This window comes from Manacus candei, unplaced genomic scaffold, assembly GCF_025592945.1.
Source record: "Manacus candei isolate 608988 ecotype Guabito, Panama unplaced genomic scaffold, ASM2559294v1 h1tg000025l, whole genome shotgun sequence".
NCBI classification, from domain to species: Eukaryota; Metazoa; Chordata; class Aves; order Passeriformes; family Pipridae; genus Manacus; species Manacus candei.
The window spans coordinates 79,688-191,477 of NW_026138073.1; the positions used below are offsets into that span (position 1 = coordinate 79,688).

Consider the following 111,790-nt stretch of genomic DNA (forward strand, 5'->3'; position numbering starts at 1 on the left):
AGTATGCCAAAAAAAAAAAAAAATCAAAACACAGAAATATTTGTTCCAGGAAAACAATTTGTCTAAGCTTAACAAGATTACAACTCAGAAATTAAGAAACTTCATCTGGAAGTGTGGAAAAGTAAAAGAACAGCTTTTATTAACAAAATCTGAATAAACAACAAATGGTGCAATAAAAAATTTCAGAAGAAACAAAAACAAAGTCCCAATTCCCCAGGTGGGGGGAACTGAAGGCAAAATGTCCCGGCAGCTCAAGAGCTGCTCGCAGCCACATGTGCTCACAGCCGCCGATGGCTTCACAGCCAGCAATGAGAGAGTCCTTTTTCCCACAGGCACTCTCGAAAGCAGAATACCTCGCTCTGAGATTGGTCGGTCTCTCTCTCAGTCGTCCTCCGCCAGGTGTCTCGTGGGGAAAAACCTCCTCCCCGGAAAAAAAAACAACAAAACAAAACAAAACAAAACAAACCAAACAAAAAAAAACACACACAAAAAAAAACAACAAAAAAACCAAAACAAACAAAAAAAACAACAACAAAAAAAAAAAAAAAAAAAAAAAAAAAAAAAAAAAAAGGCGGCCGAAACGCCCCCCCCCTCCCCCGCCCGGTCGACCGACAAAAACCAACCACGCTCCGAACAAAAGACTCCCCAGCAGTGCCCCACCCCGCGGCAACCGCGCTGCCAGGGAACCTCCCCTCTTCCCCCGCTCCCGCGCGGCCCAGGGCGGAAGAAACAGATGGGGGGGAGGGAAACGGGTCCCTAGGAAAAAATTCCAACATCTCTTTTCAAACCTATGACACAATTATTTTCCTTTTCATTTTCTTTAGGACAGTATATGTATTTTATTTTCTTTAATTCTTCTTTAAAATAATTATCAGTGTGTGCATATTTGTATAAACATGTGTATGTCTGTATATATTCACACAATAATCAGTGTATGTGTGTAAAACATATACAATACATACAAGCTGGGGGAGGTTTAGGTTGGATATCAGGAAAAAGTTTTTCACCCAGAGGGTGGTTGGGCACTGGAACAGGCTCCCCAGGGCAGTGGGCACAGCACAAAGCCTGGCTGACTTTCAAGGACTGTTTGGCCAACGCCCTCAGGGACATGGTGGGATTGTTGAGGTGTCTGTGCAGGGCTGGGAGTTGGACTCGATGATCCTGATGGGTCCCTCCCAACTCAGCATATTCTATGATTCTATGATTCTATGATTCTATATGTAAATATCTCTACACAATAAGCATATTATAATTTATATGCCCAACAGTTCAGTTGAACCTGATGAAAAGCTCATAATCTTCAAAATTAAGCTGCCCTTTTTTTTTTTTTCCATCATGGCTAGGCTTTGTGAATGAAGATTTGGGAAGGGCTCTACCCACGTTTGTTACAAGCACACTGGTGGCTAATAAGGCCAATATGAGATAAGTACATCCGGTTGCAAAAGGCACAGCAGAAAGACTCCTTAGGTGGTATCGGCAAGACACGGTTCTTTCTGCGTTGTCTTTTCTCTTCGATGGTGATCCTGCGTGTGTTCTCAAAAGAAGCAGCAGCGTTATAGATGGTGTGTCTCCAGGCCTCCCGATTGGAGGCCAGAGTAGACCAGCAATGAAGATCAATATGGCCAAGGCTGAGATGTTGCTTCGGGGAGTCCTTGTCTTGTATCTCCTCTTCAGGGCTCCTCTCTTGCGGCAGCTGGTGGCAAGTTCACCATAAAGCAGGATCTTCGGGAGGCGGTGGTCCTTCATCCTGGAGACGTGTCCTGCCCAGCACAGCTGTGTTCTCAGCAATATGGCCTCAATACTTGTGACTGCTGCTTGTTCTAGAACAGATGTATTGGTCACATAATCTGACCAGTGGATGTTTAGGATTGTACGGAGACAGCGTTGATGGAAGTGTTCTAGGAGTCGCAGGTGGTGGCGGTAGATGACCCATGATTTGGACCCATATAAAAGAGTGGACAGCACAATGGCTCCGTAATTATTTTTTTTTTACTTTGTAGTAAATTAACGAGTTTGTGAGGTTGCCTGGTGGCCAGGACATACCATATGGTAAGATACATTATCTATCAGTCACTTAAGCTGACTTGACCCACTAGGAGTTTAACTGAGGTAAGTTACATAATACTCAAAATAATGTAATTATGGGAGCACAGTCCTAGGAGATGGCTGGAAGACAAACAATGGGCCAAATTCTCTTTGGGTAATCCAGGTGAAGCCACTGGAAACCTATTAGGACACAAGATCTGTGTACTTGCTCAGTGGCAGACATTCATCCCTCTGGAGGGCACGAGTTTATCCTCCTGATCTTCCCAGGAGTTTACAGAAGAATTTCTGTGAAGCTCAGAGCAGATGATACCCAATTTGCCTATTAAACCTCAATCCATAGTCCTTATGGGCAGGTACCAGTTTCATTGCTGTGGTAGCAAACCTTGCAGGACTACACAGGACCTGCTACAGATGGAACAGTTTCCTCTCTGTCCCTGGATTTTCCTGCAAAGGGCAACTTCAGTAGACAGGCTGCTAAAAAGAAAAGGCTGTGTATTTCTCTCCAGGAAGTGTCTTTTTATCATTCTGCCTTCTAGGCACAGAGTCCACCCTAGGATCTACCACACTGTCCTTTTACAGATGTTCTGCTCAGAGGATGTGTAAAACTGAGCAAATAGCAACAGAAGTAAAACAAACAAACATAAATTCAAAACCAAACCAAATGGGGAACGGAAGGGGGGAGGTGGAAGTGGGGGACAGGACACTGGGTATTTATCTGTTTATTGCAGTCTGTTTCACTTTTGTTTAAGATGTCAGCTCTTTGGGCAGGAAAAATATATTTTTGCTTGGCATGCTTAAAAAATAATAGCAGCCAATTGCCCTCGAGAGGTCTTCAGGACACACTGTATCTGTACACATGTTCATACTTCATTCCCCCATAGATCCTAGTTGTAGGTTTAAAAATAACATAAGTAAACTATTGTCTTGCTAATGAAATCCACATATGAACCCCTGCTATACAGATTACATTTCAATTGGTTATTTTATCACTTTTTGCATTATATCTGCAAAGAAGGTTTCATGCTAGATTAGTACATATTAAGCAGATTAGGGTCTAGGCATGTGTGGTCAGTGCACCTGATACAAGGATGTGGATGGATAAACATGCACATATTTTTCCTTTGAATTCAATTCTTTGCAAGTCACCTTCCTAAATTCTCCTTGCTGTCCATCAAAGAAAATTATTACTTGATTAGTCTATATCTGGCCTACAAGGAAAATAGAGGTTACTGAAAAAAAATTGTCAAGAAACTCAGCTGGGCAGGGGAATTTTACAGGTACAGCATATAAATCAGGTGCCTCACAAGTAGGAGAAAACTTTGCAGTGAAAAAATATTCAGAGAATGGAGACAAAAATAGGAGTGCTGAATGAATGATAATGCATGAATTTGAAGGGGATAGAAGACAAGAAAGAAAGGTGATTACCAGCTTGGTTTCATGCAGGCCACAATGGGAGAACGTGATTATTACTAAATCTGAAAATTAAGACACTACAGTAACCGGCAGAGAAGGTACTAGGGTTTGGGTAACTCTTCTGTCTGAAAAGACAAGATAGTTAAAAAAAATCCTAGACATAAAAATTATTCTGCTAAACCAAGTCACAATTCCCTTGTAACATTCATAAATAGCCTAAATCTTGTTTACAGTTGTAATTTCTATTTGATGGAATTATTATCAAAGAGATTAGCAAATCCTTTCAGTTCAGAGACATTTAAATTTAGCAGCAGGAAAAAGAAGTTTGTTGAGTGTGGAATCCACCCCTGCTGCTCCAAAACAATCAGAAACAGGAAAAAGTAATCAAAAGGGAGTTTTAATGAGTTATAGAGCTATTGTTTATTGGGGAGGGCTGAAAGCCCGAAGCCCAAGCCTGGAGGACCTCTGTGACCCTGCACTGCCTCTCGGTGGCAAAATATTTGCTTAAAATTACGTCAAAACAACACAATGTGTGTGTCTGAAGGCCAAGGGGTTGGGAGGGGGGGGCGCTGAGAAAAATAGTGGAAATTCCCTGAGTCTCTGAACGTACTGAAGGCTTTCCTTGAAAAACAAGGCAATAAATAGCAGCTGTATTCGAACGTTCACCCTAACACAGGCAGTGTCTCCTTCGGCTGTACAAAGGGGAGGCTCGACTTGCCGGGCAGCTCCAGAAGCAGCTGCAGCCCTTTCCTCCACAGCTGCCGAGCGCGGGCAGACTGAGGGCACGGGGGCGAGTGCCCACGGGGAGGGGTTCGGTGCCCACGGGGAGGGGTTCGGTGCCCACGGGGAGTGGCTGCCAGGGCGTGTGCACGGCCCAGGGTTCTCCGGGGCAGCAGGCCCGGGGTCAAGCGATACTGCCAGGTTGTCATGAGGCTGCCAAAGTGAACGCTTCACAGAAAGATGAGGAGGCTCTTCTGGAGAGGGGCTGAAAACAGGAAGCTAATTTTTCCAAGGAAATAATTATACAGGAGTGCTGGATTTTTGCAGAAAGAGACTTCTGTTGCTTTCCCAGAACTCCCCCCCCCCCCCCCCCCAGGTAAAAAAGCACAACATTTAAGTCAGTGGTCAAAGGGAACAGTTATGTTACTGAGGTTCTCACCAGCAGTTATTTAATCAGTAGTATGTGTCTGAAAGTGGCCTACTGCACATGCCTGGTCAGGGAAAGATAGTCCCTGTTGACTTCTTGGGTGGAAAAGTTGCTGCCAAAATGTTCATGTCTTACATTTAATGCAAGTCACGCACCAGGGAATGGATATAGACCCCGCGAGTCCTCCCACAAGAATACAAGTAGGAGGAAGTCAACAGGAATGAAAATAAGCAAAAAGATGGAATGTTTCCTGTGGAAAATGGGCACATTAAAAAGAACAGCAGACCTTCCCTTGGAGAAATAACAATGAGCTCTGTGAACCACTAAGACAACAGTCAGTGGTGGAAAGGGTGCAACGTGTAGGCCTGAGTTACATAAAACCACAGATGACCTGCTCAGCCACACACTGCGTGACACAAAGAATTTGTCTACCTGTCCATCAAAGTAATATTCCCAACACAACAGACTAAGCAGGGTACCAGCAGACCCTTGGGAAAAGCACAGTATGTGTGATGGTCATGAGCTACCTGGCCTATCTAGGCATTCATCTCCTGTCTTTTATGAACTGCACTCATTCCGTTAGTGGCCCCATGCACAGTTACACGACATCCCCAGAGATTCCGCTGGCAGCTGGAAGGAAGACATTTTGCAATGTGGAGCTAGATAGGAAGCAACTTACAGTACCTTCCAGGCTAACAGTCCCCATGCAAATTTAGGTTCATGCAATACCCACCTACAAAGCAAGCTTTGCCTTGGCATACCACACACTGGCCAGCATGATGTCCTTAACAACCCTTAAATTTTGTCATTATTGGCTCAAGTAATCACCTGAAGAAGACAGATTACAGTTGCCCTACAGGTAACAGGGAATGATATTTGACACAGTACTCAATGACATTAAAATTGCTGTTGATTTGTATATATGTTTCACCAGACAAACTGTCTAGCCACATCAAGTATTTTTATTTTACCAACACTTACTACGTTATGAATAGGTCTGTTAAGCCCTCACATTTTATTTCACTTTTACCTGTGTTAAAATTCCAAATAGCCACGTTTTATCTGCACAAGATCACTCAATTGGTCATATGGCTTTCCAGGGAAATGTAACACAATAACTCTGTCTAGAGTAATCTAATTTTCTATTCACTCATATCACTCCACCAAGAAGCCAAAATATTTTAATCAGATATAATGTGTAAAGTTAAGCTGCAAGTAAGACTTTAAAAGCAGAAAACATCCATAAAGAGACTTTCAAAGTTGCCACTAAAATTCATATTATTCAGTTTTTTGCAAGGCTAATTAAAGATTTTTAGCCCGTTGACATCTACAACACCTCCAGCTGCCACTATGGTTGTAGACAGCATTTCTTGAGGTCAAGTTCAAATGAGCTGAGGTTGGACTCAACAAAATTAAAGCACTCAGGCCCACTGACTGCATCTGAAAATTTCATACACACTCAATAATATATGCTTGTAAATTTATATGCATACACCTGATTTTCTAGAGCAACAACTGGATCTGGGAAAAAAAGACATACAGTAATACGCAGAACTACCCCCGCATTCCTCACTGCTCACTCTCTCCTGCAATTGTGTAAAGCAAGGAAGTAAAAGGCTGGTAGAGACAGAAAAACATGTTTTTCTTTGAAAGTCCATCTGCAGAAATATTTATCAGCTGTTAGCAAAACACACATAAAATAATATTCTCTTTTTAAAAGCCAGAAACAAATAAGTCCTTTTTTCACTGAAAAATGTAGCATGATTGAAATCCCTACCATTGAAAAATGAAAAACATGGTTTTTATTTGCTGTTTTTGTGGGGGTTTTTACTGCTCCCTAGAAGTCACTGAGGTCTTTTGCCACTGAAATCTCCAGTACTGTCCAGTGTATTTTTGCCTCATGGTCAGTCACAATCTTCCTTTTTCATGAACAGATGTTACCAAAGCAATCCATAGAGAAGATAATTTAAAGACCCACTCATTTCTGCAGGTGCTGTAAATAATTGGCTAGTAGGTTGATCAGCCAAGCATGGGTACACAGGCAGAGATAGGCTGTGTGCCCACCGTTCAGAGTAGCAGGAGCAATAGGAGTCCTGGCAGACTGCCCTCAGAAAGGTCCCCGGTTTGGAGAGTAAAGGATCCACAGTGGGGGAGGCGTCTGTAGAATATACCAGGTCCACAGTTCAGCCAAAGCCAACACTCAAACCTTTCTCTTGTTTAATGTAAGCAGCCTGGCAGGTCTCAGGGTCCAGGATCAGCTTGTGAATGTATAAGGACATCATAAACTAGGAGCAAAATTCCTCTCACAGTTTACAGTGAGTACAGTGAAGCAGAGTGATTTGCTTAAAGCTCTGCTTCAGGCTACTCAAGGAGGCTTGGTTATAAATAGGAAACTATTCAATGAGCAAAGCATAAGATAATATTTTTAGGCAAATAATACTTGTATGATACAAGTAGTGATCATTAAAAACAAAAAAAGAGAGAGCGGCAATATGTTATGTGTTCAGCAAAGGTGGGTGGGCAATATTACAAAATTACGTTCCAGAGTTTGGTGATACAAGATCAATAGTTAATCATGAAGATGAAAAGCTTTTACAAATGCTTCCAATGGATAGGATTATCATCTGCTAATTAACCTCCAGACTGCTTCATGACACAGCAGTGTGGCCACAGAGAGGTGGGAGCAGTGGTGCACAGAGAGGCACTTTCCAGTCTTCAGGGTTGATTATGGCTTGAATTATGACCTCCCACTGTATCTGTTATGGCACTCCAGTGGTTAATAGGAGCCTTCTTTGTCCAGGGGTTGCTTCGGAGACGGTTCCTGTACCTCAGGAAGCAGGGAGAAGAGAAGCTTCCTGTTTTGAAGAAGGTTTAAGAACTATTTTCCTCCAATCAGGCAGCAGATGCCTGGGCAGGAAATGGGGAACACAGCTGCCAACCCCATTGCAAGTCAGTGGCTGTGCTAATAGATGCAGCCAAGATTTACCATAGGCAAAAAGGCCCCAGTGATAAGTAGGTTGCAGAGTTAAGGGGAGGATTTGTGGTAGAAGGTGCCTGGATTGAGACTTTCATTGGCACAAGGCCAAAACAAATCCAAATGCTGAGAGGAAATGGGTGTTTGGCTTCCTCCCTGTATGTAACTCTCACACGACACATTGCACCCAGTATAAAGCCCTGATAAAATGAGGTGTGTAATTACTTGTTGTGGTTCAAAACAATGCTCAGAGGTAGCAGTAGCCATCATTTCCATAACCTTTTCTCTTGTTGATGATTCACTGCCATTTCATTTATTGGGGTTCTCAAATGCAAGGTCCCATCAAATGCAGGAAACCAGCCATAATATCTCCAGCTGGGTGGGGTCTTTTCCCCCCTTCTGCACATGAAATCTAGCAAGTGTGTTTACTGACCTCCAGGAGTGAAATCCAGCTCTGGCACCAGTGAGGCTAGAACTGCTGATGAGTTTGTTTAAGCTAAGTCTCAGCCTTTTTAACTCGGTGCCCAATTTTTCTTTCACTGACATCATATTTACAACTGCATAACATTTGACCCTCAATGATATAGTTCCTCACTTACAATTGCTTATTTTGAGTGATGTCTGAAGCACCTGTCTGCCATCCTTCAGCTCCCAGCTCACCATTTCATTCTCTGTGATGCTATTTCCTCTCATGCTTTATGTAACAGACAGTGTCTGAGAGGGTGTGACAGGCTGGAAAAACAAGTAACTGCAGTAGGCAAATCCATACAAGTGTATTTTCAGCTACTTCTCTGTTTGTTGCCAGTAGAGCTCTATTGATACTTTGCAGATACAGACACCAAGTGCTCTGGAGTGCAGAATGGTCACATGACATTGAGTAAAGACAAACGTGCTTTTGGACACATCCTTGCCCAAGTTACATTAGACAAAGCCATGCCTGGGTAAGACGTGGGCCAAAACTGAGCAAGGACTTGAGAATTAGGCATCTGGGCAATTGAGAAGGGAAGAAAATCTCCCTGGCAGTGAGCAATGAGAGGACTCAGCTGTGGGGTCTCTCTGATTTTGCACCATTGACTACAAATATTCTTACAATAAAACTAAGCAGTAAAAATCTCATAAACTTGATGCATCAGAGGAACCTAGATGGCCCAAGAACCTGAATGGAAACACATAAACCTTCTTCCTGACAGGACTGGTGCTCTTGCTAGGGGCCCTTTACGGAAAATGGCAAGTGAAACAATCAAATATTCATTTGATCAAGTAAAAGTCGAAGATATATTTAGAGTATTTCACAGTTGTATTACTTTGTAAGGAATACAAACACAGACTGGTCTGCCAGGAACTGACTCCACTGTCCTTCTAGCATCCCTCTCCTACAGCATTCTGGGCTCTGCACACATCAACTATCCTTCAAAATCTAGTATTTCCTGCAGTTTGCAATGAACTCTCTTAACTAGATAACGGACAGTATGTTTGCAGTTAGTCATGAATAACTGGTAATTGTAATCCCTTCTCTCACTGCAAAAAATAGATGCTGCAAAAAAAGATAGGCTACAAAGTAACAAACTGCTGGTGTGGGACAGAATATTCAGCATCTTGTAGCGATAACCCTCCTGTTCTTCTCTTCCTCTCCACTCCCTTTGTGTTTGTCTTTGCTTCTCTTGCCTTTGACGAGGATGTAAAATCAGGGCCAAGTCTATGACATATGTTCAACAGGTTCTTTACAATCAGTTTTGATGTAAAGAAGAACGCAAATGTAGAGTGAAGGCAGCAAGCAAAATGTCTATCATAGAAGGTACATTGGTGCTTAAAAATCGGAAGAAATTATCTTTATATGACAGAAAGTATTGTACTGAGTTGCACTGAGATGAGCAGATAATGCTGTCAAACTTTGATGTGAACAAGGCTTCACTTTAGGACGCTTCTGCTTTAGCTAGTCAGTGAGCTCCTGGAGGGTCAAGGATTTAATCTCAGTCCCCAAGAGACAAGGCAACATTTGTTTGAACTTCTCTCTTCCAAAGAAGTATTCGCTAGTGGTGAATCCTTGAGATCTCATCCAAGGGATGGTCCATCAACTTCCTTCTGTACCAACAGCTCTTGAGAGAGCATTAACTTCAAACTGGAGGATCTTGGAGTGCTACAGCGGTACAGACTTAAGACGCATCCCTGCCAATGCATCTCTAATTCTAATTCAGCACCTCTCTAGCAGTGGCTCTTGTGGCTCCCTGGGCACTTGGCCAGGGACAAGCTGTCACTTACAGAACACCCTACTGTTCTGCCTCGGAGCCTCTCGGTGTAAGTCAGGCTTTTGAGCAGGGAAGAAAAAGAAACCAGGAAAGTGTGAGAGAAATGACATGCCAGTCACTGAAGGATACACAAAGTTCCTTAGACACAGGAGTTTGTTACCAGGTAGCAATGACATCAATCTACAACTGCTCCCAGTGCTATTCCATAACATCAAAGTTAAATTACTAAAAAGCGTTTGCCTTCCAGTATTTACCATAGGTGTCTGTTACCATATTCAGTTCATCACAGCTGCCCACATTTTACATTTAAATTTATGTCCCATACCAAGGAATGCATGTGGTTATTAACACATCTTCGCTTTTTCCCATCCTGCTTTAGTAAATGATTTCACTTTTTGTGACATGTAGCACCAGCTTACCACAATAATTGAAATGCTTTTGTAGAAAAATGGTAAAGCAGATCTGATCAGCATTAATCCATGCCATCGTAACAATTGTCCTCTATACATTAAGCCTTTCAGGTGTCCCAGGCACCCTTACAGAGATAAACATAAGGGGTTAGCTTCCCTATAGACCTACACACTTGGTCTTTGGCAGATCACCAACAGGGATGTGCAGTTGAACCACTTCTCCCTGTCCTGTGGTTTCTTGGCTGGCATACTACCAGCTGGAATGCACCAGGAAATATCAAAATACCATGAAAGTAGGTGATTTCTCAGGCAACTAAGACATGATGCATATGAAGTTTTATAACTGGTTGGTTTCTAATATTCAACTTACTAGGAAGTAGGAAGCTTAGCTTAATGTCATTTTGAGGGCAAACATCTTCCCCGCCCCCTGTATTTTTAGCTCAATGTAAGAAAATTTCTTTTAGTAAGGCTACTGACACCAAAACAGTAAAAAAGAAACCCCAAAACCTGAATTACAAACCTATAGACCCTAAAGAAGAGACAGCAGGGTGAAAGATCATGAAAAATGTTCTGAAAGACTGCTTATAAAGAAGAAGACTTCATCCTGACAAACATCTCTATGTAATAACATAAAGAGGCTTAAAAATAACAATTAGGATGTGTAGATAGTGTATTATGATAATAGAGTCTCTAGAGCTTCATTAAAATGGCAAGAAGAGTGCTAGCTCATGTTACAATGATGAAAAATAAGACTCCAACATGCCAGATAGCTCTGATCTAATAGGGCACTTAAGTATATAGAGTAGTCCTACTTAAAACAGATTATGCACTTGCTGAGATTTAAGCACATACTTAACACATCTGCTGGGTGGGGACCTACCTATAAACCTAGAATGTTCATCTGAGTTTTAAATTCATCAAACTTATTAAATGGATAGTTGGATTATGTTTTAAAAGAAATCCTTTGTTAAAAGTAATCTCATTATCAAAAATTAGTTGAAATTATTTTTAAAATATATGTTTCATTTATTGCAATAATAATAATTTATTGCAATAATTGAGTAAAGAAAATAGGTGTGTCGATTTCACTTCTAGCCAATTAAGTCATGGATTCTCCCTGGGCAAGGATGCAGTGCTGAGCTCTGCTTACTTCAAGGAATGTGTTACATGGTGTGGATTCCACCCTTCAAAACCGTTAATTGCAGTATATGCTTGCAACTGTGGAGATTCCTCTTTTAGCTGCAAAAATTTGATTTGACTCTTCAGCATCTCCTGAACATGTCCACATGCATTCACTTTCCCATTCTTCCATTAGTAATACAGATCATTCCCCATTAGTTTTCAAGAGGATTAGAGGATAAACAGACAAATTTCAAGCAGTTCTTTTATTGCATTTAGTTATAAAATTCTCACAGCTTTTCATCATTTCAGTACAGGAAATTATACCCTGAATTGTCTTTTAGACTAACAATAAAGACAATATAAGCCTTTTGTGTACTAAATATACTCTTGTTGCACAGATATAGGTTTTTTTCCCTGTTGCACTGAAATTGTAGTCTAATTGCCCATGCAGCAGCCCTTGGAGTCTAAAATCAGTCTGAGTTGCTCTAGAACACTTTTCTTGATGAACAGCACAATATCTCGCAGCAGGGCATGGGTTGCATTTTTAAGCACCACAGACCAGTTCAAAATTCAAATCAATCAGATCTGATGAAAGAGAGGAGTCAGTGACTCCTGAAGGTACCCTGGCACCCTGCCCTTTGCAGCAGGAAGCAGATTTGAGTGCAGGCAGCCAGGAACTTGTGAGAAGTGCTCACCCTTTCCAGAGCTAGGTCACAAAATTATCATGGGCAATGCCCGCCCCTCAGCCGGGCTCTGAGCTACTGGCATAATGCTAGGAGCAGTTTTCCCCTTGTCATTAAGTACAGGGTTCTGCTGGAGTGTTCAGCAGAAAAAAGTGAAAGAGAAAAGTCATTCTTTGCTCCATGAATTTTTTCACATGAAAAATCAATTCTTTGGATCAAAACCTAAGAAGTATCATAGTTCTTTGCCCTACAGCAGACCAAAAAGGATTTTGAGTGAAGTGTCCTGTAGAAATAGTACAGCAATTACAAGACCACCTGGTCTATTTCCAGAATCTCTTTTACAAATGCTTTGTTTTGCTAGTAACATTTCAAACCAACATTTTTCCATTACGTATCTAGGTATGGGAAAACTTTGTAACCTAGACTATGTTTTTCAGTTTATTAGGAAATTCCCCCAAATTCTGCAGCCAACATTCTCAATTCTTCTATGAAAACATGTTTCTTTCCTTTCTGCTGTCCCTTCCGCTATTACATTAGTTTTTTGTAGCTGTTTAACCAAAAAGTTATTCTCCTGGAAAACATATTTAAGGAATATTTTTCCAAATCTCTTGTCCTGGGGTTGATTTTTTAAATTGTGCTTTCTTTTCCACTGTGTCCCACAAACTTTTTCCATCCTTTGCAAGACCTGAAGTCTGTATTCCTGAAGCTACTTCAGATGATGCTTTCTATTGATGTAAGTTATTTGTGACACTTGACACAGCCATCGGGGCTACAGGTGGCAAGAACAAATCAGGGACCCATACAAGAAGATGGGAGAAGGCTAGATTGCTGGTCATAGGTGGACCAGGGAAACCCATTTCATCCCCTGAACCAGGGTACAAACCCAGACACATTATGCTATGAGGGAATATATAGGGGTTGTTTAGCCTGGAGAAGAGGAGGCTCAGAGGTGACCTCATCACCGTCTATAACTACCTGAAGGGAAGTTCTAGCCAGGTGGGGGTTGGTCTCTTCTCTCAGGCACTCAGCAATAGGACAAGGGGGCACGGGCTTAAGCTCCGCCAGGGGAAATTTAAGTTGGATATCAGGAGAAAATTCTTTACAGAGAGAGTAATCAGGCATTGGAATGGGCTGCCCAGAGAGGTGGTGGATTCACCATCCCTGTTTTAAACGCAGATTGGATGTGGCACTGAGTGCCATGATCTAGTAAATGGACTGGATTTGGACCAAGGGTTGGACTCGATGATCTCGGAGGTCTTTTCCAACCCAATCGATTCTATGATTCTATGATTCTTTCTATCTCCCCATTTATATCAGTCAGAGTAGTAATGAAAGAGCTGCTACTGTGAATTTAGTCATCTCCAAAAACAGACAGGATTGCAAATGCTTGCTTAGAGGTGTAGTGATACAACCAGGGTCCTCTAAGAGAACCAGAACTCAGCATTCCGGGATACCAGCCTCAGTGGGAGAGACTCAAGCTCACAGAAAGAAGGATTTAATTCCATTTCTCTCACTGATTGCTTTCTCTCTTCAAAGGTCTATGCACTACAGTGCAAGGCACCCTGTATCCCATCAGTCACAGTGAGACAGCATTGAAAGGTCAGGAAAAAGAGCTTTGCCTATACTACGGAGCACCTGCCAGCAGGATGATGTTAGCTATTAGGCCCTTTGCAAAAGCAGAACTAACAGCATTTAAAATTAAGTTGCTGTGGATGATGTTAGCAGTTGTCGTGATTCCTGGGGGATTCAAAATGTCAAAGCAGGACCTGACTGCTTCACACACACTCAGGGCAGGACGCTGGGCAGGTACAATGCGCTGTTTCTTCCCATCCCCAGCCTACTGGCCCGCAGGACTCTGGGGTTGCTGCAAACAACCGTCCTGCACCGGGAAGGAATGGCCCCTCCCCGACTAGGGAAGCGAACCTTGAGGTCAGCTCAGCGCTCCTGGGATTTCTTTAGCAGGGGAGGGAAATTTGTAAAGTTGTGCTTCCTTGCGTGAGCAAGACCAGCCCCACTGGGCTATATTATGTCTCCATTGAGAGGAAGGGGGTGATTAACTTTGTCTGGGCGTTAGTGCTGCTACCAGCCCCAAAACTGGGTGCCCGCGTTAATTTGATTGAGCCAGAAGCTGGTTTGTGGGAGAGGGGGAAAAGACAGCAGTTTGCAGCTGTCTGAAACTGCTCTGAGCAAGCGTGGTTTGTATGCGAGGGACTGTGCCTTGCTCCCCTGCACTCAGATCCCGCTTCCAGCAGCAGGTGCTGTCGGCTCCGCAGGGATGCTCCCGGTTAGGGAAAAACGCCCGGGGCGGGACGGGGCGGGGCGGGGGCTTCTCCGAGCTTCGTTCGCTGGAGGTTCCTAGGCTGGGGCGGTCGTGTCCCACAGGGGAACGGAGCGGGGGGGTGCATGTGAACGAATGAATGAATGAATGAATGAATGAATGAATGAATGAATGAATGAGAAAGGATGGATGGAGGGGGGGAAATTACGGAGAGAAAGGAAGGATGGGCAGGAGGAAAAGAATGAAGGGGGGAAAAGGATGGAAGGGGGGAGAGGGGGATGGAGGTGATATGGAGGGAGGGGAGAAAGCGGGAGTGGGGATGGAGAGAGAGGGACCAAGGAGGGGGCAAAGAGAGACGAATGGGGGGGTGGAAAGGGTGTGGGGAACACGAAAGCGGGACATGCGAAAGGGGGAACGAAGGACCCCGCTGCGCTGCGCCGGGTCCATTCACCTGCTCCCCGCGGGGGCTCCCGGGCTCGCCGCGCAGCGGGGGCTGCCTGCACGGAGCCGGCCCGGCCCCGCCCGGCCCTGCCCCGCCCGGTCCGGCCCTGCGCGCCGCCGGCCGTGCGGGGCCCCGGCGCCGCCACCGCCCCCCGACGGGCCGCGCGCGGGGCAGGGCGGAGGCGCGCGGCGCTGACCGCCCCCGCCGGCACCGCCGCCCCCGCCGGCACCGCCGCCCGCGTCCGGCCGCCCCGCTGCGCTCCCGTGCCCCGCACGGGCTGTAGGGCCGGGCGCGCCCGCGAGGGGCGAGGGCGGCGGCCCCTCGGGACCATGCGCTGAGCGCCCGGGGCAGCCGGCGAGCGAAGTTGGGGTGGAAGATGAACAACGCCGGTAAGTGCGCGGGCCCACCGGGAAGGCTCTTCGCCTCCGGACATCTTTTCCTCGAGGCCGGCAGACGCCTGGCGGGCTTCCTTCCTCCGATACCGGCACCCCCCTTCCTTCGGGCTGGTACACCCTGCCGCCGGGATGGCACCGCCCGCCCGGGCGCTGCTGCTCCGGGGGTCGCATCCCCCTCCGTCCCGACATCCCTCCTTCGGGGCCGGCAGCTCCCGGGCAGTCCCGCCGGAGCTGGCACCTCTCCTCCGGGCACCCTTGGCCCTCCGTTTCCACCCGACCTGCGAGGTGCTCGCTGGCTCCCTGGGGCTGTGCGTGCCCCATTACTTGTCTCGGCGGGACGGGGTCAAGCAGCAAGCGCGGGCGAGGCGAGGGGTTCCGGGCATAACCGGACTGGCAGAGCGGGAGGGCTGCGGATGCTGAGGGACGGGGCTGTGCACCCACTACTCCCTCGGACACACTTAAGCCTTCACGAAGTCCCTAGGGATTTTGCTGTGACTTTCTTTCCTAAAGTCTGGTTTTGGGGGAGGTAATGTTTTTTGCAGAATTTTCTTTCCAAGGCAAACCCAAACCCTTCCTCCTTTCTTCTGTTAACTTCCCAGAACTTTTCCTTGATGTAAACTGGGAAGGTGAAAGAAACAGGATGAGAAGGGAACAAGACATTCAACAGTTAAAACGTTCAAAGAAGCCACTAGAAAACTGGGGCAAATTTTAAACTTTTCACCAACACTTTTTCATTTTCAGGGGCCAGGCATGAGTGTGAAAAACATAACAATCCAAGAAACAATTATGGCTAGCTCTGGAGTTATTTAGAAAAATTTAATTCTGCATCTAGTATGGAAAAGGAAGAGCAATAGACCCTTTGTCTTAGCTGTAATTTTTTTCATTGTGTCTCCTTGTTCCAGAACGTGAATGTTGCTGGGCATCTCACTTGCATGGGTATATTCTGAAGCCCAGAGATTTCACTGCTAGATACCTTGCCCTACAACTGTCAGGTGTTGGGAAATTGTGAATCATTGTTTGCCAAAGCACGGGAACATAGGATTGGAAAAGCTCTTTTGGGTCAAACCCAGCCCTCTGCCGTTGTATCAGTGTGTCATACCACTCCTCTGAGTTTTGAAGTCTTTTCTCTTGGAGTGGGGAGTGAGACAGTTTTCTACAATGTGGTGATACTTGCATTCTATTTTCTGATCCTGGTCTGGACTGGACTCTGTACCTCCCAGGAGACCAAGTCATTTGAAAATTAAGCAAGCCAGACAAAAATTGCTTTAGCCATGATGCTTCTAGCTCTCTTTCTTTGTCTCTGCCTTATTTAAACCCAGATCTAATCTGCTCCTGTTGTCAGTGGAAGTGCAGTGTAAGAAATATCAGATGTATTTGTAAAGACTTATTAGCAGTTTTTATTTTCAAGAATGTTGGATGACTACCTTCATTACCAAAAGCAGTACCCGTTGTTACAGAACACAAGGTCATACTACTTTTATTAATTCCTCCAATTATATCAACCCAAAACTTTTCAGGTAGCTCTCCTGCTACTCCTCGCACCAAAATGAGAAACTCTTGCCATTGCTAGTTCTTCTAGTTTCCAGACCAGGTTCAACACCAATTATTCTTGTGATTGCATTGTCCTTTTGCTTAAAAATAGTTCTTTTCCTCTTCTGGTGTTTACCTCCAGGTTGTATTTATAGAGTGCTCATATCCCTTCTCAGCCTTTGTTTTGTATGTTCACACAATGCAAGGAATGTCTCTCCCATCAGTGCAAAGCAGAACTTCCTACTGAATCTGAAGGAGAGGGGTATTTATTGACCAGCACAACCTGGGGACCAAAATTACCTATCTTTGTATTACAGTAAGTAATACATAGCACCAGTAAGTAGTCATATGTGCAGGCTTAGACGGCACTCATGATCCCACAGAAGTTAAAATAATGACAGACAGAAAACAGAAAGAGAGATACGGATTATCCTCAGAGATGCAGACCTGATAGGAAAAGAAAGATGAAGCAATCCATCCAAGGCCACAGGAAATCTGTGGTAAGAGACAAGAGACCAGATCAGCCTCATATATAGGACCTTCCAGCTTCTAAGTACCGATTTGTTTGCCAGGTGCTGAAATGATGCTGCCCATAGGAAGAACGTACAAATGTAAGAGTCCAGATTGTTCAGAGGTATAAGCAGACAGTATATTCTTTCAGCTGCTACTGAAAGTGATATAGGAAAAGATGCTATATGTACCTGTCAAAGAATTTTAACCAATGTCTTCTTAGGCTCTTAGGACACAATATATAAACCAGCAGGTGAATAGAAGTTGTCTGCTGCAGTGTTAATTTCCAGTTGTGAAAATCACAACAGCCAAATTGGTAACATCACAATCACTTACAGTTAAATTAAAAAGAAATAGTAGTTTAGAACCAAGATTATTTAGTCATTATGTACATGTGGTTTGTCACAGTAGTGGACCCTTCTTGCTATATACAGAGTACCTTTGACGACAAGAACATATCTTGATAAGTGAGGATAGATGTTTTTCAAAAGTATCAGACTTAGGCAGAAGATGAAGTACCATTTTCATAAGTATGAGGCATTTAGGAGCCAAAGACCTGCTGGCTTTGACCAGGACCTCAGGTTTCAATGGCCTAAAGTCCCAGTTTTCAGAAAACACTCAAGTATCTAATACCCGTTCAAGTCAAACTACGAGCTGATACCTAAATCTGGACTGAGGTCCCATTTGAAAGGAAGACTTGCACTCCTAATCGTTTGAAAATCCTAGTCTGAATACCTTTTCCATTTAAAGTTGACTCTCATGCAACTGTTTTCACTTCTTATGTAATTTTTGTCATTTCAGACTTATCTCCAATAGTGTGAAATAAGTGATGCATTTACATGCTGTAAAACAAAGAGAACTACTTCTGCAGCAAATATTGCACAATTAATGACGTCTCAGTACATCCTGAGTATCCTCAGTGACAGCACTGATATTTTATGAGTTGAACCCCCTCATAGGTATTATACTTTCCTTGTAAATCATGCTACCTCATCTGTTTAATCTCCAACATATTAAAGTTTATGCTGGGTACTTAATTCAGAATGACATTAAATTGGTTTATCTACATATGCAGCTTGAACACACCCTCATTGTCTGACTTGGACAGCTGGTAGAGTTCTAATTACATGTTGGAACCTACAGTTTTCTGTACTGGAAATGTAAAAAATGAGTTTTAGGAGACTCTATGCTCGGCTTGCCTTCCATTCCAGGCAGCATTACCATAGTGGTTGGTGCTCATGTTCTGGCCAGGTCCAAACCCAGCTCTTCATCTGCTGTCTGTTTCACTTACAGTGAAGCTCCAGGTATTCTTTTGAGAGGAAGCTCTGTACCAGTGTTCTCTCAGAACAATTTCTTCTCTAAGGAGGAGGCACCATAGTCAAAAGATAAACCCATGTATTAGACAAGTACAGAATTTCCTCTAATTCTTTTATAGCTATGTGAAATTATACAGCTCGTGATCAGAGCTGAACAGGACTTTCTGATACCCTTGTCTGGATATTCTCCCTCTGCCTCCTGTTTCTCAGACACTTTCTCTCTGTGGATTTAAATTCCTTCTTCATAGGCAGAAGCAGTGACAGACAGGACTTGTGTGCAGTGGTTTCCACTGGGATTCTGGGTTTGGTGCAGTCCCATCCCACTGTTGCAGTATGGTCCCTCCACCTGCATTGTCGCTTCCATCCAAAAGCTCTGCAGATCCCTGAACAATGCATTGTGTGTGTCTCCTCAGTGTGAATCCCATTTTAACATATGTCTGAGTTGAATTAATGCCAAAGGCATGAAGAAAACACAGGTCCACAAAAGTTCATTGATCAGAAGAAGCTACTTTCAGCATCTGAAGAGATGCCTGAACTGGATTGCAGCACCAGCCAAGGCTGGAACCAGTATCTGCAAAGTATCTTGAGCCACTAGCAAAGAGCATGACCCTGGGACATGTCTACAAATATTCCTGCAAGGGTGAAACCTCAGTCTTTAGTTAGTTCCTGGTGGTGATGTTGGGAGGTATGGTCCCTTATAAGCCTTTATTAAATTCTAGGCTAATTCCTAAATCTGGAAACATTTGAAAGTGTTTAGTTACAGTTTTTCAGGCAATAGCCCACTACAAAATGTTTATTGTTTCAAAGGAACACTTGAAGAGTGAGGGCTGTATGGGTTGATTACTATTCCAGGAGAGCTGCTAGGCTACTGTTTGCTGCTTAGAAACTCAGACAGAAGGAGAGTACTGTAATGTAGTTTCATATGGACCGTGGCAGGAATGGAACCATGCAGGATTGCCTGAAGGAAGGTGGGCAAGGAGAGGAAGCGGTCCTTGTCAGTACAAGGAAGCACCGAACAATAAGGGGAGGAGCAGGCTAAAGGAATTCGTATTCCCCAAGAGTTTCCTTTTAAGCACAAGGTGGGTGTGTCTCCCTCCAAACTAAAACACATCCTAGAATAAACATGCACAATTACTTGTGAACATACCCATTGCTTATGGTGCAGTGTTGCTTTGTGTCCATTTAGAAGTTACAGCCAGAACCTTTCAAGTGGCTCAGACAGCAAAGGAAGCAGAAATTGAAGCAGAATGAAATTGTCCTGATAAAAGGCAAGAAGCTGTGCTTTCTTTTGTTTGGGTTAGTTTTTAAACAAACACTTGTACTCCTCCCTCTGCTTCCCCCTCGCATCCCCACCAAAGGAAAAAGAAAATTATTTAAGGAGCCTCATGAAAGGCAAGACCAACAGACAGAGCAGTTAGGAAAAAAACTATGTAAGGAATCAGTAGTGACCAGTAGCTGGCACAAGTGGGTAAGAGTAGGACATCACAATGCCTATTACTATACTGTAGACGGGGTCTACTACCATAAGTTCTCTTCCACCAGCAGTCTTACTGAAGGTAGCAGAAGGAAAAACTCATGTCCATGACATTATTTTATTTCAAATTTGTTTATAAGACAAAGCTTGGGAGATCTGGCATTGTCTATAGTCCAGTCTTTTCCTTGTTACTGTTTCAGTACTGTCTGATAAGAACAAGGATGAGAATGTAGAGACTGTTCAAGCCTTGTCACATCTCAGGAATGGAGTAGGTATATTTATATCCCATTCTTGGATAGACATTCCATAGAAGGCCAGGCACTGCAGAAACTGGTATAGGACATCCAAAGTGATGTTTCTTCCTTGGAGTTAGTTGTAAAAATGCCTTATTGTGGTGGTAAAGGTGTAAAGACTCAGTTTTACTTAATAAAAATTTCATGCATTTTACCACCAGAAGGTTCATTTAGGATGTTCAGTCATTGCAATAGCTGATTTAAAAATGCAAAGGTAGATCTGGCTGGGGAGCCAGGCTTACAAGATACTAAACCCACTTCTATTCCCTCCCTGGTTTTAACAGGCAAGAGTTTTCAGTACTCTGCAGCCTTCAACTGCTGCCTGCAAAAGAAGCAGTGGTGGTACTTCAGCAATGGTGGAGTGTTTGGCACATAACGTTTCCAAAATACTGTGGAGGGAGAGATGAGTTACCCATTTGTGACTAGAGAGATGCCCTGCGGTTCAAAGCAGCAGCGGATACTGTGAAACACCACAGTACTGCAGACTGGTGAATATGCAGTTCTCTCTCCCTTCTTTTCCACAAGTTGTTTTAAGCCTCCCAGACATGATGCTGGATTGGTATAAAACTCCAGATACGGAGTAATTCTTAAACAGTATGTGCGATAAGGACCCTCATTAGGACAGGCTTTTCATTCCTTCTGGGCTAAGCCGAGATCACTGGTTCAGTTTTTAACTTAGAGGAAATCCCTCTAGTGTCTCATAGCTCTGGAAAGACAGTTTTCTGACTACATCAGGGTGCCAAATTGTCAGCTTCTTTCTGACTACTGGAAGAAATTTCAGCAAGCTAAAGAATATCAGAAGAGACAGCCTTTTATGTCTCCCAGAGTCTAATCAAACAAATATGTGCCAGTATTAGTTCAGTACGAATTACTGCAATTATACTAAGATAACAATAAGAAAAGTACCATGACACCAAATATCAGAACAATCAGAGAATCATTTTTAAGCAGTTTGCGTTCAGTATCCCCTTATTCTCAGTACGGTGCACAGCTCAGTTCTAACTGTCTGCACTTCCACATATCAAAAGTCTACATTCCAAAATACTCAAAATACAACAGCACAGTAGCTACAGTTCCTGAAACTTATACCATGATTTATGATAGGATTTCACATAGGAACCATGTCCAAAATTGTGTCTTTTGAGATGCTGTTCCCTTTGTTCCCGTGTATAAGGCACAAAGATTTTGCACAAAGAATTGTTCCTATCTCTCTCATAGTGAAATGGTTTGTCCTGTGCTTTTCCTTAAAATGGAGAGCTCTCCGTTTTCCACTACAACGTGTAAATTAAAATCATAAAAAAAATTAGAGATTTCTGATTGATTAACCATGTAATTATCTATTGATGGCTAGGAAACATCAGTAGGAGGAAACCACTTCTCTCTATTTATTACCACTGTAACCATTTGGTATGCTGGCTTCTTTACATATTTCATCCCATCTAAAATCTCACAAGGGAGGATCCCTATTGTTACCTATTTATGCAGTCTTTCAGCATTTCATTTAGTTTCTGAAGAATATTAATTTCAGGACCAAGACAGCTGAATGGCTGTGGCATGCAAACTGTAGTGTGAGTAAAATGGCCATATATGACTTAATTCACCTAGCTTCAACCTGGCTTGTCAGTCTGCTTGATTTCCCCTACACGTGTGTCAGCACTACCACTAGAAGTACAAGGCTGGCCTTAGTTTGCAAGATAATTTACTTTTTAAAGTATATTTTGATGTTTAGAGAAGACTATACCTGCAAGGGGTCCTGGATTTACAGGAGGATGGAGGATCTTTTGAGTAAAGGGCTGAAAAAGCTGTACATTGAAAACTGAGCTTGAGTTTAAACCAGTAACTCTCTTTATGTTTTGGGTTGAAGTATTTCATACAGTGCATTATAGCTCATCAGCATAATCAGTGTAAAGTATTAGTCAAGCTTTTAGCAAACGACCTTATCCCTTATCATTATGTTGTTCAATAAACAAAACGTAACTCCGTATTTTGTTACCATGGCAATGGCAGGTGGGAAGACTCGGTGTCTGGGCACCAAGAGTTCAGTTTGGTTGGGTTGAATTAAGCCTTGATCTGTTGGTAGAACTAATTTTGTTCAGTGCTAAAATTCTGCAAACTGCCTATTGAAATTAAAATCATTGTTAAAAAGTGTTTACGCTGAATTATATGAACAGCTACTATGGCTGAAAGGCATTTCTTTCATTGCAGTGAAACACTTCAGCATCACTGAATCAAAGTGTTCATATTTAATCATAGGTCAAACATTTCTGTGGCAGAACCAGAATGTCTCTAATATTAGCGCTTCTGAGTGTGGGAGGTGTTACCTATCTGTGGACACCTGTGTATGATACATCCTTGGCTCTGCAGCTGCACATCTTTCTCTCCCCAAGTGTGCTAGGGCTGCATCTAGTTCAGTTCAGTTTTGACCTTAAACTGTGTTCCTTGGAATATAGCTACAGTGCTGCGTGGAGGGACGCTTCACATGCTTTGCTCCTTCAGTTCTCTTTTCAGAGCTGAGCCTATATTATTGGCTGGACTCCTTCTGCATTAGAAGTCATTGATTATAGATAAAGTCTACTGCAGGATATATTCTGCTGGCTTTAATAAAAACCAAGATGACTAACATGACTTTTTTCTCTTTTCTCCAGAAATCACAAAACCACCACTAGCACCGAAACCAAAGATTATCGGTCATCTTTCTCCAGTAGCTGTCTCCAAATTTTCTCCTTCACTGCCTAGGGCTGATATTCTTCATAACCCGAACTCTGTGTCTAGGGGTCCCAAACCACCTATTGCTCCCAAGCCAAAATTCTCAACTGACACTGAGGGCAAATCCAGTGTTTCTACCAACAATAACTTAAATAAATGCCCAAATGGGAGACTGATATGTCTTGATGGAGAGCTGTATGAAGAAAACCAGTGCAGTGCTGATTGCCTAGAATCTGAGGCAGATAATGAATACATTGTAGTTCCTGAAGCTCGGCTGACCAGCAAAGACTGTAATAATTTGGAACATGAGCATGACAGGAACCTAGATTCCTCTGTGGAAAATGAAGTCTCAGAAACTCCAGAAGAGGTAGAGAAGGAAGAGGATAGCCTTGCTAATGAGGAGAATACCAGTAATCGAGAAGTCATCGAAGATGAGCACCATATCTCTTCAGACATTGCTGAACCAATGGAACCAGACTCTGAAGAGTCAACCAGAGACTGTGACCAGTCCAAAGGACTTTGTGAGGAGTCCTCAGATGCCCCAGATAGGGATAATGATGCTTCCAAGAATGTAGATGAAGATGAGGATGTTGTAGGTGATTGTATTGAAACAAAAAACAAGCAGGAAACTTCTTACAACCTGAAACTGGTCAAGAACAATAGTGATTGTAAGACTGAAACTGATAACATTTTCAATAGAGATGAGGAACTAATGGGTGATACCTGTAAAAATACCATTGTGATTCCACTGCCTGGAGATGAATCAATCCCACATAGTGAGAAGGCAGGGCAGGAGGAGGAACAACTGCCTGAGGTTTTAGAAAAAGCAGATGGGTGTCTAGCACATGATGATGACCACAGTGCACATGCAGAGCTTGATTTGAATGCGGAAGGGGAATTAGAAAATGATGACTGTGCAAGCCCTGACATGCTGCCTGATGAGGCTGATGAAGAAACAGCTCCTGGCTTAGAACTGTGTGAAGATGAACCCAGTGCCCTAAATGGTTTAGGAGAGTTCATCCATCAAGCAGCAGCTGAAGAGGAGGAAGCAGAACCAGATGAGCACAATAGTACACACACAGGAAACACTGGCAATGGCTGCCAGATCACTGAGAGGAGAGGTGAGAAGACATCAGAGGTAGCCTGTGAAGCAAGCAAAGACTCTGGGAAAGGGGAAGAAGAAACTGTGAATGCAGAGAATATGGATGATGGCTGTCAAATTGCACCTTGTAAGAATGAATGTGGTGAGGAAATACACATGGAACATTCAGATGAGCATCTTCAATCAGAATGGACCTCTCTGCATGAAGATGGTGTGATCTCTGATACCCTACCTTGTAGTCCAGGGATGGAGCCAGAGCTGGAAAATGTGACTGTTGAAGATCATAGTGAAAGTACTGTGGAAACATCTAAGTCAGATGAACTGCAACTCAAAGACAATGAGGTAGAAGCAAACAGCTTCAGCAAAAGTGTCCCAAGTTCACCTCAACAGGTCCCACTTGAGGAGGAGTTAGACTTCTGTAAGCATGGCAAAATTAATGTAGAATGTGGGACCAAACATGTTTTGCATGAAAATCTAGCAGTCCCTAAAGTGGTCATTGTGCCTGAAGAATCAGAGGAAAGAGAAACTAGTGGTGATTCCCTAGATGATCCTTATGTGCTTCCTGCAGAAAATGAAATTGCTTATGGTGTGCAGACTGATTTAGGAGCTGATCACAGTAAAAAGGATGAATTAGGCATGGATGGTGAAAACAACTTGCCTCCCACTGATCGTAAAAGTATTGTCACTAGAACACGCTCGCTATCTGGGAAAATGCCAGGCTATGTCCCAGAAACTGTTCTGGAAGAAACTGGACCTGAAACTGATTTACCATCTTCCCGCAATGGCTCTGGGACAGAAGATTTGAGCATTAATTTATTTTCACTGGAAGGAAAACCAATGGAAGCCAACAGGGCATTACCAACGAAGTCAAGACGTTTCATTTTATATCCTCGATCTTATTCTGTTGAAGGGAGAGAGATGCCTATTGCTGTTTACAGAGAAAGTGATGGCTGCATACTGGATGATGTTAGAATAAAAAGGACAGAAGATAACTTGTCTTTGCCTTGTGTCAATGGTTCCTCAGGTAGTTTTTCTCAGCGAAATCATCTTTCATCATGTAGCATATCTACACCATCCTCAGTTGTTGATATACCACCTCCTTTTGAACTTGCCTACATCACCAAAAAGCCAATAACTAAAAGTTCCCCTTCACTTTTGATAGAAAGTGACTCACCTGATAAGTATTCCAAGAAGAAGAAATCTTCTTTTAAGAGGTTCCTCACTCTAAAATTCAAAAAGAAAACTGAAAATAAAGTCCATGTAGATGTTAATGTTTCTTCTTCAAGGTCCTCATCAGAGTCCAGCTATCACGGGCCTCCAAGGCTGATGGAGCTAGACAGGAGGAGCCTCAGTAGCTCACCTCAACTAAAATCACATGTGGGGAAGCTCCGTGCATCTGAGTCTCCCTCTGCTGTTCTCTTCTATAAGGATGGTAAAAGAAAAGGAACGCCCAAGTCCTTCAGCAGGAGTGTGTCAAGGGTGGAGTCCTTCGAGGACCGGTCCAGACCTCCTTTCATGCCACTCCCATTAACGAAACCTAGGTCTATTTCTTTTCCCAATGCTGACACGTCTGACTATGAGAACATTCCTGCTATGAGCTCTGACTATGAAAACATACAAATTCCTCCTCGAAGATCCACCAGAGCAGGAACTTTCACTGAGTTTTTTGAAGATCCCAGCAGGGCATTATCTGCTGCTAATGAGAATGACGGGTATGTGGATATGAGCAGCTTCACTGGCTTTGAGAACAAGCAGCAAACCACAGACCAGGAAACAGAAAGGTACTGTAATAAATTATTATGTAAGACCTGCTAGCCTTGGTCAAAAGGCAAGGCCTCCCCTGCTAGGTATAGTAGGCAGATCCTCCATGTTGGTTTACTTATACCTCCTCTCAGGAAAGGCTTACAGGAAAGATTGGAAGAATACAAGATAAGCTTTTATCAGTGGAAAAAAAAAAAGACACCAAATTAACTCTTTACCTTGTAAATGAATACCGGATCTGGGTCCTATGATTTGCAGACAGAAACCAAAGAGCATTCAAAAATATTTGGTTTATCCAGTTGATCTAATTTTGGGGGGGGGGGGAGGGGAGAGCTTGCCTTGTTCTTCAGTAAGAATGGTTTCTGACTTCTTGCCTGAATGAAAGGAGAGCCTGATCGCTGGAAGGGATCCTACTTCATTTTTTCATTCCTGTCAATTTCTCAAAACAACAGTATGTACATAATGTATGTTTCAAAGTACATCAGTTAAGTATAGACCAGAAAATCCCAAATCATGAACTAATCACACAAGACAATTCATTTTAGAAGTCGCTTTAAAGGCTGTCATGGCCCTTTGACAGAGCTGCTGATTTATAAATGAATTAAACAGTGCTGTCTGAAATCATATGCACTGCTTACATTAATAACAATGTTTCACCCCATTCCATTAGGTTATTTGCAAACACAATTTTTTTTTCATATTTACATACACTCAACACCTTTGAATTTGAATCTGTTGTCAGATTATAGCATTCAATCAGTGGAATGCAGAGATGTAAATAAGAAGAGTGGTTTTTGTTAAGTTCATGTTCAACAGGTAATAAGAAAAACAAGGTACAAAACCAATGAATGAAAAGGAACGTCTTTAATGCATTTTGCTAGAGCCGTGTGAAAAACATAAAAATATTAAAGCAAGGTTTTCACGTCCATTTCCATCCATTGTTCTCCCAAAGATTTAATACTTGTGTTTCTTTGCAACGCTTATTTTTTCTGGTTGTCTTCATTGTCATTGTGAATGGAACAAACCATGGGCATTTCACACACCCCTCTTAGGGTATTTCAAACTCGGGGAGTAAAAGAACTTTTCTTTAACACCTGTGAATGAGTCTTGCAAACCATTTCTAAGATAAGAATGATGTGAGATGGTGAGTAGACATGGGAAAAGAGATTGCATCAAGGCTTGAGCTGTGGATCCAGATGCACCTGAAACTGCGGAGTGTTGGACATAGGCCTGTGGTTTAGCTCTTTGGAGATGCTGCTGCCTGCAGTGTTGGGAGCCCCAGTGATGCTGACACTGGGACATAGTGGAGTACGGTGCAACTTCACAACACGCACCACCATATGCCCAGAGCTGTGCTCAGCAGAAGCTGCATTACTCACTTACTTTCAGTGGTTTGCATTGCACCCAGCACACTGACGTTTGCTCCTGAAAAAGCTGGCCAGTTCTTTGTGTCCATGAAACGCCGCCCATTTAGGCAGTTCTTGAAGAACCAAGTTAAAAATATTAGAACTACGTCAATTGCTGTGACTTGGGCCCATTTATGAACTTCCTGTGGAAGCCTGTAGTTTCGAAGGGAGAGCCAATCCAAACTGGTTCAGGAAGTCTCAAGGTCAAGGCATGAACATAATTCTTCAGTCTGCTGCTAGTTGTGCATGCAGTTTTTGTGGTTGTTGGGGTGAAATGAAGGTTAGGCTCCTGTACAACCCCTTTATCAAGATAACTGGGGTGGAGGGGAAGAGCACCAGGCAGACATAATTGCTGCTGCGATAGCTCTTATTTACTGTATTTGTCAGCATGTTTTGGACAAAGGCATGCCAGAAAAGTTTTGATGAAATGTAAATGGCTAATACACATCCAGTGGTGTAATATACTTGAAGAAACAGGGTGTGGTCTAAATGTAAAGCAACACAAATCATACAAGCACATGCACCTAGTTAGACACGGATACATGATGTATGGACATGGATGTTTTACTTCCTGCTAAAGCAGTTCTTCCTAAAATACCTCACCATGGGTTTAAGGTTTCTGTTAGGAATACCTATCAAACATAGCTCTACCACAACCACACAGGGATAAAAATTACTTTGAACTACAGCCTGCTCATATCCAGAGGCTTATTTCAACCATTTGAGAATACAAGTGTGTTGGATTAAACCCTTGCAATACATGGGACTTGAGCCCGTGAACTTCTCTTTGGTGCATTCACCTGCAGAGCACTTGTATTCAGCATCTGCTGATACTTTACAGAAGTGCTATATTTTTGATGAATGGCCAAGTACAAGTCTTTTATTACACTTCAGAGAACAGAATGTGAGAGTGTTATAAAAGATTATAATAATCCAGGAACCTTCACTACTGTGTGTGACTGGGGAAAAGCGGGGGGGGGAGGGCTGTCAGATGAGAAGATTCACGGTTTAATTTTCTTGCTTGAAAGGAAAGACCACGTGTAGTAGATTCAAACCAATAATTTCTAATTAGAAGCGATCAAGTTTATAAAAAATGCCCAATAAGGAAGGTGTTCTGGAAATAAATCTTAACTTAGAATTACTATTGCCAGAATAGAACTGGGAATACTGCCCCCGAAGAGCAGTAATTGTATATCCCCAAAATCTAGTTATTGGGTATTAATAATTAAACTCTAATTCAGGTGTCTAATAATATAGATCATCATTAGCCTTCTGTACAGTATAGAAATAATGCATCTTATGTGGAATTGGACAAAATTCTCCTGATCTTTCCCCAGTCCACATAGCCTGAATCAGACTCAATTTTCATCTTCCTGTGTAACCTGCTCTAGGTGACCCTGCCTTGGCAGGGGGAGGGTTGGACTAGATGATCTTCAGAGATCCCTTCCAACCCTAAAAATTCTGTGATTCACTGGTTTTTGAAAAACCACTTTCTAACTCCTTTTCTCTGAAGATTTGCGCTACAAAGTGCAAAGCAACACAACCCAATTGCTCAGCCTGAAAGAAAAGACAGTTGTGCCCCACCTCTGAGACAATACACTGTAATTTACAGCATTACTTTGACCCTCAACAGCTCAGAGCAATTTCACCACGGTTACTGGCTAGACTTCTCATCAGATGAAAGTCAGTTAAAGTATTTTGCTTATGTCTTAGAGAATAGCTTCACTAAGTAGCTTGACCTTCAAAGCATCACCTGTGTATATGGCAGCGTGATAAACATGAGAGTGATGGGAAAGAGATACCTCAAACACTCATTTCATAGTCTAGGAGAGACGAGGAGAGTCTTTCATCACTGTTTAGATAAGGTTAGGAAGGTGGCATCAGTTGGGCATTTTCAGAATTTCATTCCACCTTTTTGCTTTCTACTTACAGTCCGTTATTTGGATTTAACAGGTTTGCTAAGTCTCAGTCCTTTCTGCTAAGATGCTCAAAATCCAGAGAAGAAAGAAGATAGGTAGAAGAGAGGAATAAAAGGAGTATTCCTGCAGGTCTGCAGCTAATCCCACTGTGATGTTGAGTATTCATAAAAAATAAGGCAAAAGCCCATGTTGCTGTTACCTGTACATTCCTATAGCCTTCTACATAAAATGGTCACTGATACATACTAGAAGACCCTCGGTCTGATCATTGTCCTTCACCAGCAGCAGGACTTGCTCAGACTTTGACTCGCAAGTGAATTCTTCGGGGCCAGTGTGAGGATTCCAGTGCTCTGTGCAATTACACTAAGGCTTATGTAGTATCTAATAGATCTCTAGAATTGCAGTCTCATGCCTGTAAATTACTCCCAAGACTCCCAACTTTCCACAGCTTTTCAAGATATATGTCATCTATCTGATGCTTCTCGGCCTTAGTATTATCAAGAAAGCTGATCATATTAGACAGAGGGAGAACTGCTGTGTATGGTTGGTGGGTCATAGGGGACGCAAATCTCCCTCCTGTAAAAGGAGAAAAATCCAGTGGATGAGCAGTTTGTTCCCCCTACAATGAAGCAAGCTGTCCCCTTGCGTCACCTCTGGATTTATCAACCTCTGTTCAAATTATGGCATTTAAAGTGGTTATATCTTCTCTGCTCCCTGCAGGTCATCAGTCACTGATGAGCAGCCTGGGACAGTCTGTATGACTGCCTGTTCCCTACCCTTCTGTAGGACACACAAAAAACAGCCTAATAAAAGCTGAGCATAATAGACATCTTAAAACATGATTTCTCAGTCTATAAATGATCTGAATAGAACGCTACTTAGACATTCATATGTCCTTAAGGTGAAATTTAAACCATTAGAGTGACTTTCCTCCAAATAGCACGTTTTTAACCAGTGAAATCAAGATGTCATATTCCTCGCTCTTTCTCCTCCTTCAAATGAGAAACACGAATGCTATATAAGATTAAATCACCAACTCTTAGAGAGGCACAATGTGGTACTAAGCACAGTGTGTGAAGGAGAAGGTGAAAGTCTAGAGATAATTAAGTAATGGAAGCTTCAGTATAAATAGCTCATACATGAAAATAGCAGTGACCAAGAAAGGACACTCACCGTTGTCATATTTATCACAGTAAAACAAATACACATGAAAATTATATTTATTTTGTTGTAATTGTGAATCAGTGAAATTTATATAACCTCAAGGAAATTCACATAAATTCACATAAAAGACCTGTAAGTTTACAAATAAAAAGAAGGTTCTTAGAAAACCCAGCAATATTGCCAGGTTTGTCAAAGAGGCAGTGTGTCAATTACTGAAAGAATCCACTAGCTGTTTATCAAAAGCAGATGCAGAATTCAGCTCCACTCTGTATTTCTAATATGTTTAAAAATCAGATAAATACTTGCTGCACTAAGGTGCTAATTAACCTACAAGGCTGTCACTTAATCTCAGAACAGAGAGGCACAACTTGACTGTCTGATGTATACGAAGGCAGAAGAAAATGCTCAGGACTGTTCTGGGAAGTTCAGCAGAGTGAGCTGAATTAAACCTGCACACATCTGCATTCATTACAGTGCAGGGGAAGCTAAAGATGCCACCTCTTCATTTCTTTTAATTGGCTGAATAAATGAGATTTTCTTCATCAATATCTTCTTCCTACTCTCCTCCATTTTCTTTTTCTTTCAATTAGCAAAGACATTTGAAACAATTTGACTTATAAAGTAGGTCAGATAATACCCACAACACTGAGTTACCCAAGCATGATATAACTGAGGCCTGTAAGAGTGGCCATAGATCATAGCCTTTGTATGCTTTCCTCATTGCCAAAAATTCTGTAGATAAGTATTTTGTAAGGTTGTGGCTCACATATTCAATCTGTCATTCAAGAAAATGTAGCTATAAATGTGATTCACAAACCAACTCTATTTTCCCTCTATTCTCCTATTAGAAGAGAAACCAGAACTGTTTCTAAAACGGTGGTCTGTTTTACTGCTACTTAAATTCACACAAACTCATTTGAAGAGTATGAGAGAGCTGGAAATGTTTCTGTAAAGGATATTAGAAGGGTTTAGGAAGTCTCTTTCCAGTTGGTTAGAGATCCCTTACATTCAAATATTCATCAGACAGTCAACAAAAACTTAAAAAGATCTTACAGAAGATGGTTGAGATTAGAGTCTGACCCTGAGGAACTCTATTGCTTGTAAGCAGAAACCACTTTTTTTCATTACCATTATTTTCCTTTAAAAACTTGTACCCTTTAATAAGAGGGTAAGTAGGCCAAACTTTCTCTCCTCTAGTGATCACTGGCCACACGTGCTGTAGTCACAGATGGGCATGTTTGTAAAAGCTCACATAAAAAAATGGGTGAGAAAGTGCATAGAGTACAAGAGGACACAGTCTGAGAATTAATCGTAGACCTCATGCTGTCCAGTGTCTATGACTGAACTGTGTGGGTGTCAAAAGTCCTTAAATGCAAAACACGGTCTGTTTGAAAGGTTACTGTCATTAACATGTGGAGATGCTAATTCCCTGCTATATAAGTGCAGTTAGGAGTAGCTGAGCTTGGCCCTCCAGCTGCTCATTCTTCCACAGACACTTCAATTTTAGACAGTCAGTGGAGCTGATGCTGGAGTGGAGATTTTACCTGTGGTTTGATCAGGAACATTGTGTGCGACTCCCTGGAGCACAAATCAACCTCTTTGACAGGTTTCAGTGAATGCATTTTGCCAAATGCAAAAACATCTTCCCCTTACTCTATCTGTTGGGGTTTACATTGCATTTGGAAGGGAAGTCCCAGTTTGAGACCTGATTTAAGTTAATGCAAAGGGCAAGAATAGAGTGATTGGACCAAAGGTCATTGACCAATAAGGACTTTTCAGTGTCTTCAGTGAGAAAGCAGGTAGATGTGTTCTTTTCAGTTGCCCGTGCTGCTTTCCCAAGTAATTCTTGCTGCAAGCTGTGTTTTCTGTGCCATTCTGAGGTTATTAATGCTGCAGATCCCAGCAGACAGCTGAGCTTTTGGGGAGGTCACTGGGGAAAGGGAACAAAAAGCCTTTCCAAGACAGCAATTGTAGCTGCACGTCAGTGTCACTGTTTTCACTGAACTCACAGCCCCAGGGAAGGAGTGGTCCTTAAATCTGTACATTTACTGATCCCATATATCATCTCTGTTGCAAATCAGAAGTTCCCCAGGAGCACTCTGAGGCTGTCACGTGTTGTCTGTGTAGGGCTTGTTGCTTCCTGATGCCTGATTCCTGCAGCAGTTCTACAGTGCCCAGGCTCTCTATGGAGGCAAAGGAGCTGGTAGAGTGGGTCCAAGCAGGAATCATCATTTTGGCAAGGAATGCAACTGCTGATCAGAAAAAGATTAGAGCTCCTTGGTAATGTCTAAGAAAGTAGCACAAGTAGGTATGACAATGGTTTAGCATCTGAAGTGTGTTGGCATGCAGCTGGCAGGAGAATCCTAACAGCAATGTCAACATTTTTGTCAGCTCTGAGAAATACAGCTGTGGTATTGCATCATATAAGCACAGAGAATGGCCACTAGAAACTCCTTAAGTCTTTCACTCCTTGGATAAATAACACAGCAAAAACAATAGGTACAGCTAAAGCACCAGATTTTTTTTTAAACAGGTGCAACCTGCCCCTTCAATGATAATTAATTCAGTTGAACTGTGGCCCTAAGAAAACCATAGGGCTATAGTTGTTTCTGCCTCGACAAAGAGCAAATGAGGGGAAAATAGTCCAGAGATAATCAAAAGAGCCTCATATACACAAGGAGTACTTGTGAAAGGAGAAGCAGCACCAAATTTCCAGGTGTTTCTGACATTTTCTAGGAGACAGGGGCAGATGAAAGACACAGAATTTGTTAGCTGAAAAGCAGGTTTTGATCTGTAATGCACTGGCCCATATGGTGCCCATATCAAGACTGTTCTCATCCAAATGAGCAGTCCAATAACCATATTTTCTTGTTTAGGGTAAAACTCAAGAATTTTCTCAAGAAGATAAAATCAACTCGTGCTTTGTTCTTTTTCTGCTTGTCTTAGCTAGAGCTGCTCAGTACAGGCATGGCTGTCAGAGGATATCCAAAAAAGATACCTGTGTTCAACACTGCTCACGCTGTCTTTTGGCTCACTGCTGTGTATGATAATAGCAGCGTTGCTGACATTATCCTGCATTTGTAGTAGAACCAAGTTATATCTAGACTAGACCTGGAGACAAACCTAGGCAAAGCAGGCTCTCAAAGCATCTGGATTTGGAAGGAAAGTTAGGCCTTGAGCTACAGATTCAGCCTAGATTTTAGGTAGTCACTCTGGGAAAGATGTTCCCATCTTTTTCTGTTTTTGCTTTATCAGAAAAACCAATCCTAGATGTTGATTCCACTCAGTTCATAGTTCTCTCTGCCCCTTAAATCCCTGCTCTGTGCCTACACTAAGCTAGCATACACCCATAGCATTGATGAGAAGCTTTACAAGAGACAGAATTTTGTTTTTTAGGTCAAGCACTTCCCAGGGCTGGTGATATGTTAATGTTAATTATGGAGGTAGCACAGAAGAGGTCTACTAATAGGGCTCAGGTCCCTTAGAGACCTGTATGGGTCAATTGTATGGAATTTTGCTGACAGTCATTAAGTGTAGGAGAAATATGGTTAGCATAAGCATTGTGAGAGGTTTTTAAAGGAACAATTTTTTAAAAAGCAATTACACATATATAAATCTATACATAGTTTAGGTAGACGTGGAACATGTGCTGCGCTCTAGATCTTGTAGATGGAAGGAAGTCCCATAAAAATGCTGTAACAGAGGGAAGGAGGATCAGGGACTGAGCTTAGACACAAGGGAAAGAGGCATTCTCACTTGTGATCTGGTGAACATGATGGAAAATAATATGTCATCAGCTTTCACCTATTACTGCATTTTGTAGCATAAACCTGAAAGAAACTTTTGTAAATTCTTGGAGAGTAAAGGATCCCAATACTATATCCTGACTTAGAGCTGTGCATAACCTACTGAAATTCCTGACAACAGCCACAGCCAGCTCTGTCATGAATTGTGTCTTTCTTTCTGTTTACTTGAGTACTGTCTGAATTGCCACAGGGAGTAAGGAGGTGATAGTGGTTAATGCAGGACTTCCAGCTGCTCAGAGACAGGGAGCAGTCTGTGGGAGCCCTTGCTGCTCGAGGCTGGGCAGTGCTTCACCTTGCATTGTCAGGCATTAGAGATGGAAAGACAGCTATTAAATGCTCTTGGATGGCAGAGTTTTTCTAACAAGCACCTTTAAGAAGTGCCTCTGAACAGTATCAGGAATATCATATTAATACCAAAGAAGGAGAGATTTTAATACATTGCCCACATTCAGGTATCAATCTTACAGCAGCTCCATGACCGCTTTCCTGTTCCCTCATATCCATGGAGCTGTCTATCCTGGTTCCTGCTGGGGAGGCAGGTGTGGGGAGACAGTGTAGGTAGTGAGGAAGTCAATGTGCTCCCCCAATGCAGCTTTGTACTGCACCTCACCATCCTGCACACACAGCAGCTATGTCCCAGCACAGCCTCAGAGGGCTGCCACTCTTCAGACACAACATGTTGGATCTAACCCTGGCTTTGTTTACGAGGAATCACAGTCCCATATACCTCCCAGGAAATTTTCCCAAGACCTCAGCAGATGTTGGCTTTATTAGCAGCTCAACTCCATTCTGATGGCTACTTTTCTGATCAAATTACAGTGCAGAGAAGGAGGAATGTGTACACATGGCTATCTTCACGTCCCGAAGGCTCATATACCTGGGTAGACTTCAGAAATACATTTCAGTGGGGTTACACAAGAGGAGAGAGTCTGCTGTGTATTGCAGATTTGCCCTGGATGATGTTTATAGGGCATAGAAGTGATACTGGTGTGATTTAAGCATTCCTAGCACCATGCAGAAAAAAAAGCATATGCTGCAGACAGGGTGATGAGATTGCACATTGGCAAGATGCAGCCTGTTTGAAATGGTCAGGCCTTTTACTGTCAATGAGTGTTCTTTGCACGCCTTTCTCCTGTCCCACCCCCACCCCGAGCCTTACTGAGAAGATTTATTGAATGAGAGATTGCACATTAGAATTCTGCAGCCTTTCCAGAATCCACTGCTCAATGACATGGGGTATATCTCTAGATTAGATTTGTAACAAAAGCAACAGAATGCTATTGCATTTTAAATGCAAAGCTAATCTCATAGTTTATGGTTTGATATGCCACCCAGCAAAGTGATTTATAATGTACAGCACATTTTTAATTATCCTAGAAGAATTCTTTTACAGGACCCAAAGGGGGGGTTAATGTAAAAACTGCCTTAAAGATTTGGTGTTCAGTGGCATGGAACAATTAATTTTATCTTAATTGACTAGAGTTAATGGATGGAAGAACATCTTTAAGAGGCACTGTCTGTTTTGCTAAGAACCCTCTTAAAGAGCTTATAAAAGGACCCCTTCACTTGAGTAATTGGCTGGATTAATTAGATGCTGTCTGTCAAAGGTGTAGAGCAAGCAGATTTAGACCTATCATCAGAGAACACCTTTTGGTGCTCTGTCTGATTTACCAGTATCACAGGGATGTCCTCAGACTTCTTTTTCTCAAAGGAAATACAGCTAGGTACTGATAGACAAGTGATAGTTGCTTGTGTCTGTTCCATCCAGCCATTCTCAGCTGTCTCAAATTAAATACCTTTTCAGTCTGTTGGCAGTTCATCCTTTCATCTTGAATACATCTAATAAACTGAGATATCAACCCACTACATCCCCCTGCTGAGCCCTCTGGGCAGATGGACCTATTCAAGAATAGCTAGTTTGGCGTTTCTGATGAAAGTTTCTTACCCTCTTACACTTTAGGTATCAGTCTGTATTCCTAGTTCTGAGAGTAGGCTAGAAGAGCTCAGAAGGGACTCCTCCTTAGCGCACATCCTCAGAAGTAATGGACTCCATACAGCAGAATACATCTTTGAAGTCAAATCTTCTGGTCCTTAAATAGATAAGGGCAATATGTGAGATAAAACTGGGCACCTCAAAATCTTTCCTTTAAACTTTCCACTCTCACACTGTCAGGCTTAAAAAATCCAGACAATGGCAGTGAAATAAAACTATGTCACAGTGAATACACTCAGGGTAAAGAACCACTGTGAGAGTGACATATATTAAAATGACAAAAATGTAAAAAAAAAGTATTTTGTCTGGACAAGCAATTTATCTTGTCATTAGGTTGCAGTTCTAAGGAAAAACATCTTCAGTGGCTACAAGAGATAGTAAATATGTGTGCCTAACTGAAAAGTCCAAGAAAAAAAACGCAACAAAATAAAGGAATTATGTAGTTCCTGACATTTTTTCTGATTGTTTCATTTGCAAATAAAAAAAATAGATATACTAAAGTAAATTCTGAACTAAACTCTACTTTTGAGTTGAAGAATTAAGATGATTTTGATTTTCCAGAATTATTGAGGAGAGAGGGTTGGAATTATTTAATAGATTCATCTCAGCCATATGTCATAAATCTATGCAATTTTTAATCATACCAAACCTGATTTTTCAACTAAAAATGCCTCAGCCATGCAAAGTACAGCCAGCTCTCATTTTAATCTGGGAACCGAACATGACCTTTTAGGAGACAGAGGAGAGCCACTGAGCACTTTCCTTCAGCCCTACAGATTAGCAGTTAAGAACTGCTTCTCTCCTTCTGGAAATACTCTCCTTTAACAACTGGGTGAATCTCTGTAATACAGGAAAACTAAGTTCCCTTGATGATGCTTCCCCCAAATGTCAGGAAAGAAAAGCCAGATAAAAGATCTTGTTAGTTTAGAATTCCAGAAAACACTTCTGGAAGGAGAGCCATGAAAATAAGAGGTTTCTTAGTAGTGTCAGAGTCTTTCATATGCTCTCAGGTCTCTCTGAATACTGATAGAAGCTGCCAAACCTCCCTGCCCTTCTCACAGGGAGGTATCTATGCACACCCAGCTTGCAGGAGCTCAGGAACTTTAAAATCCAAGACACTGGGCACTGCTTTGTTCTGGACTGCTCAGGAGCATTCTGGACACAGTCTCTCTCCCACTGTCTGAGATCACTAAACCTTGCAGCACCAGCATTAAAAAGCATTATTCTGGTAATGCAGGAAAAGGTGATAGCATTTTTCACTGTTTTCCTACCCCATGACCAAATGACAGGACCAGCATGTGCTGGCCTGAGAGCAACAGAGAGCTTGGTTTTCAGCTTGTACTTCGAGGGATCTGCTATCTAAAACTTCCCAATTCTTTCCTGGTAGCAAAATTATTTTGGGGATCTTAGCACAAGACTAAGATACATTTAGCACAAACTACCACTGCTTCAGAAAGACTCTATGGGAGAGATTTAGGGCAGGGCTGATCAGCCATGAAAATTGTCTTGAAGAGTGAAGGCCATTTTGATTGATAACAAGAAAGATTGTATAATCTGTACAAATTCCTTTGTGGCTCTGGCAACACAAATAGCTGGAGAAATGCTAACAGCAGTAAGAGAGGAGTCTGTTAAGTCTCACTTCTGTCAAAAATACCTTGTTATTTTTGTTTTGGGTTGCTTGTTTGTTTTTTGGGTTTTTTTTAATAGGGAATATTACAATTACAAACCTCATTAGAGAGGTTTCCTTCTGATCCTAGCTTCACTGCGTTTTTCCCCTGGTTTGTCCTCAGACCTGGCTGCATGGTGTTGATAAAGCAGCTGATCCTGTTAATACAGGGAAATGACAACTCCCCTTACATCTTAAGAGTCCTGCAGGGCAGTATGGTGTTCATTATGTTGAACTTACTGTGAGTATTTTCCATGGAAAGTATGGAATGACAAAATGAAAATAGAACATAAAGACTCTGATTCCAAGTTTTAGTGACTAGGTTACACTGCCAAAAATAAACAAAAAAATAATAATCAGGAACATACTCCTGATCTCTAACTATAATATGTGCCATGCCATCAGACAGTTTCTTTTCAAGAAACGTATCATCTTTTTCTAAGTGGATCTAGGACTCATAGTCAGAAGGACATTAGTAAATATGTTATAGTTGGAAAAGTGACTACGTAAGCTGGAATCTGGATGAGAAAATGATACGGTGCCAGGTGCTCATTTGGGGTGCATTTGGATGCTCTGCTGATTTGTACCTCTGAGGATATGAACAGCAGTTTATGATTTGACTGCCTTGATGATTCAGGCTGGCACCTGAAAATAGAGTGAGCTGAAACATTTTCCAAAAGGGAAAAATTCACAAAAGCATTCTATGTGACCGATACGTCTATTTTGACAGAATTTAAAGGAACACCCATATGCTGTAGCCTAAGATATGGAAAACCCAATCTCTGCTTCTTGAAAGTCTGGTTTTTTGTCCCAGATCACTTTGAATCAGTCAGCACTGGTAATTAGATTCTGAATTTCTCACAATTCAGTGCCTAAGACACCAGCCACAGGAGAAAGAAATACCACAGGTTTTGGTCTCAAGGCAACCAGAAATGGGCACAGTTCTGTTTCATTTCTAGAACATCTGAAATAACTTCTTTTCAGTTTTCTGAGGCTCAAAAGTAAATTTCTTCAAATGTTGCAGTAAACTTCAAATGTTGCAGCAAAGAAAAACAGGTTTCTCCTGGTAAAGTCCTTTGCGAACTGAGCTAATGCTCCAGACTCTGCAGTAATCATTGTCGTGGTTTAACCCCAACCAGCAGCCAAGCCCCAGCAGCCACTCGCTCACTCCCCCACCAGTGGGACTGGGGAGGGAATCAGAAGGGTAAAAGTGAGATGACTCATGTGTTGAGATGAAGACAGGTCAGTAGGTGAAGCAGAAGCCACACACATAAGCAAAGCAAAGGAATTCATTCCCTGCTTCCCATGGGCAGCAGGTGTTCAGCCATCCCCAGGACAGCAGGGCCCCATCGCATGTAACAGTTCTTTGAGAAGACAAAGCCATTGCTCCAAACGTCCCCCCACCTTATTTACTGAGCATGACATCATACAGTATGGAGTACCCCTTGGATCAGTTGGGGTCACCTGTCCTGGGGTCACCTAGCCTCACACACACCCCCTCAACTTCTTCCCCAGCATGTCAGTAAGAAAACCAAAAAAGGCCTTTACACTGTGCAAGCCCTGCTCAGCAATAACAAAAACATCTCTGTAATATCAACACTGTTTTCAGCACAAATCCAAAACACCACCCCATACTAGCTACAATGAAGAAAGTTAATTCTACCCCAGCCAAAACCAGCACAGCCATTCTATACATAGCAGATAAAATACCTTTTTCATCACTGCTTTAAGATGTGAAGGAATTTGACTTTAAGAGTGTGTGTAAAATAAAATGTTGCAGATGAAAAGCTGGGTTAATGGGATGACAATTCAACCAAAAAGCTTCAAGGCATAAAAAGGAGCAATACTATAGCACAATACTATTTTAAAAGACATCTGAGGACTTTTCGCATAAATAAACATTGCAACACTTGAACCATGAAATCTGTGACAGGCTAGGGGCTTCAGAGAATGGGACCATGACAGAAAGCTGTGAAGGTTTGTTGGAAAGTCTTGGAGCCTACTCTACATAAAGATACCAATTTACATTTCAGTGGTAAGTGAACAGATTGTTTAGATCAGAGAACCTAACAGTGTACCTGCTGCAAAACATCATGCTACACCATGCGATATAGGGCCAGATAAGATCTTTTCAGAGTGGTTAGAGCTACCTCTTGGGAGTGGCCTCAATGCCACAGTTCTGCAGAAGGGTTGTGGAGCATATCAGTGATGTCCCCATGTCAGCCAGCCATTTTCTCATGTCAGTCATGTAACCAACCCACTGTGAGTGTGTTACCACATCTGTTGTTCTACCTGTGTACATCCATTCCCAGAGCAGGGAGAGAACTAACAGCCATGCTTTGATGCAGCAGGCAGCTCCAGAAAATCATAACATAAGATGGTAACAGGGCATACCTGGATACTTTCAAGTCTATAAAGACAGCAGGCTTCTTCATTGCATTTTCCATGGCTTGTATGAATCCTACCTTTCCTTGCACAGGTCTCCTTTCTGATCCACATATGATACACTGGTCTTCCTGTCCATGGTGTCCTCTGAAAAGTAAACAGCACAAAGTGGTTGCAGAATACACTGCAGAGACCAGCAGAACTGTGCACACACCAGGACATGGTGTGTGTATATCCACCATGGCCCTGTGCAGCCCACATTAAAGCTCAGACTGTGGTGTTAAAATCAGCTGAGCTGTTCCACTACTGCCTAGTCCCATCTTCCTCCTTGGGCCAAAGAGGCCACCTTATCCTCTTCCCCAGCACTGTGCCTGTGGCTTGTTTGACTTCATTCAGATAGCTAAACAGGCAAAACCTGGTCACTTTTCTGGTGCTGAGCTAGTTTCAGGTTGAGGACCCAGGCCATGCACACTAGTCTTACTGGTCAAATGGTAATGGAGGCACAATCTTGAGTCTTCATACTACAGTTATACTGCCACTAATACATACATACAAAGAGAGTTTTGCCCCCTGTAAAGTGAACCATTAGATGTGAAGCAAATCTTTAATCTGCCTGCACACAGAACACTTTATTACAGAGAGAGAAGCATGATTAAGCCACAGAAAATTGTTTGATGAGGTCCAGCTCTTGTCTTTTGTATTCCTGCTCAAGCTGTCATAACTGGGCCATGGCTTCTGGCCACATCATTATACAAGCTCTGTGGACTGACAGTTCTGATTTCACTTCTCTCACTGGCTGTGCCCACATTGCAGGCTGAGCTGCATTTCCACACTGCTGTGTTTGCTGAGCTTTGCCACAGTAGTGGAGTCAGTGAGGGTGCCACTTGAAGAATGACAGCAAGAATCAGTGCTAGTTTAGCCTCTGTGGGAGGTTAAGCATGGCATCATTTGGTCTGGGAGGGAGAGAGGAACACTCTCGAGCTCTCTTGAGGAATTGGGGAGGCTGTATTTAAAATACCTCTGAGGATTGTTCCTCTGCCCTTATTGCATGGGGTACTGTCTCATAACAGCGGTCATTCTTCATCTCTTCTTGTTTCTTCATAGTTTATAAGGCATATTTTATTCCTCTTACTGCTAGGTCAGGAAGTGTGCCACAAATGTCCACCTGTCTAGATATTTAAACTTGGTTGTTGCTTTAATAAATGCAGCAGAGGAAAGTTCTAAGCCCCCAGTTAAAGAAATTTTCTGATACCTCTAAAGTCTGATGTCAAGCAAGCGTCTAGATCAAAGTAGTAATTTTTTACCTTCTCACCTTGCTCTAGCAATTTTGATGGACTAGGCTGTTTTGAGGCAAATGTAGAATAAGGTTCTCAGGGCTTGAATGTGAAAGGCATAGGCTGATAGGTTTACAATATTTTGCCCCAAAAATATAAATATCACCTAGGGGCCACACCCAAATGAAAATTCTTTGATTTAAAATTAGCACCTGAACTTCATCCTGTAAATCCACCTCATTATGGCTTTTTTCCCATGCAATTTATTTTTGGGGTCCATAAAGTTTGCTTTTTCAATCCATTAATAATTCAGAACCTTAATAGTCATTCATCATCATCATGGACAGTCTTCGCGAACGAAGATTTGGGAAAGGTCTCTACCCACGTTTGTTACAAGTGCGCTCATTAACTTTCATTAAGACTCAAAAAACCTGGCAGGGTCCAACAAAATGATTGTTTTGATTTACCATAAGTTGATGTCAGTTCTGCACACATTGAATGTGTCCAGTCCTGTGTGGGAGCTACTGGTTTGTCCTTTCTGCAGAGTTGGTAGCCTGGGATGCAGTTTGACACCTGCCCTGAACATCAGTCACTGGTACTATACCTTTCCCTTAACTCCTCTCTAACTTCAGTACCATTCTCAGCCTGAGGCACATGGCAAATGACAGGTTTTTGCTGAGGTACTGCAAGGTTGATTCTTTAGTTGCACAACAGAAATATATACAGCACTGTGAGTTCTCCTTGCCAGCTGCTACTGAAGGCACTCACATTGCACACTTGGGCACTCTTGCACTGCTGGATCTAAAAGATGGATGTTGTTACTGCATTGAAAGGGACATCTTAAAGCCATACATTACAAGAGTCATTTCCACTTTGGAAATGGCAATTACAAATCAAGGGTGTCCTGCTGTTCCTAATACCACTTTCAAAATCCCATGTTCTGCCCTTATTCCACTATGTGCATAAACAACTGTTGTTCTACTTATGCATGAGTGAAATTGAAATCAGTAATGCTATGACAATGCTTTGAGATAATTCTCTTATTCGAACTCATTATCATGTAAAGTGTTTGTATAACTTCACTACTTGCAAGAAATTCGTATTTTGTCTGAGAATCATATCAGATTCAGAAGTATGTTCTGAATCTATCAGATTCAGAAGATTTGTGAAGTATTAGTGTTATGTTATCGTATTATTGCTACTTCTCCTAATTTTAGAATAAAATATTATTTTTTTGAACAGAAAGAAAACAAAAACTGAAAACTGTCATTACCTGCTTTGGAAGTATCATTTTCCCTGTTCTCTAAAAGTCTTTAGGAATACTAATTCTAAGTCTGATCCCAACACAACTCTAAACAGCTTAAAAAAATGCAAGAATGTTTTCTATCACAAAACCAATCCCTCTGTCTTCCACCAGTTCTGATGTCTTTTGGCATCGGGTGACAAGAATTCAGATTTCTGTTAATACATAGATCACTAAAAATTCTGGCTGCAGCAGATTATGATTGATTCAAATTCAGTTTTGTGTTTGTGTTTCACGGACATCAGTTTCCAAGCTGGCATCCTCCTTTGACTTTTCACTACTGTTATCACTTAAGATTATGTTAAACTGGATATTCTTAAAGGATTATAATGAATTGGATCCATTTGCTGCTATAATGATCACATTTGCCTAACTGACACCTAATCACATCTCATCCAGGCTAGATTCCAGAATCAGCAGTGTAGTTCCAGCTGTGCTCTGAGTTTCAGGACTATACGTGCTAAAGTACAGAGCAGCTGCTGTATTGTATAAACATAGAGACACTAAGGAACAGGACTTATATTCTAGTTCTGTGTTGCTCAGTGTGGTCAATAACCTCCCTGTGCAGCCATGAAACATATCTGGACCAGATTCTGACCTATTTAAAACTTTAAAACTCTTTATTATGCTTGTAAGACAGCAGAACCATCCACCAATACTGAGCATCTCCAGGAGTGTCCACTGTGTGTGACAAACATGCCTTTGTTCTGCCTGGCTCCATTTGCAGAACTCCCATACAATGATTTGTGCAGACCTTTTTTTGATTTTTGTCTACAAAGTTTTTATGAATTCTAATTCTATGGGTAAGTAGCACTGCCTAAACCTTTCATTGCTGCTGTTCTCCATTGTGTGCCTTCATGCAGAAATCACTGGCTTGGCTGCCTGAGAGCCGGTAACTCAAGAACCCCCATCCCTAGCAGAAAACAGCAACACTAGCAAACATGATCGTTAAATGGATCCAGGTAGATTTCCGTATCGCCGATTGGGCTACAAGAATGAAAGCACTCTGTGCCTTAACTTCAGTAATCATGGGCATGATCCTGGAGGTACCTATACCTCTTTGACTTAAGGATTGGGCCACAATAGTGAAATCCCTTTTACTTTGCAGTCATCAGGAAGAACAGAAGTGAAACAGTGCCCCAAGGGAAATGGACAAAGCATTTCTGGTTTAGGCTGTGGTAGGTATCCATAGTTTCCAAAGCCTTTGGTCCAACCTGTATTTTAAAAATCACATTGCTCTGGGATCACCCACTTAACACAACTGACTGCCAAAGCACAAAGTGAAGAAACATGCCAGAGATTATAACAAAGAATTTGTAGTAGAGCAGGGGTTTCAGCTTTGTTTCCCAGATAGTAGTCTCCCCACAGAGGTGTACTTCTCATACTCTGAGATGACCATCAGGTGACCAGCTGAAGGTCCCTTCTTACTTATATCTTTTCCTTCTCTTTATTAATGCAGTTCTAGGGGGTTGGCTTATTCCATCATTGATTTATAGAGAGGAATAAGTTTTACAGAGGGTTCAGAGTGAAATCAGAGGGTCTTATTCTGCTCAAAGATCACAAGTATAAAGTGACTCCACTGAAGTCAGGGTGAATCCCCCCAGTTTTACACCACTGTATCCAAACTCAGACTGTCACTAAGTCATTTTATAGAGGAGAATAGGGTAGAAGTGCTGAAAGGTTTCATTTCATTGTCAGAGGCCACTTGTGCTGTGGCTAGGGGTTGCTCAGCAAATAATTTGAAACCCATCCTGATAATTAGTGGGTGTTTTCTTTGTTATCTTCTGTCCTTTGACAGATATGCAGAATGGAGTTTCAACATAATGCAGATGTATGGTCTGCATGGTCTGGGAAGGAAGAAGAGTTTTGCAGCACAAAACAGAGACTTTTGTCACTGCCAAGCACTCAGCATTTTGCCCTTCTCCTTTGCATTGCAAGGATTCAACATAGCAAAAGGTTACCAGAGACGGGGAACGGTAGGGGGATGGAGATCAATAGGGCTATGATTTATCAAGCAAAAGAACAACCTTAAGGAAAACTTCTGCTGAGGCTGTTGGAAAGAAGAGCTCTGGGGTGCCTGTGAAGCTGATGATTTAATGAAAGTAAAAGCTCTGTGGTGGCTGATATGACATGTAAATAATATGTTTGAAGGAGTCTATAAAGGGTAGAGCTGCCCTTAATAACCTATTATGTATTATCAGCTGCCCCATTGTACCTTCTGGCACGGTGGGGCGCTGGGTGCGGTGCGGCCGAGCGTCAGCCCTCACTAGTTCATTGCCAGGTCATCTCTGGGGAGGAAGCGTTCCCTGTTTACAAGAAATGCAAGACAAGGGCCAGAGGGCCAGGCTGAGCGCAAGCTGAGGCCACCACAGCTCACTGCCTCTCCCTCGGGCCTGTGAGAGCAGAGAGAGGGTGTGCATTGAGCAGGGAGGGGGTATGCCACTTGTTGGAGGCCCAAGGACTCTGTTTTATTTTCATGCATGTCCAGCCTTTACTGGTGCTTTGTTTTCCTGAGTGGTTTAAAGCCACAGGATTAGGGAGGTAATGGTGCTCACAGACAGCTGTGCACTCCAGGGTACATGTCACTGAAGTGTGGAGTGGCTGTGCAGGTTTGTACAGATGCCTCAAAGCAAGAGCAGCCAATCCAGCCTAGCACATCTGGCATATAGCTAGTGAAACCTCAATCTCAAGCTTTCTCTTATCCCTTCTCTACTCATAGTGACCCAGGCTGGGCCAGAGAACACTCCCTGAGATGAAGCCCCAACACCTTTATGCTCCTCACTGTCAGTGCTCCCTTACAAAACTAGCCTGCACCAGCACCATTGTTCTCTGAGCACCTCTAGGAGCAGTGGTTGAAGATGGGAGAGTTTTGACCCTAATATTGTCTGGAATAGAGCAAAAGCCTTATGCACCTGAGCAAAAACCCTCTTTTCCTCTCCTGTATTCTGCACCACAACAATTCAAGGAAGAGCAAAATTCAAATTGAAATGCTTGTGGCATGAGGAAGAGATCCTTTCTGGCCTTGGCAGGCAAACAAGTTTATGGCTCAGAGTGTGAAATGTGATTATCCCTGTGTTACCTTGCCTTGACAGGCTGTGTATGTTATGAGCAGACATCATGTCTTTCCTGCCCTTTTCAGACTTCAGATATAATATTTGCCTTGATGATCTGCCATAACAGGGAACTGACTGGCTAAACATATGCTGCACTAATAGGCATTTCCTTTTGTTGGCTCTAAATACATTTGGACTTGAATTTCCTTTAGTAGTGAGCCTTCCTTTTGCAGAATGAATTAAAATAATAATTTACAAATGGATACAAGAAAATAAATAACCAGTTTTAATAGAACAGGGTTATTCAGCACCCTATTGCCTCCTCCAATTACTGTCACTGCATTGAGTTCATATGATTTTAATTTTATGCAATAAGGATGTCACTGTCTGAGAAAGACAGGCTTTTAATTAGTAACTGCTGAGCATGGGACTTGAAATAAAGCCAGGGATAGGGATACTGCGTGTAGAAAAAAAGCTGGATTCAATCCTCTTGGTCCAACAATAGAGGGTTGGGGTTTGGGGGGTATTGATTACTTTTCCTCTCCCACTGGATAGAGGGGATTTTATATATGTGGGCTTTGCATAACCCAGCTGTGTCCAGGTGAGATTCTGGTCTTGCATCCCATATATTATAAGCAGTTATGAGCTAAGATCCCTATGACAGGGGAGTTAAAATGGGCACAGGCTGGAGTCTGTGGATGGGAAGGTTATGGCAGCAATTTAGTAGTCATTTGTAAACTGAGCATATCTGATTCTGAGCAGCTGTGTCAAGCTCATCACCACTCAGCTGGCTTCAGGGAAGTTATACTTGTAGAGGATGTACTCCACAGGGAAAGAATAACTGTACCTTCTTAGGTAGTTCTTGAAAACTTGCTTTGCCGACTCACGCCAAGTAATTGCTAATGAAATCACCAATGCACACAGAAAAATATTTAGTCAAAATTGTCATTCATTTCAGAGCTTTGATGGATCTAGTCTAACAGAATTCAATACCACAGCCATTCTCTTTTTAGCAAAGAATTAAGAGAATCGTCTTTTAGCAATCTAGAACCACGGTTTCGCTAATGAATGGAGGAAACATCCTGGACAAAAAGACATTCTGTCCCCCACAAAAGGCAGAGCAGAAGTCAGCACTTACCTCAGAAACCCAAAGAGTTCACTTACTTCCTATTGCCACTATGTGGAAACAATGCATATGGGAAGCCATGTGTTGATAATTACCGACAAAAGCAGCTTTTAATACAGTGGTTCCACTATAGGAATGGAACCAAGGACATGATTTCTAGCTTCCTCAACTGCTTCTTTTGTTTTGTGGTGACATTTTTGGCAAAAAACTGCTTTAATTTTTACCTGCAGGCACTTTTGAACCCCTAAGAAATTTTCAGAAAATAAATCAGGGGGCTCTTTGGCCTTCAAGTATATTGGTAGTAATTAATTTGCATCATCTAATTTGCAGTTTGCAACAGATGCAAAGGAAAGAACTATTCTCTCTCTGTCGTGGCACTGACTGGGGATACCAGAGTGAAAGACCACGGGGAGGCAGCAGGGAAGTAATCCAGGCAGTCCGGGTGTCTGAATGCTGAACAGGTACCTGTTAACTGAATGCTGACACAATGGTTAAAACCTCAGCACACCCTGGAAGTCATTAAGCAAGGTATCCTTTGCTGATCTCTTGAGTTTTATATGCTGGGACCATCCTGTATGCTATATATACCTTATGGATACCAATTATGGGTTCCTTTCAAATACAAACACAGCAGAGGTTCTTTAAGTGCTGCACTTGTTCCTACCCTTCTTTACACTGAAAGTACATTGAAACTTACCTCCAAAAGAAACTAATTTATTCCAAGGAAGCTAATTCAGGCTGACTGGTGATGGTGATTAATGATAAGCCACCCAGTCTCCTTCTCTAAAAACTGCATTTTGGAATACTGAAATCCAATTAAGGAGTCCCTTGTTCCTGGACAGACACACGAGAATGATGGAAGTGCTCAGGAGCTGGGATGGGATAATCTGAATGTCCTCACTGGCCACACAAGACTTGCTTTGATCTCGAGAGGGTTTAGTCACAGGAGTCTCCCACTTGCCTGCTCCCTCCATATCATTAATAGGGAGGGAATCTCCCCCTCTACTCTGTCCTCCTGAGACTCCACCTGGAGTTCTCAGCACAAGAAAGACAATGACCTGTTAGAGTGGCTCCAGAGGAGCCCACAAAGGTTCTCAGAGGGCTGGAGCACTTCTGCTATGGAGACAGGCTGGGAGAGCTGGGGTTGTTCAGCCTGCAGAAGAGAAGGCTCTGGGGGGATCTCATTGCAGCCTTCCAGTACTTAAAGAGGGCTTATAAAAAGGAGGGAGGGTGACTTTTTACATAGGCAGATAATGATAAGACAAGGGGGAATGGTTTTAAACTAAAAGAGGGGAGATTTAGATTATACATTAGGAAGAAATTCTTTACCTAGAGGGTGGGGAGGCCCTGGCACAGGTTGCCCAGAGAAGCTGTGGCTGCCCCATCCCTGGGAGTGTTCAAGGTCAGGTTGGACGGGGCTTGGAGCAACCTGGTCTGGTGGAAGGTGACCCTGTCCATGGCAAGGGGGTGGAACTAGATCATCTGTCAGGTCTCTTCCAACCCAAACCATTCTATAATTCTGTTCTGTGATTCTGTGTTCTAAACTGTGGCACTAAAACTGCATGACATCTGAACCCTGGATTACTTGTTGCTACTTCAGGGAGATGATGAAGTGCTTTTGACTAACACGTTTCCAGCACATTTCCACTGTCTGCTGCAGATTCATTGCAAGTCAGAAATATGCTGTACATCTGTCCCAACATATGTGATAATACCTTGTAGGCACTGTGATGGATCTACTGCAGTAGCATTTGAAGGATCATGGCCAGCACATTTTAACAGCCTAACCAGCTGCACTTCAGATGTATAAGGAGCCACTTGGTGGACAGGATAAATAGTCCACAGCATAGCTGACTGGTCTGGGGATACATTGATATAAATACCTTACAAAAAAAAGAGCACTCCCCTTCTCCCTTCATGATCATAGACCATGAAGCAGAAGGCAAGTGAGATTTATGAGCCTTTCTTTAGGATGCATCACTCGATTTATTGAAAGCAAACTGCAGGCAATCTGATCCTTACTGGTACAGAGGACTTACATCATCAGTGGAAGTCACAGGCCTTAAGCTGAGATTTTCACCAACTCAGACTTTTTTCTTGTTGTTGTTTTCAGGCAGTTGGTGACTCTAAAGGAGGAAACAGGACATCACTTCTGTGTGTGGCCAAGAGATGAGCATACAGCCAAGAGCATTTGTGGTGTTATGCAAACAAAAATACATGGTCTTCATAGACCTTTATTATAGTAACTTTGTCTGTGTTTTTTGTCACTGTTAAATCACCCACTTAATAGAGACTTGTGTCTGGACTTTATTTACAAAGTGCTAGTACAAGGATCAGTTCAGCTTCCCTCTCCTTGATGGCTTCACCCTCCCCTCAGTCACTGAGGTCGCTTGAGGTGAGATGTAAACAAACTATAGGAGCAGGATAAGCAGAGAATCTGTAGACTCCAGAACACTTTTTCAGATGTACCAATACATGTTCAGAGATAAAGGCACACAGGTAACTAGTAGGGTGCATCTGTACAGCTTCTCCCTGCTCTGTACCTATCAGCAGCTCTGGTAATTATAATGTAACTGGTGCTAACTGAAAGACTTTTGCTGCACTGCATCCTCCTGCATTTATTCAGTCAATTAAATGTCAGACTGTCCCAGAAGGCCCATTGCTTCCTTTCTTGTGCTGGTTAACTCTTGGAATGATGACAGACAATTGCTGGAGGAGCAGCAGATAATGTGCCTGCAATCTGTTCTCATCCAACCAAATTATTGCTACAAGGAGGAGAATTAGTTGGGTATTACTGTGTCTATTGAGATATTGAAACCTCCAGGACTATTTTTCCCCTTGTTCTTCATACGCACACTTTTATTTGCATCTTCCATTGCATTAAAATTTATTGCTTACAGTAAGCTTATTTAGCAGTGCTTTTAATGAGCTAAAGAAAAGTATCATTAGCAGTTCATGGACACAGTTCAAGTCTTCAGAAGCTAGGAGTGCTAGGAGACCACAGGAGCATAGACATGTATGGTGGACGAAGATGTGTGAGTTCATTGGAGTAAAACACATGCTGAGTATTGGGAAAGGTGTACTGCCCAGGAGCTCTGCGACAATATAGAACAGTCTCAGAAGTAAACACCAGAGTGCTGCTGGAGTGGTCAGAGAAGAGCAAAATGGAAATGGTGGCACAAATATGCTTATGCCTATCCCTTGTGCAAATGAGATCCATAACATTTTGAGACTTCTCTTTAAACACAAGCCATGCCACTGGCTGCAGGTCTACTGTAAATGAAGCCCCTGTAGCAGTTCAGCAATATTGCAAGTTCTGCTACTACATGAGCCTTTAATGCCATTCATAATGATTACAGGACTAATATACTGAGGCATTCTTCCCAAATTGTAATGTGTTCTTACATTAACATAATGCAGTCATTTATCAGAGAGAGAGAGAGAAAAGGAGGGAGGGCCTTAATTTCATGTCTGCTGGGGCAAACAATTACAAATTGCAGGACTGTGTGAGTAAGGACTGAGACTGGCTCAACTATTAATAAGCTCCCTGAACTGTCCCTGTATTTGCCTTGCTCTTGCTTTCACTTGCACTGAGGCCCCTTTGCTGTTGAGGCTAGGCAGGTTTTCAAAGTTTGGTGATGCCACTTACACTGAAAAACTGCAGACACTAATAATAAACAAGAGGAACAGTGCTGCTGCTCGGCCCTTCGTCCAGGCATGAGAAGTGCACTGGGCAGCCTGTGAGAACTCATGGACTCTGTGCATGAGGGAAAAGCTGGAGGTGTAACAGAAAGGCTGACAGCCACATCTGCATGGGAGACACACAGCCCTGTTTGCGCTTAGAAATGAGGAAATAAGAGTCTGGTCAGTGGCCTTGGGAATCTCTTTCTTCATTGCCCTCCCACTTACATTAACCCCTCTTTGCCCAGCCTCCTATCACTCTAGTGTTGGCTTTGAAGTTTTGGGTTTGTTCACATCTGGGAACCCCACATGGGAGATCAAAGAAAAATAAAGAGGTGAGGCAGAGCTGTGAAAGGAAGTTAATGTTTCAGAGGAAATGAGAAGTATAGAAATCATACACACTGAGTAATCCAGGCTCGCATCACAGACTAACCTGGTTGGCCAACATGTCTATTGGAAAACACAGAGATGTCAGACTTTGTTTCTCAAGACTCACCCTGTTGGCTGAATGCTGGAACCTTGCCCTGGAAATGTAAAAGGCTTGGGGCCACTGTGGTATATAAGCTGTATATGAACTCCCAGAACGACACTGTGGCCAAAAATACTAGTATGGTCCTTGAATGTAAAACCTCAGTAAAGTCAAGTAAGAGTAGATGGGTGTTAGAGCTGGTATACTTGGTATAGCAGTCTTGGTATATGTCTTTCGTCAGTGCTGAAATAATGAGTTTTGTGTTGCAGTACCAAGAACAGTGCGAAAACTGGCTAGTAGTAAAAACTGATGCTAAAATGGGTAGTAAATTGAATAATGCTAATGGATAATTGGAAGAAGTTCAGAGATTTTAGAATGATTAAATGATAGGAGGCATGACATAGTAAGACACCAAGATGTTCACCTATTTCATATAGAAGTCAAAATGAAGGGACAACCTGAATGCAGCCTGTAAGTACACAGTAACAACATTTGGAAGACTGCTGCCAGTTCAGCAGACAAAGGTTTAACAAGATCTAGTAACTGGAGTTTGGAGTTAGGCGTATTCAGATTGGCAATAAACGACATCTTTCTAAGGTAAAGGGCAGGCACCATCTGGATTACCTACCTCTAGTCATGCTTTGTGGAGGTTTTGAAATCATGGGCAATTTTAATTGAATTTTTCTTTTTCTAAAAGAAAATGCTGTGAAGCCACTGGCCTGTATTGCATACTGGATCCAGTACTCTTACTGCACAGCTTTCTCGAGGTTTCTGGAGCTGAATTCAGATTTCCTGGAAACAACTTGAGGATTCTGGGATCTGAGTATCTTGTAGTTTGATTGATACCATTGGTATTACAGTTATACTTTTCTCATCATTCTGTTTTCCCAGAAAAACCCATTGTTACAACATCTAACTTCCATTTTTAATAAGCACTGAGATGATAGCATGATTTTACTGCATCGATTTTGAGGGGTTGACTAGGGAGGAACAAAGCAGTTCTGGTTGCAACTAAGTATGAACTTTTTACTCCGAACTGAGGGAATAATACCACTGAGCTAGTCTGTTCTTATTCTCTCTGCAGTGCCTACACTGAGCCTTACAAGGTATGCCCAGTTTCCATGATACCAATGGAAGTTGTCACATCAGATGAGGAGCAGAGAAGTTCAGAAGAGGAGGAGAGCAGCCCTGGTGATCCCAGCCTCATCAACAAGGTAAAAGTCCCAAAAATGGGGACTGCATGAAAGCTGGAGAGGAAAAAGCAGTTAGCAGAAGGATCTGGATTCTCAACTCTCTAGGCTCTTTGTCTCATGCTCATTTAGGAATGTCAGAGCCATCAGTCCTTTACTCCCCCGGTGTGTTAACAGCAATTTGCCCCTATAGCATGTGGCAAAGGCAAAGAATGTAGTCCAAAGACAGATAGTGGAGGCAGCATAAACAGCAAGAAAGTCCTGACTTCAATGTCAGGAAAAATGTCTCGCTCCAAAGGATTTAGCTGCAATCTTGAAAATTTAAAACTCCACTGAGTAAAAAAAAGACAAATACCGTATTGGAACCAGTTTTGCTTTGGCTGGAGTAAACTATTTAGTAGGTCTCTGCCATCTCACAATTCTCTCATTACAGGAAAATCCACTTGTATTTGGGTTTATTTTACTGATTTCTGATTAATAAAACAGCTCTTAAACAAATTATGGGGAAGATCATGGAAATGTGACCACATCTTAAGACCATTTAAGGCTGTTTTAATCTCCAGTAAGCTGACTAACAGTGCAGTTGTTAAACAAATGGCATTGAGCAGGCTTAGGCACAAATTTACCTTCGTTTTTCACTGGAGGGCGTGTGTGCGCATGCGTGCATGTGTACGCGTGTCTGTGCTTAAAAACCAACGTGAGCCTACCCTTGGGTTACTGTACAAGCACACAGTGCATAGCTCATTTGGTATGCATGCAACAAATGGGTATGTTCTTCTGAAGTCTTCCAATTTGAGCCCCAGGCACTAAGGCTGCATAGGAAAACAGCAAATCCTGATTACCTGCACCTCTCTCTGCCTTTCATTTTGTCCTGGTCTCTCAGTGTCAACACAGCTATACAACTTCCTGATTATAGATAGCTTGTGTTTGGTCATGAGCATGTGTCAGAGCCTGAAAAAGTCTGTGCAGATGAGCCTCCAAATCCAAATGATGGCTAAATAAGGGTCAACTCTGTCAAGGAAAAGCATAAGTAGATTGATTCTAGGAAGATCAGATCTCTTCAGGCATTGCCAGAACGTGAAGCTTTGTTTAGAGGCCAGTATGAAGAGGGAAGCATAGTTTCCCCCCTACCAGGACACCAGTTCTTTAGAAACAGAAAATAGAAACTGCAAGCAGAATGACATTGAAAGGTAACCTAAATTGCTGTTGCTTTAATCTTGGAGGGGAAATAGCTTCCTTTGATTTCCCCACATGCCATATCTCAGTTATGTCTAGCCTGCAGGGTGCTAAACTGCCTCTGGTACCAGTGGAAAAGACTGTGGTTTGATCTTCATGATGACATGAAACAAGTGAAACAGTCACAATCAATCTTTTTTCCTCTGAGATTTGTGAGGTTTTATTTGCTGGTTGGTTGTTGCTTTCACACTGTTTTGGAAAGGGAAAAGCCTTTAAATTTCTGACATTCCCCATTAAGTGAAAAACATTTTTCTTTTCAGATAGTTTCCTATTAGTTAGCTGACAAACCACTAGCATTTCTAGAGTGTACCCTAGTGTCTTATCTAAGATGACTAGATTTCTCAGCATCTCGTGATGGTAGTTGTGAAGTGACTATAAAACTTTGACTTGAGTTCACAAGGGAATGCATGCAATCACTGTGCACTGGGAAGTAAATTCAAGACTGCTAAAAACAATTTTATTGCCACTTCTTGTAGGGTTTTACTAAAGACACTGGGAAATAATGTTTTTCTAAATGTCTCCCTTATTGCATCTCATGTATTTTAATTGTTCTGTTGCCCTGGTGTAACCACACTGTGTGGCTGTCAGAGAAGAAGGCAGCACTTAGAGAACAAGTATGTGCTTCAGAGTCTAACTGGAGGTATCTCTCCCACTCTTCAGAACACAAACTGTTTGCACATGGCTGATAGAGAACATCAGAACAGGTGTGGTTGCTTTGTTGGCCTTTGCTTCTCAAGCTGACTGTCAGCAAGGATCACAGTACCCAGTACCAGACTTCCGCAAGCTCTTGGGGAGCTCTCTTAAAACAGCTTCACTTTACTGCAGGCCATATTTCCAAGCCAGCTGACGAACCAGTGAGTGCTCATGTCTCAGGAAGCACTGGTGTCTTTACAGAGGACTTCATAGAGGACTGTTTTTCCTACCCTGCTGCTCCTGCCTCTGCTTATTGTCTTCTCACACCAGTCTTCTATGTGCCAAGGGAACATTAGCTGCTCTATCAAAACCTGCTTCTATAATGCCAAAGTGCAAAGAACTTGTCCAGCTCCCTGATGAAGTGATGTATCTCTTGGAACAAAATGCCTGGGAGTGGCTGTACAATATGAAAGAGTTCAGATACACTGTCACTTGGGGAGAATTGGCAGACACGTATTGGTCTGGATGCAAAAATAGGATTTCAAAATGAGCTAATCTTGTCAAAACAGCCATTTAGGGCTGGCAGGCTAAGAATCAAATTTGGATTTTAAAAGACACATACGCACATGCCAAAAAAAAAAAGAATCTTCTGGGGTTTGTTTGTTTGATTTCTGTTTTTCTGCTCCTCAGGGAAACTTGGTTTAAATAAATGCATGAAACAGCCTCGATTATAAAATCTCCCCCCGTGTCCAGATACATGAATTTCATTTACATTGAGCTGAATTCTATCTGCTGCCTTTCGCGGTCATGAGTGAATTTCTGTACCAAAATGCAAGGAGCATGCTTTGGTTTTGCTCATCTGCTTTCTCTTAGCTTGTTTGCTGGAGAATCTCAAGACTTCCAGTTTGAAGCAGATTTTTTCCTCTAATGTTTCTTTTTAAGCTCATTTTTACAAGTAAATTTAGTTTAAAAAGTTAGCTTTGTACACACATTTCCTAGTATTGTTTCAACAGCTCATCTCCTTTGAATCCATGCTCTCCTGGGGACCAGACTCATGCAAGTGGGGAGAAATTTTCAGGGGCTGCTAGAGCCCCTGCACTGTAAACAATCTGAAACACAGCCAGTAGTATCTGTTGTGGTATTTTTTACATTATCAACTTTATTTTAAAGAGCAAAAAGAGAGGCTTTCATCTCTGTTAGAGGAATTTTCATTATTAAAAACCTATTTAGAATGGGGCAGGTATAAAAATGTAAAACAGGAGGTGGATTTTGAATTTTTGCCTTTATTCCACTGGGAGTACCTCAGACCCTGAGAAGTCTAGCATTTGTCATCAGAAGTCACATGGTAGTCCTGATTCTTCTGTATAAGAGTAACAGTGAAAATTCATTATTTCTGGTTAAAAAGGCTCTTTATTTCCTTCTCTTCACTCTGCTGGCATATCATAACAACTTAGAGAACTCAGAGACAGGGAATGCTGTAAGTTTTCTCAACCTTTGAGATTCTACTGGATTATATTACGAAGAGCGGTGCCCTTCACTTACACTACTGATGGAGATTCACTCCTTTTTTTTCTCCTGCTAATCTAATTTAGAAGATGGTCCTGGACCACCTCTTATTCATATGTCTTTTATATGTGTTCATTTAATTAAATCCTTACCAATTTATCAGAAGGTGACACATGGCTTTTCTGTACTGGGCTCTCAAGGTTGTATGATGGCATCTGAGCTGCCTACAGAAAATAATATTGGAATTAGAGATTCCAGTTAGGAACAGAAAACTCATGCCTAGTAAAATAAGGACTTTCTCTTCATCTCCTACATCTGAACCTTCACTCACTAGACAAATGCTCAAGGTCCAGGATGCAGAACCCCAGATTTTTCTTATCATCATTGAGCTGGATTCAAACCTGAACTTCATGATTGCTTTTTACTGCTAAAAAAAAAAAAAATAGATCCATCTGGGACCCACTCAGCTAATGAGCATTAAAGGAATTATACGGTAAATGAGCTTAATAGTTAAGATTCGACTAGACACCAACTTTAAATAGAGTTCCCTTTGGCAGAACTTAGTTTCTGTAGCAGTTTCAGAATTTCCAGTTTTAAAAAGAAGATCAGAAATAGATCTTGGAAGTGTACTTTTGAGGAAGATGCTGCCGTATACTGAATCATCAGCTATCCCTCTGTAGCTCGTGCCCCTCACTTTAGGGTCAGAATCTTCAGGCAAAAGTCTTCAGACAGTTCCTTTCTTCTAGGTACTTTTTAGGACTGAATCTTCTGTGCATTTGATGCCTTTTGTCACTAACCTTATAAAACCTCCAATTATTATAAAACTGAAAGGATTCCCGAGACAATTCTTTTACCACACCTAACCCTTGGCTGGCTGAAGATAAGGAACCAGCAGGGAGAAGTGATTTTTATGCTGCATCCAGAGAAGAGAAAAAACCATCTTATGCAGATTAGTGATCAAACATGCAGGCAAGGCAGAAAGTTAGGTGCTAGCCTTTCAGTTCACTGTGGGAACCTTTAAAGGGAAGCCTTTAAAGGAATTCACTGATATGATAGTATCAGGAATGCATCTCCCTTCCTATTACATTACTACTACTACTACTACATTAACAGCTCTATTTGGGGAAGTAGGTTAGGTTTGGGGAAGGGCAGACACCTGCGGGATGAATGACAGCAGAGATGCAGCAGAGGCCTTAGGGTGATGTGCATATAAGAAATACAGACAGATGAAGCACAGGTTTTGGGATCAGTGGGGATGGATAAAGCATGGGAACCCACTTGCTAATTTAAGAACTTATTTTTCCAGCATCTTGCAGACAGCCATACTTATGGTCCTGTAATGACACAACAAAGCATAATGTCTTGGACTGGGCTTCAAGAGCTATTTCCATCATGCTGCTTCATCCAGATGGTGTCACACAAATACTAAAGATGTATGATATATGCTGATCAAACAAAGCAACAGGCTTAAAAATAACCCCACTAGTCAATGGAAGGCATTTAGACTGTGATCAATGGCACAATTTGCCCCACAGCAAAAGGAGGCAGAGTCTCCCTTTACAGGGTGCCTTTGGAAGGAGAAAGCAGTGGCTGGGTAAACACAGTGCTGAGCATATTGAAGCAACAATAGCTATTTTAAGAACTCTGTTATAGTTAGGAAAGATATACAGCAAACTCTACGTTAAGCCACTAGGCAAAGGAACAATTAAGAATGCTCTCTTAAATTGGTCTGTAAACACAGGAGGGAGTTTTATGTGAAGAACTGAAGGGATTCTCAGTAAAATAATACGAAAAGAATGTGATTAATATGTGTGAATACCTGTAAGAATTATAGTCTTTAAAGCACTCAGGAAATAAATTAATACAGATCCTAGAAAAAGTAATAAAGCCATAGCTGGAACATAAAGACATTTCTTTCATCCAGAACACAGATCTGTCTGTCAGTTAACTGTATTGGAAATCTAAAAGTGAACCAATCTGTATGCAAATACTGTTGAGTTTAGTCTAAATCCAGCAATATGTTAAAAGGAACTGGATAAAACTAGCATAGGAGACATGTGGACCCTGGTGGCAATATATGAAAGTCTGTAATGAGGTGAATAGCATGTAACCACAGAGCGAAATGGTATAAAAGAGAGGAATTCAGATCAGACACGGTTGGATTTTATGCCAATGAAACCCCAAAGCATTCTGGCTAGTCATTTAGGACTTTTGGTTTAATATATCTAATCCTGCCTAGACTGTTGGTGTGCTGGAGAAATGAAGGGGAACTTCATACATATAGGGAACAATCTCTGTATGCTGGTCTTGTGAAAAGGCAGCACTGGAGGTAAGATGCTCCACCCTTCTCCCAGGTATCACAATAAAAGGCAGTGGACAAAAAGGGAGCCAGCAACCCCATATGGCAGATGGAGGGGACCTGCACCGCACACAAACAGGGAACACTAAGCTGAACCTCAAAGGTCTCACGACAAGCAGGACAGCTACTGAATCACAGCAACAGTATATAACACTGCTTTTGCTGCTCCTTAGCCATTTCCACCTGGTGGGCTTGGTTTCCAGACTCCATTAATCATTCTGTTTTGCAAACCTTTAACCTTCACATATTAAAATATGCACTCATGCTCACACACACACACACAAAACTGAAACATGCTGAAGCTGCAAATGACAAGACTTGTGTGCTTCGAAGAAGCCCCTAATTCATATGCCTTTCAAGGGGCAGCTCTTGATTTACACAATTACACAGATTCCCCAGGAGAGCTGCAATCTAGCTCTTCAAGGACAGGGGTTGGGAGACAGATGTGGACAGCTTCTCCTTCTCTCTCACTGATTCACAAAGCCAGCCTGAAAAAGTCATTTGTTCTTGTAACACCTCAGTTTACTATTGGCACCACTGTGGAATCACTGTTAACTGCTTCATAGTGCGTGATAGTTACAACAGGGGCATTATGAAGTCACTCAGCTCAGAGGTTGAAGCTTATGAAATTGTGATAAGCCTCTGATTGGGTACCATCAAGGTCCAATACCCCTACCCTGAGCAGCATGTGAAATGACATGCACATACTAAGACGGACAGAGAGATGTAGTTTGTCCGTGTCAGTATGGCAAGCCAGTGGCATGCACAAGGATGAAGCTGCTGATTCCAAGTCTTCAGTAGTTTCCCCGCTTTTGAAATGCAAAGGGTCACTCCCTGAGTACACCAGAGAAGTGACTTGTCCAGTACTAATGCTTCTGGGGTTTAGTGAATTGTTCTGTGATCTGCTTGTGCTGCTCATAGGCCAAACAACCCCATTCCAGCCCCATGGAGGCAGATTTGCCCCCAGCCCCACAATTTTTTAAGCTGGATCAGGAGACCAGTCTGGTTCTGATCAAGGTCATGCAAACAACTAGATCAGCACAACTAAGAGCTGGCACTGGGCCCAGAGGGCAGTGACTGGCACTGTCACCAAAGTGCCATCAGCTTTTATGATTAATATGTCTTAGCCAAGAGACAAAATTCAGGGACCTCAGTGTCACATGGCCTGTCACAGGGCAAGTCAGAGAGTGCATCTAGGCATTGCCTGTCTTGTGTTATTTAATTGCTGTTTCTTAAACTAGGAAATGAACTCTGAGATAGACAACAGTATCTAGAGACAGACTTCTGGGAACAGGGGATAGAGGGAGTGCAGGTCCCTCAACCATCAAGTTTCTGAAACAAAGTCCAAGTGATTATTGTAACACCTCCAAGCTGCCACCTTTTTAGAAATCTTAACTCTCTGCAGCCAGTCATGTGCCCAGCCCTGTGGTATGGCTCCTTCCCAGCTCCCTCTCCAGAAGCTGCCCTCCAGCCTCAGTGCATGCCTTTGCTTAGCAGATGGAGGCTGTGCAGCCATGTGGGGACCCTTGGCTTTCTGCTTCACTGAGTCTTCTTCCCAGCATACTTGGTCTGGCAAGCACTGTCACAAAGACTTGATGCTGCTCTCATTTCACCTGAGTCCACTTTAGGACACTGAGGGCTGTTTTATTTACTGCTTTTAGACCACTGGTTTAGCTCCCTACTTCGCCACTGGTAAAAAAGCCAAACTTTTCCTAGAACATTCCTTTCAGTACATATTTCTATGCTTTGTTCATCTCTTATCATAAGGAAGAGTCATGAAGTATGAGCAAAATGCCCTAATTAGCCACTTGCACCTCAGCGCCATACACTTTGCTTTCACAGTTCACTGTGTCTTCCAAGATGCCCACCAGTTAAGTAGATGCCACTGAGATTTCAGTGTTGTCTGGTGAAGTACTGAACTACTTCTGGAGATATTTATGGCCATTTCATTTAGACATTTTGTTTATCATGCAATAAAGCCCTTTGCCCCATTTGCTTCCCCAGCTCTCACGCACAGCAGTCAGAACAGTTTGGAATATGACCATTTTGATAAAGAACTCCCTTTTCCACGTAGTATGAGCCGTGACAGCCATGAAGCTAGTCTGTTTAAAGTTAAGCACTTTCTGCTTCTTTGACAAATTTTGGACCTGTAAAAATCAAGAGAAATTTGTTGTCCATTTTCAATAACAACACAAACTTGATATCTGCATTGGCAGCTATTGTTTTGTGCTATACGAGTATTTGAATTGGGGAAATGGCCTGTCATGGAAAGAAGTCCAGGATGCCAGACACTGAACAACAAAGAATAAAAGTCTAGTCACTATTTTTACTGACAAAATATGTCAGTTCAAAGTGCTCTTTAACACTGCTTTACTTCTTGGAATGAGATATCTCTTAATTGTCTCTGACTTTTTCTGTTGACAGAAAGAAGGCCAGTCCAGAGCTTACCTCATTGCCCAGGAGTTGATGTCTTCAGAAAAAGTGTGAGTTCATAGTTACAAACTATCTGTTGCTATTCTAAAGTTGAAGCTAGGCAGCCCACGCTTCCATATTCATTTGATAGCAATTAATAAAAGTTTGTCTCTTTCCTCAGATATGTGGAGATGCTCCAGCTGTTACACATGGTAAGTAAATAATTTTAATTACTGAAGCCTAAATAACATTTTACTTAGCTGCAGTTTAGAAGACATAGAAACACTGATGGGATTGAGGAGAATTTAAGAAGGAATGGCTTACTGTGAACCATTGCAAAGGAATATGTCTGCCATTAATCTGCTCTTGCTGCAGATCATCAAATCTATAAATTTATCATTCAGAGGGAAAAGCGTTGGTCAACAATGCTTGCTGGGGCTCTCAGACTGGTGTAAGATGCAGAATAAGCCTAGTGAAGAGAAAGAGATGGTGATAAACAGGAGTGAACACTCTTTCCTCAGAGCGAGACTGATGGATGCAGAGCTATGAAGGATGGTGATTTGGTTTGAATGGATTCACTCTGCTTCCTTTTGAGCTTTTTTTTTTTTTGATAATGCAGTATTGGTAATAGCCAGTATGGGCTGGATATCCACACTGTGACACAGGTAGTCACCACATGGAAAATACAAACTCTGGTGTCAGAAACGAATGAGAGAACACACAGAAGTATAAGGCCTGATAGAGAGCTCTTGTGTAGCATAAACCCACTGGTTTATGGGTTTATCTGTTCTTTTCCATGTTCAATCTGGAAAGCCATAGTCACAGCATTGTTACATTTCCCACCCCAACTGCTGTTGGATCTTCATATTCACCTGTTGCCCAACGTATTATTCTGAAAATCTAGAGAAACCGTTACCAATTTTACAATGTGTAAGTCCCTCAGAGTGCAGGGATAATATTGCCTAACAGAGGTTTTTCCATACTGCCATAGTGCAAAAAGGTACAATAAATCAAAATACCCCTTTTCCCATATTCTTCTGTATTTAAATAGCGTTAGGAATAGTCACATCAGCAAAAAATCATGCTTCACTGCACATTTGCTGTTGACACAAGTCCCACTGGCATATTTCAGAAGCAGCCATGAGTGAACAGAGAGTCATCAAACTACTGTCAAGGTACAGCACCCCACTCATGGCCAGTTAGGACCAAGGGCTTCCTTGACAACATTCCTCAGCTCAGGCAAACACTTCTCTGTTTCCCATCACCAGTGTTCTCATGAAAACACTTTCTAAATGTTCATCTTCATGTCTCAAGTTTCATCTTCTCATGTAAACCCATGTATTGGTGAGAAAGGCAAGGAAATAAACCACACCCAAGCTCTTTTCAGAAAGGAAAAAAGGGCTTTTCTTAACACTGCAGCAGGAGCAGTTTCCCATCTCATGTCCAGGCTTGGCTGTAGCTGCTATTCGTTCAGCATAACAGAATCTGTTTGGCCTTTCAGTGGAGACTTTAATAAACTGATTGATTGCCAAAATGATGACATTTCCATACACCCACTCTGCTATTGAACTGAAAGACTGGAAACACTGTGTTAGCTCACAAACTCCATATCAGTTGGTGTGGTAGTAGTGATAATAATCTAAAAGGTTAGCTGTTACTTGCCCTACTCAAAGGTAATGCAATTCTCTGGAGCAGCGACTTAAGAACTCATTTTGGTCTGAGCAAATGGAACTGGCAGGACCTTGTAGTCCAAGTCCGTGATCTCTTGGTATTCACAATTTAGTTTTCAGAATTTGATTAGTCTTTGAATTTCCTTCAGGATTATTTAATCCTCAAACTTTGTCATTCTTTTCTCCTATTTTTCTTCCCCAGTAATGCAGGCTGCACTTGATATTATTTCTTAGTGCTCACTCTTGAACAAAAATGCTGCAGGTGGCTTTCTGAGCCTAAAGTTTCATGCATCACCGAGAGTCTGGTTCATATACTTCCCTTCAGCTAGTCTATTTCAAATGAGTTTACAAGATGTGCACAAATCAAATTTAGGGTGACTCAGATTGCCTCACAGTCCCAGTCTGTATGCAATCAACCATTTGCTTTATAGTGTACCATGTTCATTTTTATTTTGCCTTTGGCTTTTGTACGTAAAATCGTCCTTTTTTTGTATGCATAAACCCCTTTGAGGTCATTATTACTTCCCTCCAAGGCATTTATTGAATTAAGGTACCTAAAAGACAGCCCTGCACTGAAAAAAAACATCAGCCCCAGCACATCCCCATTCAAAGTTGATCCTATTTCCTGGTTTACATTTTCCTCATAACAGTGGACCACAATTCTTAGAAACACCAAGACTCAGATTTATGCTTCCTAAGTATATGAAGGCATGGATACGAATATGATAGAATAGATATGTGCTGGTTCTCCAGCCTTCAGAACAGTTTGGAATTCAACCCTACACTGGGTATCCCAAGGCTTCTGACTGCAAAATGAATCTTAGGAAATAAAAAAGAACAAAATCATTATAGTGCTCCAGTCTCTAACTCAAAGGTACCTAAATGCAGATTATCATAAAGTCAGCCTCATTAATTCATGACAGCCTCATGATTAAACTCAAGTTTCAGAATTCTTGTGGGTAGCAAATTCTCAAGAACAAAAAATACCTGTTATGTAGTTATGTACCTTTGGACATGTTAGACAAAACAGAATTCCATCTTTCTAATTATTTACACTCCAAGTGAATGATTTGCTGAGTCTTTTTTATTACTGTAAATTTCTTGGATGATGTTCAAAGTTCTGCTGGACCAATCAAGTCATTACTTTCCTAATCAAATGTTTTAGTGAGTGGAACATGCTGGCTAAATGAAGAACTAGCTGGTTGTTAGACCCTCTGAAGCTCTTATAAAAGCCTAAAAGACACACTGTTACAAAGAATAGCTTGCCCTCACTCACTTAGCCTGGGGTTTTTTCTCATTTATATATTCATTGTTGTGTTTATCGGCAGTGGGAAAATAGCTATGTATTGGCCACGGAGCTTCCACAGTAGGAATGTTGAGCCAAAATAGTTTTCAGATAATGTGTCTATCTCTTAAAAGGAGAGAGAAGCCACACTAGTACATCTGGCATCAGGACAATTCCCTGGAAACAAGCCCCACTGATACAGTATTCTCAGTGCATACGATACAGCCTGCTGGTTTTGAAATTCATTTGCAGTGTTTTGGATGAATGTGTGTATTTGGCTGCATGTGAATGTGTGCTGAGGTCAGGGGTCCTGACCTAGATTGTGCCCTGCATGGCAGGATAAGAGACTAATTGTGGCTGCTGTGATAGCATTTTCTGCTGTTCATCTGGCATTGTTTCTGCTGAGCTCAGTATTGAGAAATTTCATAAGATCACTGTTTCATGCAGAGCAGGGGTCATTCAGTCTGCTACAGGAGATGTGCCACTTTTTAATTCAGGGGTGCCACTTTCATCATTAGCAGAGAGGCTGATGGCTGTGATGCAGATACCTCCAAGCACCACCATGAGTCAGACCTGGCTCACAGGATACTGTACAGAGCCTCATGTCTGCATTCAACTTTAATATGGAGACTTTATTCTCCTCCTTTGAACTCTTCAGCCTCCTCTCAGCTGTAATGTCTAGATGTCCCTTAGATTCTGCAATATGCAATGTCTGTTGAATCCACCTTCACTTTAAAAGTGAACATGGTTGTAAAAGCCTGCACCATTTTATGCAATTAGTATAGACTTCAGTTGCATAGTTTGGGTTGCAACAAGATTTCACGTTTTCCTCCCTGGCCCCCTCACAAAGCATCAAATATGAATGACTTCCCAATATTATCAGTCCATTAAAATATCAGCTTGACTTGGGAAGCAATTGCAATTCTAGATATACAAGTAAAATGACTTTTGGATGCATGTATGTTGATGTATGTATGTATGTACTTTACTGAAGAGTATGAAAATCTGGATGCCAGGTGGGTACTGTGGTGTAAGCAAGGTAAACATGCTGTGTGCAGACAGGATTTGTGCAGCTGAAGTGCCACTATCCCCAGGTGGGGACTCAGGCAGAAAAATGCCCATGGTTTTCCACTAATACTTCTGCTTTCTACACTCACTTCCTTTTTACTTTTTTTTCCAGTGTTGTTCCATAATGGAAACTCACAAATATATTCTTGAAATTTGTAGAAATATCCTAGGGGAACTTATTCACCCATCAGACCTTTCTTGTTCTTTGATATGGACCAGAGGTATAAGCAGAGAAAGCTGATTCAGCCATGACAGCAATAGAGATCAGACCTTTGGTTGGTATAAATTTACATAGTTTTTCTCTGGCAGGTGGCTGCAAGAACAGCAGATTATTAACTTCTTCAAGGCATTGCATTGACTCCTTTTGAGTTAAGATTTCTTTCCCTCATTATCAACAACATGAAGATAATTCATAATCTGGGAAGCAGTTGAGCTCTATTCTGCTTTGTGCATGACTGCAGGGAGAAGCTTTGTTCCTCCCAGTGAGACAATGGAATAAAGAGCAGGTAGAGACTTTGTTTCAGCACTCAAGATCTGGAACATATTACTCAGACTGCAGGCATTCAGAGCTTTTCTAATCCAGCCACAGTCTAGCAATCTGGTCTTTCTAGTATAATGTGCACTTTTTGTTCACAGAAATACTATTTATTTCAGATATTTCTCTTGACCTGTTAAAGAGTGGCTTTGCTCTACAGTCACCATCTTCTACTAGAAAGTCATGGTTTCTGCCTCAAATGCAGGCCTGATGTCAGGAACACAGTGCTGAGAGCCAGGGAGAAGGAACCTCAATTGCCATGGGCAGATCAACTGCTGGTCAAACCACAGGACTAAATATTACTATTGGCAAAGCTCATATTAATGGTGTACTCCTTTCTCCTTCTATTCTCCTTCCATTATGGTCAATATGCAAGAACTAAGATTTCCATTATGACTGGATTAGCATTGTCTACACTGTTGTTTTAGAAGATGAACAAATAACAACAGAAAACCAAGGAGATCTAGCATTCCTTGGACAATTTTAAAAGGTTTTCTTTCAAATAGAGCTGTCTGTTTAGCTACACTTTTAAGTCAAAATCCTGACTTTCTCTCCTCCAGCTTACTCACCTTTCTAATCTACATAGTTGCTTTTGGCCTATTGTAGGTGGCAGAACCATCAGCTTTTTACAGTGAAGGTAGAGACTAATTTTGGTTCTGTTATTTCCTGACTACCCCAACTAGACTGGTTGCAATAGTCCTCCATTCCCTAGGGATTCATTCATCCCCATTCATTCATCCCCATTGGATGAACTGATCTAACTTGGTCTACTCTGTAATATAGAGAAAAACAAACAGATATTCTGGATCCAGACTGAATTACTGCACTACAAATTATTTTCAAGTAGAAGTTGAAGAAAAGGAATCACCCAACATAGCAGATATATATATATACATATACACACATACACAGAGGCAGGTTTTTTCTCCTGGGGAAAATACTTGCCTGAAACAATGGTTTAACTGACAAGAGATTAGTTTTCCTTCCTTTCACTGGGGTCTTGCAAGGTTAAATGTTCTCAGGCTAATAAAGGCTAACTGGCAGCCGGACTGAAACACAAAAAAGATCTGAATATGTATGGGATGTATCCATCTTGCAAAATGGCTCTTGATATGCATACAGGATCGCTACAACTGATTTTTGCAGCTGGGTTCCAAAGTACATTCACCCCCATTGTTGGAGAGATATAATACACAAGCTTACTGTTTCTGCATCTGCTCACAAAATCCTGGAAGCAAAACCCAAAACTAACTCCTATTAACTACGCCTTTTGCTCGTGTATTAGAACACTGCATTTTGTGTAGATATTGAATCCGACAGAGAACTTCCTTGATAAGTGCTCTACCAAAAATCTCTGTGCATTGCTGGCATTGCTGACTTCTTTGAAAGAGTACCTGGAAATAACTACCTGCTACAAAAGTTTCCAGGTTGTTCATCCCAAGTAAATCGGGGTACCTTTCTGTAGCCCTGAGCTAGGTACCTAATTTTTTCTCCCCCCCTAAACTCTCCTGTAATCACTATTTCCTCTTAGCATTGTCAGGCACTCCCAGCATCAATAAAGCATCTCATATCCCAGCACCCTACGGTGAGCCTCATCACCTCAGAGAGGGCATCACATTCTCTTCCAGGAGCCAAGCATGTGACAGTTAGGCTGTGCTCCACATAAACCATGAGATGTTGTTGAAATTAACCCTGCTTGTCTCATACTCTTATAACAGGTTCCAGGTTACAGTCCTCCTTTCCAGCAGAGAATAGAATTCTTCAGAAGCATTCTTGGGGGGTAAAAATGTAACTTGTATGTGTTAGTGATGTGCACAAACAAAAGAAGAAAAAAACAAATCCAACAAATCCCTCCTTTGTGGCTGTTGGGTTTGATCCTCTTCGTTTCACTTACTTATTTGTAGGGTTTATTTCAGGGATGTTAAATTAAGGATATGGTCATTGGGTGGTTATAAAGGGCATATTTATGGGTGCCCAACATGCAATGAAAAGTTTTATGTTTCAAAAATGTATTTTTATAGCAGAGTTGCTAACCTTTTATGTCATCTAGCTGGCTTGGGTTATGCTTTCCCAGGCACAGACAAATACCGGTGCAGGTACAGGCATAAGACCGGAGTGAGATCTGTAGGCTCATCCGCCCCTGGACGAGATTAAGCTCTGTAGCTGTCACACCAGAGCCTCAAACTGAACAACTTCAGTTCATGAAGCTGTTCTCAGAAAGTTTTGATCCAGCAGAGAATTACATGGACTCAGTGTTTGGTACCTTCTGAGTTTAGACATGGGGCTTGGGTGACAGACTCGGAGACCTTCAGTTGCCGTGACTGATTACAGTTAGTGAGACTGCAAAAGCACTCTGCAGTTGAATAATGGCCTTCCAGGCACTCAGCATTTTCAACAGTGACATAATTATTTTTTTAATGGATGTTTATAGTGATTACTGTTATGCTGCAGGGTTTTTATTAATCATTAGGAAGCTGGCTATCTAGGCAACTGGAATTAAATAATTTGTCTGAGAATTCATTATAATCAAGGGGGCAGGCAATTAATGACTAATTAAATCCATTGAGATACTGTGGGAAAGGGGTGTTAATCTTGTTGCTCAGCTGTGGTGGAAAATGGACAAATACAGTGTTCAATGTGTTCGATGTTAATTTGGAAAAGATGACAGCTCTGTAACATAATAGGTTACTTAAGCACATCAGTAGTGAACTTACTACAGCTATTCACTTGCCCATGCACAAAAAGCTGAAAGAACCCTTTAGATTGTTTCCCTTTCCCTAGTCTGTGTTAATTATGATGACCGAGGACTTTGAAAGGTTGCAGATTCCTTTGAGTTACGAAAAGCATCCAGAAGACGGATTGACTTGCTTAGTTGATTGGTAAGTCTCTGGAGTGTATGCTGGCTGAAACGTGATGTTAGATAGGCTAACTCACACATCAGAAAAAATGGAAAATTTAATAGCAGGACGCATGGTGGAAATCAGACCCAGATAACTAGGAAACATAGTAATACTCCTTCAGAAATTTTTACAATATTGTTTTATCTAGGATATAGTTAACCAAAAAGAAAATTGTCACCATAATCTTTTTTTGCCTAGTTCTAGTGGCTTTTCAGAAAACAAATGCTTCACCTGTCATAGTTGCTAAATCCCATATAGTATGGGTGACTTTTCTTTTGGCTAGTATCCATTACATTGTCCAGTCATCCCAATTCATAGCGAGTCAGTGTGTACATTGCAGTTGACAGTAACAGAAAAGCCAGGAATGAATCTGAGGAGACTTAGACCTGCTCTTGCCCACAGTCAGTTCCTACTGGTGAGAGAGGAATTTTGAACTTCAGGGAACAGAATTTGCCTTTTTGGCAATAAGCTCCTTGATCACTAGATCCTGACAGAGGAAGATACTCAACCCATCCCACCCTGGTTCAGGGCTGGACAGAAACAGCTTGGCATCTTTCAATGAGCTGTGCAACCTTAGATATTTCCTTTTATCAAGCCCCTCCTTCCTTTCACAGTACATTTGGCCACATCACATAGTGGAGTAGGAGGCCAGGAAATTGTCTCTGAATGGAAAAATCTAGCTGCCATTTCTATTAACTCATCCAGCAGAATAACCTTCTCAGTGATTGTTAAAGCAGCAGTATTTTTTTTATCTGATGAACTTGCATCTGTGGGTAGACAGAGAGTTTTTTAATATATTTTTTAAAAACCATTAGTTTTAATAATAACACTATTCGTGGAGACACATGTGAAAAAACACATTTGCAGCATGGATCTGGCCAGACTGGTCAGACACCAGAGCTTTCCTTCATAGTAGATCTGCATCAGGTTGGAGCACAGCTCAGCGCAAACCGGGTGGAAAAAACAACTCCTGGTGTGATGGCCTTAGTTGGACAGGTTGCAACCATGGCTTTAACACCAGCTCTGCTGTGACTAGATGCCTGGGCTTTGTATGTGGTTTTGAACTACCTGAGCCTTCATGAGATCACCAGGAGTCCCTATTGGGACTTGCTTTTTTAACTTAGGATGCAATGTTACCCTATCCATAACACGCGGAAGGCTCTGTCTTAATTCAAAGTTGGTTGTTTTCCTAGTAATGCCATATTCTCATCTTGTGTTCTGGACTACTGACTAGACCGCACAAGATCATATCATATCAATGTGATAAGATCCAGTCCTTCCTGGCTTCAAAGTCAGTGAATCTAAGTATATTCAGCTACAAAGCCTCAGTTCAAGTATTTTTAATGCTGAATTTAAAAACAATACCCTGTTTGAGGTACTTACTGGAAAAGGCCAGCATTTGTAGGCTGGCTGGCAATAAGAGAGAATGCTGCAATGCCTTACCTTCACATACAGGGGAAAAAAGGAAAGGAAGGTCAGATAAGGACAGCTAGTATTTTTATAGGGAAGGAAGCTTTGCAATCTCCTAGTCTGCAGCTGCTACACCGAAAGAAGTCATCAGGAGCTTTCAAACCTCACAGTTAATGTGGCCTTTCTGTTGAGCTGTTTTCAGTATTTACTCTGGTTTTCAGTTTTATCCCTTTTTCCTCATCTTGTGCAATAAAAGCTCCATGCACTTCATGACTTATTGGGATGCAGAAAAAAGACTGGAAAAGGAACTCACAGGTTTAGTTTCTAAGCAACTGTATATGAATGCCTAGTTTCTGCTCTCAGCACAAACTGGGGTGCACTTAGATTTTTAATTGTTCACTTATTTTCATAGAAAAACTGAGATTTAGATACTTTGACCATGTAGAGCTGACTAGAAAAAATGGGAAATTCAACAGTAAGAGCCCAACCTGACCCTGATAGAGGAAACACACAGGGTCATCTCCTTACAGGGAATACAGAGGATAATTAAACCTCTAAACAGGTTTGCCTGAGGACTGTCCTCAGGCAAACACTGAATACTGCACTAATGCTCTCCTATCACTTGTACTTTGTAGCAATACTGAAGAAGTGGGTGCTGAAATCACACTCTGTTAGTTTCACTGAATGAAAGCTGCTGCTTTTGACCACCAGCTACTGCTATGGAGATACAGCATGTGGTGACAGCACCTTGGCTCCTGCAAAGGCAGGCAGAGCCCCTGGGTTAGGAACCTGCCCCACGCTGCTCAGCAGCAAAGCTATACCTGTGCACAGCATCAGCCTGCCTGCCCTGTGTTGTGCCTCACCTTGCACCCACTGCCACAGTTTGATTCAGACCTCCCCAAAGCCCAGGCAGCTTGAAGTACCTGAGCTTCTCTAGCCATTGCCTGTGAAGAGGGGACACGTGTGGCACCAGCAGGCAGGGGTAACAGCAGTGGCTGGTAAGAACCTGGAAAGGGCCATGGCAGCACATTGGCCAAAGTCTCTCAGTTGTATCCAGGTGATGGCAAAGGCCCCTTTACAAGTCTGAGTCAGAGAAGAAGGATTCTGTAGGAATCAGGCTTTGACCTGAAAACATTTCAGCATTGAGAGCTCTGAATGCAGGAGACTTTAAGCAATGGTTTACCTTCAAAATATTTGCTGGCTGCTGCTGGGGTGATTTTCTAATGCCTGGGATCTTATCACTGGAGTTTCAGATGGAAGCCTTATTTCTCACTTCCAGCTCAAAGCTGGGGAAACCTTTTGCTATGTACTCTTAAATAGGTGCCCTATTATGTACCAGAGCTGGCTACATATGTGCCCATGTAATTTATAAACCACTTCAAGATTAAAACCATTTTTAATACAAGGAATAAAGGACCCAATTAAGTTTCATAGGGAAAATTATTTGTTCCACAGCTTAAATTTATAGCTTCTTCCTCTTTTTAAGTTCAGAAGTGTTGCAAATTCTAGCACAAGGCATGTAGACATTCATGTTTTTCATGTCAAGCTGTTGGATGCAATGAACCAATAGGACAATCTCATCCTTCATTTTTAAAAAGTATGTTTGGGATTAAGAAACACTATAAAAATGAAACCAACTACACCAAGAAAAGAAGTGGTAAAAGGCAAAGTAAATAAACAGATACCAAACTCATTGTATGCATAAGGGTCTGATGGCTTGATCAAGTGAAATGTTCAATATTAGGTTGACAGCATTGGGGAATTCAGCTGAAAATGTGTATGAACTAATGGATAGAAGAAAACATGTGCTATGATCTCCTTTCCATACTTAACACACTCTATCGCAGTTTATGGCATATCTTTTAATTCCTAGGAAGCATAGTTTAAGAATCAAGACATTGTAATAATCATTTCAGAAAAAGTATTTTAAGTCTGTATGCCCAATTTCCATATCATTTTTCACAGGATTTCTATGAAGGCATCTTGAAAGTGCTTGGAGAAAATGATGAAAATGAACAAGAAGTTGTTAAACTCAAGCAGGGCTTAAATGAACTCCCTGAAATTTATGAATTACACCAAGACATCCTGGGAGAACTGGAAGAGAGAGTCCTTAAATGGTACGTACAGATGGCATGGTTCAATGGCCTTAACATACCTTCCACAGCAGATGGGTGAACTCATTGCTGTTCCCTTGACCCCACCAGGGAGGCTGGGATTCCAGTAGAGATGAAAGGAGTAGAACCTGAACTACTTCAGCAGATTTTTTATACAGACAGGAAGGAAGTAAATGTAGAGGCTGTCAGGCTAAAAAATCAAATACTGAAATATTTGTGCAGTTATAGCCCATGACCCTGAAATGGCTCCATCAGTCAGTGTGAGGATAGCCTGCTTCGTATGCATTCCCCTCTGCCAGTTCATAGTTATCACAAGTGGCTTCACACTCCTGGCCTGAAGGTCGTAGACTCATGCTCTGGGAAGCAGGAACAGCAGAGATCAGATCCTAAAGATCATCTGCTTACAGAAATCTACATAGCAGCTGTGCAGCTCTCAGATGAGGGACAGCCCCTCGCTCCCAGCACCAAGGCTGGGCTTCCAAGCCAAACAGACGCTGGCAGCCTGCTGAGGGACTCCACCTAAGCCAAACATCCTTACAGGGCGAAGTCTTTCCATGAAAGAATAAGATCATGCCTAAGACAGACAAAGCTCCAAAATTCATTCAGTTAAAGAGACCTCTGACTTAAGCCAGCTTCCAGGCTCTATTCTACCAAACTGCCGAAATAAAAACATCTAAGAGAAATTACCTCAGCAGACCCAAGCTGACTGAACCTACAGCAGCCAGCACGGCCCCTGGCCTAGACTGAATGACTCTGGCTTTCCCAGCTTCCGATGGACCCTGCAGCCCCACACCTCCACCTTGCTGGACTCCAGGAGACAGTGGTCATGGACAATGGCTGATCCTACCTCAGCACTGCCACTGAGCAGTTAAGGAAGTCAGTTAGATGAGGAGAATTTTTCAGTAACAACCTTAAATGCAGGGCACAGCTCTCCTCATCAGCTCTGTACTTCCAAGTCAAAGCACACAACAAGGAAAGAAAAGGCTAAAGGGAGTTGTGTATTGGTTTGTGTCCACCCAGGGGCTATTGGCAGAAAGACCATGTCATCAATGATTTATGATTTACACACTTGTAACACAAACAGAAGTGGTGTTTCCAGCTGGGATATAAAACGACTCGTGTTCTAAAGAAGCCACAGCCCTATTCTAACAGCATGCTACATGTTCCCTAAGACAAAAGGGACACAACTGGAACTGCTCTAAGATTCTGTCCAGAACTATTCTGTGGCATTCTGTTTTACTCCGTAAAACAGGACTATATTGCAAATGGTGCCAATGCAACAGAATGACATATGTGACAGATCTGCACTCATACAGGGTCCCAGGTCTCCACCGTGCTTGAAGCTTCCAGTAAGTCCTTCCCTATGCCTTCGCTGCCCCAGACACCCGTGTTGTTCTGGACATTCCCAGGAACTCATGTTGCTCTATTAAGTATGATTTCTCTTTTGTGATCTCAGATTTTGTTCTGTTCTCTCCTTGTACATGCTCAGTAAAAATTTCAATACCGTGCATCTGAGACAGATGGTGGTGAGGCAGTGCTGAGAAGCGGGCAGTGAAGGAGACCTGAAGATCTGGTATTACAACAGAAGATGTCATATTCTCCCCCACAAACATTGCTCAAAGCACTGCAGCAGCTGAAGGGTCTGTTTACAGAAGCAGGAGCTGTATCCTGGAAGGGGCCGCTATGGACACATGGTGCTGCTGTGGCAGAGGCACAGCCAAAGGACCACCTCCTTACGGTGCCCGTTCTATAGCAGCCCGTGGTGTTGTCCAGTCTGTCACAGAAGCACTCCCTCTTTCCTGCCATTTAACCTAGTAGCTGCATAGTGTGCTGAGCCACTGGGCATCTAATACAATGAGAAGGAAGTATCACTCTGCTTCTTTTTATTTAGTTAGTTAGTTAGTTAGTTACTTATTTGCTTCTTCTTTTCTTTCTGTGGACGTAGGGAGGAACACCAGAAAGTTGCTGATGTTTTTCTCTCCAGAAAATCAAGGCTGAATCACCACACAGCATACATTGTGCAGTTTGACAGGAATTTGTCTTTGCTAGATGAAATGTGCCTTAAATATTCCCAACTGGCTACCATGATGCAGGAGTTTGAGGTAAGGCTCCCATGTTTTTTTACTTGCACTAATGCATGGCTTTGCCATGGGGAATACTCAAAAGATACTTTTTTCTGCAACTCCACCAGTATTCACACATAGGGTAGAATCTTCACAGATCCTGGTGCTAGAACTGAAGTGAGAAGTTCACTTGTGCATGATGTGTTTCTGTTTCTGTATCTGTTGCCCATATACCCCTGTGTTTGCACACAGAATGTATGTTGGTGAATTTACAGATCTGTGAGTATATTTTGTTGAAACATAGTGAAGTGGTTTCTCAGTCACTTATTAACTTATCAAGCTCTTTGAGGATGTGTTAGAGTTAATAACTATACCTATGGCGATAGTTTGGTGTTGAGCTCACATTCCCCTGCTCTTTGTGTTTTCTTTCCCCTCCACTGAGGACAGCAGAGCTCTGGTGACAGCCCTCAGAGTGTGAAACACCAGCTTTTGAAAGTGGTGCAGCGTGTCTTCCAGTATCGTGTGCTGCTCACAGGTCAGTAAAATCACTCTCAAAAGTACCCAATGGAAACACAGCCAAGATGTTCTGTGCCTCCACTGTGCCTCACATTGATGCCAAGACAGCTAAAATAGAGCTAAAGCAGTGTGGGATTTCCTGGGAACTTCAGTATGCTTAGTACAGGATACAGGAAATGTCAGGGAGCCTGGGAAGAGGTAGGCACTTCTTCAAGACAGCCATGTTGAAAGGTCACAAAAAAGTGTAGTCAGATGCTTTTAGCCATTCCATCTTGGCTTTTTCTTTCTGTGAATCAGAAGAGGCAGAGTTCAGCCTCACTGCCAGCAAACAGGCTTGATTTTTTATTGTGTCAAGAGCAATTATCAGAGACAGTAGAAGACAGTTGGCCTCAGCAAGGATACTCTACACTGCATCCTGCATGACAGTGGCAAGTACCACCTCCTTCATCAACAAAGCAGTGGTACTCAGTACTGTACCCTAAGTCCTGTGAACAGCACACCTAAGGCTAGCGATAAGTCAAAAACCCAGTCCAGTTTTGCTGCATTGTAGGAGGCAGAGATACAAATTCACATTAACAGATTTTACATTTACAGTAATAGCCTCCCTTTACATTCAGGACCATATGTATAACTCCCACCTGGAGTCTCTCCAGGGGGGGTTGTGTTCCTTCTCTGCAAGCCACAGCAAATCTAGCAAGCCTGAGCCTGTGAGGGGAGCAGGCTTTCTGAAGCAGGATGTGGCCCTAGAGGGAATTGGGAAGTTTAGAACTGGCTGGGGAAGGAAATTATGAAATGTAACAATGAGTCCCAGTGTTGTCAAGTAATTTAGTCAGAACACAAAAGAGCAAGGATCCAAAGACATAAAGATGGAGAAGTGCTTTGGGAGTATGTATTTAAGGGGGTAAAGAGAGATACAAGATGAGTTATGCATGGGACAGTAAAAAGGAAGCCATAAACCCTGCCCATACAGCCAATGAAGGGCATGGAATACTAGAAGGGGGTCCTATAAATGCAGCAGAACAAAGTGACCATATGAAAACTTTATTGACAGCATAGATTAACATCAGTTTCTTCGTGCTCCAGACACTTTGATCAAGGATGCAACTCATTATTCTCAGCTGGGTTTGCTTTTTTAGTACGAGCAATACAAACGAACACCAGATGCCAATAGTAGGACTTTATTCCTATCTGACTTGCTTCCCTCTCTGGATGTATCTACATTAAGGGCAACTTCCCAGACTTGTGGCTTGCAGTACTTAGCAGTCTCACATAATTCTTACAGTAGTGCATGCACACAAATACTGCATCAAAGTAAAAGGAATTGGCATATCCCCATCAGAAATACCCCCACTATCCTCTGTTTTCTCTTCCCATTTCTGTGGTCCAGAAGAATAAATTGCAAACATGCAGCATGGTATTTTGGAAGAAAGCTGGAAGGGCTTCAGTGAAGCTCCAGTGATTAGATTTCATCTGTGCTTGAAGCAACTTCAGGTCCTCCTTGTCCTAGGTACTGACAGAAACTGGGAAAATGAAAACTTTTGTGTGTAGTGAGATAAGGTCTGCTGGATTAAGATATTACAGAAAATAGTTTTACTGCTTCAGTTCTTCACCTCAAGAAACCAAGCCACTCTTTGCCTGTTAGGACAGAGGGAGTCTGGAACAGTGCAATCTTTCAGATTCTCAGGTGTATTTGTGTGTTCATAACTGGCTGTTTCTACCAGATAAGGCTGGTATTTATTAGGATATTGCTTGCCAATTAATGCACCACAGCCAAAAGGACTTGCCCACTCAATCCATAGCTAAGAACAGGGCTTGTAGCAGTGAAAAGGAACACTAAATATTGCCTGATGACACTGCACAACCCCTTTCCTGCCTGCCTGAGTACAGGCAGATGCTCTCCAGAATGCAGGTAAAAGCCAGGTAAAGTTCAGGATGCCAGGGAGGGCACAGCACTAGAAAGAGAAACGTGTATGGATAGGGCATTCAAGGAAACAGACATCCATGCACAGCACCATTATCAGCACAGAGGTCTACTTCTTGGATGCAGAATTCAGGAGTCTGGATTCATCAGCAAGATAAGAATGAGGTATTTCTAGATTAGGCTTTTAGAGCTGTGGCACTCACATGCTACATTCTTTAAAACATAAAGATGCAGACACAGAACAGGCATATGATCCAAGAAAAGTAGTCCAGACAGGTTAAAGGTTTGTATATAATGCAAATATAACTGCTGTAACTCTAAGCCTTATTGTATCTGTTTTACAGAACCTATTTTCAGAATATGACTGAGTTAGGTAGTAATCATTTGAACCCTAGAACCAGAGTCTCCTCATAAAAAAGCCCATAAAAAGCATATGATTTATTTATTATAACTATAAATATAGCATTAATTCAGATAGGAAAACAGAATTCATTAGAAAAACAAATATTTGTAAAGTGGTGCTACTCAGCAATTCTCCAGACTGAGAAATATTGTTGTCACTGTTTATTCATTTATACCTGCCAAATTATATGAGGAGTTCAAATCTGTATCAGTGGTCTTGCATTGATTCTCAAAGTAGAATGCAGTCAAAGATGAGTTTTTCTTTGGCAATATGCTATATATAATTATTTGGCAACAAAGTAATGTGGGACTTCCCTGGAAGTGTCCAAGGCCAGGTTGAACAGGGCTTGGAGCAACGTGGGCTAGTGGAAGGTGTGCCTGCCCATGGCAGGAGGGTTGGAACAAGGTGATCCTTAAGGTCCCTTCCAACCCAAACCATTCTAGGATTCTGTGATTAGGATTTTATGTTTTAGCTAACAGCACTACAAATTATGTCAATCTGTATTCTGATTACTGGATGTCTGTGTTTGTTGGATTATTTTCTACAGATTACTTGAATAATCTTTGTCCTGATTCTACAGAGTATGAAGCCACACAAGGTAAAATGAAATGGGTAGAACAAAAATGCTGCTTGTAAAGAGGCACAAGACCTACACTGGTAGTATATGACTATTTTGAACATTTTGTGTTAGTAGGTTAAATGTAAGATCTGTAAGAACTGATTACTAATTTAGACAAGTTATTTAGGACAAGAACCCTTTTCTCATTGAAACGTAGGCTTCCTATGGACTTATGGAAGAAGAAAATATCATCTATACAGGCATGGTGCAGACACTGTAGTTCTGGCCCAGTCATTGAGGAAATCCTAGTCCTCTTTTGCTTTGTCCACATCTGGCCTGGTCATTGTAAAGTGAACTGGGATGGCTCCACCTGCTTGTTTTTGTACTGTTATCTATGGTGTGCCTGCTACGCTCTGTGAACTTCGGAGAAACCCGGGAGATTTGAATCGTGTATCTCTATTCTGGATTCCTTAAGCCTACATAAACTTGAAAGACATTACATAAAAATCAGTTCTGCATAATCAAGAATAAATCCAGATGTTCAGCTGTTAACATCATCCTTTCCAACACGAGACAGATAAAACAGAAGCCTCTTACTCCCACTGAAGTCAAAGCAAGGTTTAGCTGTGGCCTCTGTGGGAGTAGGTTCCAGGCTGGAGTAAGCAGCAATAACATTGTATTAATGAAACTAGTTCACTTCTCTTACACTGAGTGTAAATCCAAACCAAGTCATAGGAATAATGTCTGTGGCTGTCTGAAATTCAGTCAAGTCTGTTCTGACCAAGAGTAGAGACATGCAAGATTTCGGACTCTAGTCAGTGACAGTAGAACTACAGCTATACTAGTAATTTAAAGAACACCAAGGTGGACCCTCAAGCCCTCTGGCCACAATTGCCTATCTTGTTTGTGGTTAGCACATGCTTGTCCCATTTCTGGCCAGCAATCATTAGCATGCTCCCAGGTTTGATAGGAAGCCCTGTTTCACAACGGAAGGGATGTGAAATAAAGACCCAAGCCATGTTATGCCACTGCTCTCAGGGCCAGCAAACATACTCTATTCCAGGTTGTTTGTCAGTGGAGAATCCAGGATTTAATTCATGTCACCACTTCATACACATTTCATTCTGAAAGGGATGCCATGTCCTCTCCCTCAGCAGTAAAAGGTACACCTTAAACTGTACATCTCTCCCTACCACAAGCTCCAGTTGCCAAAAATCTGCAACTAGAAAACATTGCAAGATTTTGTGCCACACTAGGTGCTTAAAAGGGACCTCATAAGCTCTCTGGGTCATCACAAGTATGATGCAGTTTGAGAGAAGGGAATGATGAAGGGAGGAAGGGAGGACAGCACTGTGTGCCATGTCAAATTTTCTGCCCAGTTGCATTATGAAGGTGCCAAAGAAATCAAAGGAGCTTGAGCTTTTTGTTTTTTAAGGATGCCCTTGCAAACAGAAGGGATTTCGGCTGTTCTCTTACTCTTTTATGTGATATGTGGTGTTCGTTTTGCTTAATTCCTCAGCTGCCTTATTCATTGTTTCTGAAATCACGGACCGAGCCAATGACAGCATGCTCCAAGCGGTGAGTCCTACCATGAGCTCTCCTGATCAATACTGTTGGACATCTGCTGTAGTGAATATGTATCTCCGCTAAATTCTGAATCCTCCTCCATGGTGAAACTCAAAGGCTTATACAGATCTGGGTTACAGTATTGCAGATATGAAGTAGGTCTATGCCCTATGGTGTAAGACACCATAGCCAGCAGCACAATTTTGTTTCTCTCTTGGGGGTTACTGAAATGCTATGCAAAGCAATAAAGGAACAGGTGGGAATTTTCAGGGTTCTATTTCTAGACAGCCAGCACGTCTTTTCTTTCTCTCAGATTTAAAAAAAAAAAGGCAAATAATTACTCTAATTACAGAAGAAACTGAACAATGTCAGTCAATTTAGAGTGTTAATAACTTGTGCATTTGGTTAAAGTTCTAAGCAATAATTTAGACTTGGTATGTACTGGGAAGGAGGAAGATTGCTGCTGCCATATACCAGCTCATCAAACTACACTCTGAAAATCTGACAGGAACATTGAATATGAACACAGAATATTAATGAATACAAATGAATATAAATGACTCATTATTAGCTTTTTTTGTTTTATGATGATAACACTGTAGCAGTTTTTCTCTGGGAACTATTAACCCAGGATTTTCAGGCACATTATGACAATAGCTATCTCCACAGCATTTTCATCAGGTAGGAAAATATTACTTGCAATTTACAGATGTGCAAACAGAGGTGTAAGGCCCACCATCACCGAGAGCATTATGTCTATCTGTAACTCCAGGAGATGAACTAAGCAGAGTTTGTATTGCTCACTGAACATCTACTGATCTGTTAGAGGCCCTGCGATGCTAGGAGATATAAATCATTGTTGCTGTTAACAGCTGGTGAATTCCTTGGGGAGGTGGTCTTCCTGCATAGACATAATGATAAAATTATGGAAGCTGCAAGTTCACTGCTAAAATGGCCAGAGAAGGATGTCAGCCACCCACATCTGCAGTATTAGCTGGGTGGAGCTCTGCTTTTATTTTTTAATTGTAGCTTGTGAAGCATCTTTGAAAGGAGAATGATGATAGTTTTAAGGACGATGAAGAAAAATATATAGACAGGGAATTTAGGCGAACTGTAGGGAAACTATACCCCCCCCAGCTGCCCACATTCCCAGATAAACCACTGTCCTTCACATGTGATGGCTGTTTGACTTTCTTTAGGAAAAGAGTTTGATACTTCTCTGTCCATTTCCTGGTGAACACGTGTCCATTTTGCAATCATCAGCATTTCAACAGGCATCTCTGCCAGCAGTCCTGAGAAAAGCTGAGCTGCAGCAACTTCTCCTCTCACTCATGTAGAAACCCAAATGAGTAGTACTAGTGTGGGCACGAGTGTGCTCATAGGAGGGCACTGCCTTTTCTGTGGATGAAGATCAGGTTTGCATTGTGGAAGCTGTCAATTTGACAACTTTTGCCAGGGCTAAAATACCCTTTAGTGATGGGAAAGTCTTTTGCAAATATCTTTTGCACATGTCAGCTGTCCCATGATCCCTGATATTTCCGGTGCTATTAATTTATATGTTGTTTCCATTTTGTTGGCCTGTAGTATTTTAAAAGTGACCTGAAAAATTCCATTTGTTGCTTCCTGCATTTCAAAAGAGATACTTGACACCCGAAATTCTTGAAAATGTGTCAACTGTGAGTTATATTGGATGAGAACAATGCAGCCCTGTGCTGGTCAAGCCTTGTAGGTGTTTGCATATATTTGATATGCAGTTACTGATTAAGAACTAAACTTACTGTCATGCTAAACAAGTGTAATATTTCACCAGGGCAGTAACATATGGAGGCATTTCAGGCTTATCTTAAAAGCAAGGTGAGATAGGTACATTAATTGTGTTAGCTGAAATCCAGGCAAATTAGCCTTGACATACCATCATGTTGATATGGATATGCTCCTTCTGGTATCTGTGATAGCTTTATTAATTAGCTGATTCTGTAGACAGCACTGATTTGTATAAGGCAGATACACTGTATGATCTAATCAACTCTCACTAATCCCAGTGGTATATTAATGCCAGTCAATGGAGCAAAGGAAAACAGACCATTACCTGTGTAGCAGAAATCTGTACTCAAAGGCTTGTCAGGTCATGATGCTGTGTCAAATATGATCCTTAATCTGCAGTTTATCTGGGTGCATAAGTGAGGATTTCGGATACAACGGCTAACTTAGACAGGAGACTCCTACCTTTTAGGCATATTCCAGCAATGACTCATTGCTGCTGGGCAGCCCATTCTACTGTTCTGATCAGATAAAAACCACAGCTGAATGCTATGCACAAGCCTGTTTTAACAGCCTCACCTGCAAAATGGAAGGAGATTTGAAAAGACTAGCAATATTGTAAAAGTACAGATATGCCTTCTTCTTTTGTCTTATATATTCACCTGATAGCATTTTTTGTTTTTTAATGAGAACGCAGGCTTATCTAGATTAATCTTATTTACCGTCCTCATAGATAAGTTCGTGCCTCGTGCCAGTGCGCACTGAATGACTGTGCTTTAAGGCCAGGTAAACAGTTAATAATATCAGAGTTTGATCATACTTTATGATTTTTGCAAAGCATCAAAACAGAGATGCAGCTTCATTGCCTGCTTACTAGTTTACCTTCTAAATCCCCTATTGCAAAGGTATTAATTCATTATCACAGAATATAAACCTCCAGATAATCATAGCAACAGTCTTATAGTATCAAAGACTCCTTTGGATTATCTGTGTCATGGCCCTAACGCACAAGCCTTTGGGGCAGATACTGCACTTTGCCTCTGCTTCTAGTTTATTAGTTCCCAGAGCCAAAAACTCAGCAAAGAAGCCAATGTATAAATACTGTATGAAGTTAGCAGGCCCTTTGGAAGGTGAACTGAGAGATCAGAGGTAACAGAACTATAGGAGGCCACAGCAGATTGAATGCTGGTGATTCTATGATTCTGTGATGAGGTTTAATAAAATTTGAAAACCGGAAGAAGACTTTCTGGGCATAAAATACTTGGTCTCAGTTCTCTCTGAAACCTAATTCTGTAATATCAGTTTTAAAGAAATAAAATGGTGAGGAGCGGTGAGGGAAGGTTTGCCTGCTTGTCTAAACCCACTCTCCATGTGGGCTTCTAAACGCTATTTCTCTCCCCCAGGAAAACCTGCAGAAGCTGGTACACATCGAGCACAGTGTGAGAGGGCAGAGTGGCCTCCTCCAGCCAGGAAGGGTGAGTACTGCAGGCAGACCTATGCTGATAAGGGCATTGTTTCTGGCCAGCTATATCTCCAGTTGTGTGGATGGCTAGATTTCAGGCCTCTACAGGTGTTGTTTACTGAGCTACTGTGATAAGAGTTGGAGCACTGGTTTGTGTAAAAAGCCATCACTCTGGCAGTGCACAGAGAGCCTCAGGCTGGGAAAGACATGCATTGTCTCTGCATCTACACAGAGCAGCCATTTGATTTTTCACTCCAGCTGTTCTCAGTCACCCCAAGTGTAGTGTATTTTGATGGAATTGCTCTTTTCCTCCTCATATACTCCTGTCAAAAGGCTGCAACACTAGCAGGAATTGCTTACAGCTTGAAAAGGCTCAGAGTTTTATATGGCTGGGTAAGATTTAAAATCAGGGGAAATGATTTGTTTTCATATTTTTACTTTCACCATTCCCCTGTGGTGCTTTTAATGCAAGTCATTATTTTTAAGCAACACATCAACTGAAATGTGAGAGAATGTACAGCTCTGTCTTGCCAGCCACATCAAATGCAAATTTCTTCTTCTGGCTTTCAAACCTGTCCAGTTTCCTCAGTTCCAACCTGCCTCTACACTTCAAAAGATTTCTTTCTTGAATTCTGCAACTCTGAATTTCCCTTAAGTCCAGCAATATATTTAGCAAAACTCATGAAGCAATTTTCTAGTCATGCATACTCATAGCATAAGAATCCTCATCAGCCAAATACTACAAATACTACAGTCAACCTCTGTTTTTCTCTCTAAGAAGGTATCCTCACTTGCCTTTACCAGGTAATGCTTTGATAAATTCTGCAAAGCTCAGCATACAGAATTTGTGGGACTGACCTCTGATTATAAACTCTCCTTGAGTGGAAAACTACACCAGATTCTGTTCTTCATCTGAAAAGAATAGATGATTGTTGATCCACTGATGTAATTCAGTTATGCCAGACCTTTTCAAATGTTACGGCAATCAAATTCTAGTGTGCCGGTTTAGCTGCCTACATATGCAGTCCTACCTACATATACAGTAACAAGATGGACTGACAAAGTATTGTGCTTGCAAACATGTACAGATTATGTATGCAGGTATAGTTAGGTGGATGTAGAATGCTGAACCTGAAGATTTCAACTTTTCTCTTTGATCTGTCTATTTTAGAGGATTTTAAAGACAAGAATTCTTTTCTAAAGCCCTTTACGTGTTAGCTTTGCAATCTGTCACACTCACCTCGGAGCACAGTCCACAGTGCAGAAACAGTGGGCTGAGGACAAGTGGGCTTCCAATCCATTTTGTACTGACACAAATGCAAGTCATAGAGGGCAGCAGGGCTAATCCAGGCAAAGATTAAACCAGATCATAAGGAGTAACGCTAGAAACAGGTGTGGAGGTTATCTATCTCCTCCTGTGCTGATGAATGCAGTTGGAGTAGCTCTTTCCCCAGGAGGAATATTCTCTTTTGTCAGTAAGATTTAGAATAAGGAGTCTCAGGATTACAATCTGTTGTTTTCTCCTTCAGATCTTTGTTAAAGAGGGAACGCTGATGAAAGTTTCTGGCAAAAACAGGCACCCTCGGCATTTGTTCTTGGTAAGATTTATATTTTTACTGTCTCATATCTTCCCATACACTTATGCAGCCCTGAACCCTGGCAGAAACTTTCAGGCTTCAAGTCATGTAACCATCGGCAGTGATGTGGTGAGTCAGTTCCTGTTGCTAACAGGGCCTGTAGTCCTTTCACATGTCCCATTGGCCCTGCATACAGGAATATGGGCTGTAGAGCCCTCCAGTTGTGCCACACTCACATACTGCCTTGACCAGGCCATAATTCTGCAAAGGAGTGCAAGTTTCCGAGGAGACTGGGAGGATGTGAGCTCCTGAATACCTTCAGGAATTAAGCTTCACACTTCAAAGTCCTAAGACCTTAGGAGATTTGCTCAGAAGCAAGAGGGAATACCCTACTGCTAAAGCTTTCTTTGGTTGCACTTGGGAGAGATTTGTATCTTTGATGCTGAAGGACTGGGTTTTAGTTCCTGCTGTCCACATCTATGTAAATTACCTGATAACTATGTGCATTGCCTCAGTGTAGTTCCTCTAAACACACACCTCCAGCTTCCTGTTGATTAGAGCAACAATTTTTAATGAAAGTTTGCAAAATTCTAGGATATTTAAGAAAAATGAATCTTTCAGCACTTGGCTGGAATACCCTTCACAAGAGTCCACAACCTTACTGCAAAAATTGCAAGTATTTGCAAATCAAAACGATGAAACCTCACTGTTTGGGCAATATACTATGAACATTCATACTTTCTGTTTTGCTTTACACACTCCATTGAGCAGTTAGAGAGTATCTGAGACTCCAGGCTCCTGAGCTCTGTTCTCAACTTTTCAGGTAGCTTATTGTGTAACAAGAGGGATTATTATGCACTAATCAGTATGAAGGGGAAAATAATACTTGCCTGTGTCTTAGGAGTTTGTTACCTGCTTACCTGTAAACGTTTGAAAAATTCTTCAGAGCTCCTTCCCAGAAAAAAAGCCATAAAGAACTGAGCATTACTGCTGCTATTAACATTAAAGTACTGTTTGCAGAATTTATTTTAAAATAAATTACTTTTCTGCCCAGAATAGTTATTTGCTGTGGCCTCTTTATGTGCTGACAGCTTTTCACCATGGGATCATTGTAAGGAGGAGAGATGGCTTATTACAGAAGTCATACATTTTGCATTAATCCTTCTTATTTCTCCCTCTTATTAATAATTCCTATTTGTGCATGAGTGGATGCACAAGCTTCTTTGCCTCCTCAATCACATATTGCAATCATAATCAAAGATCAGATGGGACACAGTGCTAGCACTGCACTTTTCTGATGGTTTCATTGGTTTCTGTGAAAATTCAGACTTTCATGTCATGGATTTCACCCAGATCTTCAAATATGAGATTGCTGCAGTGCTGTTACTGAGTCAACATCAACTGAGTCAGGACAACTGGCTTCTGGAGCTGGTAGGCAGAGACAGGAAGCCGAATAGCCTCCCTGTAATCCAAGAGGAAACAGCGACCTGCTGAGCCACTTGGATCCTCACAAGTCTATGAGACCGGATGGGATCCACCCAAGGGTGATGAGGGAGCTGGTGGAAGAGCTTGCTAAGCCGCTCTCCACCATCTACCAACAGCCCTGGCTCACTGGGGAAGTCCCAGATGATTGGAAGTTGGCGAATGTCACACCAATCCACAAAAAGGGCTGCAAGGAGGACCCGGGAAACTTCAGGCCCATCAGCCTGACCTCAGTGCCTGGCAAGGTTATGGAGTGGATCATCCTAAGTGCAATCACACAGCACCTACAGGATGGACAAGGGCTCAGACCCAGCCAGCACAGGTTTAGGAAGGGCAGGTCCTGCCTGACCAACCTGATCTCCTTTTCTGACCAGGTGACCTGCCTGGTGGATGAGGGGAAGGCTGTGGATGTGTCTATCTGGACTTCAGCAAGGCCTTTGACACCATCTCCCACAGCATACTCCTGGAAAAGCTGCAGCCCACAGCTTGGACAGGGGCACCCTGTGCTGGGTTAGGAACTGGCTGGATGGTGGGGCACAGAGAGTGGTGGGGAACAGAGCTGCATCCAGTTGGAATCCAGTCACTAGTGGTGTCCCCAGGGATCACTGTTGGGCCAAGTTCTGTTTAGTATCTTTATTGATGATCTGGATGAGGGGATTGAGTGTACCATCAGCAAATTTGCAGATGACACCAAGCTGGGGGGGAGTGCTGACCAGCTGGAAGGCAGGAGGGCTCTGCAGAGGGACATGGACAGGCTGGAGAGTTGGGCTGATTCCAACGGGATGAGGTTCAACCAGGCCAAGTGCCGGGTCCTGCCCTTTGGCCACAACAACCCCCTGCAGCCCCACAGGCTGAGACAGAGTGGCTGGAGAGCGGCCAGGCAGAAAGGGAGCTGGGAGTGTGGATTGACAGGAAGCTGAACAGGAGCCAGAGTGTGCCCAGGTGGCCAAGAAGGCCAATGGATCCTGGCCTGGATCAGGAACAGTGTGGCAAGCAGGAGCAGGGAAGTGATTCTGCCCCTATACTCAGTGCTGGTGAGGCCACCCCTGGAGTGCTGTGTCCAGTTCTGGGCCCTCAGCTCAGGAAGGACATGGAGGGGCTGGAGCAGGTCCAGAGAAGAGCAACGAGGCTGGTGAAGGGACTGGAGGACAAGTCCTATGAGGAGAGGCTGAGGGAGCTGGGGTTGTTTAGCCTGGAGAAAAGGAGGCTCAGGGGAGACCTCCTTACTCCCTACAACTACCTGAAAGGAGGTTGGAGCCAGGTCAGTCTCTTCTCCCAGGCAACCAGCAGTAGGACAAGAGGGCTCGGTCTTAAGCTGTGCCAGGGGAGGTTTAGGTTGAATATTAGGAAAAAACTTTTTACAGAGAGAGTAATCAGCCATTGGAATGGGCTGCCCAGGGAGATGGTGGAGTCACTGTCCCCAGATGTTTTTAAGATGAGACTGGATGTGGCATCAGTGCCATGGTCTAGTAACCACAGCAGTGTTGGATCAAGGGTTGGACTTGATGATCTTGGAGGTTTTTTCCAACCCAGTTGATTCTCTGATTCTGTGATTCTATGAACACTGATGGACTGTAGTAACAACAGTAAATGTCAAAATCATGACTTTTCTGTGGCCAAGGGGAAATGGCTATGCCAGAATCTCCAGGAGATGGTCTTAAGAAACAGTGTTCTCAGCACTACTGCTATCTACTGATGACCACTACAGAACAGATGATAATTACATCCCTACTGATCTCTTTTCTAGAACACTTGCCTTTGCTAGTATTACAAAAATATTTAGGAGCTGTGGCTAAAACTGAGACCACATTCCAAGATGTTGTTACCCTTTTGTCTTCCAGTGTGTTAGTAACTGCCATCATAACCATAGTGGTCATTTTCAAGAACCAAGAGACACATAAATCTGGCTTCTTTCCTGGTCTAACACACGAAAGTTGCCATCACTTCAGGCTTCCTGTATTGTATCTCCTGTCTGGGCAGGGCGAGGATAATTGGATCTTTGAAACCTATTGGCAAATATCTACCTTTGGGTTCAGTGATTTTTTTCTACTCCAGTCTCCTCCACCATGAATGCTCCTCAAGTTGCAGAGCAATTCCAGGTATGGTGAATTTGCAGGAAAGTCACTGTGGAATATAGTAATTCTTGCATTAACACTGGAATGGTTTTGCATTATCTGCTTGTCACTGCTGTTTTGCTATGGATTTTCTGTGGTGTCACCACCACTATGCCACTACCACTCCTGCACTGCTTAAAGGACTATTTAGCCTGTGGATACATAAAGATAACTACTGCATAGCTATATCACTGTATTTTCATCTTGGCATATAGCACATTTACTGCATCGGTTGTAAGTCCCTACCAACCATCACTGCCAACACCTTTTTCTAACAGGCCAGGCCTGCATGAAAATATCCTTCCCTCTACCAGTGCATCTACCCCAACCCACAACCCACATGCTGTCTTGATTCTGATACCTGGAGACACTGTAGATGAAAAACCCATTTCAAAACCCCAAGACTAGAATAATCTCCTAAACACTGTCTCTTAAAACTCATATTTATTTAAAGCCTTTATCTGGTAAGGACCATATCATAATCCTCCGAAGCCACTGGCAAAACTCAGGTTTATGTATTAATAAAAAACCGAATCTTTCAGAATTGACTTTGGTTTTGATGCTTCAGATGTCAGCTGCCACTCAAAAAGATTACCAGAAGCTAGCATGTATAGGTGTCATTTGGTTTAGCTTTGATGAAATAAGCGTATTTACCTTAGCTATCCAAAACAGATTTTTAGATGAAGAGCATTTTCTGAAGTTCTTAGTAGTGAACTTACTCTGGCCAAAGCTAAATCAAGACCAGGACCTGGAGGGAATTTCAGTGCAAGAGTACACACTGAAGAATAACCTTGAGAATTTAACCTGTACTCAACCCAGGGGATGAGTCCACCAAACTAAAGCCGTAACTAGAATATGCCTTAAAAATTGGGTGCATGCCAGACTCCTACTTGGCCTGTGCTTTCAGGATGTGTTTTGGTGGTGTGCGTGCTTGTGTTCTGAATATATCTCCACCCATAAGGAGTATGTCTGTGCACAGCCCATATAGGCATGAGAGGGTAGAACACACATTTAAGGGCTTTTGATGGACCTATGTTTCTGCAGCTGTATGGTGTTTGTAAGGTCAGATGAGCCGTCTGTTTTGTGCAGGCTGATGGTATTGTTGAATCTGGTGTTTCCTGGCAGGATGTTTGGTGAGTTTTGCTGTGCATCTGTTTCCTGAGTCCAGTCTCTGTTTACAAGGATGTTGGGGCCTCTGTGCAGCACAGTATGGGCAACTTTGCAACTCAGACACTGTCTCTTATCTCACCCTTCTAAGAATTTCTCTACAAAGGCTGCTTGTGTTGCAAGTGGGATGCAGGAAACTGCTATCAAATGGGAGACTCTTAAATGCTCTAGCTGGCAGGGCCGGAGTATAGGAGGCTTTGGAGTCAGAGCTTGGAAAATGCAGCTCCAGCACATATTCAGGCTGCCCCACTGACACTCGGGGTATGTTTAACTCAGACTTGAATAGAAGAACACAGGGTTCGTAATGAACTAGCCTTTAAAACATTCAGAAAAACCAAACATGGTGAAGCTTTTAGACAGAAAGTACATTACTTATGGATGCCAGCAGTTCAGCAGGGCATAAACTTGTTTGGATCAATAAATTTGAATGCTGTAGGTTAGAAAACTTGCACTTCCCTCTGATGTTACTGGGTACCTGTCACAACAGAGGGAGTTATAAAAAAAGTAGTAACAGAAAAAAAGGGAATTAAAGAACATGTGTATCCTTCTTTCTCTGTGTTGTCAGCTGTTATTTGGGGGACCGTGTGTGTGTGTATGGAGCAATGCAGAATAAGAATATGTCCTCCAATATTGAACTCTGAGCAGTCTAGGGATCTCAATTATTCAAAAGTATTCTGGCAAACAGGAAATGAGTTTGAAGCCCAAAGACTTGTGGGAACTCCCTTAAGGATTTTGGCAGTCCATCTCTTCTACTGCAGATTCCTGAGAGGCTCCAAGATCAGCTTTTATTATGGCCCAGTCCTCACTGCTTCAGGGAACAGTGTGCAGTGTGAAGCAGGAGGATGCATGAAACCACTGGTACTGACAATAGTTCTGTCCATACCAATCATATGGTCACCACTCAGGTCTCTTCTGTAGATGTGGCAAAGGAGACAGCAGTGAGTGCAAACCCTCTGTTTCTTCATGATTACATATGCCTTGCTTCACAAGCTTTGAAATATTTGTCATAATTTCACTGTGTCAAGTTGTGGATTGTGGGATCTCTAAGTCACAGCCCACTGCTACATACTTTGGTATACTAAAACAGAAGGATGAAAAAAATTCCAATGGGCAATTATAAAGGAAAGTCTTCATTAATGTTTAGTAAAATCTTGGAATATTAACCAGAGCTGTCATGACAACAGTATGCACCACAGTGTTGTTCTTAATCAACAGTAATAAAAGAATAAGCTGCTTTTTGAAGAAATATATAAGTTTTACAATACATAAAATAAATGGAATTTGCTGTTCAAGAAACCCCATAACAGATTATGTCAGAATCCTGAAAATCTCTCTTAGGAGTTCACTTGCTCAGGCTTAGTGCCCAAGTGCTGCAGGGCTCCATCTTAGGCCCTGTGCTCTTCAACATCTTCATCAATGATTTGGATGTAGGACTGGAAGGGATAATAGCAAGTTTGCAGATGATCCAAAACTGGGAGGAGCTGTTGAGTCCCTTGAAGGCAGGGAGGCCCTGCAGAGAGACCCCAACAGATCAGAGGATTGGGAATCATCAACCATAGGAAGTTCAACAAGGGGAAGTGCCGGATTCTGCACCTGGGATGAGGCAACCATCCCAGATGGACAGACTGGGAATGAGAGGCTGGAAAGCAGTGCCAGGAAAGGGCCCTGGGGGTCCTGGTGGGTGGCCAGTTGGCCATGAGTCAGCAGTGCCCTGGCAGCCAGGAGGGCCAACCCTGTCCTGGGGGCATCAGGCCCAGCATCCCTGGCCGGGTCAGGGAGGGGATTGGCCTGCTCTGCTCTGCTCTGCCCTGGGGCGGCCTCGCCCAATATTGGAGCAGTTTTGGTCACTGCAATATAAGAAAGATATTAAGCTCTTAGAGAGCATCCAAAGGAGGGCAAGAAAGATGGTGAAGGGCCTTAAGGGAAAGCCATAAGAGGAGCAGCTGAGGTCACTTGGTCTGTTCAGCCTGGAGGAGGCTGAAGGGAGACATCATCAGGGTCTTCAGTTCCCTCACAAGGGGCAGTTAGTTGGTATTGCCAGGTAGTAAATGCAGAAGCTGCCTTCCCAACTTGAACATGTCATTGCCTTTAAAACAAGTAGCTGTTCACCCATACTGGATAAAAAAGAGCTGATTCTCTCCTTGCTTAGCCATTAGCAACAGTCAAAAATGGTAAATGCAGGTCTTGATCTAAGCTGGGTAGCTTGGGCCTGTCTTTAGTAACAGTCTCAGCAGTTCACCAAGTTACTGCTTGTTCTGGGTATCCCCCTCAGGAGTAATGGGCAGGCCTGCAAGCCATATTGCAAATTATTGATTTTGTCTTTCTTTTCATATAGATGAATGATGTTCTGCTGTACACATATCCCCAGAAGGATGGCAAATACCGACTGAAAAACACCTTAGCTGTGTCAGGCATGAAGGTAATGCCTCATCTGTATTATAGGCTGGAATTAAAGTTTTATAGTGAGCTGTTAGTGCTTTGCTGGTTTATGTCTCATATCCAGCAAGGGGAAAGAGGGAATGGACCTGTTATCAGGGGATTCCCTTGCCTCTTACAGGAGACAGAAGGAAGAATAATATAAAACAAACATAAAAAGATAATCTATAAGTCTATGACTTAGTATGACAGCCTTTTTCAGGCTGCATAAATAATACAAGCCAAAATCACAGTTACCATCTGATCATGAAACTGGAAACAGAAAAGATTTATTATCCGATTTTGTCCATTCCTCTCCTCATATCTCCAGCCAATGCATGATCATTCCCTTCAACATATTCACTAGAGCTTAGTCTGCCTGGTTTTAAACTCCTACTACTCAAAATTTACACAAGCCTGGTTTTCATGTGCCTTTTATCTGTTATAATCAAAAGCATCAATGGGTTCAAAAAGCAGTTAGCCAACTTTATGGGAAAAAGGTGTATTGGGAGCGATTTCATGCAGTGATATAAACACAGTCTCTTCTTCAAAAAATGTATACATTGCAGACACAATTCATCTGTCCTTACACTCTTTCCCTAAGCATCCATTGGCACCAGTACCTGTGCAACAGGAGATACTGGACTGGAGGGGTCTTTGCTTCTTACCTAGCCATACCTCCTGCCAAGAACCTTCATAACTGTTCTATAGCTAATATGCCAAGTTGCATTTCTGTGAAAGAGAATTTGAAATTACAAACCAGGTGTCTGATGATCAAGAAAACAGACGAGATGAGAATTACTAATCATTAATTCCAGTGGAATAACAGGGGAAACTTAAGGTATTGTGAAAAGGTGGGAGCCTGATAACCCCAGGGACCCGATAGCTTAAAACTAACTCAGGGATCCCATCTGGTGTAGGAATTGCCAAAACATTCTACCGTTAAGTGAAAAGGAGTTGCAGAGCAGGTACTTGTTGAGGTATATTTGAAACATTGAGTCACTAACATAATGATGCTTGTTAATAAAAATGTATGAAACCATGAAGCTATGTTTCTCCCCAGTGACTGCTGCTATGAGCAGGCAACTAATACACTAGATGGCAGGGAAAAGATTTTAGATGAGCTGTAGCTTTTAAGTTTGTTGGGTTTTTTTGCTCCTAAAGAGCCTTGCTGCAGACAGGCATTCACTGAACTGAAGTGCTTTGCTGTAGAATGTCTGCATGTCAGAAAGAGATTTCTGTTCATTACAAGCATAGACATAACTTTTTCCAAAATGCTCTGACACTTGTCAGACTAAACATCTCCTAAGCTTGTCACATTAAAACTGAACCCCAATAGATACTTCATCCTTGTCTTTATAGGCTGGATTAAATTATTTCTTTCCTTTAGCACCAATTGAAATAGAGAGCATTCCTCATTACACCAGCAATACAGCAAACAAAAAACCCCTACCTGCCTACCTCTTTGCATTGAAATATGACAAAGATGGCTGGGACATCATAGATCCGTATGCATTGAGACTTGTATGGTGTACTGGTTATAGACAGTTTAACTCATGTCCACATTCATGTTCATGGCATTTGTTTCTAGGTCAGTCGCTCAATGACAGAAAAAGCCCAAAACGTCCTGAAGATTGAATATGATGAACATTGCCTAACCCTGTCAGCAAGGTATTGTTCCCATGGCAGAGGGTGTTACATTCTAGAGCTGTGTCTCTAGATTAGTCCAACCAATACCCAAGACTGAAATGGTGTCTCATTCTTTTTTAACTCAGTATCGATCTGCTATTGTGACAGACAATGGCTGAGTACTTGATTACATAATCAACAGTCATAAATGTGAGGCTCATAAACTACAACTAATTCAATTAATGTACTCAGTAAAGATTAGAAGTTGGGTCTTGATAACATCTTAAAGTGAAAGGAAAGATAAGAACGTTTGTTACAAAGAAACCTGAGTACTTTCCATTATCTTTCACATGCTTTCCCTGCAACACTAAGAGTATGTTATATCTCACTCTTACAAGTTCCCTTGTTACCTCATACCACTGGGGCTGCAAAACTTCTGGAGAAAATAGTAATTAGGTAATACCATGCAACAGATATAAAAGCATTTAATAGTGCTTAAATGACAAAGCCAGAATTAAACCTTATTGGCAAGCTCATGGTTTTTCTAATAAAAGAAATTTCCCTAATGAATTTGTGTACTGCTAGTACTGACTGCGACTGGGAGTCAAGATCTCTGTCCTGGGATTACACGCTAATGCCAGAAAGAGATTATAGGTCAGCTTCTGATGAGTATTTTTCCTGCTTCTAGCCCAAAACTATCCTGCAAATTTACTTACAGCTATAGCAGAGAGGTGGCTAGCTTGATTTCCATGTGTAATTTATTACAAAAGACATAGCACACTAGCAGTGGTATTAAAAGTCTTCCAAATAACAAGGTCTTCAATGCTTTTACACACTGACATTCCCACCACCAGTCTCCAACTACAAAATGCCTGGAAACACAGCAGACTTCCTAAATTACACAGTGCAAGAAAAAGACAGGGAGGACACTTTCTTATTCAGAATCAGAATTTGGAACTCTCATCCTTCCCAGAGCACTTACCATCTGTGGGCCATGCTCAGCTATCTGTCAAAGCCTTTTGGTCCATTTCCTTTTATAACCATAACCATATCTGAGATTATCTTAGACCTGTGCACTCATCACAGTCCTTAAAATATACACACAGTAATTTTGAGTTACCTGCCAGTTACAAAAGCAGGATGTATACAGTTCTTCTGTATTGCAGAGGGGAAATAACTGCTGTATGTCCCCATTAGCCAGGGCAACTAAGCTGGCATCCCTAGTGAGCAGCTTGAGACACTTTGCTTGCATTGTTAGGATGTTTCTTTGCCTTTTGTACTCATATCAAGTCCATGCTTAGCTAGCCTAAACAAAGCATGTGAGGCCACCATGAGCTATGTTTATTTGGTAGTAGGTAGGACCAGGGCCTGAGACTAAGGCTGCCCTTCTGATAACAGCCATATGGAGACTGGGACAGATTCCCTTTCCCTTCCTTGTGCTGCTCATTCTGGTACTGGTCTGCCAGAAGTCACCCCAAACATTTTTTCCTCTCTCTTTCTGTACTGGCTGGCAGAGCTGATACACCAGTTGGTCAGCATGCTCTCCTAACCCCACTGCACAACATTCTTGACCTACCACACTCACAAAAAAAGCACCAAAGGCAGAAATGTACCAGAAAGCTTTAAGTGTCCCTGAAGACTGTATATTTTACTGCTCACATCAAGGTGCTGCAAGTCTGCACTGAAGGCCACTTGTTAACAACCACAGCATAAGCCTCAATGCTTTTATACTGGTATGAGACAAGGTGAATGCACTGAGGAAATACAGCATGAGCACCAAGGACTAAAGGCAGTAGACTAAGGATGACCAAAGCTCAGAAGTCAGCGTGGTTATATGAGCAGATGGTACTGTAAAATATTTCCACTTCCTGCTGAAAATATCTTGTTCACCTGAAGAAACATGTTATTGGTTTGCAGGGAGCTGCTAACAGATCTGAGCACAGCACCTTTATGGAGAAGGCTTATAGTGCTCATATCTTCATTCGCATTTCAAAAATATTCTTCTTGGACACAGGGATAACCATGTGGTGCTCATATAAAATACCAGAGCTCTAGGAGAAAGCAATGTTACCTCCTCAAAGGCTAATTTAGAGTGATAGTGGTAGCACTGCGACAAAATCCCATCTCAGTCCAATTTCTGTGTTCCGTGGATGTCCCCTACTGCAGTGACAATTTGACCTTTTCTATTTGTTTAATGAAGAATATACAAGCCAACATAGATAACTGATAGCTCAGCACAAAAGATACATCCCAAAAATTCCACAAGGACCAAATGTGGCAATGGTGAATCACAGGCTGAGCTTCTCTGAGCCTCAGAAGTTCAGCAAAAATTCCTCTGAGCCTTCAAGCAACCAGTCAAATACCTAATTAGGAATGGGCCAGTGCCAATTGACATAATTTACCTTATCAGCAGATGGGGTTATTCCCACATGTAGTCGCTAATAGCCCACAATTATTGCCTAGAGATATTTAATGGAGTGGAGAAAAGGTTAAAGGGGCCAGTTGGATATAAGGCTTTTAATAGTAGGCTGTCCCTCTTACCTGTCTTTCCCAATGGGGCTTTAATTTACATCACTATATAGGCCATGGTTTCCTTTGTGTTTTTTGTTTGTTTTTTGTTTTAATCATATCTTAATACTCAAGTGAAGAGAATTTCCGAGAAAGAATTAGCAAGAGAAAGGTTTAAGCCAGGACTCCTGGCTGTGAACATGATTCGTCTGGAAGATACAGACATCTTCAGATTTCTTAGAAAGTGTAATTTGACAGGTAGTAATTTTGGTAGAAATACTGTGTGACTAGGCTGGATGAAGCCAGGCTGGATGGAGCTCTGAGTAACATGGTCTAGTGGAAGGTGTCTCTGCCCATGGCAGATCATTTGGAACACAATGATCTTTAAGGTCACTTCCAACCCAAACCATTCTATGATTCTATGACTAGTAGTGGGTGTCTTGACAGAGATGATCTCCTGTGACATAGCCCCTTGGCTTCCAGAGGTTAGCCTATATGCAGTACATGGACTAGCTCTGAGCTTCTGCTCCAGGCTTGTTGAATTTTGCAGAGGCTGGTGTTTTTGAGACAAGGGCTTATGCTCATGGTGCAGAGGGATGCCAAGTCAAAGATCATCAAGAAAATCTGGCACTCCTCTCTCTTTGTGCCCTTTTTTTTTTTAAGACCACAAAACACAAATTGTTCTCAGACATCTTGTTTGGTGGTCTTCATGAGGGTGGTGTGAGGAAATCACAGCTGAACAGCAGCTGGCAATGATGCCACTACTAGATTTTACAACAAAGTCTAGTGGATAGCTTTAATGTGAGTGGCTGGTATGATCTGGGGAAGGCAGACCACACTGAGTTACATTCCCTCCGGTGACTGAGGCTAGAAACCACTAGAACTGTGCAGAGTTTCAGATGGACAGGAAGCACATAGTTTGAAGTCACAGCAGAAAAACCAGCTAACACAAGCAGGACACCTCATGGCTGTAACAGAGTGAATGCATCTGGGAAGGAACAGGCACTAAGAGCCCTTTGGCTTTTTGGGGATAGCTGGACTGGCAGGGAAATGCTAAGTGTTCACTCCTTTGCCTTGTGCAAAGGGGGCATCTAGGGGCCAATCTGTAGAACTACTGGCCTCCATGTGTACCTGCAACTACAGGGAATGCACAACTTTCTTCCCAAATTGCTGTCTTGGCCTCTTGCCAGGAGACTGGAGGTTATCTGTGATGGACCTAGAGGAAAATGAAAGCATTCACACCTGTACCATTGGTGACAGGCTTCTGCATTTCCCAATATGCAGATCATCTGAGCATCCCACTATAGAGATGAGCAGAAACACACTTACCTTGAGCAACCCATGCCAATGCTACGTGCAATAGAGTGCCTAAGAGCTAGAGCAGACAGGACAAAAAGAGACAATTCATATTGTCCTGTTTGATCTAGGATTGAGCAGCTTACAGCAAAATCAGAGACTACTTTGAAAAATTTTCTGAGCATTTAGTTCCTTCTAAGTCACAGTCCTAACCATGGAGCTACACTACTCATTGTGCTGAATATGTTCAACAGTCAATTTTGTTCCTGGTCAGAAAACTGTCAGTTCAGTGCAATAGTGCAAGAAAGCAAACATTCATAAAGTAAAGCTTTTCTCCTCTGACCAGCTTGTTTCAGTCCCTACTGTGCATGGCATTGACTGCTCTGTTGTATTTCATTCCACAGCTCTTGCTCAGAAAGGGATGACTGGTACAACTGCATCAGCAGACACATCCCAGATGACTACAAAGCTCACAACACTTCGACTTTCCACAGCAGTGTGGAGGTAAAAGGAGGCCAAGTCTTTCAATGCTTGAAAAGGGAAGGAGGGAGAGAAAGAGAGAGAGGAAGGAAGGAGGGTTATAAAATTCAGAATTCCTAGTAGCCAGATGTTCTATTTTCTTTTAAACCAGTATGCCAAGCTTGAACAGTGAAACTCATCACAGCTCATGGGCCACCTCTGAAATGTTAATCACACTCTATACTCTGTGGCCTTTGCTTAGTTCTTCTGAAGGAAGATTATTTTGTCCTGAAGGACAAACCAGTAACTATTTTTGATTAATTAAAAATAGCTACAAACTTTATAGATGTAAAAAACCCAAAATTACCCATTAGTTACACTAATATCATACACAGAATAAAGTAACTGCCAGTGCAAACCCCACTAGCAATTTTGCAATTGTACCAGCACAATTATGTATATTATTACCTCACTATTTTCAGTTGTACTACGCTCAGTTAAGAAGGCCAAGAATGCATCTGATAAAAAGTAAAAATGCTATTTGAGCTTGTGTAGAACCTCAGTTTTACTAAATAAGAAAGAGTGCTAGTGAGGCCACATCTGGAGTGCTGTGCCCAGTGCTGGGCTCCTCAGTATGACACATGGAAATGCTGAAAAGCCCAACAAAGGGCAACAAAAATGATGATAAGGGACTGGAGCATCTCTCCCATGAGGAAAGGCTGAGAATGCTGGAACTGTTCAACCTGGAGAAGGCTCAGGGAGGATCTCCTCTATGTGTACAAGTACCTGGAGGGTACAAAGAAGACAGAGCCAGGCTCTTCTCAGGGCTGCCCAGTGACAGGACCAGAGGCAGTGGCCACAAACTGAAACACAGGAGGTTCCCTCAAACAGCAGCAAACACTTTTTCACTCTGAGGGTGACCAAGCACTGGCACAGGTTGCCCAGGGAGGTTGTGGAGTCTCCATCCTTGGAAATGTTCAAAGGACACCTGGACACAGTCCTTGCCAACAGGTGCTACATAGCAGTAGCACCTGAGCAGAGTGGGTGGACCACATGACCTTCAGAGATCCCTTCCAACCTCAACCAGTTTGTGATTAAACTTGAAATGTTTTAAGACCTCAGAAAGTAAAAAATTAATTCAAAACCGAAACAGGATTTTTTTTCTGGCCTGTATCTAATCTACTTTCAAATATTTAACAAGAAAAAGATAGAAATTAGTCAGTACAGCAATCTAAACCAAATCCTTTTTCAACAAATGAAAAAATAATTTCTTTTCCAGCTCTGCTTCTGATGTAAACCTGAATGTGCACATGAGGAAAATTTGGAGGAATTTCATTTGTCTGTCTTTAGATCCTATTTGTCTGCAGAAGTCTAATTTCCACATAGGAAACCTTCCTAACAAACAGTCCTTCAAAAGCACAAGAGTTTGTGCTATTTGTGCCAAATGCTGAGCTGCTGTGAACTGACAGTGGAGGGCCCCTAATACTTTGGTGCTGAACCTGAAGTAACATAGCTTTTCAGCACAGTTTATTAGATTGGGTTCAGTTCCACGTGGACCATGGCTCCCTGGGCTTGAGCAAAGGCACCTGAACAATACTGCGATGCAGTGCATTCCAAGAACTGGGAAAAGTGAATGCATTTTTCTAAAGCTCCTTACATATATTCAGATCAGCCATGGAAAGCATGGATCAGATTTGGAGTAGGAGTAGGGCAGGGTAAATTCATCTTTGGTTTTCGTGTTTTCTTTACTCTCTGTTGCATCATCACAGAACTATCCCAAGGTGTAATGACATAAAAAGCTCAGGTACTTTTTTGATTGAAAGCTGTAGAACTTTTTATGGATATTATTTCAAAAGTTTCTTACAAAAAGATGGGTTTAACTCATGTTCTTACCTGTAATTTTCATATGCAGATAATCAGATACTTGTCTGGCATGGAAGACTGTCAGGATCTCACCAAAAATAGATTTGCATGGATTTTTACTTGTTGTGACTCTGGCTTTAAGAGCACCATGTACTAATCTTTCAGTGCTGAAGCAGTTGTATGTCACTTAAAAGTGCATTAAGAATGAGGAAATTTGGGGATCTTAACAGGAGAAGGTAGATTGAAATGAGATGAGAATTGTATGGGATGGAACAGGGCTGACTGAGTGCACTTTGAAAGTGCGGATGCTTTTTCATTTATTCTTGTTTGATTTTAAGCTAAGGGAAAGGCTTGGAATACCCTTGGGTGAGAGGCCTCCTACTTTGGTACCTGTGTCCCATGTCATGATGTGCATGAACTGTGGCTGTGACTTTACGCTCACTTTGAGGCGACATCACTGCCATGCCTGTGGGAAGGTAAGAGCTGTACAAGCTTCTAGGGGGGCTTTATTCGCACCTCTGGGCTGCTGGCTGCTACTGCTGTAACTTCTGCAAATTTGTAGCAACATCCAAGACCTGAATTTGACTTCTCACAGAACCTGTGAGTGCTTTGCTAAATTAGGTAATTAGGTTCCTAATGTCGCTAGAAGAAACAACAGTAACCTTGCCTTAAGGGGTAAAAGGAGTTCCTGAAGGCGGGTTAAAGCCTGACAAGATACTTATTGCTGGGTGCAGCCATTATATCTGATATATAGCTAGCTCTGAGACAAGAAGCAATGCACTAAAAATACAGGCTCTCTTCTGGACCAGAGCAGTAACACATGTACTCCGTGACCTGTCTCTAATAACATCTGGTAAAATTATCTTCCAAGAAAAGTGAAGAAATTTGGCAGTAGAGCATGGTTTGGTCAGTGACCAAAGGAAAAGTTTCCTCTTTGCTCCATTGAAGAGCTGTTGCCTTTTGCCCTAAAGCTAAGGGGATCTATAAGTTTTTTTGGTTTTGTCCCTTTATTCCTGACTCTAGAGAATCGCTTATATACATAAACCTGCAGTCATGTTTTAAACCATGGCTGTCTTTTAACCTGATTTTTAAAAAAATTTTAATAAAACTACCAGTGATTTTTGCTAGTATAAAAACCCCCCATTTACTTAATCTTTTTTCTAATTCCACAGAGAAAATCAGTCACACAGGGATTGCAGGAACATGCAAGCTTGCTTAAAAAAACAATGTTCGTAGCAAAGCTATGAAAACAGAAGTAATTTTAAAGGTGTCATTCTACAATTCACTACTAGGGAAGGTGTAAATTCCTGAGGAGAAGGACACAGCAATGGTGTACAACTAAATACAGTGTTCAATTCTGCTTGGCTCACAACAGTGTAAGCCTACAGCAATCATATTTCAGTCAGCAGACTTTCCCTGGCTGCCAGTTTTAGGAGAGAACCATGTCTGGTCCACTATCCATCTTCCTCTCCCAGCAAGCTGAGGGGATTTGTTTTGTATGTGCATATCTATAAATATAAATTATATTTACATGCATCTCTTCTTGATGGAACAGATTGTATGTCGAAATTGTTCAAGAAACAAGTACCCTATGAAGTACCTTAAAGATCAAGCAGCCAAAGTCTGTGATAGCTGCTACGTGGAACTTAATAAAAGAGGTAGGATTTTTTCATTCTTGGCAAAACTGACAAATTGATTTCCTTCCTATATGATGAGGAGGCTTTAGGACCTGCCTACTATGCTGTATTTTGTTAAATATGCCTCAAGCTTGAGGCATGTGTATTGAGGTTCCAGGAGAGCCAGGCTTTAATGGCAGCTGAAACTGTTTAGCAAGCCATAAAATCAAGTTTAGCAAACTGTTTTTTCAAATGGAAAGAGGGCAAATTTAGGTTAGATATACAAAAGAAATTCTTCCCTGTGAGGGTGGGGAGGCCCTGGCACAGATTGCCCAGAGAAGCTGTGGCTGCCCCATCCCTGGCAGTGTTCAAGACCAGGCTGGACAAGGCTTGGAGCAACTCAGAATAGTGGAAGGTGTCCCTGCCCATGGCAGGGGCTGGAATGAGATGAGCTTTAAGGTCCATTCCAACCCAAATCTTCTATGATTCTAAGCCAGGTTCTCTGAGGGCTTCCCTGACCATTTTAATAAACCAGAATAATGGTAAAAACTATGTCCTATGAGGAGCAACTGAGAACTCTGGAGATAAGGAGGCTGAGGGGTGATATTGCTCTCTGCAGCTTCCTGAGGAGGGGTCGTGGAGACAGTGATGCTGATCTCTTTTCCGTGTGACGCAGTGACAAGACACATGAGAATGGTTCAAAGCTTCATCAGGGGAGGTTCTGACTTGACATGAGGAAACCTTTCTTTTCCCAGACGGTGGCCAAACATTGGAACAGGCTTTCTAGAGAGGTGGTCAATGCCCTATGCTTCTCAGTGTTTAAAGGACATTTGGACAATGCTCTTAATAACACGATTTGACTTTTGAGCAGCCTTGAATTGGTCAGGCAGTTGAACTAGATGATTGTTGTAGGCTCCTTCTAACTGAACTGGTTTTTTCTGTCATTTCTAATTAATTATCCATTAAAGTAAAACAATGGCTTTGTGGTTCTTCATCCATGTTGTAGCTTTTACAAAAAGAAATGCCGGGGTAAAGTGCAGAGTCACTAAGAGCTTTTCTACATAGGGAGTTAATCTGGTAACAGATGAAAGCATAAATTCAAAGTAGAAGAGCTACTGCCTATCTAGAACTGTATTATTATCCTAATATGTAAGTCTCTTTTCTGATTTAAATACACATTCAAATCAAAGACAGAAGGGGGAGAGGGGTTACAAATATATGAACAGAGAGGGAATAGGACATAATTTTCTTGTACAACTACTCATGTAGACAATCTCTAATAAAAAGCATATTATACTGTCAAGAATAAAAAGGTGTGGACAAATGAAGTTTAGTTTTTCCATTCTGACTGAAGAAATTCACACTAGCCAAGCAAACGCATGAACAGGTGCTGTCACAACAGCCAAAAAAAAGCATCTCCAAGCCACTCTGTGTCCAAGAAGTGGTACTTCAGACTTGTGCTAAAACAATGCTATCTTTTACTAAGAGCTTTCAAATAATGTGTGTTGTCAGAAGTGGAATCATGAAGATGTGAACTCAGACAAGTGGAGTTAATGGAGATTTTCAGAGCCAGAAGAACTGTCTCCCATGCAGAATTCAAAGAAAATGGTTCATACAGAAAGAATGTCCCATTAGTGAATCTATCCTGCAAAGATGTTATAGAACATAGAGAAGATGTCAAAGCCATTTGCTTAATGCTCATTTTAAATAACAAGAAAACAAGCTGTGCTGTGCTTTGTCAGCTTTCTTGCAGGCTTCTTTCAAGCACCTGTAGGTTATTAAAAAAGGGTGCTATGGAATCCACTGATCAGACTTAAAGAGGTGATTTGAAAGAAAGGCTAAAATAAAAACTGAGTGTGAAGGAGGCATTACATTTTCCTTAGTCATTTACATTAGTGTATTGTGTCTCTTACACAGCCTGATATGTATCAACTCATCCATTTCCCCCTTCCCTTTCTGAATTTTCTTAATCTTGCAGGGCGGCCACTAAGCATGAGCTTCCCTCCAACTTCATCCAGGTGTTCAAGCAGTGCCTTCTCTGTTTTCCACAATATTCATTATTCATCTTTTAAGAAACAGAAGAAGATCCCTTCAGCTCTCATGGAGGTAGGACCAAGCTGCCTGAGAAAGGCAGGAGACTCGAGGAAACTCTGTGCTCTTACTTCAGCAGCTATGTTTATACTGTAGGCAGTAGGCTCAGCACATGCCTTGGTTTACTTTCATCATGCAATTATTTTTTTGTTTTTCACAGTAGTGTTTAAAATACAAAAATACTCTGAGCTCTGGAGATACCACAGAAGTGTCTTGAGCCCACTGAGAAACCCAGTTAGAGTATGACACTTTAATTTGCTCATCAGCCTGTGAAGTCTTGAAAAAAACTAAACCACCTTCAAGGTACTAGACAGAACAACAGAGCAGATCATAGACACTGACGATCTTACCAGTGTAAACAAAATTCCCACCAATTTCAATAGGGCCATGATTTCTAAAGCTGTATTAGTTTTCTTTCCAGGAACAAGGTGCCAATCATTTTGATGTATTCTAAGTAGCTAAGCTGCCCATTGAACTTGAGCACAGCAAGGTACTTCCATTTCCTGCAGGTATTTATCATTGTATAAAGAAATGAGAGTGCAAACATCTTGCTGAACTCACTGTAGAGTCAAGACACTGGAATCTCTTGAGGTTTGTTTGTGAAACTGCGCCAGAGATACAACCATGTAACACAAACACACAAATTTAATATTGAAAGAGCCAGCAGGCAGAATTTAAACCTCACCAGGGAAAAAGCATCACCTTTCTATCCACATGGAGGCAGCACATGTTTATTAACATGAACTATCTCATAATAGCATTACTCCATGTCCTGGCACATTTCTGTTCTGCTGCAAAACACTGCTATATAGATGCTCAGTTTTCTCTTCTGTCAGTGCTACACAAGCTGGTTTTGAATCTCTGCTCTTTGTTTCTAAATCCAGTACTGTTTACTGCTGTAATTAATGATGTACACTGCACTGTGTGTGTGCGTGTGCGTGCATGTGTATAGTTCCAGCTACTCAAAATCTGGATTTTTAAGAACATTAAGCACTTAGATCTCAAAATATTTCTGTGAGAGGGGCAACTCTTCTCAGAAATATTATTACACAAATGAAACCAAGTCATCATTAAGTGATTAATATAAATTAATATAAAACCACAGCAAAGCCCTAAATATACCCATGGCTTGAAAGTGTTCAGCCACAAGACTGTAATTCACTTTTGGAAGCATGCACTTTTAAAATACAAAAATACCCCAGACCTTGGAAAAGGGACAAGTTTGGCTTTTCAGAACACAACTGTAAGCTTACTGACCTGAATAATAACTCAACTGCATATTTCCCATTAGAGTTACTGAGAACAAAATTTAACTATAAATATTCAAACAGTTAAAAAGAACCCTAACACCATGCTTATAATTTTTCTGTATCAATACTTTTAATGGTCTACTTACAGTTTCACCTAGTTGTCTGGTGTGATGCAAGCATGCATATTCAGGAGTGGAAAAGCCTTTGCTGTTACAAATCCTGATTTCTCCTGCCTTGCTCCAGGTGGCAGCCTCAGAAGAGGGAGCTACCATCAGTGGTTACCTCAGCAGATGTAAGGGAGGCAAAAGGCACTGGAAGAAACGCTGGTTTGTTATCAAAGGCAAAGTCCTCTACACCTACATAGCAAATGAGGTACTGTGCAATCTGACTTGAAGTACTTTCTTATCTGAGATCCCTTCTTTACTCCCTACAGGCAGAACCAGGAAATGGGAAAGGTAGAAATGGTAGTTCTCACAACTATCTGCCTTCTGAGACCTGGTCCTAACAGACTGAATCCCCAGGGAGCTCAGCCACAGCCCTAGCTGGACCTTGGCAGCCCTCAGACACTGCCCTTCATTATTTGAACTTCAGATCATTATCTGACTTCTTGCTATTCATGCTATTATAAACTGTCAACCACAGTGAACCTAAATATTTACACCCAAAGACTTCAAGATCCTTCAGCATTCTCTGGTGTACCTTGATAACTGCCAGATATTTTGTAGATAGATAGCACTATGATCCATTTCTGGTGGGGAGGAGAATCTTGTAGTTTTGCAAGTATAAGTAAGACATACTTGTCCTACTAGTACCAACAGGTAAAGAGAGGAGACAGTCTGCAGAAGTCAGTATAATGCCAGCTCTGTTGGTCTGTAAGCTCCTCCTTACAGCCAAGGAGGCCGGGTATCAACTAGATCATTTTTATGTATTTTGTCCTTTCCCAGTCCCTTTTCTTATTTTATAATAGCTGCAATACAAATAAACTCGAAGTAAGTGTAATATAAAGTTTGGTTATAATGGACAGGTTTCATAAGCAAAACCATAAAATTCATTTTGCTGAAAAAAAGGACAATGCAAAAACTTGTAAAAGCAATACTTGGTACTTTAGGCCCTCAGAATACTTTGCAAACATCATGTGATGGTTGCATGAAGCAACGTTATCCCCTTTAAACAGATGAGAAGATTGAGGCACAAAAGGGTTCGTGATTTGACCAGCAGTTCAGACCATTATAATCAAATTCTATATCCCACACATTTACCTTACCTCACCTAAGCTTAAAAGTGATCATTTCTGGTTGAACAATAGGGAAAAAGCAACAATGCCTAATTACACTTTGCATTCCCAGTCTGCAATGTACGTTGGCAAAGCCAACATACACATATAATCACTGCCTCAATACGGTGATCAAAACTGCAGCTTTCACTAACAGCTAAACTGCAATTCAATTAAGGCTTATTGTTTTCTTTGACTTCTGCAAAGCCATGTCTAGCAAGCAAAATTTGTGGAAGTTTCTTGGGACTAAATTAACAATTAATTGCATTACCAGCTAGGAAATTTCAAACCAGCCTTTAGGAAAGCAAGTGTGCTGTTTGAGAAAGAGCAGATTTCTGAAAAAGTCACTAGTGCTTTGAAAGGAAATGATGAGGCACCAAAAAGACTACTATTTGCACAGAGTAAAAAAAAATTATTGAAAGAAACATAACTGGGAGAGAGTCTCAGGCTTTCCAAACTGCTGCTGGACTGTCCTATACTCTCAATAATCTCTGCTTTGCCTCTTGGACTGTTATGTCAAAGACAGCCATCAGTGTTGTGGCTAATTTGACCTGCATGGCCATGTGGATGATCACGAAGAACTGGATTTTCAGAGGTGGTGTTCAAGTTCAGTACTCAGACTAGGTAAAAATGTGCGGTACAGGCACTGCTCTTGTTTAGGTAAGAGCCACGAGTCCAGCAGAACAGTCACACTACTGCTTTTGCATTTCTGTCACAGCAGGGTTGTATCATTTGGTTTTCAGAAAGAGCCCTCAAACTGTTACAAGACTTCTCTCTAAATTTTGGTTCACTTCTTTGCTATTCAGGACAAAGTGGCTACAGAGAGTTTGCCTTTGCTGGGTTTCACCATTGCCCCAGAAAAAGAGGATGGAAGCACGGATGCAGTTTTTCATCTCTACCACAAGCAGACTCTCTTTTATAGCTTCCGAGCAGAGGATAACAATTCAGCACAAAGGTATGGGGGTTGACTTCCACACTAGCCAGTGCACAGGTCCAAAAGCTTATATAGGGCTTTCCCCTCTCCTTCAGTTCAGAGGAAGCAAGCAACTTTCAGAGTGTTGATTAAGCCAAATTACATGTGACTGGTCTGAGTGACTTAAAAAATCTACCTGGTGCTTTTAATTTCCTTTAGGAAGGAGAATTTGCTCCTCCTATGGGTAAAGAGGAGACTGAGTCTCAAGAGGCACGTCTAGAAGTCTGTCACAGGTGATTACTGTACAGAAGCTTCTCTGATTTATATGTTCAATTTATATGTTCAATCTTAGTTTTCTCATCAACAAATAATTGCTTATTTTTCTCAATTCTAATGCTACTGCTTCCACATAATAAAATAGTCACAAAATTTATATTAAAAATGCCAGCACCTCAAGACACACAGGAAAGGAAATGAGTGTTTATAGGAGGTTTTGTTGCTTTTAAACATACTTCAGTGGTTTCATCTTTCCTATTCTAAGACAGCACTTAACTGTCTTTGAGACTTTACAATAATTTACTGGTTAAGATTGCACTAGAAAGCAGGAGTCCCAGTACTCAGCTCCCTGCTTTAATCACAAAACTGTAGTTCCTCATCAGAGGTAGGATGGAAAATACAGTCTTCTTCAAGCTTTATGTTCTTAAAGTACTTATTTTTCTTAAAATACATATCTTCTAAAAATGTATATAGTTTTATATGTATCGCTTTTTCTTTTCTGCCCTTTCTAGGTGGATTGAAGCCATGGAAGAAGCATCCATATTATAGCAGCTATCACGCAATGAACTTGGAATAAATTCTCAGATTTCTGTACATTTCCAGCAATCTTCTTCTGACTTACAAAACTGAACAGCATATTTCAGGCCCACTGGCCACACACACTGGATTTGAACTGTTTCCAGTTTGCTCTTTTTGCTTCCTTCTTCTTACATCCATGTTGTTGCAAATGAAAACTTCAAAATAGAAAATATTTATGGTGATCTTTATGTATGTGCAACTTCAGCCTGTACTATAAGCTTCTCCTCTGACCTCACAGTAAACTAAGCCTAACATCAAGACCAGAAAATACATGGAAACACTGACTACAGTAAGTAACAGGCTCAGATTTACTTACTCAACAGCACTGCCATATTTCATTGAGTTGGTTTTGATGTCTACGACAACATGAGAAACAATGTAGTATACAACAAATGATCATTTAAAGCACTTTATCATTTTTATTGAACTACAGTTTCCTTTTCTTCATGTTTCTAAGGAGTTCTGTGGCATGATTTATTACCCATCCATTAACAAGTGCCAGCATGAAATTATGCCCCACATTTGCTAACTAGCTTCCACAGAAAAGGAACGAACTACACATTCAATTTACCTGGTCTATCAACACTTCACTGGCTATGATCCAACATAATTACTTACTATCAATTTATAATTTTACACAGAGCACTGTATAATTTATGTTAAAGGGTTTAGTTTCATATCACTGCAGTACTTTGAAATGCACTTCAGTAGCTCTACAGATCCAGGTGTTGAATTATATATATCACTTCTCTCTAAATACTGCATCAGACTCAAACCCAAAGGTTATTTGTAATTTATTATAAACCTACAGACAGTTTTTATTTAACATGTCTACCTAGTAGTGTTAAGATTTTTATCCTCTATTTAAATAGTCTATCTTTATTTTCACAATTCCTGTTGTTTCTGCTGTTCTTGTTATGAAAAATGTCATCAAAAATTGGATGCACATAACTAGCACAGCATTTGAAATATGCTGGGTGCACTGAAATGCACTTGTCTGAACCTGCTCTGCTGGAGTGCTTTGGAACTCCTGTGGCTATACCTGTCTCACATCAGACTGCTGCCGTGCTCTACATCTCCAGGGCTGGATTCTCAGCAGCCAGCTGTGTTTGTGTGACTTCAAAGATGCTGTGCTGCTTTACACCAGCTGAGGATATAGATGTCTGGAGTTTGGGGGGCTGGGTTTTTGTGTTTGGTTTGGGGGGTTATTTTTTGTTGGGGTGGGTTTTCTTTAGTGTTTGGGTTGGGGTTTTCTATAAAGAAGGTTGAGAAGTGATGTTCTAATCATTGCAATACAATGGTTTTGTGTCCTGTATTTGTCATAATATTTGACTGAGGAATAGAACAGCATCTATGATTAAAATATATCTTTGTATAAAAATACCATGTTCAAGAATTTACTTACATTAAAATATATTGTTGGGCATTTTTATTACTTTCATTTTTCCATTTCTTTAAGAAGCTTAATGGATATCTGAATTTTTGACCCTAAAAAATTGTTTAGAATTGTCTGCATTTTTAAAGGTCTATAATATATACCCAAATCATAAGGTAGTTCAGTTTATCACCTGCAAAAACAAGTTTAAAGAAACAAATACCTACCACTAAATAAAAATATCATTGTTTTGGGGTTTTTTTGATACAACTGAGTCTGACCATTTCATATAGCATATATTATCATGTGCAAACAGAAACCAAGTATAAGAAAAGTAAAACTTTTGATTCTTTAGTTAATGAATGAACCAGTGTTAACTCCTTATGTTAGAACCATGGCCTTGCTACCAATACACTGTAAATGTTTATCCCCCCTTAAAAACATTTTGCACTTAGAAAAAAATAAGACAACATTGAATACAGAGTAAGATCTCTAACTATAGTCTCAAACAAGAAAAAACTGCACTACAGAATGACAATATTATGAAGATTTAGGTGCTGACATTTGGTGACTGTTGTATGAAGCTTTCAGTTAGAAGCATGAAATGAAGATGTGAAAATATTTTGTTGTAAAAAATAAGATACAGTGCTATTAAACATTGTTTTAAGTAATGTAGAAAAATAAAAGAGCAAAACATAACTGCAGTTCTACAGGCTTTTCCTTTACACTATTTTTACCTTCTTTAATTCCAGCTTTGCAGTTCTAGTTAATAGATACTTGCCTATTAACCAATTCTCTGACAAACCAGGGAAGAGCATCAAATCAGAAGATGGTAATGGAGCCCTTGGGGTGGGAACAGGATTTAGACCTAATTGTTACGATGATGTGTTTCAGTCCACACTGCATTCATCTCCTGTAAAGCCCGCCTACTTTACTTCAACTTACAGATACAGGTGGTCTCAATACAGCATAAAAAAAGAGCAAAAAATGAAAATGTCCTCGCAATTTCAGTCCAACTGTTAACTAAATTTGAGCAAAGCTAAGCACCAGAGACAGAAATTATCATTGTTTCAGAATTATTCCAGTAATCACCTTTTAGAAAATGTTAACTTCTTAAAATAGGCATATATACTCAGTTTACTACCTGCCATTTACTTACACAGCTCTTTCCTACTAAGTTGTAGTTAGTATTACTCTTCCACAATGAAAACTTTGTTCCACACCTTCATAAATGTTTCAAAAATAATTCAATAATAAGTCACAGTGAACTAGCTATTTGGCCAATAGCTGAGATGCAATCTGCCCTCATTTGTTGTTTCGGAGTTTTTCTGTTTATTTTTCTACTTATTAAAAAGCATTAAAGTTATTAGCCATTAGTTGCAACTAATATTTGGACCTATTTTACAGCATATGCCTAGTTAAAATCTGTTTTTTAAAGTTATTAAATTATTTTTCCAAAATACAAGTCATTCAGAGATGGAGAATACCAACCCGACAAGATTCTGTGCCACTTACATAAGCACTGCTGGTCAAGCCCTAGGACTGCTGCCCTTCCTGAGCTGATTCTCTGCTGCTTTTACGATTGATGAAAACCACACAGCCATGAATACCAACCAGGCTTTTCCTGTTTGCATGCTACTTTGATGCAAAAGTAATAACAACTACTTCGGCTGTAACCATGTTCAGTGAATATCACTGCTTGTGAAGGTAAAAGAAAGTGCCAATACTCAGCGAGGGGGGAAAGGTATTCCCTTAAATACTAAGGGAAAAACACCACTTTAACTCCACAAGTTACTTGGGAACATAACATACGAACTTCTGTGTATTAAAAGCAGTGCAGTTCTTCAGCCTGGGTAACACTGTGACACCACTTTTGATCAAGGTTTACAAGAAAGTTTCTAGACTCCAGGGCATGGTGTTATGAGGTCAAAGGTTGGACTTGATGACCTTGGAGGTCTTTTTCAACCTTAATGATTCTATATAGTGATATTTTTCTGCAGTTGAAAAGCCTACATCAGACAGCAAGGTCATTTTTGCTAAGAGATGAACATAGAGATATGATGGCAAAACCCCACAGGATGGAGGTCGCCAGCGTCCCTCAGCACTGCCCAGCCATGTACAAAAAAGCAAGGCATGAGGACTCATACTTCAAAAATCATCTACTAACACTTAAAAGAGAGATTTAAATTGAATGTGGCATTAGCAAGACCAGTTTATACAGTTAAAACCTTGTCAGTCACTTATAACTGTTGATTTCTTCCATGCTAGGTATCAGTTTTGCTCTTAAAATTTACATCAAGTTTCCAGAAAATTCTATGAAAATTTTAAACACCTGAAATGAGAACTTAAAAAAACCCCAAACAACAAAGCTCTACAATACTAATCCTAATTATCCAATTACCTACAATATCCCAAAAATTTAAAACCCATGAGCAACCTCAAATCCTATTCTTATTTTGTAGTACTTGGCCTGCCCTGACTTAGTCCATTATGTACTTTTACTGCCATCACTACGGCCAGAGAGGCGGCTTTGGCTATGCCATTAGTACTCTTGCAGCAGTTCTCTCCTTCCACACCTAAAACCTCCTTCCCTCTCCACAAGTATGCACATCTCACCTCTGCTCTGTGGGGAATTCAGCCTGTTCTCCTGAGCAGCGTGCAACTTCCACGGGGCCTCTTCCCTCCTCTTCTTGCATGACAATTTTGCGGCACATTTTTTCTTCTAAGGCAACTATCCCACAAAGGGAGGAGCTAAAAGGTCCCTGTTATCAGCAAGTGGGTTTGAAAATGAACACCAGTAAAATCCCTTCTCCACTATGGCTGGGAGCAATTGAATCCTTACCGGCAGGAACTGCGGCCCGAAGGAGAGAGGCCCTCGATGGAGCCCGCGCTCCGTGAGGAGAGGAGCCCTGAGGAGAGGAGTCCCCGGAGAAGCCCTCGGCGGAGCCCTGAGGAGACGAGCCGTCGGTGCAGCCCGCGCTCCTGGCAGGAACTGAGGCCCAAGGCCAGGAGCCCTCGGTGAGCAGGGCACAAGCGTGAGGAGCAGGAGGGCAGGCAGGAGGTGGTCTGTGCTGGTTGGGATCCCTCATCCCCCGAGCGCCGCTCCGAGGCGGGGAGGGGGTGCGCGTGTGAAATCGCGCCTGGTAGAAAGGGGTGGCTGGGGAAGGTGGTGGTTTAATTTCTGGCTTTCTCACTATTCACATCTGTTTTAACTGGCAGTCAGTTAAATTCATTTTTCCCAAGACGGATCTATTCTGCCCATGACGGCAATTGGTAAGGGATCTGTCTTTATCTTGACCTATGAGCTTTTTCTCCCCCTGTCCTGTTATGGAGGGGGCAGCGAGTGACTGGGTCAGCATCTGGCTGCAATCCATGGTCAGCTCACAACACTGTGGTAGACAGATAGAATAATTTTCTTTGCTGCCAGTCTAGTTATTAACCTTTACTTGTAGACTATCTCAGTTTTCTTTGATCTTTTTCACCTTCAGCATCTTCTATTAATTTTATTTCTCTTCAGTCATAGCTAAGGCCAAAAATGGCTATACAAACACTTTTTACTAATGCTCTTTTAGAAGTCAGTGTATATAAATTTAGGAAACTTCAGCATTATCTAATACAATCTTGCTTATTAAACAAGTTCAGGGCATACAGTGTAGTTCTATATATCACTGAAATTATCACAAACACTGCAGCAAAGTTTGTCACAGCTTTTTTGATGCAGCTTTCCTGACCGCACTTAGTGTTGCCAGTCTCAGTGAGCACAGTGGAGCTGCACATCAAGCAGGACTGCACTCCACCAGAGCTGAGAATAAAACTGCTCCAAGGCCTTCTCTTGGTGGCACAAACAAGGAAGAATGAGGAGACAACTCCTGTACCCTAAACTTTTCCTCAACTTGCCCATCAGGAAGCACTGAGGGGGAAAGCAGCATTTCACATCTGGCTTCAGCATTTTCCCTTCTTTCATTCAGTCACACCCTTTAATAGTATGTTTTACAAAGTTAAAAAAACCCTGCTTCTAAAGGCATATAGATATTTTGAGAATTTGAAAATTCTTCATGTATTTAACATTACCGTAGTGAACACCCAAGACATTGAGACATTTTCCTTTATTTATGTATTGCAAAGACATCTGTACATCATGTGCTTTGCTAAGTCCCATTCTGTGACAGTCAGGCTGTAATTCATAGGTGTACTTCTTTATTTCTCATATCCCTGCCCCAAATAGCCACTTCTAAGAAAAACAAA

At 41.8% G+C, this 111,790-nt stretch overlaps 1 protein-coding gene across 2 annotated transcripts; it reads left to right on the forward strand.

Annotated features, from left to right (window-relative positions):
• Positions 1-14,969: 14,969 nt before the first annotated feature.
• On the forward strand, positions 14,970-108,244 carry FGD5 (FYVE, RhoGEF and PH domain containing 5). Of its 2 annotated transcripts, none has more exons than XM_051788854.1 (21): positions 14,970-15,150; positions 22,925-25,868; positions 52,178-52,307; positions 60,442-60,500; positions 60,611-60,641; positions 71,263-71,414; positions 73,357-73,513; positions 73,922-74,009; positions 76,862-76,912; positions 78,393-78,451; positions 81,604-81,675; positions 83,192-83,260; positions 90,338-90,421; positions 92,009-92,088; positions 96,255-96,354; positions 98,511-98,648; positions 99,728-99,830; positions 101,767-101,894; positions 103,373-103,501; positions 105,209-105,357; positions 106,104-108,244. In XM_051788854.1, the coding sequence occupies exons 1-21, from the start codon at positions 15,138-15,140 to the stop codon at positions 106,138-106,140; spliced, it is 4,773 nt and encodes a 1,590-aa protein (XP_051644814.1). In that variant the 5' UTR covers positions 14,970-15,137; the 3' UTR covers positions 106,141-108,244. The 2 variants fall into 2 exon arrangements, with proteins under 2 accessions (XP_051644814.1, XP_051644815.1); XM_051788855.1 differs by having other exon boundaries at positions 73,925-74,009.
• Positions 108,245-111,790: the final 3,546 nt, after the last annotated feature.

Coding starts and splice junctions, on each gene's coding strand:
- FGD5 (XM_051788854.1), top strand. Junction 71,415..73,356: donor GAAGAGAGAGTCCTTAAATG/GTACGTACAGAT, acceptor CTGTGGACGTAG/GGAGGAACACCAGAAAGTTG. Junction 101,895..103,372: donor TCCCTTCAGCTCTCATGGAG/GTAGGACCAAGC, acceptor GCCTTGCTCCAG/GTGGCAGCCTCAGAAGAGGG.